Here is a 144,179-nt window from a genome sequence, read left to right on the forward strand (position 1 = left end):
CCTAGGGCATTTCAAAATGAATTTTGCTTGATGTTTTCCTCCCTTTTGAGTGCATATGTGATGCTTTAACGTTAGTGCTCATAAGTTGCATTTAGCATAGTTCTCAATTCAGGAGCCAAGCAATAGTAGTTATGCTTAGCCCCCGAATCTGAGTAGTTCGTGCTTTGGAAAAACTCTATTCTTCCCCTATTCAAAATATTTGATTTGTTTGTGCTTATCATTGCTGAGCTTGTGTGTTTTCTTTCTTTTTAAGAAAGGTTTTCTCTAAAAACATAGATCACAAATTAGATCTAATCCTCACCTTATGCTTCCATTCTCATCTTAACCCATCTCAAGAGAAAAGTGCCTTACCCAAGAAGATATCGGGAAGCTTACCCTTGAAGCCTAGAATAAGCTACAGAGGAACCTATCCAGTCGCTCAGTCAAAAGGACCGACCGTGAGAATCAAAGCACTGCCCCTGAGTCAAAGTAAATAGGAAAAGAGGACAGAAGGAGTTATTACCATACAGAGAGGCAAAGATTCTTGCAACCAGAGACCACAAACATCAGGGTCATTGACCCCACCACTCACCCGTGCCCCTCGCACGCGTGCCCGCCTCCATACGCACTACCACCGCCCCACGCCCCCCCTTTGCAGCGCACTACCGCCGCCCACGCCACCTTTGCAGCGCACCCACCGCCACCATCATCGCCGGCAACACCAGGCCCCCCTCCCCTTATCGCACCCGCTGCCGCGTAGCACCTACTCCATCACCACTACTCCGCAACCGAACAACCCCGCTCGCCTATAAACCCCCCCCCCCCAACCAGCTCCCTCAACTCCCATCTCGCACAAAGCAAAAACAGCCCCGATAAAATCCCCTCTGCCAAATTGCAAGCAACTCCATTTTCCCACTCCCTCGCCCCTAAGGTCACAATGCTTGGTGATTCTTGGGTTGAAGACTGTTGTACGTGGTTCATTGTAATACCCAATTTGTAAGAGATAATATAAAAGGAAAAAAATATTCCCTTTACCTATATGTGTGTGTTATCTCTATTTACCATCACATGTGAACACCATATTTAAAACAAATAATTAATAAACAAATATGCCACTAAATTATGCATCATGCTGGACTTTATTTTGTGTGCATTTTGTGACATTATAAAAGTAATATAAAAAGAAATATATTAATATCCAAATTTGAGAATTTAACCCTAGTTTGCAAATTAGTGGTTAGAGAAGAGAAGGAAAATGTTATATAAAATAAAGAAATAGATATAAAAATAATTGGACATTTCATATTATTGGGTTCAATAAGTACAATTAAAATGAGTATAAGCTCACAATTTGAATTGAATTCAAATTTGAATTCTAGAAATTAAAAGGAAAAGAAAACAGAAAATAAAAACATAAAAGAATAACAGAAAAGAAAGAATAACCTGTATCTGGGCCGACTTCCCCAAACCCAGCCCAATCGATCACACCCTCGCCAGCCTCTCAATCGTGCGCATGCTCTATCACCGCAATGTGGAGGCTGGTTTTTTTTCTCTCCCCTGGTAACTGTTTGATGAATCTATATTTAGTTATTTAAGGCCCCATGCAAATATTGTTTTTATTTTAGATAAATCAACGTGGATCATGGGAGGCTACGGTCCTAATTCGTCGCGCACATAGCTATCTGTTGTGGCCACCATATGCTATTATCGCGCACGTAGTTACCTTCATACGCACATGTAGCCAGGTACTCGCAACATGCAGCCATTAATCCAGTCAACGATTGTCATGCACGGATGGGAAGTTGGAGGGATAAGGCCGAACGGCCTTGGCAAATGCAGATCACAAGCCGTCCACACCAGGCACACATGTGTCCTTGCTCAGCCCGCACAACAGCTACACCACCACAATCGCCTTCCAACTTCTCTGCAGCCAGCGGGTGGGGCCATCATGCCAGGTCTTCTTCTCCGTGAGGTTCGGACCAAGCGGTTGCAACCACTACCATCGTAATCTTGGGAGCACGCCCAGCCTAACCTTCATCGCGCGCAGGAAGCTGACGGGTGGGACCTGGAACCATTGTTCCTCTTCTCTCCCTTCTCAATCGGAGATTGCGCAGCGTATCCCCTAGCGGCGTCAACAACTTTCCCCACATCCGCTGGAGCTCGGTCGTTCGATGGCAAAGCTCAACAAACCAGGAGCAAATCCCGCGCAAGAATCTCGCCTGAACCATCTCCCTGCTCGGTTGTTGCAGCTAAATCCGCCGGGAATCTCGGATCTGACTCCGCCACCACTCCACCTTGATGCTTGCCCAGCCATAAATAGATGGAGCCCAGAAACCGCCCTTGCCATCCCGATCCACGTCGTGGTCACCAAGCGTCCAAGCGTAGCCATGGGGGTGAGTGCAGAGGGGCGCCACCATGGCCTTGTGTGAGGAGAAGCCCCGACCGGCGTTTCTCGTCGACGATGGGGCTACGACATCCCGTGTGTGTGTGCTGCCGCCATTGGGGAAACTCGCACCGAGCTTCGTCGATGAAAGAGAGAGAAGGGAGAGTTAGTGGAGGAGGCCGCCAACTGCATTAGGGCGTTCGGTGCTCTTGGGACCTCGATGGGCATGACTCGGTGAAGATGCGCAACGGCGTGGGGAGCACGGTGGCCTGGGACTCGCCTCACCGAAGTCCATGGTGTGGCGCCGTCCTGGGTCAAGCGGATGGGGAAGGATGAAGATGACTCATTGACCGTGGATCAGGAAATACGTGGCTCAGATCGTATGGCCGAGGTAACGTTTTGCTCGGACTTATCCAATGTCGTAGATCTCGGATCTGATGGTCAGAATCGCGTACCCATTCGGATTAATGTAGATCTAATCTCCACCGTAGAATTCAGATCGAGCGTCCCAAACAGCCTCGTACCTCCCCCTACGGCCGTATGCTTTACAAAAGAGCCCCTCTATTTCCTCAGTATCAACCCGCAGTCCTTCTCTGGTTTAGCCTGAGTCTAGGGAATTGTTACAGATTGAACCCTGAGTTTTGTATTATTTGATGCCCAGTCCAGAACACTTAGGATATTCAGGAATTAATAAAGAAATAGGTTTTTAGTATGAAAATAATTCCATAAACTTGTATAATTCATAGTTAATTCATTTTAACTCCAAATTGAGTCATTCCGGTTGCAATAATTTTGTATTAATGTTGTTTATCACCTCGTACCTTTGCTTAACCATGAAACTTGAATTAAAATTTGCTCAATTGAATTAATCTATTCTAGGTGCTAAATGATTTTAGAAATTCATAACTCAATATCCGTAGCTCCGAATTTAGGGGTTCTTGTTTCTACGATCTTGTAGCAACGCGTAGATCATAATTATACAGTTTATCCTTATGTTTGGTGTAATGTTAATTTTACCTATACACTGTTTGTTTGTAATGCTACGACTAGCGTGAGGACACGTGTCATCTGAAGAGCAAGTTGGTACCTGGAATCTCAAGTCCCAGGCAAGTTGTGCCCTTGATCACTTCTTTTACCCACTCATGTTCTAATTAATCATAATGATCTGCATAGGTTAATTTGATGGGACCTAATAGGTTACCCTAGTTTGTCTATCTTTATGCCTTGTTTACCACTAAACTTTCTGGGTAGTACTTGCTAGTGCTATATGTGGATTTGGGCATTGAGATACATATTATTCATACTTTTGTTATCAGTTGCTATTTACTGTTCATGATAAGATCATTATGTTAATTGGAACATGGAGCGACCACCCGGGAAAACAGTGCTACCACAAGGGTTTAATGGGACGCCCTTGGCTGATTAATTAGGAAAGCTAGTGGAAGACTACCTTACCCGAAAGGGGCAAGGGCAGTAGGGGAGTGGTCAGTGTAGGGAGGCCCTCGGGAGGATTTTGCTGCGATGGCGGTCCTGCAAGGGATTCCTGCATTGGAGCTTCCTATAAACTGTAGCGGGTTTTCTGAAGCTAGTGGAACTTTGTAAAGGCCTCGTAGTGTTACCCTGCCTCGCCTCCTCGGTAGAGGTGTATGGGAAGTCGCGATCCCTTGGCAGATGGGTAACATGACTTGTGGGTAAAGATGCGCAACCTCTGCAGAGTGTAAAACTGGTATACTAGCCGTGCTCACGGTCATGAGCAGCTCGGACCCTCACATGATTAAATTATGGAACTTAAACTCAATTTGTCATATGCATTGCATTGCAGGTGAGGTTGTTACTTTTGTTCTACTATTTAATTAGGTTGGTATTTACTTATACTTAGTAATTGCTAATAAAATTTTGACCAACTTTAAAAGCAATGCTCAGCTCTAACCATCCTCTTTGGTAAGCCTTACACTTCACATGAACTCCCACCTTTGGCGAGTTCGTTCACATTATTCCCCACAACTTGTTGAGCGATGAACGTATGTGAGCTCACTCTTGTTGTCTCACACCCCCCACAGGTCAAGAGCAGGTACCACAGGATGAGGCGCGTGGAGGATGCTGTGATGAGTTCGTGAGTGTTCTAGGCCGTCGTCTCCTAGTCAACTTTGGGTTGCTGGATCGTTTCCTCATATGATGTAATTATTTAATTATTTTGTATAGAACTCCTGTTATATAGTAAAGATGTGAAATTCGATCCTGTGCCACTATGCATCATATGTGTGAGACTTGGTCCCAGCACACCTGGTGTTTATGTTCGCGCTCGGGCTTTGGACCCCTAAAACCCGGGTGTGACAGAAGTGGTATCAGAGGAATGTTGACTGTAGGACGAAACCTAGATAGAACTGGACAACCAATACTTACTTACCTTTGCTACTCTGATTCTTTTCTACACTTATCTTGATCTTTTCTCATCTATTTCCGCTTACTCTGATTATTCTTACCTTTTTCTTCTAAAGACAAATGTGGATTTCACACTTTGAAATCCTGTACCTAAAGTGACCTTTAGGAATAGGAGACCTAATCTCAGGGACAAAAACAAAACTATTTTTTTTATCTGTATGCTTGAATGCTTGTTCTTATGATATTTGTCTGATTTGGATCTTTGATTGAGTGTGATGAGTTGTGGAGTAATGTCCACAATTACATCTGCATATACATATAGGGAAAAATACTTATAAAATAATTAGACAAACTAGATTATCCCTCATTAAAGTATCTAGCCTAAACAATATCTATCTTATCTTAAAAGATACTCTATTACCTTAGTAGATTCATCTTATCTTAAAAGATACTCTATTACCTTAGTAGATTCATCTTATCTTCAAAAAAATGTCACCCTAATAGATCTAACGGACCTCAAAAGATTCTACCTATCCTTATGGATTCATCTTGCCCTAATTAGCATATTTATCCCACTCTAGAATAACAACCAAGAGCAAAAAGATCTAACTCAACCAGTAGAGTCATGATGGATTGCATAATCTGTCTTTCCCCACCTAACATCAAACAAACTTTTGACCTACATCATATAGTCCATCTCATCCATAACTACTTCGACCATATGTCCCAACTCTGCTGATATACAGTAACATCAAATTAATGAGACCAAGGCTGGAAAAGGAAAAGATCAACCTCGTCAAGGAAGAAGAGAAGTCGAACTCAACCTTCAGATGCATTACCACCCAACACGGAGTTCTTCCTCACCATAAACTTTCTTACCCCTGGCTATTCTTGCCCTAACCTATCCATCTTTTATCCCACATAATAAGTATTTGGATACCTATGCTCTCATAATCACCCACCATTGACAAAAAAAACTCTAGATTTTTGAACCAGTTATAGACAAAAAGCCAAATTACAAACCAATCCTTCTGTATCCCTTTTCTCACAAATCTCGAGGACGAGATTCTTTTTAAGGGGGGTAGGATTTGTAATACCCAATTTGTAAGAGATAATATAAAAGGAAAAAAATATTCCCTTTACCTATATGTGTGTGTTATCTCTATTTACCATCACATGTGAACACCATATTTAAAACAAATAATTAATAAACAAATATGCCACTAAATTATGCATCATGCTGGACTTTATTTTGTGTGCATTTTGTGACATTATAAAAGTAATATAAAAAGAAATATATTAATATCCAAATTTGAGAATTTAACCCTAGTTTGCAAATTAGTGGTTAGAGAAGAGAAGGAAAATGTTATATAAAATAAAGAAATAGATATAAAAATAATTGGACATTTCATATTATTGGGTTCAATAAGTACAATTAAAATGAGTATAAGCTCACAATTTGAATTGAATTCAAATTTGAATTCTAGAAATTAAAAGGAAAAGAAAACAGAAAATAAAAACATAAAAGAATAACAGAAAAGAAAGAATAACCTGTATCTGGGCCGACTTCCCCAAACCCAGCCCAATCGATCACACCCTCGCCAGCCTCTCAATCGTGCGCATGCTCTATCACCGCAATGTGGAGGCTGGTTTTTTTTTCTCTCCCCTGGTAACTGTTTGATGAATCTATATTTAGTTATTTAAGGCCCCATGCAAATATTGTTTTTATTTTAGATAAATCAACGTGGATCATGGGAGGCTACGGTCCTAATTCGTCGCGCACATAGCTATCTGTTGTGGCCACCATATGCTATTATCGCGCACGTAGTTACCTTCATACGCACATGTAGCCAGGTACTCGCAACATGCAGCCATTAATCCAGTCAACGATTGTCATGCACGGATGGGAAGTTGGAGGGATAAGGCCGAACGGCCTTGGCAAATGCGGATCACAAGCCGTCCACACCAGGCACACATGTGTCCTTGCTCAGCCCGCACAACAGCTACACCACCACAATCGCCTTCCAACTTCTCTGCAGCCAGCGGGTGGGGCCATCATGCCAGGTCTTCTTCTCCGTGAGGTTCGGACCAAGCGGTTGCAACCACTACCATCGTAATCTTGGGAGCACGCCCAGCCTAACCTTCATCGCGCGCAGGAAGCTGACGGGTGGGACCTGGAACCATTGTTCCTCTTCTCTCCCTTCTCAATCGGAGATTGCGCAGCGTATCCCCTAGCGGCGTCAACAACTTTCCCCACATCCGCTGGAGCTCGGTCGTTCGATGGCAAAGCTCAACAAACCAGGAGCAAATCCCGCGCAAGAATCTCGCCTGAACCATCTCCCTGCTCGGTTGTTGCAGCTAAATCCGCCGGGAATCTCGGATCTGACTCCGCCACCACTCCACCTTGATGCTTGCCCAGCCATAAATAGATGGAGCCCAGAAACCGCCCTTGCCATCCCGATCCACGTCGTGGTCACCAAGCGTCCAAGCGTAGCCATGGGGGTGAGTGCAGAGGGGCGCCACCATGGCCTTGTGTGAGGAGAAGCCCCGACCGGCGTTTCTCGTCGACGATGGGGCTACGACATCCCGTGTGTGTGTGCTGCCGCCATTGGGGAAACTCGCACCGAGCTTCGTCGATGAAAGAGAGAGAAGGGAGAGTTAGTGGAGGAGGCCGCCAACTGCATTAGGGCGTTCGGTGCTCTTGGGACCTCGATGGGCATGACTCGGTGAAGATGCGCAACGGCGTGGGGAGCACGGTGGCCTGGGACTCGCCTCACCGAAGTCCATGGTGTGGCGCCGTCCTGGGTCAAGCGGATGGGGAAGGATGAAGATGACTCATTGACCGTGGATCAGGAAATACGTGGCTCAGATCGTATGGCCGAGGTAACGTTTTGCTCGGACTTATCCAATGTCGTAGATCTCGGATCTGATGGTCAGAATCGCGTACCCATTCGGATTAATGTAGATCTAATCTCCACCGTAGAATTCAGATCGAGCGTCCCAAACAGCCTCGTACCTCCCCCTACGGCCGTATGCTTTACAAAAGAGCCCCTCTATTTCCTCAGTATCAACCCGCAGTCCTTCTCTGGTTTAGCCTGAGTCTAGGGAATTGTTACAGATTGAACCCTGAGTTTTGTATTATTTGATGCCCAGTCCAGAACACTTAGGATATTCAGGAATTAATAAAGAAATAGGTTTTTAGTATGAAAATAATTCCATAAACTTGTATAATTCATAGTTAATTCATTTTAACTCCAAATTGAGTCATTCCGGTTGCAATAATTTTGTATTAATGTTGTTTATCACCTCGTACCTTTGCTTAACCATGAAACTTGAATTAAAATTTGCTCAATTGAATTAATCTATTCTAGGTGCTAAATGATTTTAGAAATTCATAACTCAATATCCGTAGCTCCGAATTTAGGGGTTCTTGTTTCTACGATCTTGTAGCAACGCGTAGATCATAATTATACAGTTTATCCTTATGTTTGGTGTAATGTTAATTTTACCTATACACTGTTTGTTTGTAATGCTACGACTAGCGTGAGGACACGTGTCATCTGAAGAGCAAGTTGGTACCTGGAATCTCAAGTCCCAGGCAAGTTGTGCCCTTGATCACTTCTTTTACCCACTCATGTTCTAATTAATCATAATGATCTGCATAGGTTAATTTGATGGGACCTAATAGGTTACCCTAGTTTGTCTATCTTTATGCCTTGTTTACCACTAAACTTTCTGGGTAGTACTTGCTAGTGCTATATGTGGATTTGGGCATTGAGATACATATTATTCATACTTTTGTTATCAGTTGCTATTTACTGTTCATGATAAGATCATTATGTTAATTGGAACATGGAGCGACCACCCGGGAAAACAGTGCTACCACAAGGGTTTAATGGGATGCCCTTGGCTGATTAATTAGGAAAGCTAGTGGAAGACTACCTTACCCGAAAGGGGCAAGGGCAGTAGGGGAGTGGTCAGTGTAGGGAGGCCCTCGGGAGGATTTTGCTGCGATGGCGGTCCTGCAAGGGATTCCTGCATTGGAGCTTCCTATAAACTGTAGCGGGTTTTCTGAAGCTAGTGGAACTTTGTAAAGGCCTCGTAGTGTTACCCTGCCTCGCCTCCTCGGTAGAGGTGTATGGGAAGTCGCGATCCCTTGGCAGATGGGTAACATGACTTGTGGGTAAAGATGCGCAACCTCTGCAGAGTGTAAAACTGGTATACTAGCCGTGCTCACGGTCATGAGCAGCTCGGACCCTCACATGATTAAATTATGGAACTTAAACTCAATTTGTCATATGCATTGCATTGCAGGTGAGGTTGTTACTTTTGTTCTACTATTTAATTAGGTTGGTATTTACTTATACTTAGTAATTGCTAATAAAATTTTGACCAACTTTAAAAGCAATGCTCAGCTCTAACCATCCTCTTTGGTAAGCCTTACACTTCACATGAACTCCCACCTTTGGCGAGTTCGTTCACATTATTCCCCACAACTTGTTGAGCGATGAACGTATGTGAGCTCACTCTTGTTGTCTCACACCCCCCACAGGTCAAGAGCAGGTACCACAGGATGAGGCGCGTGGAGGATGCTGTGATGAGTTCGTGAGTGATCTAGGCCGTCGTCTCCTAGTCAACTTTGGGTTGCTGGATCGTTTCCTCATATGATGTAATTATTTAATTATTTTGTATAGAACTCCTGTTATATAGTAAAGATGTGAAATTCGATCCTGTGCCACTATGCATCATATGTGTGAGACTTGGTCCCAGCACACCTGGTGTTTATGTTCGCGCTCGGGCTTTGGACCCCTAAAACCCGGGTGTGACATTCATAGTCTTTGGTTTCCTCCTCTGTATGATGGTAATACTCATCGATAGACTCCTCCAGTGGGAAGAGCAAAGAGAAAGAAAGAGGCAGTGAAAAGTGAAAAGTGAGAAGAGAAAAGAAGATATTGAAGAGAAGATAAGAAGAAGGTTCTCCCAGAATCAACCCTGTGCCAGTCATCCCTCCGCAGCCAGCTCAAGCAGCAACAGCAGAAGAAGGCCCCGTAACACCTTTGTTATGAGGTACTTCAAGGAGTTCAAATCCCCAAGATTCAAGAGTTCTACCCTCTTTCTTTTTAAGTGGGGTAGTGTTCCAGCAAGGTTCCTGCTATGGAGAAAAAGAAGAAGGCATGTAGCAAGCTTGTGGAGGACCAGATCATCAAAGCATATAAGTTTCTGGATGAGAAGTGGTCACCCAAGTTTTGTTGATGAAGCACCAGAAGACCAATCAAGGAAGGAATCCATGTGGAAGTTCGCAAGAGAAAGGTTTGCGTGTTGGCATTGATGCTTCCTCAATAAGCTAGCTGCCAAGCGAAAGCGAGAAGCCTGAAGATGATCTTTGAGTAGCCAGAATCAGCGTTTGCAATCAGCAACCGGATGCTCCAGAAAGGCTAGATTTTGTTGAAGTTCCATCTCCTCGAAGAGTTTGCAAAGTGAAGATATGTAGCTGAAGTAAAGCTATACCCATAACCCTTCTAAGCCAAATCTCGAGGACGAGATTCCTTTTAAGTGGGGTAGATTTGTAGCATCCCAAAAATTCAAATTCTGAAATTTTCTCAAACTTGCTCTAAATTCAAAATGAATTTCAAATTTCATTTCAAAATGTTCGTTTGCGAGTTGATATCAACAAATAAAGTATAGTGGTCTATATTCTCTCCAAAATCCTCCTCAAAATATCCTACAAATATTTCCCAAGTGATCACCCTCAATTTCTTTTCAGAAATACTGCCCAGATATTTCCCCAGTGATCCCCCTCAAATTCTTTCCAGAAATATTGCCCAAATATTCCACCAATATATCTCCAAGTATTTTCTTCCTAAGAAATACCTTTATAATCATTTTTCAAGTCCCTACAAATATTTCTTCGTAACTTTTCTCATGCTCATACGTATACGTATGCCTCCAGTGTCATACGGTGAGCTCTACAAGCTAATCTCACTTATACAAGACAAATACATGCTAACCTCCCACTAATCATCTCATCCTCCCACTAATCCTCTCATCCCTCCCCCTAATCCCCCCACCATGGCTATAAATAGAGGGGCAAGGGCCTCCTCTCATCCCACCCCAAGCCATTTCATGGCAACTCTCTTCCCCCCCCCACACACACCCACTCCATGTTTCACACAAGCACACACTAGCACAAGGATCGTTCGATCGTTCTTCGATCGTTCGTCCCCTATTCTTAGTTTGTTCGTTCGTTCGTCCGATCGTTCGATCGTTCGTCCGATCGTTCTTGGTTCGTTCGTCCGTTCGTCCGATCGTTCGATCGTTCGTTCGTTCGTTCGTCCAAATAATCTTTTTCCTACCGTTATGCTGCCGAAATTCCGATCGTTCGTTCGTTCGATCATTCGATCGTTCATCGTTCGTTCATAGTTCCTATTCATCGTTCATCGTTCGTTCATAGTCCCTATTCATCGTTCTTCCAGATAATCTTTGTCCTGCCGTTATGCTGCTGAAATTCCGATCGTTCGTTCGTACGATCATTCGATCGATCGTTCGTTCGTTCGTCCAAATAATCTTTTCCTGCCGTTATGCTGCCGAAATTCCGATCGTTCGTTCGTCCGATCATTCGATCGTTCGTCCGTTCGTTCATAGTTCCTATTCATCGTTCATCGTTCGTTCATACGAACTATTCACTATCACTATTCACCATTACTATTCACCGTTACTATTCATCGTTACTATTCACTGCCACTATTCACCATTGTTACTATTCAGTGTTACTATTCATCATCGTTACTACTCATCGATGATATCTAGTAACTTTTTCGTCGTCACTATTCATCGTTACTATTCATCAATTAGCCGATCACCCCAAATTTCAACTACTCATACATCATGTTGTCCAGTCCACCTAAGACCAGCTAGACCCATATTCCAGTCATACGAACTCCGGTGACTGTGATTTTCCTTCCAGTAGGGAACTTTCCATCTGGTCACCCATCCTAGGTTTCTCCAAGTTGAGCACGCTTAACTTTGAGATTCCTTCGAACCAGGCTCCCAAACTCAGATTCCAATAATTCTCGTTTCTAAATTCTTATCAAACTATTCCCTATCCAACCATGTCATCCCTTAAGCATGGCCCATATTCCAGAAAACTCCCAAAATACTCTTGTCCCATATTCTGCCTATAACTCTCCTGTTCATACTAAGTCAGACGATTCATTCGTCACTATTCTCACCAACAGTGAACTTCACTGTGCTACACCACATACACCCAGCTATAAATACACCTAGCTACCCTCTCCCTCTCCACACACACTCAACACCCTCAGCCAAGGCAAACACCCCACCCACTCAGTTACTCCGCTCTGCCGGCTACACGCATAGTGTCGCTTCGCCTCCAGTCCACCCTCCTGGTAAGCACCTCCGCTCCACCACCAGTAATATCACAACACCACATGACACAGATTCTACTCAAGACTCTACCCATCCATATATCGCTATTCTGACCACTATACTAAATATTTGTTGGTATACTTGCTTGTTTGTATGTTTGCTTGTTCATGTTGCATAGTTATCGGAGCGTTCGTGCCATCTCGTGAAGGCTAGATCTGCAAGTCTACGCTAGGCGGTGGAGCCAGAGGCCAGTTCCGCGAGCTCCCCTTCCCCCTTCACCGAATAAGCACGGCAAGCTCACTGGATCCCTTTGATGCATAAATTACCTATGTTTTTCAACCACAACCCTCAGCCTGTTATTTTATGCATGATATGATTTTGTGACAAGTTATTATGGCCACCCAAGCCGCTTGCCGCAATCACTCCTTAATATATTTGTTACAAATGATTTGAGAAAGGGTGTGAGTTTTCAAAAGAAAACGCTTTTCAAAATGTGTATGATGAAGGGTTTTCACCCTTATCACCTTGTGAGTTGGGATAATCAGGGACTCCCTGGTTTAGGGGAGGGCCTAAGGTGATGGCTCAGCTGGTTTAGGCGTGAGCAGAAGGATTATCCCCTCGTATAAGGACCGGTTTGTCATTTTCACTATCTATACTCTTTAATAGTACAACCACTCGAGACTGTGTGGGCAGTCACTCAATCTGAACTCGTACGATCCAACCCCAGGGTTATGAAGGCTGGGGAGCACCGGGAGGATAAGGAGGGGGAAAGTTTTGTCCGGTTTGGACATGGTGGTGGCCTAACTCCTTCTGGATAACCGTTAAGGTTAGGACGTGCGGGGAAAGAAAGAGAGTCAGATTCGGGTCTCATTGGCCATGGGATCGCAGAGCCGAACTAGTGGGTAAAGTGTACACCTCTGCGCAGAGTTTGAAAACCTATTCGAATAGTCTGTGTCCACAGGAATAGATGAGTCTGGTATGGTATGACAATTAATGTTTTGTTTTCAAAAAAAAGAGATGCTTTTGAAAAGTGGTTTTTAAAAAAAGGTTCGGCGGTTGAGCCGTGAGCTATGGTGGACGGGAAGTCCAGTAGCTGTTTTTGAAAAGGAAAACCAGTGGGAAACTACTGAGATACCTGGATGGTTTAGTCCAGGGGATTTTGTTATAATACTGAAAAACTTCCTGCTCCTTTTGGAGAGGATGCGCTTTGCAAAAATACAAAATGTTTTTCAAAACAACTCTGCATAAAATATTGCTGTTTCTGCAAAATATCTTGAGCTCCACATATTCCATGCATTATATCTGATTTCCCCATTCCACGGGTGAAGGTGGGCTGCTGAGTACGTTTGTACTCACCCTTGCTTATTTGTTGTTTTTCAGAAAAAGGAGATCGGGTAAGAGTTACGACTGTTCCCAACCTTGCCTGTGGCTGTTGGACCGCTGAATTGCTTCACTACGTATATCGGGCTGCTTCAGCCCCACTCTGATGATATGTCTTGAGTTGTGGACCAACTCTTAAAGTTGTTCGCCACCTTTATAGGTTTGTCTCGTTTAAGCAGATCTGGAAGCAACTGATGTATAAATGTGTTTACTAGCCTCCTGGGACTAGTAATTGTATCACATTTGAGTCCCAGAGGATCGGGACGCTTCATCACGACAATGAGAGTTCTTCATGACTTGGTCGATGACAAGCTGCGAGTCGCCACGAGCGTCGAGGCGCCGGACCCCTAGCTCGATGGCGATGCGCAACCCATTAACCAGAGCCTCGTACTCGGCCACGTTGTTGGACGCCGGGAAATGGAGGTGCAGCACGTAGCGGAGGTGCTTCCCGAGGGGTGAGATGAAGAGCAGGCCTGCGCCCGCTCTTGTTTTCATCAGCGACCCGTCGAAAAACATGGTCTAGAGTTCCGGTTGGATCGGAGCTGCTGGAAGCTGGGTGTCGACCCATTTAGCCACAAAGTTCGCCAAGACTTGGGACTTGATGGCCTTCCGAGGAGCGAACGAGATTGTCTCGCCCATGATCTCCACCGCCCACTTTGCAATCCTACCCGAGGCCTCTCGGCACTGGATGATCTCCCCCAGGGGGAAGGATGACACCACAGTCACCGGATGAGACTCGAAGTAGTGTCGCAACTTTCGCCGCGTCAGAATTACAACGTATAGTAGCTTCTGAATTTGCGGGTAGCAGATTTTGGTCTCGGATAGTACCTCATTGATGAAGTAGACCGGCCTCTGGACGGGCAATGCATGCCCCTCTTCTCGTCTCTCGACTACGATCGCGGTGCTGACCACCTGAGTGGTTACGGCTACGTAGATCAAGAGGGCTTCTCCGGCAGCGGGGGGGCACCAAGATGGGCGCGCTTGTAAGGAGCGCCTTTAGGTTCCCGAGGGCTTCCTCGGCCTCGGGGGTCCAAGTGAAGCGCTCGGTCTTCCTTAAGAGGCGGTACAGAGGTAGGCCTCTTTCGCCGAGGCGCGAGATGAAACGGCTCAGAGCCGCAAGGCATCCCATGACCCTTTGTACTCCTTTCAAGTCCTTGATGGGCCCCATGTTGGTGATAGCCGCGATTTTCTCCGGGTTGGCCTCGATGCCCCGCTCGGAGACGATGAACCCCAGGAGCATGCCTCGGGGGACTCCGAAGACACACTTCTCGGGATTGAGTTTTACGCCTTTTGCCTTGAGACACTTGAATGCCGTTTCAAGGTCGGCGGGGAGGTCGGAGGCTTTCCTTGTCTTGACTACGATGTCATCGACGTAAGTGAAAGGGAATTAGGCTTACACCTAAGTCCTAAATAATTTTGGTGGTTAAATTGCCCAACACAAATCTTTGGACTAACTAGTTTGCCCAAGTGTATAGATTATACAGGTGTAAAAGGTTCATACTCAGCCAATAAAAAGACCAAGTTTTGGATTCAACAAAGGAGCAAAGGGGCAACCGAAGGCACCCCTGGTCTGGCGCACCGGACTGTCCGGTGTGCCACCGGACAGTGAACAGTACCTGTCCGGTGCACCAGGGGACTCAGACTCAAACTCTTCACCCTCGGGAATTCTCGGAAGCCGGCGCGTTATAATTCACCGGACTGTCCGGTGTGCACCGGACATGTCCGGTGCTCCAAGGAAGCGCGGTCTCCAGAACTCGCCAGCCTCGGGTTCACGCGGCAGCCGCTCCGCTAAAATTCACCGGACTGTCCGGTGTGCACCGGACTGTCCGGTGTGCCAGCGGAGCAACGGTCATCTTCGCGCCAACGGTCGACTCTGACAGTAAACAGTGCAGAACAGTACACGCGGCAGAAGTCAGAGCAGAGGATCAGAGAGGCACCGGACTGTCCGGTGTGCACCGGACTGTCCGGTGCCACATGAGGACAAAAGCCTCCAACGGTCGACCAGCTCCAACCCCAACGGATAGGATGACGTGGCTGGGGCACCGGACATGTCCGGTGTGCACCGGACTGTCCGGTGCGCCCATCGCCAGCAGACTTCATCAACGGCTAGTTTTTGGATGGTGGCTATAAATACCACCCCAACCGGCCACTTCAAGGTGTGGGAGTCCAAGCAACATTCCAAGTCATCTAGTTGACATACTCAAGCCCTCCCAACCACATATATTCATTGATACATCCTATACACAAGATCTAGCCCACTACAACCAACACAAGTGCCACAAAAGAGAGAGCGAACAATTGAGAGCTACTCAATTGAGTTTAGCCCTAGTGCCCTGTGAGATTCATTGAGAGATAGTGTATGCTTCATCTTTGTGTTCATTTGCGCGTGGAGTTTTGACTCCCATTCAAACTTCCTCCAAAGTGTTGGAGGCTTGTAAAAGCTAGCAAGAGACATCAAAGATTGTGGTGGTCCTTGTGGGATCGAGAGTGATCCTTGAGAAGAAGAAGAGCTCGCCGATCCTTGTGTGATCGGGAGAGAGGGAAAGGGTTGAAAAAGACCCGTCCTTAAGTGGACTCCTCAACGGGGACTAGGCCTTCGAGGGCCGAACCTCGGTAAAACAAATCACCCGTGTTCATTGTGCTTTTGCTTGTGATTTGTTTGCTTTCCCTTACTCTAAGTTCTCTTGCACTATTCTTTGCTCATATCATTTGGTGTTGCTTCAAGTTAAAATCTCATTTAAGTGAAGCAACACTCCGCAAGAAAAGAACTTGAGTTAGTGCTCTTTTTCATCTAAGCTTTCTTGCTTTGTTATCATAGAATTATTAGTTGTATTGATTTATCACTTCCGCTTTATTTGAAAGCTATACTCTTTACCAGCAAGAACTTAGTTTTTATACTCCGATAATTGTTCATCTTGTTCTAACCACTAATCAAAGGATCTAGTTGGGGGATAAAGTTTTAATTTTCAGGTTTCGCCTATCCACCCCCCCTCTAGGCGACTTTCAATTGGTATCAAAGGTAGGCACTTCATCTTGAGTCTAACAACTCGAAGTGATGGCTCGTAGAAGATCCCAAAAGAACAAGAAGACTCCTCCAACGAACGCAACTCAAAAGGAGGTAACTCTTGAGATATTATTTGATGATTGTTCTAATTATGATTCATGGTCTACTAATGTGATAAATGCCTTTAGAACCATACATCCTCAATTAGAACAAATTATTGACAAGAGTATTTTCCCCTCTAGTTTTAATGGAAAAATTAATTCCGAGGAGGATCAAAGATGTTATCGCTTAAACTACCTAGCTTTTGACATCTTAAACAATTCTCTTAGCAAAGAAGATTATCGTGCCTTCATATCAAACTATGACGAATCCATTCCCGATGCGCATGATATTTGGACTAGAATTAAAATCAAGTTTGATGAGTCCAAACATAATAGTTCATTTAATGCCTCAACTTCCTTTAGTTTTTGTGATACTAACCCTTGCAAGGAAGAAGGAGAAAATGAACGATGGAGACCAAACGATGAATCCACCTCTCCAAAAGGTTTGTCTTCCCATTTCGATTCCCACATGTGTTGTGTAGCTAATGAAAATGATAGCGGAAGCACAAACGAGGATGAGGAGGAAGAAAGAAGCTTTGTGCATCTCTACGCTCGCCTAAGCCAAGAAGATAAGGCGGTCATGCTCAAACTTCTAGAAAGAGCGAGAGAACAAAGCGAAGCTCGTCAAAGGCTAGAAGATATTCTCTCCATAAAGATGCAACACTTTGACGAGTTGACTAAAGAACATGAGGAGCTAAAGTGCTCTCATGTTGATTTGGTCCAAAGGTATGAAACTATTTTAATTGAGCAAGATAACGCTTTACATTGTATCGCTCAATTAGTAAATAGGAATACCTTGCTTAAGGACCAAATAGAAAAGCTAAAAGTTGAAAATCTAGCTTTTCAAAATAAATATGATATGCTTCTATGTTCTCATGAAAATCTTATAGATGATCATATCATATTAAACATTGCTCATGAGGTTGTGATAGAAAATTTAAAATCCCAACAACCTCACTCATGCACATGTATTCAAATTGATACTATATTACCATGTGCTAATGCTTGTTGTTTGTCAACAAGCAAATCTTCCTTTGAGCAAGAATTTGCAGGAACAAATGATGATTCATATCAAAAGCTCAAAGAAGAAAATGAGAGGCTAAAGAAGAGCTTGACACAACTAAAAGGGAAATGCATTGCCCAACCTTCTCAAGATAACCGTGATCACATGGTGAAGAAGCTTGAGACGGGAACAACCGTGGCATGCACTACATCCCTTGAAGAAAATGTCAAGGATTTGAGGATTGCCATGAGGAGGAAACAAAAAATGAAATTCAACACCTCCTCCAAAAGCCTCAACCACGCCTCCACAAAAGGTAACATCCAAGGTATTGATCAAGCCACACTTCACATTAAGAGGTGTAGTGAATGCTTTGAAATGGGGCACTTGATTAGGTCATGTCCCTATATTAATGGCTTGATTATTAACAAGGATGATAGACTTTGTTTTAAATGCTCTAAGAAAGGACACTTGCTTAGATCTTGTCCCCATTTAAAACAAAAAGGCATAGGGTTAGAAAAGAAAGTTTTTACTAACCATGTAGCAGGCAACAAGCAAGGAAAGAAGAAAACTTCAAAACTTGAAAAACGCCTATGCTACACATGCCGAAGAAAGGGACATCAATGCAAGGATTGTCCCATTGGTAACAATTCCACTCCTAGCTTGTCAATTAATTTTCATGTAACTAGGCAACCCAAAATTGCAACTTGTGCTAGAAAGGTAACAAGTTTACCAAACGCTAGCACAAAGGACACTTGGGTTCTTAGATCTTTGTTTACTAACCTTAACGGACCCATCAAGCGATGGGTACCAAAATGTGCTTGACAAGATTTGTAGGAGAAGGAGATGATATGAACCTTTGGGGTGTTTGAGGAAGTTAATTCAATTCTTATCAACTCAAGCTATCAATCTTCAAATGATCTACATATTCAAGATTGACCCAAGGTTGTTTCAATATGTTATTCAAAACCCATATCATCTCGGGGAAGATATTGATGTTGTAGGAATTAAAGAATTATCATGTGCGGAATTTCAAAGCCTACAACATGGAGGAAAGTCAAAGGATGGTAACATTTATATTCTTAAGTGCAATTATCTTAATTTGTCATGTGTCTTGTGTAGTCACATAGAAATAGAAAGCACTTAAGGATGTTTTAAAATTATGTCATCATTCTTTGAAGAAATTCCTTTCATATGGTAGATTGTGTATTTATCAATTCTATATTATGACAATCTACATGTTTTAAATTGTTGCAATTTTACATGGCATGTTTTTACATTAATTATTATTGCCATGTTCTAGATATAGAGAGATATTTCATGTTCTTAAAAGAATAAGGTGTCATGTAAGGAATTCAAATACTTAGGACACTTATAAAATGAAAGTTCTCTCTATAACTAGAAAAGTGAGACTGATGTTTTTATCTAAAGTAATTCAAGTAGTCTCACTTGTAGAGAATAAGTTTCTCTATGGAAATGCGTATCTCATCATGTCTAGGAAATTCTATCCAATAATTCATGTTGTATCTCTTATTGCTTAATTGGATATGATTCTTCTACATTTATCGCTCTCCATGTCATGAATTAGATTTATTCCCTTAAGTCTCAAGAATTTAACCATGCTTGTTTTATGAGTTAAAACTAGGCATACTTCATGGAATAATCTAGTTCATATTATAAAGTTTCCATGCTTTAGTAATTCACCTTTTCATTCCCTATCAAAATGATTACTAAAAGGAAACTAGTGCTTGTGTTGCTACTAACATTTCTCTTAAGTTCAAATTATGAAAATCTACAAGAAAGAAAGTGCACAAGCCTCATGGGTTGATCTTCACCCAAAGGAAGAAAGGTAACAGCAAAGGTATGGGAACTCATTCTCTTAAGTTTGGTTCCCATCTCAATGGGTATTTAATCTAAATTATCATATTCTACCCTTGTGAGGAATAGATTCGCTATTGGACCGAAATTAACTAAGTGTGCTTTCAAATATCATTTTCTTAATGCTCATGTCCATTAGAATCTATTTAATGCCTTTGCGATATCTATATATATGTTATCATATTGTTTTACTTCCAAGTAATGATTAACTAAATTCAATATGATAAAGTAAAATCTCCAATGATTATTAAAAAGCTTAAAAGGTGCTCTCTCATATTTCTCAAATGTAATGCACTAATGTTAAGGATTTTACTTCATGTCTGTGTGACTTGTGGATGATGAATTATGTATGCTAATCATCTAAAGCAATCATCTTTCATCATACACTCCCTTGCGCTATTGACATCTCTCTCAAGTATTTTCAATAAGTTTGGAAGGAAAAAGAGACAACTACAAAGGGAGGACACTCAAATGAAAAAGGAAGAACATCAAGAACAACAACACCTACTTGGACAATAAGGTCTTCACAACAATCAATGGTGTAGTTGTAAGCATTCTAAATCTTTTTTTTGTGAGAATACAAAGCTTAAGTTATTTGTTGCAAAATTTATGAGCCTTGATCAAAATGTATAATGCTTCCCCCTTTATGTCCTTAAAAGTGAATATCAATTCTTTCAACTACCTGATGCATATCTTTAGGGGGAGTCCATTCTTATATTTTGATTATGTTAAGACTATTGCTTTATCTTAATAATTTCATATAGTCTCTTGCATGAGAATAATGTTTCTCATATAGTATGCTTCTTCACATCAATCCAACTTGTTAAAATAATGTCGCTTTTATCAAAGATTGTTGCTTTCATTTCTAAAGTAGCTTGCTTATTGGATTCTCCTACTTTTAAGCTTGATTGAAAGTTTAATGTCCTTGTTGCTCTCTTGATCGCATATTGGTTGATCATTAAACAACTTCGAGTATCACTTATGTTTCTTAGTGCCTCATGTAATTTCAATTTGATCTCAATTGATAATTTTAATTGACATCTATCTTGATATGCACTAAGGAAAAAGGAGAATTCATGATTCATTTATGCAACTTGTGATCCATTTGATATATGCTAACAATAACTTGAAAAAGATCACTAGTTGTAGAACTCTCTCTTGTGCAAAGTATTTCCACACATTGTCATTGAGCATAGGTCTTAAGCAAACAAGACTAAGGACAAAAGCACAATGAAGAGAGCGTCGACAAGTAAAGGAACAAAACGGGTAAAACTTATTCCTATCATTTACATATGTACCTAAAATCTTCCTCTTATATACACTCTTTGCATATCTTGCATAAAAGGAAGAGAAAGCATGTCCATGCATTTTATCCCTGCTTCATACCTAGTTTAACCTCTTAAAATTTCACTCATGCATTATTGCATCTTTGCTAAAACTAGATGAAGTGATTCTATTGTCAAAGAGCTTAAAGCTTAACCTTGTAACGAGGATAAGCTGCCTTTGTTCCAAAGGTGGATGGTCCTTAAGTCTCTTTGAAATCCTTAAAGGAAAATGCTTAAAATATCTGCAACATGCTTTCATAAGTGCATAAACTGTCTTGAGCATCACTCATATACTATGACACAATGCACTTCACTTTCTCTATGATATAGACTTGTTCTCATTAACCTAATTATGTGCACTTGGCATTTAAGGCCAAAATATGTATTCCTCTCAAGGCACATATTTAGGGGGAGAAATCTATATTATATAGAACTTTGATCATACTTAATTGACATATCTCTTGATCATATCTCTTTCATTTTGGTACAAATGCATATATCCTATTTTTCCCGTACCATGACTACGACTAATATGTTTCCAAGTATATTACTATGCTAAGTCGTAGATTGAAAGGGAAATGGAGTCTTCGGCGAAAACAAAGGCTTCCACTCCGTAAATCATACTTCGCCATCACTCCAAGCAACTCTCTATTCTTTGGGGGAGAAATGAGCATCAAAGAAAAGGACTTCGTCTCTGGAAGAGAGTAAGAGCCCAAAGCTAAAAGACTGAACCTCGCCTTTAGTATAATCTTAACTCATTTATTTATGCCCAAAGGGGAAGATAGCACTTCAAGGGCTCTAATGATTCCGTTTTTTGGCGATTCATGCCAAAAAGGGGGAGAAATGAGCCCAAAGCAAAAGGACCCACCACCACCAAATTCAAAAACTTAGTGCTTTCCAAAAGTATTTATCATTTGGTATCCTATTATGTTCAAAAAAAAAGGGAAAAAGTAGTATTTCAAAAATGGTATATCAAAACCCTCTTGAACACTAAGAGGTGGATCTCTTTTAGGGGGAGTTTTGTTAAGTCAAAGGAAAAGCATTTGAAACAGGGGGAGAATATTTCAAATCTTGAAAATGCTTTACAAACTCTTATTCATTTACCCTTGACTATTTGCAAAAGATCTTTGAAATGGATTTACAAAAAGAATTTGCAAAAACAAAACATGTGGTGCAATCGTGGTCCAAAATACTAAATAAGAAAGAAACATTCCTTGCATATCTTGTAAGTAGTTATATTGGCTCAATTCCAAGCAACCTTTACACTTACATTATGCAAACTAGTTCAATTATGCACTTCTATATTTGCTTTGGTTTGTGTTGGCATCAATCACCAAAAAGGGGGAGATTGAAAGGGAATTAGGCTTACACCTAAGTCCTAAATAATTTTGGTGGTTAAATTGCCCAACACAAATCTTTGGACTAACTAGTTTGCCCAAGTGTATAGATTATACAGGTGTAAAAGGTTCATACTCAGCCAATAAAAAGACCAAGTTTTGGATTCAACAAAGGAGCAAAGGGGCAACCGAAGGCACCCCTGGTCTGGCGCACCGGACTGTCCGGTGTGCCACCGGACAGTGAACAGTACCTGTCCGGTGCACCAGGGGACTCAGACTCAAACTCTTCACCCTCGGGAATTCTCGGAAGCCGGCGCGTTATAATTCACCGGACTGTCCGGTGTGCACCGGACATGTCCGGTGCTCCAAGGAAGCGCGGTCTCCAGAACTCGCCAGCCTCGGGTTCGCGCGGCAGCCGCTCCGCTAAAATTCACCGGACTGTCCGGTGTGCACCGGACTGTCCGGTGTGCCAGCGGAGCAACGGTCATCTTCGCGCCAACGGTCGACTCTGACAGTAAACAGTGCAGAACAGTACACGCGGCAGAAGTCAGAGCAGAGGATCAGAGAGGCACCGGACTGTCCGGTGTGCACCGGACTGTCCGGTGCCACATGAGGACAAAAGCCTCCAACGGTCGACCAGCTCCAACCCCAACGGATAGGATGACGTGGCTGGGGCACCGGACATGTCCGGTGTGCACCGGACTGTCCGGTGCGCCCATCGCCAGCAGACTTCATCAACGGCTAGTTTTTGGATGGTGGCTATAAATACCACCCCAACCGGCCACTTCAAGGTGTGGGAGTCCAAGCAACATTCCAAGTCATCTAGTTGACATACTCAAGCCCTCCCAACCACATATATTCATTGATACATCCTATACACAAGATCTAGCCCACTACAACCAACACAAGTGCCACAAAAGAGAGAGCGAGCAATTGAGAGCTACTCAATTGAGTTTAGCCCTAGTGCCCTGTGAGATTCATTGAGAGATAGTGTATGCTTCATCTTTGTGTTCATTTGCGCGTGGAGTTTTGACTCCCATTCAAACTTCCTCCAAAGTGTTGGAGGCTTGTAAAAGCTAGCAAGAGACATCAAAGATTGTGGTGGTCCTTGTGGGATCGAGAGTGATCCTTGAGAAGAAGAAGAGCTCGCCGATCCTTGTGTGATCGGGAGAGAGGGAAAGGGTTGAAAAAGACCCGTCCTTAAGTGGACTCCTCAACGGGGACTAGGCCTTCGAGGGCCGAACCTCGGTAAAACAAATCACCCGTGTTCATTGTGCTTTTGCTTGTGATTTGTTTGCTTTCCCTTACTCTAAGTTCTCTTGCACTATTCTTTGCTCATATCATTTGGTGTTGCTTCAAGTTAAAATCTCATTTAAGTGAAGCAACACTCCGCAAGAAAAGAACTTGAGTTAGTGCTCTTTTTCATCTAAGCTTTCTTGCTTTGTTATCATAGAATTATTAGTTGTATTGATTTATCACTTCCGCTTTATTTGAAAGCTATACTCTTTACCAGCAAGAACTTAGTTTTTATACTCCGATAATTGTTCATCTTGTTCTAACCACTAATCAAAGGATCTAGTTGGGGGATAAAGTTTTAATTTTCAGGTTTCGCCTATCCACCCCCCCTCTAGGCGACTTTCAGTAAGCCTCGACCGTTTGACCAATGTGCTCTCCGAACACGTGGTTCATGCACCTTTGGTATGTCCCACCCGCATTCCTCAAACCGAATGGCATAGTAATGTAGCAGTATATGCCAAAAGGTGTGATGAAAGAAGTCGCGAGCTGGTCGGACTCTTTCATCCTGATTTGGTGATACCCTTAGTAGGCATCGAGGAACGACATGGTTTCGCACCCAGTAGTGGAATCCACGATTTGATCGATGCGAGGCAGAGGGTAGGGAACTTTCGAACATGCTTTGTTTAGACCAGTGTAGTCTACACACAACCGCCATTTCCCGCCTTTCTTTTTCACAAGCACAGGGTTGGCTAGCCATTCGGGATGGAATACCTCTTTGATGAACCCTGCAGCCATCAACTTGTGGATCTCCTCGCCTATGGCTCTGCGCTTTTCTTCGTCAAATCAGCGCAAAGGCTGCTTCACGGGTCAGGCTCCAGCTCGGATATCCCGTGAGTGCTCAGCGACATCCCTCGGTATGCGAGGCATGTCCGAGGGATTCCACGCAAAAACTTCGGCGTTCACGCGAAGAAAGTCGACGAGCACTGCTTCCTATTTGGGGTCGAGCTCGGAGCCGATCTGGACTTGCTTGGAGGTGTCGTTGCTGGGGTCGAGAGGGACAGACTTAACCGCCTCAGCTGGCTCGAAGTTGCCGGCGTGGCGCTTCGCATCCGACACCTCCTTGGAGAGGCTCTCCAGGTCGGCGATGAGGGCCTCAGATTCGGCGAGGGCCTCGGCGTACTCCACGCACTCCACGTCGCATTCGTACGCGTGTCGGTATGTGGAGCCGACGGTGATGACCCCGTTGGGGCCCTGCATCTTCAGCTTGAGGTAGGTGTAGTTGGGGACGGCCATGAACTTGGCGTAGCATGGTCTCCCCAGCACTGCGTGGTAGGTTCCTCGGAAACCGACCACCTCGAACGTGAGGGTTTCCTTTCAGAAGTTGGAGGGAGTCCCGAAGCAGACGGGCAGATCGAGTTGCCCAAGGGGTTGGACGCGTTTCCCGGGGATGATCCCGTGAAAGGGCGCCGCGCTGGCCCGGATCGTGGACAGATCGATCTGCAAGAGCCCGAGGGTCTCGACGTAGATGATGTTGAGGCTGCTGCCTCCGTCCATGAGGACCTTGGTAAGCCTGACGTTGCTGATGATGGGATCAACAACGAGCGGGTACTTTCCCGGGCTCGGCACGCGGTCGGGGTGGTCGCCTTGGTCGAACGCGATGGGCTTGTCGGACCAGTCTAGGTAGACTGGCGCCACCACCTTCACCGAGCAGACCTCCCGCACTCTTGCTTGCGGTGCCGAGCCAAGGCGTTCGCCACTTGCCCACCATAGATCATGAAGCAGTCGTGGACCTCGGGGAACTCCTCTGCCTTGTGGCCCTCCTTCTTGTCGTTGTCGTGGGCTCTGCCACCTTCCACCGGGGGCCTGGCTTTGTGGAAGTAGCGCCGAAGCATAACGCACTCCTCAAGGGTGTGCTTGACGGGACCCTGATGATAGAGGCACGACTCCTTGAGCATATTGTCGAACAGGTTGGCGCCTCCGGGAGGCTTCCGAGGGTTCCTGTGCTCGGCGGCGGCGACAAGGTCTACATCGGCGACGTCGCATTTCGCTTGCGACTTCTTCTTGCCCTTCTTCTTGGTGTCGCGCTGAGCGGACGCCTCGGGGACGTCTTCCGGCTGGCGCCCCTGAGGCTGCTTGTCCTTCCGGAAAATGGCCTCGACCGCCTCCTGACCAGAGGCGAACTTGGTGGCGATGTCCATCAGCTCGCTCGCCCTAGTGGGAGTCTTGCGACCCAGCTTGCTCACCAGGTCGCGGCAAGTGGTGCCGGCGAGGAACGCACCGATGACATCCGAGTCGGTGATGTTGGGCAGCTCGGTGCGCTGCTTCGAAAATCGCCAGATGTAGTCCCGCAGGGATTCTCCCGGCTGCTGGCGGCAGCTTCGGAGATCCCAGGAGTTCCCAGGGCGCACGTGTGTGCCCTGGAAGTTATCGGTGAAGGCTTTGACCAGGTCGTCCCAGTTGGAGATCTGCGCAGGAGGCAGATGCTCCAGCCAGGCTCGGGCGGCGTCGAAGAGGAACAGGGGGAGGTTGCGGATGATGAGGTTGTCATCGTCCGTTCCGCCCAGCTGGCAGGCCAGCCGGTAGTCCGCGAGCCACAGTTCCGGCCTTGTCTCCCCCGAGTACTTGGTGATGGTAGTTGGGGTTCAGAACCGGGTCGGGAACGACGCCCGTCGTATGGCCCGGCTGAAAGCCTGCGGACCGGGTGGTTCGGGCGTGGGGCTCCGATCCTCCCCACTGTCGTAGCGTCCCCCACGCCTGGGGTGGTAGCCTCGGCGCACCTTCTCGTCGAGGTGGGCTCGACGGTCGCGGCGGTGGTGCTTGTTGCCGAGGCGACCCGGGGCCACAGGCGCTGTGTCCCGCGTGCGCCCGGTGTGGACCGAGGCTTCCCGCATGAATCAGGAAGTCGCAGCGCGATGCTCCGGGGGTACCCTTGCCTTCGGGAGGTAGAGCTTTCGGCCCATCGGACCACGACATCCTCCATGAGATTCTTGAGCTCTCCCTGGATACGCCGCCCCTCGGTGGTGGATAGTTCTGACATCGCTCGGAGTAGTATTGCTGATGCAGCCAGGTTCTGGCCAACCCCACTGGAAGCCTGGGGCAGCCTTGCCCTGGCATCGTCGGCGATGCGGTGCTGGACGTCCTGGGCCAGATGACGCGCTTCTCCGGCCGGTGCTCGGCCTGCCCACTCCTGCCCGATATTATGCCGGAGCTGCACAAGTTGTCCTGCTTCCTCGTCGAGCCTGGCCTGCATCTCGCGGATTTGCTCGAGCTGTGCGTGCTGACCCCCCGCAGGGACTCGGACCACAACTAGTTCCCGAAGGATGTCAACGCGAGGCGCAGGCCTAGGGGGATCGCCGTCCTCCGGCATACCAAGGTGGTTGCCTTCGTCGAGACCCCCTAGATCGACGTGGAAACATTCATGACTTGGGCCATAGTCCTCGTCGCCAAGGTTGTGGCTATCATCGGAGCAATCGAAGAGGCAGTAGTCACATGCGGTCATGAAGTCCCGCATGGCACTGGGGTTACCGAGCCCGGAGAAATCCCAACCAGAATCGGGCTCGTCATCTTCCTCGGAACCCGGGGGCCCGTAGGTCGAGACGGCCGTCAATCGGTCCCAGGTTGACCACATATGGTACCCCGGAAGGTTAGGATATGCCTTTATGAAAGCGTCCACCGAAGCGGGATCGCTTGGCGGGTCGAAGCTGAATCTAAAAGGCACAGGATGGGAAACAGATGGTACCTCTTGATCAACGGATGGTGACAAAGTCACGTCGGGGACGGACTGCACCGTTATGTCAGGTACGAGGCTAACGCCCAGCAAGTCCTTCGCGAGCGTGCTGGCGTCGTCCGTCTGCTTGGGGTTGGCGTGTTGCGGGGAAACGACGCTCGTCTTCGTCTCAGACGCGAGGTCAACGTCCGCCGTGTCCCCCGTTGGGGCGTCGGCGCCGTCGACTCGCTCGACAGCCGACGAGGTGCCGCCTCCTGCTCGGCCATGGTTGCCACGCCTCCTCCTCCGTCGGCGGGGAAGGTGACGGGACATACCCAGATGCTGTTCTTCCATCACGTGGGGAAGACGTCGTCGATTCCGCCGCCGGCGGGCGGGCTGACGGCCGCCATTGTCATTGTCGCGCGGCGGAGGAAGTAGTACCATGTCGTAGCTGCCGTCGAGGGACATGAACTTGAGACTCCCGAAACGGAGCAGCATCCCGGGCTGGAGAGGTTGCTGAAGACTACCCATCTAGAGCTTGACGGGAAGCTGTTCGTCAACACGCAGCAGGCCCCTACCTGGCGCGCCAACTGTCGACGTTTCGACCCCGGGAGGTCCCTGGACCGACGAGTAAATTGTCGTTGCGTGTCCCAGCCCAGATGGGTCGGCGCGAGACGGAACATAAGGGGGAGCAAAAGAGAGAACCACGGCTCGTGTTGTCCTGAGCCCAGGACAGATGCGCTGCAGTAGGGGGTTACAAGCGTTCGCGAGGGAGAGAGAGAGCCTTGTGCGTCAGCCCGTCCTCCCGCGCGACCACCTTCTCGTACGAGGGCCCTGAACCTTCCTTTTATAGATGTAAGGAGAGGGCCCAGGTGTACAATGAGGGGTGTAGCAATGTGCTAACGTGTCTAGCAGAGGGAAGCCAGAGCCCTATGTACATGCCGACGTGGCTGTCGGAGAGGTTTTGGTGCCCTGTTCATGTGATGTCGTGGTCGTCGGAGGAGCGCTTAAACCCTGTAGGAGCACAGTTGTCGGAGCTGTCGGGTCCTTGCTGACGTAGGGGGCTGAGAACCGCCGTCGTCATGGAGCACGCGGGGTGTCATCATTACTTGTTTTCCCATGGCGAGCCAGATGGGACGCCGGTCTTGTTCCCCGTAGCCTGAGCTAGCTAGGGGTAGGGTAATGATGTACCCCCTGCGGCGTGGTCGATCCGAGCCCGAGGTCGGGCGAGGCGGTGACTCCTCCGAGGTCGAGGCTGAGTCCGAGCCCTGGGGTCGGGCGAGGCGGAGACCGTCTTCCGAGGTCGAGGCTGAGTCTGAGCCCTGGGGTCGGGCGAGGCGGAGTCCGTCGTCCGAGGTCGAGGTTGAGTCCGAGCCCTAGGGTCGGGCGAGGTGGAGCTTCCTATGGCGCCCGAGGCTGGACTTGGCTGTTGTCAGCCTCACCCTGGCGGGTGGCACAACAGTCGGAGCGGTGCAGGCGTCGCTGTTTTCCTGTCAGGTCAGTCAGTGGAGGGGCGAAGTGACTGTGGTCACTTCGGCCTTGTCGACTGAGGAACGTGCGTCAGGATAAGGTGTCAGACGATCCTTGCATTGAATGCTCCTGCGATACGATCAGTTGGCGAGGTGATCTGGCCAAGGTTGCTTCTTCGCGAAGCCTGTCCGAGCTGGGCCTCGGGGCGAGTCGAAGGTGCGCCCGTTGCTTGAGGAGACCCTCGGGCGAGACGTGAATCCACCTGGGTCTGTTGTTCTTGCCCGAAGCTGGGCTCGGGCGAGGCGAGATCGTGTCCCTTGAGTGGACGGAGCTTTGACCTGTATTGCATCCATCAGGCCTTTGCAGCTTTGTGCTGATGGTGGTTACCAGCCAAGTTTTAGGAGTCTTGGGGTACCCCTAATTATGGTCCCCGACAGGAAGAGAGTAATTATTACAATATAGGTGTTTGAGTGCAACCTACTTGTTACATAACTGGAAGGTAAACACCTTCCACGAGTTCGTACGTAAGTTTTTTTCCTCCTGCTTTGGAACAACCTTGGCGTAGACACAATAAAATTTCATAGGCTCTTCACCTACAACAACATGGATCCAAAGAACCCTGAGTACATGTTATATCCTGACCCCTAGGATGGTGATATCCTAGCCCAAGGCTTAATAGAATTATTAGAGTACTCATATCAACAAGGTGCATTTTTTCCGGAAGCTATCTCGAAAGAACCTCAAAGTTAAGTGTGCTTGGCTTGTAGCAATTTAAGATGGGTGACTGACCGAGAAGTTTTATCGGGTGCGCATGAGTGAGGACAAAGTGCGCACAAAAGATTAGTGCTAGTCTATGGAGACAATATATGATCCTAGAGAGCTGCCAGAAGTAAGTATCGCCAGTCCAGGGATTGGACGGGGTGTTACAGTACGAAGATACTTTCGCAAGTCTTACCCGACCAAAGAAAAGACTCTCAAGGATATGATGGCTTTAGGAAATCAAGGTAAGGTTTAGCAACAATCAGTGACTCCTTTGCATAAAAACTTACTAAAGTTGGTCCTTATGCTTACTTGCCAAGTTAGGTAGTTTTTTGAATCTAGATTGTACTAATCTAGACCAATCACTTAACATATTCCAACTTTGTTTTTCCCATCTTGGTTTCACTTGTTAACTACGATGCGGGGCAATGACCAGGTCTTCATGTCTAAGAAGTAACGACGACCGAATCGGTTAATACCCAGCTGGGGATCCCTAACCACATGACATATGTAGCACTTAACCCTTGCATATGTCTCCCCACACCCGGGTTCCTCAAGGCCAGAATGGGTTCACGCCAACCAAGAGCACAAATACTCTACCGTCCAGCCTCTTGCCACGGAAGGTACATGCTACTCTCGCCATCTCTTGACTCCCATTGCATGGTAGCCTTTCTGGTATTGGTCCAATCGAGGCAAAGCTTACCCATGACAAGGTATGTGGTCAGTTAAAAGGTACTCGATCATCAAGCCTACAACGACTCGATCCTTAAATGACTCTGATGAAGACACTACACCGAGACTCCTTTCTCGTGCAAATCAACCGTCCGGTCTCATCATTTAAACTTATAATCTCAAAAATTTGGTACCTGACAAAAGTACTCTTTTCGAATGTTAAATCTATCATGTCCATGATGGATTCAACACCACAAGTTCTTTTTCATAAAATCCCCTTATCTAGAGCGAAACATCCTTTTTAAAATAAAGACTCTTAATCATCTAAGCAGGGCTAAGCATCATTAAAAATATTTTTAAAGAAACCAGGTAACAAGAAATTATTTCCAATAAACCAAGGAAGGTAATGCATCAATAGTTTAGTCATACAACTCCTATCACCTAATGCATATAGGAATGCTAAGAAAAGCTTTACTTATCGACTCGTGCTGCTAAAGTATGAAGAAGAAATATTTCTTGTCTCCTTTTCTCTTTACCTTCATTCTAATCTGATTAAACATTGACATTTGGATACGAGAATTCTGATAATGCGTTTACAGATGAGTTAGAGGTTAATCTGCATTAGACACTGTAAAAGTGTTGGATACCGTAATTAGGGATACCCAAATCACAATCCTAAAATGCTTATACGTTTGAGTAAGAAAGGTCATAAGCAAACACGCTTCTAACCTTACCAAGGCACGAGGGACCTAAGTCAGGACTAGCCCGAGGCCACACCGGGTGGAAAACGCAGTCACAACTTGCTCGAGGCCAACTCTAGACAAGCAACACATTTCCGACTCGTCCGAGGGCATCTCGGGTGATGTTCTAGAAGGTGACCAATTTCGCCGACCAACTCTGCGAGGCCCCGGGCGGGAGGCAAAGTCGTGACTTGCCCGAGGCTACCTGGCGCGGGAGACGCAGTCACGACTCGTCCGATGCCTAGCAATACATGGAGTTGTTTTACAATATTGATAATGTTTGGTACAGATTTTACATATTATAGTGATGTTTGTCGTTTTGCATCTATGTTTTATACAATTTTTTTGCTCCTGTCAGAACGCAGGGTCACGTACCTAGTAATGACAATAAAGATGTAAAAATACTATCACAAATTAGACATCAGATTAGTTAAGGGACTATATAAGTTGTTTTCATTTTTTTTGTTTTTTTTTCAAAATTAATTTTTTTTGCTCAGAATAATTAAGTTTTCCCATGTGTAAGCTTTTCTCGCACTCGTACTCCCTCCTCCGCTCCGGCTAGGAGGCTGCTCCCTCCGCCGCTCCGCCTTCGTCGCGCGGCCATCGTTTCCGGCTCTGTCCCCGGATATCTCTTCGCCACCGCTTCCTGCGCCGCGGCGCCGCCACAACCGAAGGCGACCCAGTCGCCTTCAACACTATGGTGACTCCTCCCACTGTCGAGGTACGTAGGCATTCACGCGTCGTCCACTCCTTTCCGTCCTCGCCCCTTCCCCACGCCCCTTCCCCGCGGCCGTACTCCTCGGTTGCTTCCCACCCGGCGATCCATCGATCAGAGTGGCGCCTCTCGTCTTCGTCCCTAGGGTTTATCGGATCTGATCCCTCCCCCCGTTGCCCTACTCGCTCGCAGCAGGAGGACGAGGAGATGCTCGTGCCCCGCCAGGAGGCGGTCGACACCGACGCAGCGCAGCCCATGGAAGGTACTGGTACGCTCTTATCTCATTTTGCTGCTTTGCTTCAGTTTGATTTGTAGCTTGGTTTGACAATGTGCCACATTAGAAACTTAGTTCTGTGTGCTGGCATTATCCTGATTCTCCATACGGACGCGTTTCCTGGATATTGGCAGTGGTGGCACAGACTGAGGTGGTGAGCACGGCGGAGAGCCAGCCTGTGGAAGATCCGCAGACATCACGGTTCACTTGGACAATTGAGAACTTCACCAGGTTCAGTGAGAAGAAGCACTATTTAGAGGTTTTTGTTGTTGGCGGATTCAAATGGTGAGCTCCTTATCCTTCCACTGTTCTGCCTGCAGAAACCATGGAGTTTTTTCCCTAGCCCCTCTGTTCTTTAGAGTACTCATAACATCTGTTGACCTTCATGCAGGAGTGTGCTGATTTTCCCCAAGGGGAACAATGTGGACCACTTCTCAATGTACTTGGATGTTGCTGACTCAACCAGCCTTCCGTATGGTTGGAGCCGCTATGCTCAGTTTAGTCTTGCTGTTGTAAACCAAATCCAGCCAGAGTTTACGATACGCAAAGGTGTAGTCTTGCTTTATGCTGTGTTATCCGCGTCTTCATGCCATAAATGCGCACTTGAATGCAGAGGGAAGAATGTTAAACTAGAAAATATTACATGCCAAAGCAGCACATATAAACACGGGAGTAGAAGTGTTTGAAGAATGAAGACACCACTATTCTCATCCAAACATTTTTGTGATTTTGTCTGGAAATGCTTCTGATTTTAAAGATTTTCTTGCATCAGGTGGGGAGCAGTTAACCTCATGTATAATGGTTTTGCCGCCAATTTAAATTTTTATGGTCTCATGCTGGATTGGTTGGTGTAGACAGTCTTGCTGATAACTTACCATGGTTGCATCCCTGACCTACTTAGCTTAGTATTAGGTCTCTGAGTTTGAAATAAACCTTTGATTCTTAAATCTGTAATGAAGCCCCAATTAACAGATTTGCAACTTGTGTTGTGTCATCTATACAACTATATAACTAGAGTAAAATTGTTAGCTTCCAGTTTTTTGAGAACACACTTGTGTATCTTTGCATCAAAGAGAGAGGTTAGCTTCCAGCTTGCACCATTATTGTGAAAACCCACCAACTTTAGTCAGTGAAATGGTTAGGGGGTGTTTGAAACTTTGAATGCACTAGAGCTAATAGTTAGCTGCTAAAATTAGTTGAAGACATCCAAATAATCTAGCTAATAGTTCAGCTATTAGCTACTTTTAGCAAATTAGCTAATAGTTAGCTAGCTAATTCCACTAGCAATTTTTAGCCAACTGACTATTAGCTCTAGGACATTCAAACACCCCCTTAGACTATCACTATGTAGGTGATATTAGTGGCATTAAGTGATTAATCAGTGGCAAAGCCTATTATCAACTGTTTTCTTGGCTAATCATTACAGTGTAATGAAGAATAAACTGCAAATGCTGTTTATTACAAATTATGTTAGAAGTGATATTTTTTCATAACCCTAACAAACAAGTTCCTGTTGTAGGCACCATCTGGGTGGTAGACCAACACCTATTACCAAATTTTCGATTAGATTGGCATAGGTGATTAGCCAGGATGATTTCCATATAACATGCTGTCCATGATTAACGATGGATTGATTTTTCTGTTCTATCTATATATACTTGGATATTGTTGCTATGAATTTTTACTTCATTTCCAATGATCACAAATGTGGCCTAATGCCCCAATGCAAACTTTTATGTTTTGTTGGTGATTAATAGGATGCATAGTGTTCTTGATCTAATTATGCTGATAAGGCACACTTTATCACCTTTGTTTGCCAATGGTTCTTGCTATGGATGTATCTAGCACCAACCCATTGTTTCTTCCCTGTCTGCAGAGACCCAACATCAATTTAATGCTCGTGAGAGTGATTGGGGTTTCACATCTTTTATGCCTTTGAGTGAGCTCTATGATGCAAGTAGAGGTTACCTCGTGAATGATACTGTTGTTGTGGAGGCCGAGGTTGCTGTCCGCAGAATTGTTGACTATTGGACATATGACTCAAAAAAGGAAACTGGTTATGTGGGCCTGAAAAACCAAGGAGCTACCTGTTATATGAACTCCCTTCTACAGACACTATACCATATACCCTACTTCAGGAAGGTATGGTACTACCATGCATTCTTACATTATAGGCATTATTTGTACTGCACTTCACTGATTTATTTTTTCTGCTTTAAGGCTGTATATCATATGCCAACCACTGAAAATGACATACCATCAGGAAGCATTCCCTTGGCGCTGCAGAGCCTTTTCTACAAGCTCCAGTACAGTGACAGTAGTGTAGCTACAAAAGAGCTGACAAAATCTTTTGGTTGGGACACATATGATTCTTTCATGCAGCATGATGTACAAGAGCTCAACAGAGTTCTGTCTGAGAAACTTGAGGACAAAATGAAGGTAACATATATAGTGGAACCTTGATGTATAGTGCGTTTTATCTTTTACTAACCTCATACTTCTTAGGGAACTGTCGTAGAAGGAACAATTGAGCAATTATTTGAAGGTCACCACATCAATTACATTGAGTGTATAAACGTTGAGCATAAATCTAACCGCAAGGAATCCTTTTATGGTATGGGCTGTCTTTTATGTTGTTTGCTGACTAAGCTATGCCTTGGTAGCCCAAGCGGTAGCAATCTTGGTTGCCGTACTTAGTAATGCTTATATGGCCTTGCAGATCTTCAGCTTGACGTCAAAGGCTGTCGTGACATTTATTCGTCGTTTGATAAATATGTTGAAGTTGAACGTCTAGAGGGTGATAACAAGTATCACGCAGAGAATCATGGTCTACAGGTAACCAACCATCTTGCTATTCATTAAGATGAAAACCAACTAGAGTTGGTCTATTCATCAAGATATTTTTGTAATTTGTGAGCTTCCATGTATTCATTTACTGATATAGAAAAACCAAATTATAACACAGTATAGCCATATAGTGAACATGTAGACTGCATGTGATATTCCTTATACTTGTTCCTTTTTTCAGTTTGATGAAGGAAGTTTGTAAGTTATGATAACCTTTTTTTTCTACAGTTTATTTTTTAAGATATCTCATGACTGGATTCAATTTTGATATCGCAGGATGCAAAAAAGGGCGTTCTTTTCCTTGATTTCCCCCCTGTTTTGCAACTCCAGCTGAAGCGCTTTGAGTATGATTATATGAGAGATAGCATGGTTAAGGTTTGTTCTGATAACTTGCACTTCGTTCAGTTAGTTATATTGTTCATGTACTTTAGGGTACACTTGATTGATTTGTGCAGTAATTACAATCAATCTAAATCAAATATATTTTAACACCTATTCTTTATTGTGATTGTCATGTCTATTAATACTTGCTTGCCCAGATTAATGATCGCTATGAGTTCCCTCTGCAACTTGATCTGGATAGAGATGGTGGCAAATACATTGCTCCAAATGCAGATCGAAGTACACGAAACCTTTACACTCTTCACAGGCAATGGCTTTTACCACTTACTGCACATCTTTCTTGGCTTTAAAGCGAACCAATTTATTTACTGTCCGCGACATGTCCTTTTTTTCTTGAACACCATGACATGTTCTTTTGTTATGTCTTTTTAAAGTTCTGAGACACAAGAGAATTTCTAGTTATTTGTTCCATCTAAAAACAATTGCTATTTGTTTTACCAACATCTATGTGGGGCATAGGTTGCTATTTATTGCTACACTTAAGAAGACGTATGTTTAAGGAAAATGGTTGATCATGTACAAAATGTAGCCACATGAACATGCAGATTTGCAGACACTGCCATGTTCTGGGGTTGTGGGGATTCACCTCTTGTACAATATATCTACAGTTCAGTCCTTTTTTCTTCTCCACCACCTAAGCCAACACTTGCTTCTGCAATTCTTTGTGTACTAATACTGTTTATCATCTTTTATTCAGTGTTCTTGTTCATAGTGGTGGGGTACATGGTGGTCACTACTATGCATTCATACGGCCAACTTTATCTGAGCAATGGTAGGCATTTGTATTGGTTTATTGTCATGTTACACTTGCTTAACTAGTTGATAGATAATTTGATTGCATTTTCCTTGCACTTAAATATTTAATGGTTGGTTATAACTATACCAACTTCCATTCTTAAGTTGGAGAACTAAATTAACTGACTAAAAAGTCCGTGTTTCTGACCTGCCAGTGATTACCAGTGAATGATAGCAGTCATGTTTATAACTGTACAATTGTGGTACTGTAGAGTGTGGCATAAGCCATTGCAGACCAATTTGAAGTTTCAGGTCCTGTTTTCCCCTAACCAGTTGTCTATGGGAATGCACCCATTTAATTGGTTCCGTTTTTTGAGAACTGTTAGCAACTGCAACTAGTTGCCTATTAGAGGGGTTAGTTACGCTTGTGTTCAGAATACACATTTCACATTTGTCACTGCTCCCAATACACATTTGCACCCTCAGCTGCTTGTAGTCCACATTCATCAACAGCTGAACAGCATCAGCCATGTCTTGAAAAATCCTACTAGAAATAATATTATGCTCAATTAGTCCTTGATACAAGTTCAAGGAATAAACACAGTACATTAATGACCATTTGCATATGAACTACTTGAATACCGTACATACAACGACAGAACTTTTTGTCCAATTTGGGATATGCTAGAAACCAAACCATAAGGAGCCGCAAACAGAGAGAATAGTGGTATCAGTACTGGGAACAAGAACAATAATAAATGAGATTGGTATCCTAGTTCATGGTTTCTGCACTTGGATTTGTATTCTCCATGTGCTCATATCCAATGATAAAACATGTTCAGTACCTCGTCCTGGACCTCACCGTAAGCTTGGGGTTGAGCGATTCATCGGGGAGTAAGATTTTAGTTGCGTTTGCCATGGGTAACCTTGCAAAATTTGGGCTATTGGGTTTGAGGAAGAGGTTGGGCTATTGGGCTTGGAGAGCAAATTGCCCAAAATACAAGTGTCTGGGTCCCATCCGAAGGTATAGAGGAGCAGAATATAAGAACAGGAACTTCTAAGCGACATGACCCTATCTACCGGTCCCCTCCTTCCCCATAACGCTAGATCTGCACTTCTGTGGCGCCCTTGGTCACTGTTCTTCCCTGGTGCCCTAGGTCACCGTTCTTTTGGGACACCCCAACTAAGTCTTCCTTTCTGAGGTACTGTTTTACCTATTTCCCTACGCATCCAATCCCAATCCTGCCAAATCATTCCACTGATTGTTGAGGTATGTGACAGGCCTAAAGCCTCCAACAGGTCCCAGGAACACTACATCACACACACGACCGCAAGTGTTTTGGTGACTGGAATGACTTGTCCTTTTCTGGTTTTCTCCATAGCCAATGTGAGCTATAAATCAAGCTGTGATAGGCCCTAAGAAATGCAGAATATTACCCAACTAATCAGCCTGTTACTTCCTATTGCTCCATGCTTAAATTTAGTCATTTAGCTGAAGGAAATGCTATGAACCTAGACACAGTATTATTTCCAACAGTATGCGATACTAAGGTTTCATGTGACAGGGGGAGGAGGGCAAAGTTTAATCTCCGTTCAGTATTTTTTGTTGCTACTGAAATGCTTGTCTTTGGAGATATGGCTATGAGGGGTCTCAACTCTCTTATTGCCTTGGGAGCCTGGATTCTCTGGAATCCTCGGAATCGAATTGTCTTTGATGGAATTTCCCCTAGTGTTTCCGCAGCTCTTTGTCAGGCAAGGGAGGAACAACAGTTGTGGGAAATGGCAGGAGCTAAGGGTCTCTCCTTTCTTGCCGCCACTATCAGAGTATCAGGGGCACCTAGCTGCCTGTTGTAGGGTTGTATTTGTTTATTATGGATTGTTTTCTTTTCCTTTGTTTTAAACCTCCTTAGGGGAGTTTTTTGTACTGGGGTCTATTTTGGACCCTCTTTTCCTTCTACTTAATATAATGATGCGCAGTTCTCCTGCGCTTTCGAGAAAAAAATGCTTGTCTTTTTATGTGAAAGTATTCTATACTGCATGATCTGCATATCCTTGTATACTGTCTCTGAATTTTCACCTCATGTTGCGCTCAGGTATAAATTTGATGATGAACGTGTAACAAAAGAAGATGCTAAGAAGGCTCTTGAAGAACAATATGGGGGTGATGAAGAGGTAAGTTCTATTTGTTTTTTTTTATTCAAGGATAAATTCTGTGAAGTCTACCTCATCTACTTATCACCATCGTCTATGTTTCTCTTTTGGATTAAACAGTTACCCCAAATAAACCCTGGTTTCAACAACGCTCCATTTAAATTCACGAAGTATTCAAACGCGTATATGCTTGTTTATATTCGTGAAAGTGCCAAGGAGAAAATTATGTGTACTGTTGATGAAAAAGACATTGCTGAGCATTTAAGGGTATGTACAATCTGTAGCATTCTCTCCGTTTTTTACTGTGGATTCCATTTTTTGGTGTATTTTGGTTGAGAACTGTGGATTTGTGTAGGTAAGGTTGAAAAAAGAACAAGAAGAGAAAGAACACAAAAAGAAAGAAAAAGCTGAAGCTCATCTTTATACCATAATTAAGGTCTGGATCTATGTTTCTTTCCTATTGATCTCATAATCTGTATCGAGTTTATCTTTTTTTGCATTAAATTCTCGCAAATAAATCTAGGTAGCTCGAGATGAGGATTTGAAGGAACAAATTGGAAAGGGTATATATTTTGATTTGGTGGACCATGAAAAGGTCCATAATTTCCGTATACAGAAACAAATGCCTTTTAGTTGTTTCAAGGTAACATGCTTCCAGAACCCTACACAAGTCATTTTTATGGTTGCAAATCTTTCTGTTGTAGCTTTATAATACAAATTCCATTCTTGTTATTGATATGTCGAATGGGATTCAACCTTTTTTATTTATCTTTTATTGAATAACTGTTTAATAGGAGGAAGTAGCCAAGGAATATGGCATCCCTGTTCAGTTTCAGCGCTTCTGGTTGTGGGCAAAGAGGCAAAACCATACATACCGCCCTAATCGTCCATTGACCGTTCATGAGGAAACACAATCTGTAAGTTATTTGTTCATTTGTTGGTTCAAAGTTCTGGAGCTTATATTTTATTCTGCAGATACTTTGATATACTGGTGCATAACTTTTATTTGTTTCATTTTCATGCCAATATTAGCAATAATGAAGTCGGGAACAAAATGAATGTACAAGTTGGAAATACTTATTTTAAAAGAACAGAACCAATGCTTGTATAAGGTTTAATAGTTACCGACTAGTGGCCTGGTCATGAACTAATATGCAGATTTGCCTTGTGCAATTCTCAAAAGCTATCTTTACATGATATCTATATCTGATCGATATTACTATGTCAAAGTACTAGGATTCATCTCAGACACTTTTATCAATGTTCTATAATATGTAAGACAAAGTTCTATATTGTTATCTGATGTAATATAATATGTAAGACTGTTGAAAACCCTAAACCTCTAGAACAACGAGGAGGGAAGCCCTTGGTGAAGATGTTGGCAAACGCGAGCTCGTTGGGACGTTATGGTCGCAGACATCCCCGATAGCAACACACTCATGGATGAAGTGGAGGTCGATCTTGACATGTTTTGTGCACTGATGCTGGGTGGGGTTGACGGAGAGGTAGACGACGCTGATGTTGTCGCAGTAGACCAGGGTACTTCGAGTGAGGGTGTTGTGAAGCTCCTAGAGAAGCTGGCGTAGCCAACTCACCTCAACCACTCCATTATCAATAGCTCGGTACTCAGCCTCAACATTGGAGTGGGAGACCACAGTCTGATGCTTGGAGGATCAAGAGATGAGGTTGCCCCCAAGAAACATCGCATACCCGGAGGTAGACCGGTGGGTGTCCGGGCACCCGACCCAATCAGTGTCGGTGTAGACGATTAACCAAGGTTTTAAAGTCAGCTAGTCGACTCTAGTCACCTGAGCACCGATAAGGTGACTAATCGCGATTAGACATCAATTTGCTCGATTAGTCGAGCCTAGTCGACTCCTAGTCGTCCTATAGTCGTTCACCTGTAATAGGACCATATGTCTGTGTGTGTATATATATCAATAATATATATATATATATATATATATATATATATATATATATATATATATATATATATATATATATATATATATATATATATATATATATATATATATATATATAGCTGTAGCTGCCTAGCTGGACTGCATGAACTGTACTAGTGCCACTGCCATCGTTCTAGGGCTGGGGCAACACAGATTCTAGGAAGGTGACTTCAACATTATTACGTCGCCTCCTATTCTCATATGTAGTGGCACAACAATCAAGTGAAGCACAACTCAAGAGGAGGCCAAGGCGGGCACAATATTGCTCAATTAGTGAACAAAGAACAATGAACAACCAAAATATCATAACAATTACCGTCTGAAGAGGTCCTCATCTCAATCTCTGTATTCTAAACAGAGGAGTGGTCGCCTACTCGCCTGTTCAGTCGCTGAATAGACAACAGAGGAGGACGAGAGCGCGCTGAAGGGGGGACTCTGCAGACTACAACCGCCGCGAGATGGAGGGAGCGTAGCTGCTGCTCGAGTAGAGGGCCACCAAAGCACAACAGGGCAGCATGAGAGGAGAGCGGCGACGATGGGTAAGGGGCGGCGACTCTAGAGAAGGGGTGGCTGAGCTGGGGAAGAGCGCACGCGCAACAGTGCGTACCGTATTGGTACAAGCAGGGGTATAGGGCAAAACAACATTTGTGTTGTGTACAGATGGTGGGCCGACCCACATAATAGAGGCCGGATTAGTGGCCCAAAACATGCATAACTAGTCGACCATAACCTCTAATCGGACAACTAATCGCGATTAGTCGGCGACTAGGACGACTAATCACTATCTAGTCGCTCTAGTCGAGTCGGAGACCCTAATCGAGCTCGGACTAGCAATAAGGCCGACTAATCGCGATTAGTCGGACGATTTTAAAACCTTGCGATTAACTCATGGGTGGAGGAGCGCTGAAGGTGCGGGCCGTAGTCGACATTGCCCCGAGCCCTCGAAGATACCGAAGAATCCGCTTAACCGCACTGAAGTGTGGCTCATAGGGACCATGCATATAAAGGCAAACATGCTGAACGACATATGCGATGTCTGGCCTAGTGACTGAGATATTGGAGAGCACCGGCGAGGCTGCGGTTGGCAGCGGGGTTGTTGATAGGAGCGCCATCGCCAGAGAGATTGGCCTGCATGTCGATCAGGGTCACGCAGGGCTTGCAGTCCAGCATGCTAGCCCGCACGAGGACGTCCAAGGTGTATTACCGTTGCTGGAGGAAGAGGCCCTCGGAGCGAGGCTCAACGACAATCCCCAGAAAATGAAGGGGCCCAAATCTTTCATGGTGAACTCATGCTGAAGAGCGGTGATGATCTGGTGCAGTAGAGCCGAAGAGGATGAAGAGGAGTTTATGAGCACGATGTCATCAACATAGAGGAGCAGGTACACAGTGTCAATGCGCCTCACCGGTAAATGGACAGAGATGTGTCCGGCTTGGCCTCAACAAAACCAGGGAGAGCAGATATGTGACGAAGCGGTTGTACCAAGCACAAGGGGCTTGCTTCAAACCATAGAGGGACTTGTTGAGCTTGCATACCATATCGGGGTTACCAAGATCAACAAAGCTAGTAGGTTGACTGCACTAGACAATCTCAGTGAAGAAAGGCATTCTTGACATCTAGTTGATGAACTGTCCAAGAACGGGAGAGTGCCAAGGTGAGGATGGTACAATCAGTCAATGTTTTCAAGTCGTTCGATTAATCGCGATTAATCGTCCATGTCAGTTTGGACCAATTGCGATTAATATCCAAGTCGTCCGACTAATTGTGATTAATCATGATTAATCGTCCAAGTCAGTCAGCTAGAATGACCAGCAAGTCGTCCGACCTGTAAATATTGCAGACAATAGTAGGCTTCAGGGCGGTACTGAACGTCTCATTGTAGTCAACACAAGGGCGCTGTGTAAACCCCTAGAGAACCCAACATGCCTTGTACCATTTAGAGAGCCATCCGCCTTCTGCTTATTGGTCCAGATCCACTTGCTAGTCACCACATTGCCATTTAGGGAACGAGACACCAGATCCCAGATGTGATTGGCAAAGGAGGGCCTGATACTTTTCCTCCATAGCACAACACCAATGATGATTGACAAGGACGCTATGGACGGAAGACGACATGGGAGAGATCGACAGTGAGGTGGTTGCAGAGAGGATGAAGCAATCAACAGGGCGAAGGACCCCAGCAGCCTGGCGAGTCACCATCAGGTGGATGTGTCGAGGGTTGTGATGAAGGGGGGATGATACACTGTCAGCTCGTCGTGAGAGCTTGGCGGTGTACCCACCCAGGCACATTGCTGCTATACATGCACATGTTGGGCATAGTGACGAGGAACTGACACAGGCGAGGGCACCAGAGAGTATTAGACTAAAATCCTAACCAGGGTTGGGTGATGCATTTATAATAGAGTTGTTGGGCCTAAGCCCATTGCACAAGATCCCATGACAACACAGTAAACACCCCCCCGCAGTCGAAATTCTAGCCACAACAGATGTTGAGACTAGTCCGAAACTCCGCAAACTTTGTGCGCTGATGTTGGACGGGGTTGGTGGAGAGGTACATGGCGCTGACGTTGTCACAATAGACAAGGGTGCTCCTTGTCAGCAGACTGTGCAGCTCCTAGAGCAGCTAACGAAGCCACGTCGCCTCGGCGACGCCATTAGCCACAACGCGGTACCCGACCTTGGTGCTGGAGCGGAAGACGACTGGCTACCGTTTCGAAGACCAGGAGACAAGGCTGTCGCCAAGGAACACGACGAAGCCGGATGTGGACCGACGTGTGTCGGGACAACCGAACCAATCGACGTCGGTGTAGACGGCGAGGTCGGTGGTTGCAGATCGTCGAAGAAGGCCGAAGTCGGTGGTGCTGTGGAGGTACCGCATGATCCGCTTCATAGTGGTGAGATGTGGCTCCCACGGGGCGTGCATATGGAGGCACACCTGTTGGACAACGTAGGCGATGTCGGGGTGGGTGAAGACGAGATTTCTTTGGAGAGGCCAGGATAAGACAAATGGGGGAAGTTGTCTTGTGGCATGGGAGAAGGTGCAGAGACCCTTGGAATATGGTGGTCTAGGTGTTCTGAACCTTGAGAAGCTGGGATGGGCTTTGAAAATCCGCTGGCTTTGGGCGCAGAAAACGGACCGGCCTCGGCCTTGGGATGGTTTCCATCTTGAGGCTCCCAGAAATGCTAAGGCTTTATCCAATAGATCAGTAATCTCAATTGTCGGCAATGGAGAAAGAACTATGTTCCGGAAAGACAGGTGGCTGAATGGGAAAGTTATTGCTGAAATTGCCCCCAATCTGCTTCAGATCATACCAAGGAGAGTGGCTAATAGAAGAACAGTAGCAGCTGCACTAAATAATAGGCAATGGGTGGCTGACATTAGAGGGGAATTAACAGTTCAAGTGCTGGAAGAATACATCCAGATATGGGATCAAGTAGAGGGGATCATCCTGCAACAAGGTGTGCCTGACATGCATAAGTGGAATTTAACTCAGTCTGGAGAGTATAGTAGCAAGTCTGCTTATGCTGCGTTCTTTTTTTGGTTCCATACGTTTTGCACCTTGGAAGAGTTGGGCTCCACTACGCTGCAAATTCTTCATCTGGCTGATATTCAAAAACCGCTGCTGGACAGCAGATAGGCTAGCTAAAAGGGGGCTATCTCATCCTAAGACCTGTCCTCTTTGTGATCAGGAAGAAGAAACCATCCATCACCTTTTAGTGGGTTGTGTCTTCTCAAGACAGCTCTGGTCACACATTTTCTTGGCACTAAGATTACCGGATTTGGTACCTACGATGGCTGAATCGACACTCCCAAAGTGGTGGAGAAAAGTAGCTAGACTTGTTCCAAAAGAAAGGCGAAAGGGGCTGAATTCGTTAAACATTTTAACGGCCTGGGAGATTTGGAAGCATAGAAATTCATGTGTTTTTGAACTTGCAAGGCCTTGCATTCCCGACATCCTTAGACAAATCATGGAGGAATGCAGGATATGGTGATGGGCTGGTGCTTCAAATCTGCAAGATTTTATTATTTGGTCGTTGTCCAGGACGAGATGACCTTCACCAAATTAGTTTGCCTTTGCCTTATCTTTTGGTCATGTTTTAGAACTGGTTTGTACAATTAGGGTGCTGTGTGAGTGGGTGTGGGTCTTGTAAGTCTGGCCTTAGTTGGACAAATTTGGCTCTTTCCTTAATGAAATGACACGCAGATCTCCTGCGTTGTTCGAAAAAAGACGAGGTACTGCAGGGCCCCGACGAGACACCGATAGCTGGTCGGATTAGCCACCGGAGGCCATCATCGGAGGAGACCATGCCCTGAGTGTCCACTGGAGTCGTGCAGGGCTTACAATCAGCCACGCCAGCGCGCTCGAGGATGTCGACAGTGTACCGACGCTGGTTGAGGAATAGGTCGTGGGGCCTGCGCTCAACGGTGAACCCCAAGAAGTGGTGCAGCTCACCTAGGTCCTTCATTGCGAACTCCTGCTAGAGAGAGGAGATGATGCGCCACAGGAGGTCCCGGAGGAGGCCGTGAGGACGATGCCATCGACATAGAGGAGGTACGCATTATCTAGGTCGTGTCGGAAGACGAACAAGGAGGTGTCCGCTTGGCCTCGACAAAACATTGTGAAAGCAAGAAGGTGGCAAAACGACAGTACCAAGTTCGGGGTACTTGCTTGAGGCCGTAGAGGACCGATTGAGCTTGCAAACAATGTCGAGGTGAGCCGGGTCCACAAAGTTGATCGACTGAGAGCAGTACACCATCTCTGTTAGAGTGCCATGAATGAAGACATTCTTGACATCGAGCTGATGCACTGGCCAGGCCCGTGAGAGAGCCAGAATAGTTCTGATGGTACCATGCTTCACCACGGGGTTGAAGATCTCATCATAGTCCACCCCGGGACGCTGAGTGATTCCCCGCAGGACCCAACGAGCCTTGCACCGATCTAGGGAGCTATTTGCCTTCAGCTTGTGCTTGAAGATTCATTTCCCAGTGACCACATTGGTGCCAAAGGGGCGTGACACCAGATCCTAGGTATGGCTTGCCTGCAAGGCCTCGTTCTCCTCCTGATGAGAACATAATCCGCTCAGATATGACCAGGTCAATGGCTCCTGCTGCGAAGGTGAAACTCTTCCACATTATGACTACCTTCGATATATTTGAAGAATTGATATTGCACCATAAAGTGTTATACTTTTATTTGTAGAACTTCTTACATGGATCAAGCGATGTGTTAAGTGTACAAGGAAGCCATTGAGGAACAAAGAAGTTGATTGGGGACCAAGTAATGATATTTCCAACATCCCCAATCAGGCAACCACATCATCAGATTTGACCCCATTCCTGGGTGAGGAGTACATGCTAGAGTCGAGGACGACTCTATTGCAAGAAGGGGAGGATGATGAGGACATCGTTGCCATTGATACAACCACAACGACAACCCTTCACAAGTTATTACTAAGCAACGACATGCGCACGTGCACATAAACTTAATTATCAGGTGTTTGGGAGTTGAACCATATTGGAGTGGAGAAGGCAACAAGACAATAAAAACTGTTGGACCCGACGGGATTTCGTAACTACAACAAGCACAAGATTAAATGGAGCATAACTTTCAACTCCCAAGGCCATTTAATGCAAATAAGTACTTGTTGGAAAGGTCTCTCCATCTACTTTCTAGTTGATCAAGAATCAATGAGAGAATACACACTAAGCGTCCAGGAACTGCCGAGTGAACTCCTGCTCTACCCAAGTCAATTTTGTAACTGCAACATGCACCAGATTAAATGGAGCATATCTTTCGACTCCCAAGGTTGTTAAATGCAAATAAGTACTTGTTCAAAAGCCTTTGCCTTGAGCGACATGTACGCCGTCTCCTGATAACTACGATTTGGGGTGGAGGTCGACGTTGTGCTATCCGACTGCAACAACCACAAGGGTGCTGCGCCTTAGCGATAGTTACACCGGCTCCTGTTGTTGCTGTTCTTGCCGTGCCAAGAACAACCTTGAACCTGCTAGCAATCGAGAACAAGCAAGAACAAGATAACAAGTAGATACTCACGGATCTGTTGAAGTTGGGGTTCTGTTTCAAGTAACCGGGTGGTCTAGCCGACACACGCGTTTACAAGGAAGTAGCAAAGGCTAAACTTACATCAACAAAAACTCAAGTTCTTTGGTGGCTGCTAGTTCCTTAAATAGAGGAATAGAAAGAAGTTATGGTGGAGAACGTAGCTCTCTGGACGCCTCGTTTGGTATCTCTCATTGATTCTTGATCCACTAGAAAGTATACGAAGTGAGCTTTTGAACAAGTACTTATTTGCATTTGACGGCGAGCGCCAGTTGGGGTCGGCGAGCGCACTACGGACATATGACGGCTCGAGGAGAGCGGCAGAGAGGATGCCGAGAGGACTAGACGGTCAACAGACTAGAGGACACCAGCGACCCGTCGCGTATCCATCGGGTGGACGTGCTCGGGGTCCCGACGGAGGGCAACGAGGTGATACACCGGCGGCTCCGTGTGGGAGAAAGCCGGGGCAGCATCTCAGCCACGTCACAGGTAGACGTGGACAAGGTCCGCGAAGCACGACGAAGAGGCCACGTCGGCGGACACTGGATCTGCAGAGGGCGCTGGGGCCACACGAGAGACATTGGGGCCACACATGGCAACACAGGGGACGTTGGGGTCGCGCGTGGTGACGCGGGCGCGGAAGAGGCCGGGGTTCGCGCATGGCAGCACAGGAGATGACGGGGCTACGCGTGACAGCGTGGGAGAAACCGTGGCAACGCGTGGTGGCGCAGGAGGCGTTGAGGTGGAGGGGGGCGTGCATGGCAGACAACAGAGTTCGCCTCGAGGAGGGCATCATACTTTAAGGAGGCAACAGAAGGAGACACAGAGAAAGGAAAGTCAGACTCGCCGAAGACGACGTGACGAGAGACGAGAACTCTGTGAGTGGAGAGGTCCAAGCACCAGTACCCCTTGTGATCAGGGGAGTACCCAAGGAAGACAATGAGTGGAACAGGGTGCAGCTTGTGAGGGCAGTGCAGAAAGATTAGGGTAGCAAGCGCACCCGAACACACGAAGGTGATCATAGGAGGGGGAGGTGCCAAAGAGAGCAAATTAGGGGGTAGGGTGAGGAACCGCCTTGGCGGGAGTCGGTTGAGCAGACAGGTAGCAGCAGCCCAGTAGCGAGCGGGAAGGGAGGCCTAGAACATCAAAGATCACATGACATTGTTCGCGGTGCGAATCATGCGCTCAACGGCTCAATCATACCGTTCTGAGAAGAAGTGTATGGGCACGACATCCTCAGCTGAGTGCCGTGGGAGAGGAAGAAGGCACGGGACGTGGAGTTGTCAAACTCCCGCCCGTTGTCACACTGGACAGCCCGGACAATGCGTCCAAACTGAGTGGAAACCCAAGCCAAGAAGTGAGAAAGGGTGGGGAACAGATCAAACTTCAAGCACAAGGGAAAAGTCCACAAATAATGAGAGTAATCATCCAGAATGAGCAGATAATATTTATTGCCAGAAATGTTGAGTACAAAAATCCCTGTGACTCTAGATGATGAGGAAGAAAAAGGGAGAGGAGGAAGAAAAAGGGAGTCTAACATGTTTTTTTTTCTCGAACACGCAGGAGAGCTGCGTATCATTATATTAAAAGAAGAAATAAACAAGGTCTAAAATAGATCTGGGTACAACTGATGCCTTACGGCGTCCTGAACGAAACTAGCATAGACTGACTCATCTATAAAACTCTAGGCTACATGAGAGAGGGAGGCAACAAGGGATGTCAACCCCTTGGCCCCGACAGTCTCCCACAGACGGCGCTCATCCCCCACATGGATTAGGAAATTAGCAACATTAGGGGAAAGACCATCAAAGATGCATCTGTTCCGGTGCTTCCACAAAATCCAAGCGCCCAGCATAATGAGGGAGTTTAGGCCATCTCTGAAGGACCCCTGAATAGCTTCATTTGCTTGATGCCACCACTCCATAAAATTAATATCCGTTGGTTGGGGGGCCAAACCCTGCAGCCCGAATTGCCTTAGAAGGAGGAACCAACATTCTCTTGAGAAAACGCAATTCACAAGCAGATGGTCAATTGTCTCCCTCTCCTGCTCACATAAAGGACATTTTTCTGGATGATCCAGCCCCCGCTTCTCAAGTCTATCTGCTGTTCAACATTTCTTGTGAGCCACCAGCCACAAGAAGAATCGACATTTGGGCGGAGCCCAAGTTTTCCAAATCCGCTCAAAAGGTTCAAACTCCACAAGTCCACAGATCCAATGAAGAGCCCCTCATAAGCGGCTTTAGTCGAATATTTGCCATTAGCAGCCAACCGAAAAATATGTTTGTCCTCCTTATGGGGGTCCAGATCAACATGTGCCACCAAATCCCAAATACGCAGGAAGTCTGCAAGTGCACCAACAGATAAACTCCCATGAATATCATTAATCCAGCCATTATCCTCGATCGCCTCCTGAACTGTCCTTTTGTTAATCAGCTTCTTAGGAATGGTCTCAATAAGTCGGGGAGCGATATCCCCAATCCGTTGCCCACCCAACCATCGATCACTCCAGAAAAGGGTAGAAGCTCCATTTCCAATCTCAGAATACAAGGCTACTTGTAGAAACTCTCGAATTTTTTTTGGGGTATGCAAAGGCAGGGATGCCCAGGTCCGACCTGGCTCAGTTTTTTGCAGCCAAGCCCAACGCATTTTAAGGGCCCAACTCAGTTCAGTGATGCTGAAAATACCCAATCCACCAAGCTCTCGAGGTCTGCACACACTGCCCCAGGCCACTGCACAATGGCCACCCATGGCATTTTTACGACCACGCCAAAGGAACCCTCTTCGAATTTTATCAATGTCCTTCAAAGTAGTAGAAGGCAAGTCTACAGCCATAACACTATAAATCAGCACCCCTGTCAAAACAGATTGCACCAATACACTTCTTCCTGCTTTAGTCAACAAATCAGGTTTCCATCGAGGTAGTTGATTAGCTATTTTATCCACAATGGGCTGCACCTGCTCCCTTCTTAATTTATGTAACGACAGGGGCAGCCCAAGGTACTTGCAAGGAAAGCTAGATATCTCACAGGGCCAAAACTGTTGAATAATCTCTAAATTGTCTTCATGGCATCTGATGGGGTAGACACTAGATTTCTGATTATTATTATATAAACCAGAAGCCTCACCAAAAAGCTGAAGGATGTCTGAAACCATAGTCATGTCCTCTGCCACGGGATTAATAAAAAAGAACCACATCATCAGCATAAAGAGAAACCCGGTGTTGAAGCTGCCTAGTAGAAAGAGGTTGTAATAAACCTTCCTCATCTGCTTTAGAGACAAGTTGACCAAGCACATCCATGACAAGCACAAACAACATCGGAGAAAGAGGATCCCCCTGTCGCAGCCCTCTTCTATGAGAAATTATGCTTCCCGGATGACCATTAACTAACACTCGAGTAGAGGAAGTGAGAAGCAGCCCTGAAATGATATCTCTCCAGATCTGCCCAAACCCTAGATTCTGCATGACCTCAATAAGGAAGGGCCAGGAAACCGAATCAAAAGCTTTAGTAATATCCAGCTTGAGCATCAGGCAAGGATGCCTTTGTTGATGAAGTAATTTAGCCGTCTGCTGAACCAACATGAAATTATCCTGGATAAAGCGACCCTTAATGAAGGCATTTTGGTTTGGAGAGACCAAATCGTTGAGCCTTGAAGCCAATCGAGAAGCCAATATCTTTGTGATTAGTTTTGCAAAGCTGTGAACAAGGCTGATAGGTCTAAAATCTTTGACTTGATCAGCATTATCTTTCTTTGGGATTAGAGTGATAAAAGCAGAATTCAGCTTATGAAAATTATCAAATTTTCTGTTCCAAATCGCAATCACCGCAGCCATAAGATCCTCTTTAATAATGGACCAGCAAATTTTGTAAAATCTACCAGTAAATCCATCCGGTCCAGGAGATTTATCAGAGGACAGAGAATTTATAGCATTGCACACTTCTTGCTCAGTAATGGGGCTGTCCAACTCGATCAAATTTGGAGATGGAGTGCCAGCAGCTTCCAGAGCCTCAAGGTTAATCGAAATATTTCTGTCTTTACTAGCCCCAATTAAATCAAAGTAAAACTGATCCACTGCTACAGCTATGTCGTTATGAGCAGTAAGGACTTGATTTCCAACAGTAAGCTTGGATACACTATTTTTCTTCTTTCTGTACCGTGCAAAGGAATGGAACAACTTAGAATTTGCATCTCCTTCCTTGAGCCAAGAAATTCTTGATCTAAGGCGGGCAATGGTACGCTTGGTTGAGGCCAAAGCCAGAGCGAGCTTCTTCAGTTTACTTAACAGCCACCTTTCCAACACAGACAGAATACGACCATCCTGCGCAATCTCAAGTTGATGGATCAAATCTCTAGCAAGATGCAGTTGAGTCTCAATGTGCCCCACCTTCTTGCTGCTCCATCCTTGAAGGGCTTTGGCTGTCCCTTTGAGTTTTAAATCAAAAGTGGAGAAGGGGCAGTGGCCAACAGGAACCGAATTCCAGGCGTTGTGCACCACATCGTGGAACCCTTCAATTTTCGTCCAGAATGATTCAAAATGGAAGCGCCTTTTAACACCTTTGCAATCTTTGAGACCCAATAATAAAGGACAGTGATCAGAATCTTCAGAAGCCGCACTTTGTAACACTGCACCAGGAAACAGCTCCTCCCAATCAATAGAGCACATGACTCTATCAAGTTTGACAAGAGTAGGCTGATTCTGCTGATTAGACCAAGTAAACTTGCGCCCATGGAGTGGAATTTCTTTAAGAGCGAGATCATCTACCAATTTTTTGAATCGACCCATCATAGCCCGATTAATATGCGAGTTGTTTTTATCCTCGGCATGCAAAATGAGATTGAAATCCCCAGTAATCATCCAAGGACCCTGACAAGCTGCTCTAATATGTCTCAGCTCTTGCAGAAATTCAATCTTGGCATCATTAGATTGAGGTCCATACACACAAGTAAGCCACCACTGGTGTCCCTCCACTGAACAAAACTGCACAGAAATACTATGGATGTCTGTCCTGGTAGCTCCAGTTATCCCCAAGTGTCGTCTCCAAGCAATAAGGATTCCACCCCTCGAACCATTAGAAGGCAGGGCCAATGAACCGGTAAAATCAGACCCCAACATAGAGAGGAGAGCACGCGGAGAAGGTTGTGCCATCTTAGTTTCTTGAAGACAGATTATATCCGCTCCATAACAATTAAGGAGCTCACGAACAGAATTCTGTCGAGCTAGAGAATTAAGACCTCTAACATTCCAAACAATTATTTTTTCCGGATCCATGTAGAAACAATGAGAGGTAAATCGACAAACAATAACAGCAACATCGCCAGCTAAAAAAAGCTTGCTGCGGTAATATCCCCAGTCCCAGTTATATATTCTAAATTATCTAGGACAGACCACCCAAAAAGGGCAGCAAGAGCCTGCACATGACTACGAGAAAGAGTATTCTTGAAGAGCTTGGCGTAGTCGTCTAAAGCTTGACGGCTGAATCCTTCATTGTCCTCAATAATATTTAGAGCCACCATAGCTTGTTTCTTAGATCTTTTTCCCCAATCCTGGATTTTAAATTCAACTCCAACCCCCGCCACACGTCGGCTGCGTCTTGGAACTGCTAGGGGGATAGAGGACTGACGTCTGACAGATTTTGGGATTGGTAATACGCGTGTGATCTGGTTTGACAATCTGCTGATGAATTGCTCTTGAGCACAAATCTCCACAGAATCTTGTGTTGTTGCTGGAGGGTCCTCAGATGGAGCAGCCAACTCAGCATGTGTTGTTGCTGAAATGTCCTCCTCAGATGGAGCAGCCAACTCAGCATCAACGTCTAAGGCATTAGCCTCCGACGGAGCCGCGTGTGCTGCTGCCACATCAGACAGGGAGGAAGTTAATGTTCTAGACGGAGTTGCCAACACAGCGTCAACATCTGAAACAGGATACTCAGATGGATCTGTGTCAGCAGCTGCCACGTCTGTAGGGGATGGAGGAAGCACAGTGACAAAATTGGGAGTTCCAGCTTCCTCCAGGTTTAGGACATTCTTGAATCTTTGACGAAAATAAACTTTCAGCTGCTTCGCCTTCACTGGTGAATCAAGAACCCTGTCATCAGTCATCTCTACCAGCCTAGGAGACAAGGTCCCCCCATCAGATTCCAAAGTTCTCCTCAAATCTGAAACTGCCACCCCGGAGCTAATGCTCCGCTGCTGCATGTTCTCATCTCTTGGGCCCAAACGCTCATGAACTGAGAGACGTCCCGAATGACGATGTTCTCCCCTTCTCCCACTCGAATGGGGAGGTCTTGCAAAAGGAGGGGATCCCTGCTGCACGTGACCAGAACCATCCCCGCCCGAAGTAATAGCATGAAGCTTAGGATCGGATCCATCCCTCCGTGGGGCAGACGAGAATGTGATGCAGATTGGATACATCAGCGTTCTCCTGCCAGAAGACATCCCATCAACGGCAAAGGGAGGTTCGACGATCCAAAGCTCCCTTGAAGCAGGCACCAAGGACGGGTCTAAACACCAAGCAGAACACCGGTAAACAGCCACATCCTTTAGCTCCAGGGTGTCAGGGTGAACCTGGTGAACACTAGCAAAGGGATTAAGCAATTGTTCCACAGTTATGGTTTCCCATGCATGGATGGGGATACCCTGAAGCTCTAAGTCCAACAAGACAGGTAACACAGCACCCCTGGAGTTCAGAAACCGGGACCATTTCCTGCAGGTGATTGTGAACGTGGCTGCCCTGAGAAAAGGCCAATTGCCCACCAGCCTCTCCACCATGTCACAACCAGGTAGAAAGAGAATGAAACTTGACTGGGAATATTGCCGAATTATCAGTGTCCCCTCATCCAGCTCCAGCCTAGGAGCAATTAACTCAACAATCTCTTCAACCGGTACTTTCTCACGATCGCTGATAACAGTAATCACCACTGCCTTCTGTAGATCATCCTCAGCTCTGGTCATCTGCTGACTCCATCTCAAGATGCAAGGTTTATCATCTTCAGCAGGCGACACCGATCCAGCGGGGCGCTTATCCAAATCAGAAATCGGTTTGGTTCTACGCCGTCTCTTGCGAATCCGCTGTCTTTTTGATTGGACACCGACAACATCATGTGAAATCAAGCCTCCGTCGTCGCCCTCCATTGTTGATGGTTCCTAGTGTCGAACAACAATACCTGAATCTCTAGGAGGATGTTGATTGTCTTTCCTTCTCCACACCAGTCTCTTCTTCTTTACCTTGATCACAGAGGTTGCTGAAGACGAAGAGAGCCTCCTCCAGACCGAGAGCCGTGTCTCAGGTCGAGGCTGCTCCCTTAGTCTGTCTCCACTGGTCGTACTTGGCTCCAGAAGATTGATCCTCCTCCAAACCGAGATCTTAGTCTCAGGTCGAGAGGCAGCACTATTATTTACCACCACCTTCACAGCCTCAAGCCTCACCGGCCTCTTAAGTAGACTGCAATCAAAGGAGCGATGCCCCTGCTTCCGGCACCGAAAACACCTCGTCTTCTGCGTACACTGGAAGGCGAAGTGATCTTGAGAGAGGCAGTTAAAGCACCTGCCAGCCAGGTCCTCTGGGACGGGCCGTCTCTGACGCTGCCGCTCCATCTTCAATCGGCGTCGCTTTGACTGCTTGGATTCCACCAACTGCCATCCATCGACTAGCTGCTCTGGCTTCTCTGTGTTCCGAACAACATGAGCTATGCCCGTCGACGACACACACCTCTTCCGGACGCCGGAATCGCATCTCTCCCGGATGCAGACAGGTCGCGCCACAGGAGCAGGAGCCGTACCCATCCGGCCAGCCGCAACCACTTCACAGAACGACTTGGACGTAAGCATTTTCCAGGGTACGGAATCGGAGTCTGCCGATCATGGGGAGGCATCCCGCCACCGCTCAAAACGGGAGCGCCCGCCCGACCTAGAAGGCGACGCCTGCCCCGACGCCGGCAGGTGCACGGTGGCCGCCGGGCCCGGAGTGGACGCCGACGTGGTTTGTGGGAGAAACAAAGCGTCGGGGGGAGGGGAGGGGGCGGGAGCAGGGGAGGGGAGCGGAACCGCCATCCTCGCTATTGCCGTCCAATGTACTTCATTGAAACTTTTGTTTGTCCAGAGTCTAACATGTCAACCTAACTGACAGGCATGACATAAATGCTCAAAAGAACCCCGACCACAAGAGATGATAGAACTGCTAGACAACTTCGACATCACATTACGCTTGGGATGGCCGAGGCGGCGATGCAAAGTGAAGGACGTAGCAGCGGTCAAGGCATGCGAGGTGGAGGTCGAGGAAGCGGAAGGGTGTACAACGACCCGGAGCTGTTATAGCGAGAGAAGGGTCCTGGTAGCAAGATCCTTCACAGAAAAGCCAAAGGGGTCAAACTTCATAGGACAAGAGTTACCAGTGGTGAATTGACGGACGAAGAGAAGACTCTGAATAATGTTAGGAGCAACAACCAACAAGAACGTTCTTGAGGCGGAAGGGGTCGGGAAGAATCACATCACCTACTGAGGTGATAGCGAGGACCGACCCATCGCCGATGACTATGGAGGAAGGAAGAGAGGGTTGAGGAGGAAGGGTGGTGGATAAAGTATCGGCGTTAGGGGTGGTGTGGTAGGAGGCACCAGAGTCAGCAACCCAGTCCAAGATTGAGGTGGGCGGAGCCAAGGTCATCGTGCTGAAGGACATAGCAAGGGACTGCTGTCCCACCTAGCCACCTCATGGGCCCCACGAAGGCACAAGAGAGGAGGGCGAGGGAGGTAGTAGGCCCGACTGGAGCTAAGGTGGGGGCCGAATGCGTCGGTATCGCTAACAAGGGCAGAGTAGCATAGAAGGCCGACTGTGGCGCGGTCGAACGCGATGACGGAGGGCTCGCAGGCGGTCTAGGCCACATGGAGATGGAGCCGGTCCACGGGTTGTAGAATGACGCCCACAAGTCGCCGCCATAGGTTGCTGGCGGACCACCCGGGCCACTGCCGCGACCGCCCTGGCGACGACGTCGAGCACCACCGGTGTTGGTAGTCAGACGGGGAGTGTCAGATGACGATGGAGGAGCGCTCAGACAGGAGGGCACACCCCTGGAGGAGTAGGAGGGGCTCGCTAGGCCTGCCCGCGTGGTTGGCACTGTAGAGAGCCGTCGCAACATCAATGGTGGTGGCGCCCGCAGTCGTGAGTTCCTCGAGCAGAAGATCATCGCGAACCCGAGCTGAAACCCTAACCCTAACCAAGGTTGGTTGATGTATTTATAATAGAGTTATTGGGCCTAAGCCCATTACACAAGACCCCATTACAACACAGTAACTCTAGCAGAGAGAGCCCCAGAGACGGGGCGATGTTGAAGAAGGGGCCACCGAGGGCCTAGGGGCCCAGTTGGTGGCGACGGGGTGGCTCACGAGTCGGCGAGGGGCGGCGGGGAAGCACGAAGGGAGTCTGGGGGCGCAGGAGCCACGAAGGGCACCGGGGCCACCGGCTGAAACAGTGTAAGGGGACCTGCAGGAGGAAAAACAAACGGCGACTGACCAGAAGGCGCCACAGAGTCAGGATCCTGGAGAAAATCTAAGTCAGGAAGGGATGTAGTGGGGGGTTGGGAGGTAGTCGAGAAGGGGAAATCCGTCTCGCCGAAGGTGACGTAACGGAAGATCAAGAAATGATGAGTGGCGAGGTCAAGACACCGATACTCTTTGTGGTCAAGGGAGTACCCGAGGAAGACACAACGAGCAAAGCGAGGAGCAAGCTTATGGGGACTGGGGAGCAGTGGCAGAAATGTTGGGGTAACACACACACACACATATGAAGATATGAAATAATTTGCTTCCAGAAAAATAACTAGTAGCCCAATCTGTTGTGTTTAATTGTCAAGATGCTATAGAAAAATTCCAAAGAACTTTGTGGAGCCTTGCACTTATTTATGTGGAACCTTTGCATTTTTTGGTCTTCCTTTATTTTTTACATTTCAGTTTTATGTGAATATATCTCATTCTTTTCTTTCCCTACTTAGGTGGGGCAACTGAGAGAAATATCAAATAAGGCACACAATGTTGAGTTGAAGCTGTTTTTGGAAGTAGAACTTGGGCTGGTAGTGATACACCTGATTTGTGCTTCCTTCTTGTTCTGCATGTTGCTTATAGTATCTGCTGTGGCACTCAGCTGTGGATCCCTTACCTATCTTTATTTACTCATTTAGGATTTGCGGCCTCTCCCTCCTCCTGAGAAGGGCAAGGAAGATATTCTTCTTTTCTTCAAATTCTACAACCCAGAAAAGGAAGAACTCTGGTACATCTTCTGTTTTAAGTGATAACATTGACATCTTGTCCTAAGTACTGCTTCTTTATTCTTCATTAAAATAATGATATTATCATGTGACTCATGGAGCTGTTTCATGCATGTAGTTTCATGGGGAGGCTCTTTGTGAAGGCCTTGGGAAAACCTTCAGAAATCCTGGCAAAACTAAACGAAATGGCTGGATTTCCCCCTGATCAAGAAATTGAGCTTTTTGAGGCAATATTGATTTTTTTGATAAATTTATTGTCCCGATGATTTGTCCACTAGTGCATTGTTATACAGATGCATTAATTCTGTCTGTGATGGCCTTATGATGGATACTGTGCTTAAATTGTTCCATTGGTACATATGCAGGAAATTAAGTTTGAGCCAAACGTGATGTGTGAAACTATAGACAAGAAACTCACTTTTCATTATAGTCAGGTTTGTCAATACACTTCTATTCAAAGGGATGCACAACTCAAATTAAAGGGTCATTTATTGAATTGTTTCCAAAATCTTTCAATATTCTAGCTTGAAGATGGGGACATTATTTGTTTCCAAAAATCACCAGGAGCAGAATATGATGCACCCGTGCGATATCCGGATGTTCCTTCATTTTTGGAGTATGTCCATAATAGGCAGGTGTGGTATTGTATGTCCAACTTGCTTACGATTTTGTAGTGTATGTACAAGACTAATACTTGTTCTTCCAATTTTTTTTTCTCGAAAGCGCAAGAGAGCTGCGCGAAAATATATTAAGATTTAAGAAGGAGATAAAGGTCCAAAAGGACCCCAAGATACATGGTACAAAAAAGGCTGCCCTACGGCGGCCAATAACAAGCATAAATGAAACCATCCATGGCAAAAACACTGCTACCAAAACAGCACTACAACTATCTAGCTAACTGGGAGACCTGGGATGGGGGCAGTAAGCAAGGACAGCTTCTTTGCACCAGCCATAACCCAAAGATCAATCTCCAAACCAACACTTTTAATAGCAACAACAACACTAGGACTTTTATTGTCAAAAACGCAGCCATTGCGATGCTTCCAAAGGGTCCAAACACCAAGAATGGCAAGAGAATTAAGACCATTTCTTGCAATCCCAGGAATCTTGGTGCTCAAATCTTGCCACCAATCCATAAAACCCCCTTCACAGGACTGATGGGCCAAGTGCTGTAGATTAACAAGAAGCAGCAGCTTGAACCAAAATTCTCTAGCAAAAACGCAGCCCAGCAACATATGATTTAAGGTTTCCTGATCCTGATCACATAATGGACATCTCTCCGGATGATCCATACCTCTTCTTTGCAACCTATCAGCTGTCCACACCCTCTTGTGAGCGACCAGCCACATGAAAAGCTTAGATTTCGGAGGAGCCCAAGTCTTCCATATTATATGAAAAGGCTCAAACTCAATTGACCCAATAAAGAAACCCCTATAAGCTTCCTTGGAAGAATACTTCCATCTGTAAGCTATTATTGCACATTGTCAGTCTGCCACATCTATTTTTCTCAAACGCGCAAGAGAAATGCGCATCATTATATTAAGAAGAGAAAAAGAAGGTCCAAAAGGACCAGTACAGGGTCAGGCATCCATAAACACTTTTGCAAGCTATCCTCTACTCAAGTCCAGGGATTGGGACAGTTAGGAGGGCTAGATTTTTGGCTCCAGCTAACTTTCACAACTCCCTTCCCTCCGCTTGTCTAATAGCGGCCTCCAAATTGGGGCTGATTTGATAAAAAAACACAGTGGTTCCGATGGTTCCAAAGCACCCAGAACCCCAAAATAATTAGGGTATTGAGGCCCTTTTTAGCAGCACCTTGCAGCTGGCCACTTGATCTTTCCCACCACTGCATGCTGCTAGGTTCACCTTCTTAATATAATGATATGCAAGTTCACTTAGTAATGACAGAGATGTTTTTTTTTCTCTCGAACGCGCAGGAGAGCTGCTCATCATTATATTGAGAAGGAAAAGAGTTAGGCCCCAAAAGGACCAATACAAAAAAGCTGCCTTACGGCGGCCAGAAACACAAAAACCAAAAACACAAAAACATAAAGGAATTTATTAAGCCTAACCCACTACTACAACATAGGCAAGCCAGCAACCAACCTTGGCACAGGAGCAGTAAGAAGAGAGACCCTTAGCCCCTGCCATCTTCCAGAGCTTCCCTTCTTGCTCTGCCTTGGAAAAGAGCTTCCGCCGTATTAGGCCTCTTCATGTCAAAGACACAATGGTTCCGATGCTTCCAAATGGTCCAGGCTCCTAATATGGTCAGAGTTCAATCCTTTAGCGGCAACTCCGTGGACCTGATTAGCAGCCCTTTTCCACCAACCTAACCAATCATCATCCCCCAGCTGTGGAGCAAGGAATCAGAGGTCAACTTTCTCGAGAAACCTGAACCAGAAACACCTAGCAAAGACACACCCGACTAGAAGATGGTCGATGGATTCTTGCTCCTGATCACATAGAAGACAGCGCTCTGGATGATCCATCCCTCTGTTTTTCAAACGATCAGCAGTCCAGCACTTTTGGAGGGCTGCTAGCCACATGAAATAGAGACGCCTTAGCTGAGTACACTCCATTAGAGACCAATCTGAAATAGAGCTTATCCTCCTTATTAGGCTACAGATCTGGTATGTTTAGGTCACTAGAAAAATATATAGTGAGATTTTTTGTAGTTCCTTTTCCTCTTCTAATGGAACTGATCTATGTAGTCTACCATGTTTACTTTTTTTTTAATATGTGTATGAGTGTATCCACCTTACCAATAGCCACAACCAAGCCTCTGCTGCATCACATGCAACAGCTTGTTGCTTTCTCATTGTATTGCTCCAAACTATATGCTGCAGAAGGGACATCTGTTCATTATGTCCATGCATTTCTTTTCCTCTTCACATCAGTATTTATTGGTGGCATAGTTTCTCTACTGTTCATTTGTCAGCAGTATAGTTTATTCTTGGGAACAATATGGCTCTTTTTACCTTACTGAGTTTTTGCCTGCAGTTATTAGAACCTGCTTTCTCATCATGTTCCTGAAGTAACTTGTGGTTGCTGCAGGTTGTACATTTCCGGTCTTTGGAGAAACCAAAGGATGATGATTTTTCTTTGGAATTGTGAGAGTTTTCTTATTGTGCATCATTGTTTGTTGAAATTGTTTAACCGAATATATATCTCACCTAATATGTTTTTATTATTTTCCATGCCTCAAGGTCAAAGCTTCATACCTATGATGATGTTGTTGAGAGAGTTGCTCGCCAACTTGAATTGGACGATCCAGCGAAAATTCGGCTTACACCCCACAATTGCTACTCTCAGCAACCTAAACCACAGCCCGTCAAATATCGAGGAGTGGTGCATCTGTCGGACATGCTCATCCACTACAATCAGGTTAACCTTTTTTGTTTGGTCAATATGAGCATGATTTCTGTGTAACAAATGTGTTGGACTTCCTACTAAAGCGCCATCTGGTACAGACGTCTGACATCTTGTATTATGAAGTGTTGGATATACCACTGCCAGAATTGCAGTTCCTAAAAACCCTGAAAGTTGCATTTCACCATCCTACGAAGGATGAGGTTTGTTTTGCTACCAGACACATATGGTGTACTGCCTATAGTATTGTGTGTATATCTTCATATGATATCCTTCCTCCAGGTTGTTATTCATAGCATCAGGCTTCCAAAAAATAGCACCATTGCTGATGTAATATATGACTTGAAAACTAAGGTAATCAATACATTCCCCTCAACTCCTTTGTAAGTGTAGTTTTATTCTTCAAAGTTACACTTCATCGGAACTAAGCTGACACTATTGTGTTGACACTTAGTATACCCATATATCCTTGTTGCTTGTATTATTTTTTCCCTTGATGTTTGAGTCCTGTATGCACTAGATCACGTTTTGGGGTTGTGCCCCTACAGCCATACTCAAGTGTTTTCCTTGCTACCTAAAACTTGTTAGCCCCCCTCAGTCAAGCATTGTTGCCAGTGAACAAATAGACTGAATCTTATTGAATGTAGCAAGCACTGAAGTAGGTAGGTGGGGCATTTCAGATGTAGGCTTGTCTCTTCAAAGTCTTATATAAAACATTTTGTAGCTCTTAAGAGTTAGGACATTAAAGGAAAAATGTAGCAGCTGGTGGAGTCTGGTCATACTTGTATTACCACTTATAGTTTGCTATCAAACTGTACTAAGATTCTCACCAAGCTTGAATTTTAGTAGTGGAAATTTGTCCCACAAATAGTTGATTTAGAGCTACTAGGAGTATTAATTGTCCTTGTGAGCCACCCACACACATTGAGTGTGGCGCCTAATTCCTTCATTATCTGCCTTGATCAAGCAAACAACAACAACAACAAAGCCTTTTTGTCCCAAGCACGTTGGGGTAGGCTAGAGATGAAACCCCATATGAAAACCTCAGAGCTCAACCCCCAAAGAAAAGAAAAGGGAGACAAAGGCAAAGGAGAACCGAAAAACGACGAAACGGGGAAACACATAAAAAGAGATAAAACCCACAAGAACCAGCAAGATCTAAAGGGGCACAAGAAAAGGTCAAACGATTAAGGAGGAAAAACAAAACTACAAATTAGGGTTCTGGCGCGTGAATTGCACACTTCCACCCCTTCCTATCCACGACGAGCTCTTTATCAATATTCCACTCCTTTAGGTCCCTCTTCACAGCCTCTGTCCACGTGGCCATCAAATCCTGGGGCTGCTGGAGATGTCACAGCTAATCCGATATTTTCATCATGAAACACATAGGCATAATGGAGGGCATCTATGCCTTTTCTCCATAACCTGTTTGGTTTGCTAAAATCATGTCTTTGCAGGATGGATGGAGTAAAAACTTATTGTTTGATGTGAATGTGGGTGTTGTTTGGGTGCTAAAACCTTCTCTTTTCTTAAATGTATACTAGGTGAACGCTCGTGCGTTGCTACGGAGTGAACATGATATGATAAGATATATTGAAATTAAAAAATTTCTAATTTCCATTTTATGTTTTTTGTTATCATCTTTTAAAGTTCTTCGTTTTGTTTCCTTGTAACAAACCTATTTGGTCCTACATGTGCTTGTACTCAGATGCAATACATGATATCATGTATTATAAATTTCTGCTTGTTATTTTTCTACCTTAGCACAAGGTGGTTGCTGATCATTGCCCAATTTTGGTTACTTTAGGTTACAAGAGCAGATTACTTGAGTGGTCGATAAGCATTGCATTTTAATGTACTTGGTGGATTTGTTCGATGTGTAAGACTTATGTAAAAATTCTTAACTTTAAAAGATGACAACAAAAACATAAATTGAAATTAGAATTTCTTTTAATTTCAATATATCTTATCATAACATGTTCACTCCGTAGCAACGCTGGCGTTCACCTAGTAAATAGATGAAAGCTCCTTAGTACAACAAGAAAGAACAATAGTGCTATTGGTTAGAAGGGTCGGGTTTTGTTGGCTGTGTGTTGGTCAGAGTTCGATCCCTATAAACGTCCCTTTATTGGCCATTTTATCGGCTGGTAGCAGAATCATGGGAATGGAAAAGAGAGGGAATGGGAATGGCAGTGGGCGCGAGAGAGGACGGGGAATGGGAACGACAGCCAGCGCCTGAGAGAGGACGGGGAATGGAATGAAAAAAGGAGAACAGAGAATGGGAATGACTGAACAGGGAATGGTAGAACAGGGAATGACAGAACCAGCAATGGCAGACTACTCTTGTAGCCTTAATATCTTAAATGTATAATAATGACTAGTCAGATGACTGTGCATTGCTACGGTTTTTATATATTACATGGATAAATTTTGTTTTTGATAAAACACAAAAAATGTGTTCTGTCGGTTAGGTGGGTGTGAATATGGAGCCAACAACCTATGTTGCCCTGATACAATGGTATGGATACGCCGATACCCTGATACACTATTTCTCAAGAAACACCAATACGTAAATAATATAAATAAAATTAAATGCTGAAATAGTGGACCACACAATTTCACAAATAGTACATAGATAATAAAGTTTAGGCCATGAAGCCATCAGTTGGAACTTGGAATGGGAAACCCTAACTATGGTTGCGATTGATATATATCAATAGATGTTGGGCTAGGCCCATTACACAAGGGTGTGATGGTAATTACAAGGGCAACCCTAGACGGGTAAACCCTCCGCAGTCGCAACTCTATCCTGTACAGATGCTGAGACTGATTTGAAATTGATGAATACACTCGACGGGAGCCCCTTGGTGAAGATATCGGCGAACTGCAGCGTGGTGGGGATGCTGAGAACCCGAATGTCACCGGCAGCGACACACTCGCGGACTAAGTGCAGGTCGATCTCCACTTGCTTCGTGTGTTGATGTTGCACGGGATTAGTGGAGAGGTAGACCGCGCTAACGTTGTCGCGGTAGACGAGGGTGGCGTGCTGAAGGGGGTTGTGGAGCTCCTGGAGAAGCTGGCGTAGCCAGGAGGCCTCTGCCATGCCGTTGGCCACAACGCGGTACTCGGCCTCTGCGCTGGAGCGCGAGACGACAGGCTGCCGCTTGGCGGCCCAGGAGACGAGGTTGGCGCCCAGGAACCCGACATAACCAGAAGTGGACCGGCGCGTGTCGGGACAACCAACCCAATCAACGTCGGTGTAGACTAGACATCAGGGAGGGTCAGAGTAGAAGGTCGTAGTCGAGGGAGCTGCGGAGGTAGCGCAGGATCCGGTTAAGAGCTGTGAGATGGGGCTCCCGCGGGGTGTGCATATGCAGGCACACTTGTTGGACGACGACATAGGCGATGTCGGGCTTGGAGAAGGTCAGGTACTGGAGCGCGCCGATCAGGCTCCGGTAGGATGTCGCGTCGGTGATCGAGGGCCCGTCGTCCTCAGAGAGCTTCGCCTGAGTGTCGACAGACGTGGAGCAGGGCTTGCAGTCAGAGATGCTAGCCCACTCCAGGATGTCGATGGAGTACTAGCGCTGGTGGAGGAAGAGGCCCTGAGGCCGGTTGCTCGGCGGTGATGCCGGGGAAGTGGTGAAGGGGCCCTAGGTCCTTCATCGCGAACTCCCACTGAAGAGCGACAATCGTGTGTATTGTAGAAGGTAGACGGTGGATGCTGTGAGCACAATGTCGTCGTCGACGTAAAGCAGCACGTAGACGATGTCGTCGCCGCGCCGATAGATGAACATGGACATATCCGACTTGGCCTCGGCGAAGCTGATGGAGGCCAAGTAGGAGGCGAAGCGACTGTACCATGCCGGCGGCGCCTGCTTGAGGCCGTAAAGGGAGCGGTTTAGCCGACAGACCAGATCCAGATGAGCGGCGTCGATGAAGCCGGTGGGCTGGCTGCAATAGACAATCTTCGTCGGAGTGCCGTGGAGGAAGGCATTCTTGACGTCAAGCTGATGGATCGCCCAGTCCCAGGAGAGGGCGAGGGAGAGGACGACTCGAATGGTGGCAAACTTGACGACGGGGCTGAAGGTCTTATCGTAGTCCACTCTGAGGCGCTGGGTGAAGCTCCGAAGGACCCAACGGGCCTTGTAGCGGTCGAGGGAGCCGTCTGAGGTCAGTCTGTGCCGAAATAGCCACTTGCCGATGACCACGTTAGTGCCTAGGGGACACGACACCAGGTCCCAGGTGTGGTTGGCCAGCAGGGCCGCATACTCCTCCATAGCGCGACACCATTGGGGGTCAGCAAGGGCGGCATGAACGGAAGAGGGGACTGGGGAGGCGTCCGGAGGAGTGGCAGTCGTGTCAGCCGCCAGGATCAGCCGATCGACGGGGCGGGAGAACGCCGGCGCCGCGTCGAGTAACCATCGGGTGGACGTCTCCGGGGTCGTGGTGGATGGCGACCGGGTGGTACACAGGCGGCTCGGAGCGGATAGCTGGGACGTCGGGAGCCACAGGCATGGCCTGCTCGCGGCAGTGATAGATGACGGCGTAGTCGGCGAAGCGACTCACACTTGTCGACGGGCCCGGGTCAGTGGGCGCCGAGGGAGTGGCGCACACGCGGCGGTGGTAGACGAAGGCGGGGTCGGCAAAGCGGCCCGCGTTTGTCGACGGGGTCGCGAATGGCGCATACGTGGTCGTTGGGACCGCGTGGGGCGCAGGCATGGTCGACAGGGTGCGCGTGGAACATGCGGGGTCGACGGGGCCACGCGTGGCGCGGGAATAAGCGTGAGCGGAGGCGTGGAGGTCGCGCGTGGTGCGGGCAATGGCGCATGGTGGAGCGCCTAGGGTGGAGGGGAAACCGGATTGGACTCAAGGAGGGAGTCGAGATTGGTGGGTGGGGAGGAGCCAGCAAGGGAAAACAGCTTCGTCGAAAACGACGAGACGGTTGATGATGATGCGGTGGGAGAGGAGGTAAAGGCAACGATACTCCTTGTGGTCAAGGGAGTAGCCAAGGAAGAGGCAACGAGTGGAGCGAGGAGATAGCTTATGAGGAGTGGTGGCGGAAGTGTTAGGATAGCAGGCACAGCCGTACACACACATGTGGTCGTAGGAGGGGGTTGTGCCGTACAAGGCAAAGTGGGGAGTAGGGTGGCCCACCACTTTCGAGGGGAGGTGGTTGAGGAGATGTGTGGCGGTGTGTAGGGCTTATGCCCAGTAGCTGGCAGGGAGAGATGCCTGGAAGAGAAGGCAGTGGATCATGGTGGTGGTGCGAATGATACATTCAGCCCAGCCGTTCTTGGGAGAGGTGTAGGGGCACGAGAGACGCAACTAGTCGCCATGGGTGAATAAGGAGCGAGAGGCGTTGTTGTCGAACTCGCGGCCATTATCACACTGGAGGGCACGGACCAGGCGACGAAACTCGGTGGAGACCCCGATAGAGAAGTGGGTGAGGGTGGTGAACGTGTCAGACTTTAGACGAAGATGGAAAGTCCAAAGAAAATGGGAGTAGTCGTCCAGAATGACCAGGTAGTATTTGTAACCAGAGAGGCTGAGGATAGGAGAAGTCTAGTGATCACAATGGACAAGATCAAATGCCTAAACAACCTTGGACGTGGAAGTGGAAAAAGGAAGACGAGAGTGACGGCCGAGCTGACAATCATGACAGAGGCGCTCAGAGGAGCCCCGGGTATTGGAGATGTCTGAGCATCTGGAAAGCTGGGACATCACGTCAGGTCCAGGGTGCCCAAGGCGACGATGCTAAACGACTGAGGTGGTGGTAGTAGCAAGAGCATTGGATGAGGCTACGTTGGTGGGGGAGTGGAGGGCAAGTGAAGAGAGCAGAGGGGGCCGAAGCTTGCACAGCGAGCGAGCACAACACGCGTGGGGAGGTGGCGTATGGTGAGCCCCTAGGGATCGAACTCCATAGAGAGTTGTCACTAGTGAAATGACGAACCGAGAGAAGAGGATGAGTCAGACAGGGAGCAACGAGGACGTCATTGAGGTAAAACGGTCCTAGAAGAACCGATGCACCTACTGAGGTGACCGGGAGGGTGGAACCGTTGCCCACAACGATAGAGGGAGGATGGGAGGGGTGTGGAGGATGGGAGTGAGATAATGAGCTAGCAGTAGTGTGGAAGGAGGCGCCAGAGTCGACCACCCCAATCGGTGGTGAGGGAGGTGGTGGCGAAGGTATGGTGTGCGCGGAGAGGGCCAAGGAGGTGCCCCGACAGAGGCACTAGGAGGGGAGGGGGGCAACGAAGGCTCGATTGCCAGGGAGGCGATCGCAACACAGAGGAAGACAGTGGGTCCGTGCACGTGACGGTCGGCTTGGGGGTGGAGCTCGACGCAGTCTCAGAGAACAAGCTTCATAGCCTGGTCGAAGGACACGAAAATGCCCTAGACAAGGTGGTCGTCGTGAAGGAGGACGCGCACAACGACCACAACCGAACTGGGCGGAGCCGGAGGCACCGAGGGTGGCAGAATACTGGAGGAAGTGCCGGGAGCGGCAATGTAGGGTGGAAGAGCAGCGGGAAACGGGATCGCAACCATGACATTGGGTGGAGGTCCGCACGGGACTAAACAGGGGGCCAAGGGAGATGAGCCCCGTGGCTAGGATGCGGAGGAGCTCTCGGTGGCTGGCTAACAGCGCCGGAAGCAGAAGGACGGGTGCGGAGACGGCGCCTGGGGGCACGGCCAGGGGCAGTGGCGCGACCGGCGGCGGCCTAGGGGCGTGGGGCACGACTAGGGCAGCTGGCGGCAACACAGGTGGAGGCGGGGCCGGCCAGAGGTCGCGGCAGGCGCGTCCAGGGGAGAAGAGGCAGCTGCGACTACGGCGGCCCAGCGAGAAGGCAGCTGCGGCGACGGTCTGACTAGGCGACGGTGGCGGCCCTGCGCCTTGGGGAAGAAGATGAGGGGGCAGGGGACAGTAGCCAGGCGGCGACGGTGGCCCTGGGGAGCTGGGGCGGTGGCCAGCCAGGGGATGCTCGGTGGTGGCTATGGGTGGGAGAAGAGAGGAAAAAAGAGGAACCAGATCTGGTACTAAGTTGGAATGGGAAACCCTAACCCTAACTAGGGTTGTGACTGATATATATATCAACAGATGTTGGGCCAGACCCATTACACAAGGGCGGCGGTAATTACAAGGGGCTAACCCCAAAACCCTAGACGGGTACTCTAACACCATCAAACCTAGAAACTTCAGTGTTCAGTCTTCAAGTTCTAACAGTAACAGACCACAATATCACATAATAAATAACGAAAACTGCTTCGATCGTATGTGATAGTTGCAGCAACGGTATCTCTGCTGCTGCAGCCTTCACTCAAAGCAGTGCACAAAATGACAAAAGTAGCAGGCAGCGGCTGTTGCTGTGCAGCAAAAGTGCAAAACTAGATTTCATTCTTCTTCAGTTGGTTCTGCATCTTCGGCCAAATCCAATGCCCCAAGATCTTCAAACAATCTTTCTTCAAGTTCTGGCTCATCAAGAGACATATCAGCTTGCTCAAGAAAATCAGCACCACCCTCAAAATCAGCTTCAAAAGTGTCAGCTCCAACATCCCACATTGCTGATGGACCACTGCGGTATTCATCAGTTTTTCTAGAAAGAAGACACAAGTTTTGGTGTGTGTGAAAACCAAATCCTCAGCACGTCCAAGATTTAGCCTACAATTAATTTGCAAATCTGCTTTAGGAATCAAAATTCATACATGTATGTCCATAATGAATGTCAAATAAATTGAGATAGAATTGAACCTATTTCTCAATGAACTATGGATCAGCCCATATGTACTGTTAGAGGTAATAATTGTATTATTAGGGCTAACCCTAGAGGGTAGCTATATAGTGTTTGTACATGGGCCACATGGGCCTAACCATATACTCTAACACCCCCCGCAGTCTAAACTTCCGTCGCAACGGAGTTTACAGACTGGACTCGAAAAGAAGTACATCACACAATAGGAGCCCCCCACAGACTCAACTAGCCACTACTAATGTTGAGGCTGGAGCGAAACTCGGCGAAGGTCGAGGACGGAAGACCCTTGGTGAAGATGTCGGCAAACTGGGAGGTGGTCGGGACGTGGAGGACCCGAACATCACCGACGGCGACCAGATCTCGGACGAAGTGTAGATCGATCTCCACATGCTTGGTCTGCTGGTGCTGCACCGGGTTGGTGGAGAGGTAGACGGCGCTGACGTTGTCGCAGTAGACCAACGTGCTCCTGGAGAGGGGACTGTGGAGCTCGACGAGGAGCTGCCGGAGCCACGCAGCCTCCGCCACGCCGTTGGCCACGACGCGGTACTCCGCCTCGGCACTCGAGCGGGAGACGACCGACTGGCGCTTCGACGACTAGGACACCAGGTTACCGCCTAAGAAGATGGCGTAGCCGGAGGTGGAGCGCCGAGTGTCCGAGCACCCGGCCCAGTCAGCGTCGGTGTAGACGACCAGCTCGGAGGAGGTAGACCGGTGAAGAAGTAGCTCGTAGTCGACGGTGCCCCGGAGGTAGCGGAGGAGGCGCTTGAGAGCCGCGAGGTGGGGCTCGCGGGGGTCGTGCATATGGAGACAGACCTGCTGCATGACGTAGGAGATGTCCGGCCTAGTGAAGGTGAGGTACTGAAGGGCACCACCAAGACTTCTGTACCCGGTGGGGTCCTCGACTGGGTCACCCATGGCCTCAGAGAACTTCGCCTGCGTGTCGACTGGGGTAGAGCAGGGCTTGTAGTCAATTATCTTGGCCCGCTCCAGAATGTCAAGAGTGTACTGCCGCTGGTGAAGTAGGAGTCCTGAGGGGCAAGGCTCAGCAGTGACCCCCAGGAAATGGTGATGCACGCCCAGATCCTTGACCGGAAACTCTCGCTGAAGCGCGTCGACGAGGCAGCGAAGAAGTGACTGACTGGAGGCGGTGAGGACAATGTCATTCACGTAGAGGAGCAAGTAGGCAGTCTCTGCTCCATGATGGTGGACGAACATAGACGTGTCGGACTTGGCCTCCACGAAGCCCAGTGTCACCAGGAACGTAGCCAGTCTGGAGTGCCACGCCCGGGGGCCTGCTTGAGGCCGTAGAGGGACCTGTTGAGCCGTCAGACCATGTCAGGGCGAGAGGAGTCCACGAACCCCGCCGGCTGACAGCAGTAGACGATCTCGGTGAGGGCGCCGTGCAGAAAGGCGTTCTTGACGTCGAGCTGGTGAACTGGCCAGGAGCGAGCAAGGGCCAGCGAGAGCACCGTGCGGACGGTGGCCGGCTTCACAACCGGGCTGAAGGTCTCATCGTAGTCGACTCCGGGGCGCTGAGTGAAGCCCCGAAGAACCCAGCGAGCCTTGTACCGCTCCAGGGTACCATCGGCCCGCCGCTTGTGCGTCCAGATCCACTTGCCGGTGACGACGTTGGTGCCGGGCGGACGGGGCACCAGATCCCACGTCTGGTTGGCGACGAGCGCCGCGTACTCCTCCATCGCTCGACACCAGTGGGGTTCCAGCAGGGTGGTGCGGACGGAGGAGGGTACCGGAGAAACCTGCGAGTCTCCGGTCGTGGCCGCCAGGACTCGGGGCGGCAGGGTACCAGCCGCGTGCCGCGTCACCATCGGGTGGACGTGTCGCGGGTCGCGGTGAAGGAGCGGTGGGTGGTACATCGGCATCTCGACACGTGCCGCGGGTGGCCGCGGCGGAGGTGTAGGTGTCCCTGGCGAGGACTGGGCCACCGGCGGTGCCGCTGGAGAGGGCACCGGTGGGGACGGCGGCGGTGGAGGTGCGAACCCCGACGGCGGCAGCCGGCGCTGGTAGACTCGCACCGGTTGGGCGAAGCGGGCCGGAGGGGTCGGTACTGACGGCCCCGTAGGCGGTGCAGTCCCACCACCCCCGCTCGTTCCGGGGGCGATCGGAGACGGGGTTCCGCGGAGAGGTGACACGACCGGACCCGGGCAAGGCACCGGGCCGGGAGTAGGACTGACAGGCGGTGAGCGAGTACCTGCAGAGAGAGGAAGGATAGGTGGCTCGACCACCGCGTCAGTCGGAAAGAGAGTGAAGAGGTCAAGGTCAGGGTCGGAGGAGGGTGGTGTGGTGGTGGAGTAGGGAAATACGGACTCATCAAACACCACATGGGAGAGTTGAGGACCCGACGAGAGGAGAGGTCAAAGCAGCGGTAGCCCTTGTGGTCCGGGGAGTACCCGAGAAACACAGAGGGTGGAACGGGGTGCTAGCTTGTGAGGAGCAGTGGCAGCGGTGTTCGGGTAGCAAGCACACCCGAAGACACGGAGGTGGTCATAGCGCGAAGGGGTACCGAAGAGTGCCTGGTGAGGAGTGGGGGCCGGGCACGCAGTGGAAGGGAGACGATTGAGGAGGTAGGTAGAGGTGTGGAGGGCCTCGGCCCAGAAACGTGCCGGTAGGTGCGCCTGGAGAAGAAGAGTGCGGATGGTGTCGTTGGTCGTGCGGATCATGCGCTCAGCCTTGCCGTTCTGGGAGGAGGTATACGGGCAAGACATCCGCAACTGCATCCCGTGGGAGAGAAAGAAGTCGCGGGAGGTGGAGTTATCGAACTCCCGACCATTGTCACACTGAACGACCTTAATGGTGAGGCCGAACTGAGTGGACACCCAGACGAAGAAGTGGCGGAGGGCGGGGAAGTCTCAGACTTGGCACGCAAAGGAAAACTCCACACATAATGAGAAAAATCATCAAGCACCACAAGATAGTATTTGTAGCCTGACATACTGGTAATAAGTGAAGTCCACAAATCGCAGTGTACAAGATCAAATGCATGAGTAGCATGCGAGAAAGAAGGAAGACAAACATGGCGGCCTAACTGGCACGCATGACAAAGATGCTCATCATTTGATCTAGTACATGGGATAGTGGCACTACGAGTAAGCTGCATCAAGGCATAGCGTCCGGGGTGACCAAGGCGACGATGCCAGGTGGTAGAAGACGTGGTGGCAGCAAAAACAGCAACTGTGTCAGGTGACGAAGACGAAAAAGATGTGGCGTGCGGAAGCCGAAGGGTGTAGAGGGGGCCGGTGCTGTCGCATCTGAGGAGGGGGCGCCGAGTTGCCGAGTCCTTCACAGTAAGACCAGAAGAGTCAAACTCGACAGAGCAAGAATTATCAGCAGTAAACCGACGAATAGAAAGAAGATTGTGGACCAAAGAAGGAGCGACAAGAACATCGGGAATGCAAAAAGAGCCGGGAGGGCCGGCGGCACCCTCAGATGTGACAGGAAGACACGAGCCATTCGCCACCATGATGGACGAAGGGAGAGAGGAGGAAGGAGGGCGAACAGAGGTGAGTATACCAGGGTCGAGAGTGGTGTGATAGGTAGCACCGGTGTTCGCGATCCACTCGGGACCCATCGGCGGAGTTAGAGTGGGAGTCTGGAAGGCAGCCAGGGCGGCTGCGTCCCAACCAACCAGCCCGGACGGTGGAGTAGCCGGCGTCGTGGGCCACGACGAAGCGGCAGGCGTCGAGGTCCAGGGTGACGGAGAGGCGAAGGCGACCCCGACGGCTAGGTGAACCCTCGCTGCGCACTAGCGAACATGGCCGCCGGGGGACGAGCCTCATAACCTGGCCCCTGGAACGGCCACATGGAGATGCGCCCTGACCACGGGTGGTGGAAAGTGGGCCAAGGCGCACCCTGCTGGGGTCCCGGCGTCGGTGCGTTGCCACGTGCACCACCGCCGGAACCACCACCACCACCGCGGCCACCACGGTGGCGACGACCGCTCCCGCCTCCGCCACTTCGACCCCCGCCGCCCATGCTCGGCCCGGGAGGACGAGGGCCAAGGGCAGACTGTGACGGAGTAGGTGGACAGGTCGGGGTGAAAGCCGCCAGTGTTGTCGAGGACGAGGACCCCGGGCCTGAGATCGATGCAGCCTGAGCCCCCAGAGTGATCTCCAGGGCGAGGTCGTCGCGTACCTGGAGGAAGGTAGGGAAGGGGCGCTGGCGCATGATCAACGACCGGAGGTGGGTGTAGCGATCGCTGAGGCCACGGAGGACGTTGAGGACTAGGATGCGGTCCTCCACGGGGCAGCCCAGATCGCCAAGTGAGTCCTCCATGGTCTTCATCTTGCGGCAGTACTCACTGACGCTGAGGTCCCCTTGGACGAAGGTGCGGAAGGCTGCGTCGAGGCGGAGAGCTCGGGCCTCAGCGTTGCCCAGGAACTGGCCCTCGATGGCAAGCCAAGCAGCCCGAGCGTGAGGAAGGTTCCGGAGGAGGCTGTGGAGGTCAACGGAGATCGTCCCCACGATCCAAGTGAGCACGATGATGTCGAGGCGCACCCACGCGGCAGTCGGCGCCACGCCGGAGGGGTCGCAGAGGACGTGGTCATTCAGAGCGTAGCAGCGAAGGGTGAGGAGGAGTAAGTCCCGCCAGCGTGCGTAGGACGGCGACTCTGGCTCCAGGACGACAGTAACCATGAGGCGAATGTTCTGGACACTCCCAGCCTGAAGGTGGAGCTGAGCCACGAGCGGGTCAGTCGGGTCATGCCAGAGCACCGTGGGGATGGTGCGGGGCCCGGTTTCGACGGTCGGTGCGGTCGAGACGCCGTACACGCCGCCCACGGTGTCAGAGGAGGTGGCCCCGCCATCGTGGGCCGCAGATGAGGCGAGGAGCTGTTCCACCGCGGCAATCTGAGCACCGATAGCGTCGGCGGCCTCGCGCTCCCACACGAGGGCCGCTTCCCGCAAACGGGCCTGTCGCGCCGCGTGCTCCGCACGGGCAGCGGTGAGGGCGGCGACGGTGTATCCCTGGTGGGCGACCGGTGGAGGAGGCGGTTGATCGACGACCAGCGACGGGGGGATTGGCGGGGGAGGGTACTCCGGACCGGCAACACCCGCGGGAACCGCATCCGCCACAGCCGCAAGGGCTGAGGCGGTGCCCGCAGCGGTGGGCCCTGCCCCCCACGCCGGTCCGAGCGCAGGGGAGGCGGGAACGGACCCCACGCCCCTGCCACCAGCGCCTGCGCACCCGTAGGGAGGCAGCAGCGGCGGCTGGGAGGGGGTGGGGAGGGGCCAGGGGGCCGCCCACCTACGGCGGCCGCAGCAGCGGCAGGGCCCGCGCGGCCCCCCACGGCGGCACCACTGCCCGTGCGGCAAGGAGAGGCGGCGCGCCCACCCACGGCGGCGGCGGCGGCACCACTGCCCGCGCGGCCAGGAGAGGCGGCGCGTCCACCCACGGCGGCCGCAGCAGCGGCAGGGCCCGCGCGGCCCCCCACGGCGGTGGCGGCACCACTGCCCGCGTGGCCAGGAGAGGCGGCAGCCAGGAGGAGAGGGGAGGGAAGGTGGATGGGGAGAGAGGAGGCTGCTCGCCAGCCATGGGAGGGGAGCGGCGGCGCGCGCGCCCGGGGAGGAGCGGCGGCGGCGGTAGCTGTAGGGGACGGAGGAAAACCTAGGCTGATACCATGTTAGAGGTAATGATTGTATTATTAGGGCTAACCCTAGAGGGTAGCTATATAGTGTTTGTACATGGGCCACATGGGCCTAACCATATACTCTAACATGTACTCCAATTTCTCTCAGCACAGGAAGATGATGCTGGCTGTCCAAGTAATTTAAGTGCCAACTTTTTCAATTCTGGAGCAGAATGGCCATGAATTCCCACCACCACAGTTTTGGTTCCATATAACCTCTATCCTCAATTGGGTCAAATGAATTGAATCCAGTTCCAAACAAAAAGAAATTAGCATACTGCAACTTAATCTTCTTTAATTCTTCACCAGTCTATGTTAGTTTCGTTTAGGCCGTCGTAAGGCGTCAGTTGTACCCCGGTCTATTTTAGACCTTGTTTCTTTCTACTTTTAATATAATGATACGAAGCTCTCCTGCGTGTTCGAAAAAAGATTAATTCTTCACCAGGAAAATACCTCCTGAAACAACCATTTTCTCATCTCTGAAATTTCCTCATCATTATGAGGAGCTTGTTGGTTGGGGACCTCATTGTCATTGATCCATGCATCAGTGTAATACTTAGGATTTAGCGAGTGTGCCAAGCAATGCAAGGATGTGTTGCTTTTTGTCCATCGACTCACCAAGATCTCATGCACAGCAGAGTAGAAGATAGATTCTTCATGTTACTCTTTAATTTCATGACGATAGATCACGCTCTTCACCTTCTCTATCATTGTATTGTATCCCACATCTCATATATAAAATGGAGTAGATGCCACTGGCTTCAGTAGATGCATTTGAAGTCGCAGCCATGGAATCTAACAAGACCAGACAATTAGCAGTGAGCAGATTGAGAAGAAAGGAGGAGATTGAGAAGCAAGAATAAGAAGGGAAGAAAGCGGCCAAAACCCACAGACCTCGCGACCGCGGCTCCAATCGGCAGCTGACAGGCTGATGACCACAGGCCTCGCGGCGGCGGCTCCAATCGGCTACTGACGGGGTGACGACGGTGGCTCCAATCGGCGAACGACGGCGGCAGCAGCCACAGATCGGCGGTGGCGGCTCAAATCGGTGAACGGCTGCTGCTAGCGGCGCGCAAGTGGAGGCATAGAGAGGCGGCTTCGAGGCAGTGGCTATGTGATACAGGAGCATGTGTGTATACGAAGCCTAGGGTTGGAACGTATCACACATGTATCGGAGAGGTGTCCCAGGAGTATCCGGCTTTTTTATTTATTTAAATCCATGGAATTATCCGATACGTCTCTGATACGTATTCGGAAGTATCGGTATCCGACACCGGTACTTGAGTTTTGTGAAGTATCCGCACATCATAGCCAACAACCAAGGTTGGAACACCACTTGTGTGCAATTTGAACTTATTTTTGGATAAAGCGGGAAAGAAAAGGGTGACGCACAATGACTGTTGAACCTTGGAAACTAATGCTTTATATAGTAGAGATATGCGTGTGTTGACGCACAATGCCCGTTGAACCTTAGAAACCATGGAAACTGATGCTTTATATTGTAGAGACATGCGTGTGTGTTCAAGTGAAAAAGTAAAATCTTATTGATTTTTTGTATTCAGTATCCCTATCAATGATTTCAAGTTGCCTAGTCGCCTGGTCGAACCCTGGGACCGACCAGGCGACTAGTCGCGATTAGGCGACGACTAGGGCGACTAGTCGACTCCTAGTCGGTCCCTGGTCGTCCTACACTAGTAGCTATACTTATATAGGTATATATATAAATATACATGTACTCATTATATAAATTAGAGACTGCAGTAGTGCATACACTTAGTGACAAGGTTCCCGGAACGTTGGGAACGAGGAACGGGAACGAGGAACGCGGTACGTCTGTTAAAGCAACATGGAACGTTGAGGGGTATACAGCTGATCGACGTTCATTCGATGCGTGGAACGTGTTCCCAACGATTTAGGAACTCGGAACACCAATAATATTAATTTCATCTAGTAGTGGATGTCTCATACCAGTAGCCGCAGCCGTAGCCCCATCTTCGTCCCCGTTGTCTGCGTCACCATCTTGGATATCTACAGGCACATCTTGGATGACTTGCACATCATCATCTTCTTTTTCATCTGCACGCTTTCTTTTGCTTGAAGAACCGAAAACCATGTCTGCGACTGCGGTATTCAGACTTTGAGTTGGGCTGTTGTGGCACTGTACTGCGGTATTGTGAGGAGGTCTATAAGTCTATTTAAATAATAGCGTAGCCTGTACGCGTCCAAGACCCAGTGACCCAGTCCATTCCTCTTCCACTGCAACGCGTCCACTCCCAGTCCATTCCTGTTCGTCTCCCCCACTGCAACGCAGCGAGCGGCCGGCCGCCGGCATCCTCCAGTCTATTCCTCTTCTTCTTCTCCACTGCAACGCGGCGAGCGGCCCTAACCCTACGCTTCCTCTTCCACCGACGACGCGCGAACAGAGTGGTCCTCTTCCACGGGCGGCCAGACTTCAGCGCGGCCGATTCCCCTTCCTCTTCCACGCGGTTCGATTCCTCTCCCCCTTCCTCTTCCCTTCCTCTTCCCCTTCCTCTTACCTTCCTCTTCCATCGCGCGGTCGGTTCCAGCGCTTCCCTTCCTCTTCCATCGCGCGGTCGGTCCCAGCGCTTCCCTTCCCCTTCCATCGCGCGGCCGGTCCCAAGGCGGTGGTCGGACTCGGACGACGGCAGCGCGGCCGCCGGACGACGCATCACCCAGCGCGGCCGCCGGACGACGCATCACCCAGCGCGGCATCGTCCCAGCGCGTCCCAGCGCGACGGCCGCACGACGCATCACCCAGCGCGGCGACCGGAGTCGGACGACGGCAGCGCGGCGGCGCGGCTTCCTCACGGTACGCGTTCCTAACCTTGAAAATCTACGTTCCGCGACCGTTTCTTGATATGTTCCGCGACGTTCCCGTTCCTCGTTTCGGGACGAAGTTCCCGGAACGCGGTACGCGGCGTCGTTCCGCGTTCCCTGTCACTAAGTGCATACATTATATAAATTAGAGATTGTAGTAGTGCAGCAGGTTGCAGGACTCCAGGAGAAGGGGCAGGGACGCAGGGTGCTGTAGCCGTCGGCAATCAAAGTCCAGGACTGCAGGGACGGTGCAAGAGAGGAGAGGAGACGTGCAGAGAACCAGAGACTGTTGGCGGGTAGGTTATAATAGGAGAGGAGAGGAGACGTGCAGTGACTGTAGATGGGCTAAAAAAGGCCCAATAACTAAACCCTAGCCGGGACGACCAGGACACATAAGTCGGACGACTAGTCGCCCTAGTCGACGATTAGTCGGACGACCAGGACGACTAGGTTGTCTGGTCGAGTCGTCCAGCAAATCGTGTACTAATTACCGACCAACCCGACTAATCGTGATTAATTGCGATTAGTCGGACGACTTGAAATCATTGATCCCTATGGCCTAGCAACTGTGAAGTGGTTTGTTAGGTTTCTCTTGGTGGTTTGGTTCATTAAGCTTTTAATTGTACTAATCAACAGGTTGAACTGTCCAGTCCTAATGCTGAACTACGTGTACTAGAAGTCTTCTACCACAAGATCTATAAGGTACTTTGGGCTTCATATGATGCGTCATGAGCATTATACAATATAAAGTGATTCTTATGTTTTATTTTCTGGAGAACAAAGATTATGTAACTAACATAATGAATTCTTCTATATAAAAAAACTATCATTTAGTTTTAATGTATTCATTATTGCTACTTGCTAATTCAAGTTTTTCCATAGATCTTTCCACTACATGAGAAGATAGAGAATATAAACGACCAATATTGGACACTACGTGCTGAGGAGGTGTGTAATAGTTTTGTCCATTGTATTTGGTGGCTGTGGTTCCAATCTAGAAAATCCTAAGTAACCTCATAAGTGCATCTATCAATTGGTGTAGATTCCAGAAGAGGAAAAAAATATAGGCCCAAATGATCGGCTAATTCATGTTTATCACTTCAAGAAAGATATTAATCAGACTCAGGTAGTGCAATTATTGAGTTATATTTGAAGATAGCTATTCGATATTTTTGTGTGTCAAGAATTGACATTGTTTTTGACCTACAGCAGATTCAGAACTTTGGAGACCCTTTCGTTTTGGTCGTTCATGAAGGTGAGACTTTAGCAGAAGTCAAGAAGCGCATACAGAGTAAACTGCAAGTCTCTGCTGATGAATTTTCCAAGGTGATCCATCTTTTGAAGTTTCTTTTAATGGATGGAGTGACGACATATTGGTATTCATAAATAGTACCGCTATTTCTGATCTGGTTCTTCTGTAACGGGCAGAATTCAGATACCATACTTTACTATCAAAATTTATCAATAATCGAAAAGATTTCCAGCCACATGTCAAGAAAAAAAATCTCCTCCATCACAAGTGAATTAGATGCGCATATTTTAGTTTGCCAATTATTTCGCGGACTGTGATAGCAAAGTAATAACGTGAAGTGATATTCAGTAACAGATCTTGACTTTTGTAACTACCGGGTCTTTTGGATTATGGTTATTCCTTTTCTTGTCAGTCTTTCCTTTTCTTGTACCATGAGTTGCATTGCATATTATGCAGCTACGGAACTGATATACCTGTTAATATTCATGTGGCCAGTGGAAATTTGCATTTATATCAATGAATCGGCCAGACTACCTCCAGGATTCAGATGTTGTACCTACTGGCTTTCAGGTGAATCGTTTGATGTTGCCTACGCACTTGTGTAGCAGTTTCCATGCACTCGTCCTGTTCGCTGACCTTTTTCATTTGACTACTGCAGAGGAGAGAGGTCTACGGAGCTTGGGAGCAATATCTTGGGATAGAGCACGCTGATACTGCACCAAAAAGGGTCTATACAGTGAATCAGGTATTCTGAAATATTGCTGCCAAATTTTCTAGTGTTGGTTTTGTGCAGCATACCTGTGTCATTCTTGCTTAGGCAAACACGCAATGCTTTATGATCTTAATAGCCGCATCTTTATTATGAGATCTGCTTGTAGGCATTTGCTGTTTTTGGTGAATGGTTAAAGGACCTTTTAGTCTGCATGACAATGTAGGGAATTCATTGTTGAATCGGTGTTTGAGCTCTGGTGCCTAGACTAGTTTCATAGTTGCTCTCACCGAAGAAAGGCATTTGAAATCTATCCAGATATTTTCTGCGACCGTTTTTCGAACTGTGGCATTCACATGCACGGTTACATACCCATTGTTTTTGTTGTGCACTTCACTACATATTCGGTTATGTAATCCTAACTTTCTTCCGGTGATTCTACCTGCCTGCAGAACCGTCACGCATACGAAAAGCCGGTCAAAATTTACAATTGAGATTTCTAACTAACATGGCCGCACGGTGAAGGCCTCCATACGAGAGGAGCGGCCAGAAAAGGGAGGACAGGGAATTTATACTGTCAGGGGGAAAACCTCATAGTTAGCGAGCCATTCGGTGTGGCACGGCCATGTATTCCAGCGCTAGAGGCCAGCCACTGTTATTTCATCTGTAGCAGCCAGCAGCTCCTATAGCAATGATTTTCTTTTTGTACAAGATTTTCCTTCTTTGCCTTAGGGTGATGGCGCGAGCGCATTGGTGTCCGTTTCGGTTGGGCAATTGCTTCATTCTTAGAGCAAAGCTGGGTACATAAGATTTTGGTAGGAAGCGTGTATACAGGCAGGCTGTATAGTTGTGGCTCTCTCGGCTTGATCCCTCGTATCTTGTCTTGTGCTATTGTTAATGCAGTGACAGGGGCTGACTGTAAATCGTGGTTCCAATTTTCAGGTCCCATCTCATGCACGACGCTTTGGGGGAGCTTTCAGAAACTTGCGGTATTTGTTGGGGAAAAACCTCCATGTTGATTTAGTGATGTACGGTTGAGATGTAGTATGGTAAAGTTTCTGGTCAAATGAGCGTCTTCCTGCTGAGGTGATGCAGCCAAACCGGCGTCTCCTCAAAACAGACCGACACCCCCCCCCCCCCCCCCCCCCCCAAAAAAAAAAATCGCATGCACGACAATCTTGGCCGCTGATTGTCGACCCAATGTCCCGCGATCTCTAGTTCTCGACGCGTTGGTTTATAAAGTGGGAAAGCGTGCAGCACGCGTTTGGCGTTCTACCTCGTCTCGCTTCCGCGCTAAACGCTGCTCTGCTGCTCCCAGTTCCACCACTCCCACTCAATCATGCAGCAGCGGCCGTCGTCGCCCACAGTGGCCGGAGGAGGAGCAGTAGGAGGCGGCGAGGACCCATTAGATAGCACCGTCATTCCCCCGGAGTACCTACGGTGGCTGCTCGACGACGGCAAAGGGTTGTCGTACTGCGCGACGGCAGCCGCGGAGGCGGCTTCTCCTCGCTTGCGCGCTGCAGCACCCACCAGTTTCCACTCGCCGATGCAGCGGCAAGCGTCGTCGCCCTCGTGCCCAGCGGCCGGAGGAGGCGATGAGTACCCCTTCGATGACGACATCGTGATCACCCCGGACTTGCTCCGCGGGCTCGACGACGACGACGGTACTGGTGGGTGCGTGCGCGGCGCGGCAGAAAGAACGGGAGCGGAGGCGGAGGACGAGCGGCGGCAGTCCGAGGCGGAGGTCGGTGACCGCTCACCAACGCAGCAGCCGCCGCCGCCGTCTCCCTCGTGCGCAGTGGCCGGAGAAGGAGCGGGGGGCGACGAAGACCCCTTCGACGACGACATCGCGATCCCCATGGACTACCTCCTGGAGCTGCTCGACGGCGACGCGTCCTTGGACGGTGAGGCGGAGGCGGAGACCGAGACCATCCTCACGCTTCTAAGCGCCGCCTGCGAACAAAGCGCGAAACCGAAACTCACTAACCTGGTAAAGTAAACAAAAACGACATAAACCTCCGCTCCTTCTTTTCTTCCTCTGAGTTTCCCTCACCGGCCTAGGCCTTCCTCGCAACGGACGCAATCGATAAGCTAAGGTAGTGTTTGGTTGAAGAGCCAAATAGAACAGAGTTATTCTGTCTTAGTTTTGTTGTTGTTTGGTTACAAAGGAACTAGAACGGAATGACTCGAATTAGGGAATATTCTCCTCAGATCTGGAATCATTTCACTCCAAAAAATCAACCGGACGGACCCGCTCCGTTCCCATCCCGCTCTCACAGTCACGCTCCGTTCCGTTCACTCTGCAACCAAACAAAAAACAGAGCCGCTCCGTTCCAGATTACCAAACACAGAACAGAGCGGCTCCGTTCATAGAATCAGGGATGGAACGACTCCGTTCTACTTGGCTCCTCAACCAAACACTATCTAAGGTTTAGACGACTGTTGGTTGGGCCCTATGACCTGACTGTACCTTCTGACCGTTAGCTGAGCCACGTGTCACCCGCTGATCGCGTGGTCGACTGTTGACTGGGCGCGCGGCTGACACACCGGACAATCCGATGTATTATAGCCGTGGTGCCCTCAGCATTTTCCCGAGAGCGGCCTGTTCACCGGGGCGCCAGCCTGGGCACCAGACACTGTCTGGTGCACACCGGATAGTCCGGTACACCATAGGCTGGTGCAAGTCTGACTTGCCTTAGCCATAATTCTCCAATTCGTTTTCTCCTTCTTTGAGAAGATTCCTAGCAATTAGTAGAATAATGTTAGTACCAAAAACAATTTACTAAGGCTACAATCATACCTTGCTTTTCCATTTGCATCTCTTTGACTCTTAGCTCAATAAGGTCATAAACTTTGTGTTGGACATCTAATCACCAAAACATAATAGAAATGGACCAAGGTCACATTTCCCTTTCAATCTCCCCCTTTTTGGTGATTTATGTCAACACATAAAAAGCAATTCAAAATGTAACAATATTTTCAAATGCAACCTAAAGAGTGCAACTTGATGTCAAAATGAAGACCAATTAAGTTGACATAGGATTTGGCATATTTGAATCACTTTTGCCACCACTTGGTTTGTTTTCACAAAACAATATCATTTTCCTTTCTCTATGTCAAAACCATTTTGAAGACTAGATACGATCAAGTACCAAAAAACTCCCCCTTTTCCCATAATCGAATTTCTGCCCCACAAGAGAGCGGTTTTTGCAATAAGAGGGTTTTTTTTTCAAAAACCAAGTATTCTTACACTTTAAATTTTTGAAAAATTCACAAGTGGTAGTTGATCCATTTGCTTTGGCCTTAATTTGTCCCCTTTGGCATTAAGCACCAAAACAGAAGAACTATTTGGCCCTATAACCTCATTGCCGCACAAAAATCTCGAGGAAAACCAAAGACAATGAGAAAACACAAAGAGGGACTTGGAACAAGATACATTGATACCGGAATGCAGTGGAAGCCTCTTCTTTGTCCAAGTCTACCTGTTCCCTTTCAATCCATCTTTGAGACTATATCAAAATCACTCAAGCAAACATATTAGTCTCAAAGGGGTCAAGTTGTAGTACATCCTCCCCCTAATCATGTGCATCATTGCATAAGGACTCGTGAGGTCCAGGGTATAACTTGAGCACCAAAATAAGTAAAGACAGAAATGCTTAAAAGAACATGATCAAAGGCATAAAACACATGTATCATATAGATCAATACAGGTTCCACGAATCTATGACATCGATTTCCCCTTGATTTACTCTTGTTGGGATACTCCTTGCGTCCCTTCAAAGTGGTCTTGAAGCGCTTGATTACAAGCGCCATTTCATCCTCGTCGAGCCCGACAACCTCTACTTGTGCCACCTTGTTAGGTAGCGCCTCCTTGCTACTTGTTGCCTTGATGGCAACGGGCTGCGCCTCATAGAGTGGGAGTGGTCCATTGGCGATGTCATTACTGTACCTAGCTTCTTTTACCATCATGCGACCGCTTAAGAATTTTTCGAGCATTTCCTTGGGCGTCATCTTGGTGTACCTGGGATTCTCACGAATAAGGTTTACAAGATTAGGATCAATAACAGTAAATGACCTTAGCATAAGTCGAACGACGTCATGGTCCGTCCATCTTGTACTCCCATAACTCCAGATCTTGTTCACCAGGGTCTTGAGCCTGTTGTACATTTCGGTTGGCTCCTCTCCCCTTTTCATGATGAATATCCCAAGCTCACCTTCCAGCAGTTCCATCTTTGTAATCATGGTGGCATCTATAGCCTCGTGAGAGATTTTGAGGGTATCCCATATTTGTTTGGCATTATCCAAGCCGCTGACTTTGTTGTATTCATCCCTGCATAGAGATGCTAACAAAACAGTAGTAGCTTGAGCATTTTTATGTATTTGCTCATTAATAAATACGAGATTATCACTATTATCGAAATGCATTCCATTTTCCACTATTTCCCAGATACTAGGATGGAGAGAGAATAAATGACTATGCATTTTATGACTCCAGAAAGAACAATCTGCTCCATCAAAGTGAGGGGATTTTCCAAGAGGAATCTACAATAAATGCTCATTCCAATTGTAGGGCATACGAGAATAATCAAAAGAATAGTTTTGATTAACAGTTTTCTTTTTCGACGACAAGTCTTCGTCACTGTCATCGCTTGGTGAAGAGGAGGAGGTGTCGCTGTCATAGTAGATGATCTTCTTGATGCACATCTTCTTCTTCCCATCTTTCTTCTTATTGTTTGAGCCTGAGTGAGTGGGCTTGTCACCAATTTTCTTCCCTAATAAATCAGCAAGCATAAATGCATCATGAACTTCACTTGATGCATCCACAGACTCTAAGAAGTATGTCCCCTCTAGACTATTCACAAGGAATTTGATCAAATGTCTCCCCCTCCTATCAGACCATCCATCTGACATAAGCGTACAACCATAATGATTCCATGCCCTCTCATGTTCCTCCCTCATAGTACTTGTCAATTTCACAACATCCTTAAGCAATGGTTGTCCAAGTTGATATGGAGATGGAGTCTTATAGCCTGAACCAAACTAGGAAGTTGCCTCTGAGAGCACCTAGAGGGGGGGGGGGGGGGGTGAATAGGTGATCCAGTAAAAATCAAGTCTAAACAACACAAAGTTGGTTTATAATAAATGTTAGTGAGATCAAAAGCAAGGTGATATGAATAGAGAGGAGAGAATTCTTCACTTGATTATTCCTTTAGAATATGTATTGAACTTAGAAACAATAGTGCAAGTGAGCAAGTGAGAACTTTATGGAAGAAAACAATCACAGAGAAAGATGCATAAGTGACACAATGATTTTATCCCGTGGTTCAGCCAATGCCTACTCCACGTTGTGGTGACCTCCTTCGGTCAAGGATTGCACTCAATCCCTCTCAAGTGATCCAAAGATCAAACTTGAGTACCACAGTTTTCTTCCTTATCTCAAGTTTTCCCTTTGTGAGGAATCTCCACAATTTGGAGTCTCTCACCCTTACAAAATTTGATCACGATTAAACCACAAGAGTAAGGGAGGGAATAGAACCACACACACGAGGCAAACTTGCAGTGACTCATGCACACAAAATGAGAGAGAAGAGCACAAAGGCAGCACAACGGAGTTACAACTCAACACAAGTGCCCAAATCTCAATCTACTAAAGCAAAGGCGTGAATCCGATGTCTCGGTGTTGTTGGATGTTCAAAGAGTGCTTGGTGTACTACTCCATGCGCCTAGGGGTCCCTTTTATAGCCCTAAGGTAGCTAGGATTCGTTTGAGTTCCATTTGGAAGGCTCTGGTTGCCTTCTGTCATTGGGCACACTGGACAGTCTGGTGCACCACCGGACAATGAACAGTGCATGATTCCCTTGCTTTTCTAGCAAAGCCTACCGTTGTAGCCATCGGCCCCATAGCACACCGGACAGTCCGGTGGCACACTGAACAGTCCGGTGCGACCTTTTGACTGTTGGCTGAGCCACGCGTCACCCGTTGATCGCGCGGTCGACCATTGGCTGGGCGCGCGGCTGGAACACCGGATAGTCCGGTGAATTGTAGCCATGGTGTCCTCAGCATTTTCCCGAGAGCGACATGTTCGCCGGGGCGCTAGCCTAGGCACTGGACACTGTCCGGTGCACCACAGGCTGGTGCAAGTCTAGCTTTCCTTAGCCAGAATTCTCCAATTCAATTTCTCCTTCTTTGAGAAGATTCCTAGCACTTAGTAGAATAATGTTAGTACCAAAAACAATTTACTAAGGCTAGAATCATACCTTGCTTTTCCATTTGCATCTCTTTGACTGTTAGCTCAATAAGGTCATAAACTCTATGTGTTGGGCATCTAATCACCAAAACATAATAGAAATGGCCCAAGAGCACATTTCCCTTTCAGCCTCAACAGCAACATGAAATTGTGTTGCTGCTGCTGCATTAAATGGCACACCGCATTCATAAAACCACAAAGCCCATTGCATATCCACATAATCCTTCTCCTCTTTGGACTTCATCTTGGCTGGAATTGTGGGTTGAGAACACCCTTTACGCCTTTCATCAACTACATCTTTAGGTGATTTCCGAAGCATCTCCACAATTGAGTTTTGCTTGCTTGCTTGATTTGCCTTGGTCTTGATTGATGTTGGAGTCTTATACAGATATGTTGCACGTCTTTGATTGGCTGCAGTCCCTGGACTTGGTTGTACCTTAGAGCCTTGGGATTCTATAGGCGCATCTTGTTGAACTTGAACAGATTCAGCTGTTGCATCCACCACCATTACATCCTCCTCCTCCTCTTGCTGCTCATTATCATCTAGGAAAATAGCTCTTTTCCTTCTATTGGATTTCCAATAATCCCTCATCTCCTTTATAATTGCAGTAGTGGTCTTTGAACATATCTTTGTATCTTCATAGCCACCTTCTAGATGCTGCTTTAGCCTTTTTATCCCTCTAGAAACTGTGGTGTCACAAAGGTTGCATGTCACTTGATCCCTATTTTTCAAATTTGCCCAATAACCATACTTCCAACCTGAATCATTTGAGCTAGCCTTCCTTGTTTTTTCTGTCTTTGGATCATAGTTGCCATTGTTGCCAGAAGATGGGCTAGCCATTAATTGATTTTAGTTAGTGCTGCTGCTGCATAAAAAATAGGAGGGTGATCCAAAGCACATGAGGCAGTAAGGCAAGCACTAAGGCAGTAAGGCAGGGACGCAGGGTGATCCAAATCACATGAGGCAGGCAGACAGGCAGCAGCAGCAGCATGAAAAATGGGACTACACACCAGGGCAGTAAGGCACTAAGGCAGGCAGCAGCAGACAGGCAGCACCGCAGCAGTAAGACACACGAGGGCAGCAAAGCACTATATATCAACTCAAGCACGAGCACACTGGAGTGACCATCAACACCTAACAGACTAGCACAAATAACTAGCTCAAGCACGAGCACAAGTCAAAGTCCAAGAGGCAAGCACAAGCAAGCAGGCAGTATATCCAAGAGATTCAGAACAGAGAGAACAGAGGAAGAAGGTGCAAGAAGAGTAGCTTTGATCCGATGGGAAGGACGCTAGCAGGGAGGCCGAAGGTGTGGATCGATGGGCGGGGATCCAATCGGAGGGGCGAATCCGCTCCAATCGAAGGGCAAATCGGCGGGTGGAACTCCAATCGGAGGGGCGAATGGAGGCTGACGGTCGGATGGAGGCGGACGACCGCGCGGACTGTAGCTGCTAGCGCCGCCCTCTTTTGTCTTCTCTTCCTCTCTTCCCTCTCTTTCCCTCCCACTCTCTCGATTTGGCGTGCTGCAGGAAAGGGTGTGCGCGTGCGAGAGGTGTACACGCTCCAAAAGCGTGAGCGCTTGCCGCGCCCTCCTGTTTCCCGCATGCGCGCAACCTCGTTTCGGCGGTGTGGCGTCCGCGTTGACAAATCAGACGCCAAGGCGACACTAGGCGACGCCATATCTAGCCAAGGCGTGGCGAGCGAGACGCCTAAGGCCATGTTTGGTTTCTTTAGTCTAGGGACTAAAGTTTAGTTAGGGGACTAAAGTTTAGTCCCTAACATGTTTGGTTCTAGTGTCTAAAAATAGTAGGTATATACTAAATGACTCATAAGAAGACTAAAATAGCCTTTAACATTCTCCTGCTATTCGTACAATTGAACTAAATGAGGGGTAAATATGGAATTAATATGGTTTAGTCCCTTTTAGCACATATGTGAAGTACTAAAGACTAAATCATTTTAGTCCTAGTGTTTGGCAAAAAAGGACTAAATGTGACTAAAAACTAGAGACTAATCTTTAGTCCCTCTAACCAAACACCCTCTAAGTCAAAAACACGCCTAGACGTCGCCTAGGCGACACCATAACAACATTGATAAGTACAATACAAAATAGCTTACCGTTATCCTTTTTTATCCTTTCAAAATTTGACAGCGTCGTGTCTTTTTTGCCACATGTGATTTCACCACTCTTGACACGTTTATTTTTCTACCTTAAAAGCTAGTTTAGGAGTACAAAAACCGAAGTGAATTGGAGGGACTAAAATCTCCTCCATTCAAAGTTGAATAAGGAAGTGATTTTAGCCTCTCGAACCCCTTTCGATTTTGTAACTTCTAAACTAGCCATATGTAAAAAAAACATCTGTGGCCGCCACCCATAACAACACAGCCAGCTAATCTAGCAGGATCCAGAAACACATAACAGCACAGCCATATCTAGCAGGATCCATCGAGGCTTTCCCACGACCCGTAGTTTCCAACAGCTAGCCGGCCGGATCGGACAACGGCACATGCCGGAGACTGATTAAATGATTCGAACGGTACTGTAATCAATGGTGCGTTCTCGTGGGAATGAAGTTGAACGAGTTGGAATCTCTCTCCCCGTCTAGCTATGGCGGCGGCGGCGGCCGGAGGGACGAGAGGACGACGTCCTGGAGGGCGCTGTCCTTCTGCATGGCCGCCTTGAACTCCTCGAAGCTCACCTTGCCGTCGCCGTTGGCGTCCATCTCGTCGAACACCTCGTCCAGCTTCCCGGGCTCCGTGATGTCGCCCGGAAGGCACTCCTCGGGCAGCGCCTGCATGCGACACCAAACACCATCACAACACAACAACTCCTGCACCTGTGACCGTCCAAGCAGTTCCCCAAGCAGGGGCGGAAACATATCCTACATGAAGGAGAAGGACGGACGGGGCTTCTTACTCGCAGCATCGACGCCAGCTCGTCCTTGCTTATGCACCCGGAGCGGTCGGCGTCGTACATCTGCCACGCCATTTGTCATTCAGTATGTGATCACCAAAGAGGATAGCATACGTACGTCGAGAGAGAGAGATGGGAGAAAGGCACTGCGTTTTCATGGCACCTGGAAGCAGAGCCGGAGCGCGTCGTCGCCGCGGGAGTTGCGGAGGCTGGACAGCCCGCACAGGATCTCCCTCATGTCCACCGTGCCGTCGCGGTTGTTGTCGAACAGGTCGAACACGCGCGGCGCCAGCGGGACCAGCGCCTCCAGCCTCATCGCCCTCAGCACCTGCTCGAACTCCGCCAGCGTCGCGTTCTCGCCGTCGGCGCATCTGCAACCACCAGCAGCCGTCGTGATCCACGACCACCCCATGCTGTCATGCATCTCATTGCTAAGGGGTAATATATATACCAGCATATCGTACTCACATCCGTGCAAAGTGAGCCCGCAGGTTGTCGAGCTCCTCGGAGCTCAGGTCATGCCGTCCCAGCAGGTTCCGCAGCCGCTTCGTCCGCAGCGCCACCTTGCTGCTGAGCACGCTGGCGATCGCCGCCGCCCGCAGCTTCCTTCTGGCGTTGAACCTCTGCAGCTTCGTCACGACCTCCGCGTCCATGAGGTCCTGCTTCGCGCAGTCCCCTATCACCCAAGGATGCCCCAGCAGCTGGTCCAGATGACACAAAAGACAACAAAGTCCACGGATTCAGTAAGCGCAGCTGTGTGTGACATAGATTGGCCAGTGTATGGCAATGTGGGTGGAAGAAGGGACATACGTCACTTGCTGTTGGCCTCTTGTAAGGCTCAACAGAGAGAAGACTGGAGATCAGTTCTTTGGCTGATGAAGAGATTGTCTTCCATGTATGGTCCTGGAAACTGAACTCTCCCTGAAAGGAGAGCGATAGCACACGTACGCCATTAGAGACAGCAGTTTATGACCATCAATGCCTTCTTTGCTGAAGCATGTAAATGTAAGCAGTTTAGAGTACACCATCATGTAATTCAGATACAGTTCTAGATTACTGAAACCTCATTTGTTGAAGAAAATGGTCCAATTTCCATGCTATGAAACTGTTGCTCCAAAATCTCTTGCCTAGGCCCAGGCAGGTTCTCTTCTTTTAAATACAGTTTAGGTTGGAAGAGCATATACCATTGAGGCCAGAAGTGAATGGACGTCTGAACTGCACTACGTTCATGAATGTGACATCTGACATATGGTATCAAAGATGGTTTCATATATATAAAGAACTTAATTTGGTTCCCAGCTCCACTACAGGTGAGCCAACATGTTAATTACTGTAAGTAAGATCCATCAGGTTTCTTGAATGATGCTCCTCATGAAACATGCAGATGCTTCGGGACAGCTCTGAACTCAAACGGAGCAACATGTCCAGAGACTCACTGGACACAGCAAAGCAAGACTCACCTGCAGTATCCTCTGCTGCTTCTCTCGATTAGTTGGTGCATGGAACGGCGGGCATCTGTCGTAACGTAATCGCACCAGGCGGAATTCAGCAGGAGAGAGAATCACAAGGAAGGTTGATTGATCAAACATTACATATTTACATACCCGGACAAGAGGATATACAGAATCACCCCAACAGACCACATGTCGCTGGCAGCCGAGACATCCTGCCTCGAGAGGGCCTCCGGCGAGACGTAGTCGATCGAGCCGAACAGGGTGACGACGGGGTCGCTGAAGTCCTCGACGGAGCTGAGGCCGAAATCCATGATCTTGAGCGTGGAGGCCTCGCCCCTGTCGGCGAAGAGGCAGTTCTCGGGCTTGAGGTCCCGGTGCACGACGCCCGCGCCGTGGAGCGCCTGCAGCCCGCGCGCGATCTGGCGGACGACGCCCGCCGCGTCGAACTCCGAGTAGTGGCGGTCGCGCCCCACGATCCGGTCGAACAGCTCGCCGCCCGAGCAGAGCTCCAGGACCAGGTGCACGCCGCGCGCGTCCTCGTACACGTCGTGCAGCGCGATGACGTTGGGGTGCGGCGCCACGGCCTCCACGATCCGCCGCATCACGAGGATCTCGTTGGTGAGCAGCGCGTCGGAGATGGACGACACCTGCTTCCACGTCGGAACCAGGCCGCCGCCCTTATTTGAGCCTTGCTGCGGCGGCAGCGTGCTCCCGCCGGTCGTGGTGGCCGGGCCCAGCCTTCGCAGGGTCTTTATGGCGACCTGTTGAGCCGCCTTCCCCTCTGACTTGCTCACTCCCCGCCTCACGATCGAGAATCCGCCTCGGCCGAGGACCTCCGCGACCTCATAGTCGTCCGACAGCTTCCTGCTCTCGGTCTTGGACATTGCGTGTGGCAGGTTTGTGCGAGGAATTGGGTATCAGATGCTGGTTGAGAGACCACAAGAACTGGAAGGCCACAATCAGTGTGAGGATTGGGAACCAGCACAGCAGGGCAGGAAGAACTGGGAGCAGTATAGTATAGCAGCTGGTACTGGTAGTAGAAAGGGACGTACCATATATATATTGTATAAGTAGCTTGTCTATGATTAATGGAGCAGCAAACTGAGAGAGAAGAGAGTAGAGTAGAGGGTAGAAGAAAGTGACATGTGCAACCAACAACCAGCACGACGGAAGAATAAACCCCGTCAGGGCTTGTTCGTTTAGACCAATCCAGAGGGGGATTGGAGGGGTTTAAATCCCTGCCTAGCCATTTTTGACTAGACAGGGATTTAAACCCCTCCAATCCCCCTCTGGATTGGTCTAAGCGAACATGCCCTCAAGGGTTTGTTTTGTGCTGATGGCAAGATGACAAAGAGTTTTAAAAACGGGGCGGTTTTGAAGTGGAGCACAGGATACAAAATAAATAAAGGCTATTGTTGACCTGGTTGCCTGCTTTGAATCGGTCTTCACTCGGTTTCATTTCATGGCTTTGAAACAGAGATGTAATTAAGCGTGGAAGAAAACGCCATGTCTATAGCTTTTGTACTGACCAGGAAGAAGAGGATCATCAGCGAGCAGAAACAGGAGCAGAGGTCGTCGCCTCTGCCGCGCCGTGATGCAGAAAGGGAATGCAGAGTAAGCGATGGAGCTTTGCAGGACCTCGGACGAGGAACGAATTGCAGAGGGATGCTTGCTGTACCTCGGTTTTTTTTGTCTTGTCTCCTCTTTTCTCAGGTTTGTTTCAGGGAAAGAAATAATGGGTGGGTGCATCACTAGTCTATGTTGACACACACACACAGATCTCACATAATTCTACAACTACCACTGATTCTCAAAGACAATCCAGGTCACAGGTTTTATAATTGAGTCTTCCAAACTCATGTGAAATATCCTTATCATTCTCATTTGCATCACTACATAGCCTTTTTTCCTAGCTTTAGCAACCAACTCACGATCAATCACCGAATAACACATTTTCTTATTTGTCTCTATCCATACGGTCTCCATGCTATAAGGTTACTAGATTGCCCATCAATTTCGTATAAATAATCAAATCTCGAACTTGGCACGCTATGTCACTGGGAAGCCAGCAAAACGGATACTCTAACTTTATCAGCATGTGCAAATCGTCCAACCCCCCGAGATTGCTCAAACCGGATAATAAAGTTGTCGGGGACCATAATTAGGGGTACCCTCAAGACTCCTAAATCTCAGCTGTTAACCCCCATCAGCACAAAGCTGCAAATGCCTGATGGGTACGATTAAGTCAAGGGTCGGTCCATTCGAGGGACGCAATCACGCCTCGCCCGAGCTCAGCCTCGGGCAAGGGCAGCCGACCCCGGAGGATTTACGTCTCGCCCGAGGACCCCCTCCAGCAACGGACACACCTTCGGCTCGCCCGAGGCCCAGTCTTCACCAAGAACCTTTATCCTGACGCAACGGACACACCTCCAGCAACCTTGGCCAAATCGCCACGCCAACCGACCAAATCGCAGGGGCATTTAATGCAAAGGTGGCCTGACACCTTTATCCTGACGCGCGCCCTCCGGGTGACAGAGCCGAAGTGACCGTAGTTACTTCGCCGCTCCACTGACCGGCCTGACAAGAGGACAGTGCCGCCTGCGTCGCTCTGATTGTTGTGCCACTCGACAGAGTGAGACTGACAGCAGCCAAGTCCGGCTCTAGGCGCCATGGGAAACTCCGCTTCGCCCGACCCCAGGGCTCGGACTCGGGCTCAGCCCCGGAAGACGACGAACTCCGCTTCGCCCGACCCCAGGGCTCGGACTCGGGCTCAGCCCCGGAAGACGACGAACTCCGCTTCGCCCGACCCTAGGGCTCGGACTCGGTCTCAGCCCCGAAGGACGACGAACTCCGCTTCGCCTGACCCCAGGGCTCGGACTCAGCCCTGGTATCAGCCGACGGTCTCCGCCTCACCCGATCCAGGGGCTCGGACTCGACCTCGGCCTTAGAAGACAGACTCGACCTCGACCTCGGAGGAGCCTCCACCTCGCCCAACCCAGGGCACGGACCGACCACGTCAACAGGAGGCGCCATCATTACCCTGCCCCAAGCTGACTCAGGCTACGGGGAACAAGACCGGTGTCCCATCTGGCTCGCTCCACTATACGAGCAATGATGGAGCCCCGCACGCTCTATGACGACGGCGGCTCTCAGCCCCCTTACGGAAGCAAGAGGACGTCAGCAAGGACTCGACAGCCCCGACAGCTGTCCTTCCATCAGGCTCCAGCGCTCCTCCGACGGCCACGACACCACACGAATCGGGTGCCAAAACCTCTTCGGCTGCCATGATGGCATGTACTTAGGGCGCTAGCTCTCCTCCGCTAGACACGTTAGCACACTGCTACACCCCCCATTGTACACCTGGATCCTTTCCTTACGCCTATAAAAGGAAGGACCAGGGCCCTCTTACAGAGGGTTGGTCGCGCGGGGAAGGACGGGACGGCGCTCGCGTGAGGCCGCTCGCTCCCTCCCGCGTGGACGCTTGTAACCCCCTACTGCAAGCGCACCTGACCTGGGCGCGGGACAAACACGAAGGCCGCGGGATTTCACCTCTCACGCCCGTCTCCCTCCGGCTTCTTCCCCCACCCTCGTACCTGAGACGACGGTGCAGTCTGCTCCGGACGTGACTTCGTCACCGCCCGTCGACCAAGAGGTACCAACCGATTTCCATCTCACGCCTTTTGGATTCAGCCTCGACCCACCAAGCGACTTCGCTTTGGTGGACGCTCTCGTAGAGGCGAGTCCAAACCCTCTGGGGTATCGTATGCGGTCACCCTAGGACCGGCTGACGGTCGTCTCGACCTACGGGCCCTCGGGGTCCGAGGAAGATGATGAGCCCGACTTCTGTTGGGATTTCTCCGGACTTGGTAACCCCAGTGCCATGCGGGACTTCATGACCGCATGCGACCATTGCCTTTCCGACTGTTCCGACGGTAGCCGCAGCCTCGACGACGAGGACTGCGGCCCAAGTCGTGAATGTTTCCACGTCGATCTAGGGGGTCCCGACGAAGGCAACCACCTTGGTATGCCGGAGAATGGTGATATCCCTAGGCCTGTGCCTCGCGTTGACATCCTTCGGGAGCTAGCTGTGGTCCCCGTCCCGGCGGGGGGTCATGACCCACAGCTCGAGCAAATCCGCGAGATGCAGGCCAGGCTCGACGAGGGGGCAGGAACACTTGAGCCGATCCGCCGGGACATCGGGCAGGAATGGGCGGGCCAACCTCCGGCCGGAGAAGTGCGTCATCTACCCCAGGGTATCCAGCATCGCATCGCCGACGATGTCAGGGTAAGGCCGCCACCGGTTTCCAGTGGGGTCGGCCAGAACCTTACTGCAGCGGCAATGCTTCTCCGCGCGATGCCGGAGCCATCAACCACCAAGGGGCGGCGTATCCAGGGAGAGCTCAAGAACCTCCTGGAGGACGCCGCGGTCCGACGGGCCGAAAGCTCCGCCTCCCGAAGGCAGGGGTACCCCTCGGAACATCGCGCTGCGACTTCCTGATTCATGCGGGAAGCCTTGGTCCACACCGGGCGCACACGCAACACAGTGCCTGCGGCCCCGGGTCGCCTCGGCCACGAGCACCATCACCGCAACCGTCGGGCCCACCTCGACGAGAGGGTGCGCCGAGACTACCACCCCAGGCGTGGGGGACGCTACGACAGCGGGGAGAATCGGAGTCCCTCGCCCGAACCACCCGGTCCGCAGGCTTTCAGCCACGCCATACGACGGGCGCCGTTCCCGACCCGGTTCCAAACCCCGACTACTATCACAAAGTACTCGGGGGAGACGAGACCGAAACTGTGGCTCGTAGACTATCGGCTGGCCTGCCAACTAGGTGGAACGGACAATGACAACCTCATCATCCGCAACCTCCCCCTGTTCCTCTCCGACACCGCTCGCGCCTGGCTGGAGCACCTGCCTCCGAGGCAGATCTCCAACTGGGACGACCTGGTCTGAGCCTTCGCCGACAATTTCCAGGGCACGTACGTGCGCCCCGGAAACTCCTGGGATCTCCAAAGCTGCCGACAGCAGCCAGGAGAGTCTCTCCGGGATTATATCCGACGATTCTCGAAGCAACGCACCGAGCTGCCCAACATCACCGATTCGGATGTCATCGGCGCGTTCCTCGCCGGCACCACCTGCCGCGACCTGGTGAGCAAGCTAGGTCGCAAGACCCCCACCAGGGCGAGCGAGCTGATGGACATCGCCCCCAAGTTCGCCTCTGGCCAGGAGGCGGTTGAGGCTATCTTCCGAAAGGACAAGCAGCCCCAGGGCCACCCACCGGAAGATGTCCCCGAGGCGTCAACTCAGCGCGGCGCCAAGAAGAAAGGCAAGAAGAAGTCGCAAGCGAAGCGCGACACCGCCGACGCGGACCTTGTCACCGCCGCCGAGTACAAGAACCCTCGGAAACCTCCCGGGGGTGCCAACCTCTTCGACAAGATGCTCAAGGAGCCGTGCCCCTATCATCATGGGCCCGTCAAGCACACCCTTGAGGAGTGTGCATGCTTCGGCGCCACTTTCACAAGGCCGGGCCACCCGCGGAGGGTGGCAGGGCTCGCGACGACGATAAGAAGGAAGATCACCAGGCAGGAGAGTTCCCCGAGGTCCGCGACTGCTTCATGATCTACGGTGGGCAAGTGGCGAACGCCTCGGCCCGGCACCGCAAGCAAGAGCGTCGGGAGGTCTGTTCGGTAAAGGTGGCGGCACCAGTCTACCTAGACTGGTCCGACAAGCCCATCACCTTCGACCAAGATGACCACCCCGACCGCGTGCCGAGCCCGGGGAAATACCCGCTCGTTGTTGACCCCGTCATCAGCAACGTCAGGCTCACCAAGGTCCTCATGGACGGAGGCAGCAGCCTCAACATCATCTACGCCGAGACCCTCAGGCTCCTGCGTGTCGATCTGTCCTCGGTCCGGGCAGGCGCCGCTTCTTTCCATGGGATCATCCCCGGGAAGCGCGTCCAGCCCCTCGGACGACACAATCTACCTGTCTGCTTTGGGACGCCCTCCAACTTCCGAAGGGAGACCCTCACGTTCGAGGTGGTCGGGTTCCAAGGAACCTACCACGCAGTACTGGGGAGGCCATGCTACGCAAAGTTCATGGCCGTCCCCAACTACACCTACCTCAAGCTCAAGATGTCGGGCCCCAACGGGGTCATCACCGTCGGCCCCACGTACCGACACGCGTACGAATGCGACATGGAGTGCGTGGAGTACGCCGAGGCCCTCGCCGAATCCGAGGCCCTCATCACCGACCTGGAGAGCCTCTCTAAGGAGGTGCCAGACGTGAAACGCCACACCGGCAACTTCGAGCCAGCGGAGACGGTTGAATCCGTCCCCCTCGACCCCAGCAGCGACGCCTCCAAGCAGATCCGGATCGACTCCGAGCTCGATCCCAAATAGGAAGCAGTGCTCGTCGACTTTCTCCGCGCAAACGCCGACGTTTTCGCGTGGAGTCCCTCGGACATGCCCGGCATACCGAGGGATGTCGCCGAGCACTCGCTGGATATCCGAGCTGGAGCCCGACCCGTGAAGCAGCCTCTGCGCCGATTCGACGAAGAAAAGCGTAGAGCCATAGGTGAGGAGATCCACAAGCTAATGGCGGCAGGGTTCATCAAAGAGGTATTCCATCCCGAATGGCTTGCCAACCCTGTGCTTGTGAGAAAGAAAGGAGGGAAATGGCGGATGTGTGTAGACTACACTGGTCTAAACAAAGCATGTCCAAAAGTTCCCTACCCTCTGCCTCGCATCGACCAAATCGTAGATTCCACTGCTAGGTGCGAAACCCTGTCTTTCCTCGATGCCTACTCAGGGTATCACCAAATTAGGATGAAAGAGTCCGACCAGCTCGCGACTTCTTTCATCACACCCTTCGGCATGTACTGCTATGTCACCATGCCGTTTGGTTTGAGGAATGCGGGTGCAACGTACCAACGGTGCATGAACCATGTGTTCGGCGAACACATTGGTCGAACGGTCGAGGCCTACGTCGATGACATCGTAGTCAAGACGAGGAAAGCCTCCGACCTCCTTTCCGACCTTGAAGTGACATTCCGATGTCTCAAGGCGAAAGGCGTGAAGCTCAATCCCGAGAAGTGTGTCTTCGGGGTTCCCCGAGGCATGCTCTTGGGGTTCATCGTCTCCGAGCGGGGCATCGAAGCCAACCCGGAGAAGATCGCGGCCATCACCAGCATGGGGCCCATCAAGGACTTGAAAGGCGTACAGAGGGTCACGGGATGCCTTGCGGCTCTGAGCCGTTTCATCTCGCGCCTCGGCGAAAGAGGCCTGCCTCTGTACTGCCTCTTAAGGAAGGCCGAGTGCTTCACTTGGACCCCTGAGGCCGAGGAAGCCCTCGGGAACCTGAAGGCGCTCCTCACGAACGCGCCCATCTTGGTGCCCCCCGCTACCGGAGAAGCCCTCTTGATCTACGTCGCCGCGACCACTCAGGTGGTTAGCGCCGCGATCGTAGTCGAGAGACGAGAAGAGGGGCATGCATTGCCCGTCCAGAGGCCAGTCTACTTCATCAGCGAGGTACTGTCCGAGACCAAGATCTGTTACCCACAAATTCAGAAGCTGTTGTACGCGGTGATCCTGACGCGGCGGAAGTTGCGACACTACTTCAAGTCTCATCCGGTAACTGTGGTGTCATCCTTCCCCTTGGGGGAGATCATCCAGTGCCGAGAGGCCTCGGGTAGAATTGCAAAGTGGGCGGTGGAGATCATGGGCGAAATGATCTCGTTCGCCCCTCGGAAGGCCATCAAGTCCCAGTCTTGGCAGACTTCGTGGCTGAATGGATCGACACCCAGCTCCCAACAGCTCCGATCCAACCGGAACTCTGGACCATGTTCTTCGACGGGTCGCTGATGAAGACAGGAGCAGGCGCAGGCCTGCTCTTCATCTCGCCCCTCGGGAAGCACCTACGCTACGTGTGTAACACCCCGGGATCCACAAACACCCCAGGATGCTACTAAACTACACATCTAACATTCATATATAAAATTTCGACAGCATCTCCTTTGAAAATTGCATAAACGGGGGAAGCAACAAAGTATAAATAGATATCATGATAAGAAAACATATAAGACATTAATAATCTGCTAGCAATGGGAAGACAACCATAACAACAATGAACTGAATTAATCAGTGCACACGACTAGTTAAAAACAAACATCCTTTGACAAGAAGTTTCTAATTAAATCATGGCTGTGTCTGGGCAGCATTATTATGAGAGTGAAGGTGGATGTGCTGCTACTTCCCACTCCCCTTGATGAGCAACAAGCACCTGCATTGAGTAATGCAAGAGTGAGATGAAACATCTCAGCAAGCTAATTGTTCTGACGAGATATTTAAACCACAAATTGAATTCATCAACATTTTAAAAGAGTCACAATAAAAAAAAACAGAAATACTTGTAGATATAGAACTCAGTAGTCCCACTATAACCAATACCATCTCATTTCCTCGAACAACCACAATAGGTTCTATAACACTTCCCTGCGTCAACAATACCTGCAAATATCACTTCAATGTATGCATAGGAATGCAATGTGTAGGTACTCTATCTTCATACCTCTGGGGGTATAAAACCACATCATCTGCAAATATCACTTCAATGAATGCATATGAATGCAATGCATATGTCCTCTGCCTTCATACCTCTAAGGGTATGAAGCCGCATCGTACCCCTTCTCGGGCAACGTACGATGCTAAGTTGTACCGGTACGGTCGGACCATAGGTCACGACAAAACTTCATATGCAAATGAGTCATGCAATGTATATGGCATGCTACATTTATCAATAAACTTCACTTCCTTCAGATACAACACAAACCTCAAATAATACTTCATTTACCTTCAGATACAATACCAACCTCAAATAATACTTCATTTACCTTCAGATATGTGAATTAATCTCGTGAGTCATACTCAAATCATAATCATCATCAATATATGATTGAGCATCAGTATAATGCAAGCAAGTAAAGCATCACTATAGAGTCCAATTATGAAAGAATCTGATACTTCTGAATATTAGAGTGTAGGCAATAGGAATAACAGGTCAGAACGGAAGCAACCACCGCTGCATTCACTTGCCTTCATCGAAGAAGAAGAAATGTACTAGACATGATCTGGAGTGTAGCCACCTAGGGTTTCCCCAAGAAATCTTCAAGAAGAGATGGGGAAGAACATCTCCTTGATCCTCTCTTCCTCTTCAATTCAACGTGCCCCTCCTTTTCTCGATCCTTGCTGCGTAGGGGAAGATCTTGGGGAAGGAAGCAATGGATGATGGCTGCCATAGGGGGAGGGGGCGTCCAGCCAAGGGGGAGAAAAGGGGGTGGCGGCCAAGAGGGGGTGAAGGGAAAAAAAAGGGTTGGCCACCTAGGGTTTTTGTGGGAGAAAGAAACGACGCCTCAGATGACTTCTATCTTTGCATCCAATGGCCCACAACCCTTTACCTCATCCACACACCAGAGATTAACTTTTGGTCAACATTTTTTTGGGATATTACACTCTACCCCCCTTAAAAAGAATTCGACCTCGAATTCGGCCACTCCAAGAAAAACACCCAAGGTACCCCATATAGCACCACAATTCAAAACATGGATCCATTATTGGTCTTAATTAACACAAGAACTTCTACCTTGGACTAATTGTCTAAGGAAACTACACGACCTGACATCAAGCATGAAACAACATGTAATGAAGCTCAAAGCATGTCATAGTTGCAATCAACACTACAATTTCACACCATCAAATTTGGATGCAGCTATACATCAACATCAATGTCTTAAGACAACACTCTTTTATGAAGGGGTAATATGGACCAAGCACAACCCTTACCAACTTCAACCATTAATTTTAATTAAATGGTGAAACATCTACACCCGACGAATGTATAAGAAGATCAAACACCTCACCTTAAAGCACCATGAAACAAGTAGTTCTATTGGAACAAAACTCCTAATCTTCCTAAACCTTATTCTTGCCATCATGAAAAGATAATCATGTAATCTAACATTCCTTGCACCCCACCAAAAGGGAGAAAATCTATAGAACTAATGGAGCAATAAAGCCAAAAGAAGCCAATAACATCTTGTGCGGCATAGTTCATCGAAGAAATGCCAAAAAAACTCTACATAGAGCACTGATAGCCCAACAACAACACAATACTTGCTTAACCCATGTCACTATACTTCATTCAACATCTCAACTAAGAAAAATATCCAACTAGTAAGGATAACCTACACATAATATAAGTCTTCATCTACTGTAGTTCAGAAACTTACATTTCATTCTATCATACGATGCACTCAAAGTACCAGACATACAAAGTCAATAATAATAACCCCTAATCCTTCACACATTTGACAAACATATTAAGCTGATGTAAACACCACATCATCTAGGAGTAGGTGACTAGCCACACCCAACCAACTCTAGGCTAGGCAAGGACTTCCTTCAAACCAATAGATAGGTGGTCTAAAAAAATGGCTCCACAAGCATGCATCGAAAAGGGAACCATCAGATCCCCAATGTATCAATACATAATCAATGGATCAAGAGAATCAAAGATTTATTCTACAATTAGTATGACTAACAGGCAACCACTTTAAACCACATCTAGGCTTTGTGGCAACTAGAACACACAATATGAGAGAGACATGTAAGCCATTCTGGCTATGAAAAGACTTCCCCCAAAAATCCATATAAAGTACCAATATTCATTTCTTTCAAAACTGGTTTCTCAACATAAACAATCATTCTTTGCAATGATAGTTGGAGCTATCCACCAACCGCTCAACAACTTAAATTCAAATTGATGATTACCTTGTACCCCAAAACACGCAATTCACACTCCTCTTAGAAACATCCACAATCAAGCATATATAACAATATTATTGTAATAAAACTCAACCATGAAAAACATGGTGAAAACAACATAGGCATACTTGTATATCACAAGCATAATAACAACTTCATTCTCACCAATGACCAGCGATATCTACCGCATTAATAAAACAATATCAAAATTTCATAAATAAATTATATCAAGCATTAAGCCATAAACAACTTACCACATCACCGTAAAGGAATAGGGAGGGGTGAAACTATTGTCATCTGCACTCCAAAGACATTAATATATATCAAAGATATTTGAACCCATACCCTTCCTATATGTGCAAGTGTGTCAAATTTATCTTCAAATTGCCAAGAATCTAAAGCCTATGCTTTGATACCAACTGTAACACCCCGGGATCCACAAACACCCCAGGATGCTACTAAACTACACATCTAACATTCATATATAAAATTTCGACAGCATCTCCTTTGAAAATTGCATAAACGGGGGAAGCAACAAAGTATAAATAGATATCATGATAAGAAAACATATAAGACATTAATAATCTGCTAGCAATGGGAAGACAACCATAACAACAATGAACTGAATTAATCAGTGCACACGACTAGTTAAAAACAAACATCCTTTGACAAGAAGTTTCTAATTAAATCATGGCTGTGTCTGGGCAGCATTATTATGAGAGTGAAGGTGGATGTGCTGCTACTTCCCACTCCCCTTGATGAGCAACAAGCACCTGCATTGAGTAATGCAAGAGTGAGATGAAACATCTCAGCAAGCTAATTGTTCTGACGAGATATTTAAACCACAAATTGAATTCATCAACATTTTAAAAGAGTCACAATAAAAAAAACAGAAATACTTGTAGATATAGAACTCAGTAGTCCCACTATAACCAATACCATCTCATTTCCTCGAACAACCACAATAGGTTCTATAACACTTCCCTGCGTCAACAATACCTGCAAATATCACTTCAATGTATGCATAGGAATGCAATGTGTAGGTACTCTATCTTCATACCTCTGGGGGTATAAAACCACATCATCTGCAAATATCACTTCAATGAATGCATATGAATGCAATGCATATGTCCTCTGCCTTCATACCTCTAAGGGTATGAAGCCGCATCGTACCCCTTCTCGGGCAACGTACGATGCTAAGTTGTACCGGTACGGTCGGACCATAGGTCACGACAAAACTTCATATGCAAATGAGTCATGCAATGTATATGGCATGCTACATTTATCAATAAACTTCACTTCCTTCAGATACAACACAAACCTCAAATAATACTTCATTTACCTTCAGATACAATACCAACCTCAAATAATACTTCATTTACCTTCAGATATGTGAATTAATCTCGTGAGTCATACTCAAATCATAATCATCATCAATATATGATTGAGCATCAGTATAATGCAAGCAAGTAAAGCATCACCATAGAGTCCAATTATGAAAGAATCTGATACTTCTGAATATTAGAGTGTAGGCAATAGGAATAACAGGTCAGAACGGAAGCAACCACCGCTGCATTCACTTGCCTTCATCGAAGAAGAAGAAATGTACTAGACATGATCTGGAGTGTAGCCACCTAGGGTTTCCCCAAGAAATCTTCAAGAAGAGATGGGGAAGAACATCTCCTTGATCCTCTCTTCCTCTTCAATTCAACGTGCCCCTCCTTTTCTCGATCCTTGCTGCGTAGGGGAAGATCTTGGGGAAGGAAGCAATGGATGATGGCTGCCATAGGGGGAGGGGGCGTCCAGCCAAGGGGGAGAAAAGGGGGTGGCGGCCAAGAGGGGGGTGAAGGGAAAAAAAAGGGTTGGCCACCTAGGGTTTTTGTGGGAGAAAGAAACGACGCCTCAGATGACTTCTATCTTTGCATCCAATGGCCCACAACCCTTTACCTCATCCACACACCAGAGATTAACTTTTGGTCAACATTTTTTTGGGATATTACAACGTGCTACGCCTCCACTTCCCGGCGTCCAACAATGTGGCTGAGTACGAGGCTCTGGTCAACGGGTTGCGTATCGCCATCGAGCTAGGGGTCCGACGCCTCGACGCTCGCGGTGACTCGCAGCTCGTCATCGACCAAGTCATGAAGAACTCCCATTGCCGCGACCCAAAGATGGAAGCCTACTGCGATGAGGTTCGGCGCCTGGAAGACAAGTTCTACGGGCTCGAGCTCAACCACATCGCCCGATGCTACAACGAGACTGCGGACGAGCTGGCTAAAATAGCCTCGGGGCGAACAACGGTTCCCCCGGACGTCTTCTCCCGAGACCTGCATCAACCCTCCGTCAAGACCGACGACACGCCCGAGCCCGAGAAGGCCTCGGCTCGGCCCGAGGCACCCTCGGCTCGGCCCGAGGCACCCTCGGCCCCCGAGGGTGAGGCACTGCGCATCGAGGAGGAGCGGAGCGGGGTCACGCCCAATCAAAACTGGCAGACCCCGTACCTGCAATATCTCCACCGAGGAGAACTACCCCTCGACCAAGCCGAAGCTCGGCGGTTGGCGCGGCGCGCCAAGTCGTTCGTCTTGCTGGGAGATGGGAAGGAGCTCTACCACCGCAGCCCCTCGGGCATCCTCCAGCGATGCATTTCCATCGCCGAGGGTCAGGAGCTCCTACAAGAGATACACTCGGGGGCTTGCGGCCATCACGCAGCACCTCGAGCCCTTGTTGGAAACGCCTTCCGACAAGGTTTCTACTGGCCGACGGCGGTGGCCGACGCCACTAGAATTGTCCGCACCTGCGAAGGGTGTCAGTTCTACGCAAGGCAGACCCACCTGCCCGCTCAGGCCCTGCAGACCATACCCATCACCTGGCCATTTGCTGTGTGGGGTCTGGACCTAGTCGGCCCCTTGCAGAAGGCACCCGGGGCTACACGCACCTATTGGTCGTCATCGACAAATTCTCCAAGTGGATCGAGGTCCGACCCCTAAACATCATCAGGTCCGAACAGGCGGTGGCGTTCTTCACCAACATCATCCATCGCTTTGGGGTCCCGAACTCCATCATCACCGACAACGGCACCCAGTTCACCGGTAGAAAGTTCCTGGACTTCTGCGAGGATCACCACATCCGGGTGGACTGGGCCGCCGTGGCTCATCCCATGACGAATGGGCAGGTAGAACGTGCCAACGGCATGATTCTGCAAGGACTCAAGCCTCGGATCTACAACGACCTCAACAAGTTCGGCAAGCGATGGATGAAGGAACTCCCCTCGGTGGTCTGGAGTCTGAGGACAACGCTGAGCCGAGCCACGGGCTTCACACCGTTCTTTCTAGTCTATGGGGCCGAGGCCGTCTTGCCCACAGACTTAGAATACGGTTCCCCGAGGACGAGGGCCTACGCCGACCAAAGCAATCAAGCTAATCGAGAGGACTCACTGGACCAGCTGGAAGAGGCTCGGGACATGGCCTTACTACACTCGGCGCGGTACCAGCAGTCCCTGCGACGCTACCACGCCCGAGGGGTTCGGTCCCGAGACCTCTAGGTGGGCGACTTGGTGCTTCGGCTGCGACAAGACGCCCGAGGGCGGCACAAGCTCACGCCTCCCTGGGAAGGGCCATTTGTCGTCGCCAAGGTTCTGAAGCCCGGAACGTACAAGCTGGCCAACAGTCAAGGCGAGGTCTACAGCAACGCTTGGAACATCCAACAGCTACGTCGCTTCTACCCTTAAGATGCTTTCAAGTCATTCATACGCCTCGTTTACACGCAAAGTTTAGTCATCAAGGAAGGGTCAACCTTGCCTCGGCAAAGCCCGACCCTCCCTCAGGGGCTAAAAGGGGGGAACCCCCTCTGCGTCAAAATTTTCCTCGGAAAAAGATCTTTTCTGCCAGAATGTCTTTTGTGCTTTCCGACTATTTCGAAAGTGGATCCTGAAAACGACAGAGTACACGTAAGCAGCCAAGGCTAACCGAGCGAGAGACTCCTACGCCTCCGGGATACGGATACCTCACTCATCACCTTCTGCGATAAGTAACTCGCGCTCGGATAGGTGATTCCACGGACCGAACAAGTCTTCACGCTCGAAAGCTCCTCTGCCGAAACGATTCTTCGGGCCTTCTCGACTGCGTCGGTGACAGAACCCTATGGACGAGTAAGAGTGCGCGTAAGCGGCAAGGCCGACCGAGCCGAGGGATTCCTACGCCTCCGGGATACGGATACCTCACTCATCACCTTCCGTGAAAAGTAACTCTCGCTCGCACAAACAATTCTGTTACCGACAAATAAGTCCAGATACTCGAAACAAGGGGAAAAGAAACGCAGCTTTACAACACGACGATGGTGTGTTTGGGCCTCAGCGGCCGCAGAAAACATACACACACTACAAGATAATCCGATCCTGCAGGCTCGGATCTTGACAGTTGAAGGGAGCAGCAGCACCCTCGGCGTCAACTACACCTTCGGCGAGGTCCGACCTAGCCTCGGACGGCGACGCGGTCGGAAGATCTCCACTCTAAAGGACGACATCAGCACCACGCCCGGGCCATCGCTGCCAGGGCTTCCTCCAGGAATCCGGCTCGAGCATACGGCTCGGGCCGGCCACCCCAAAGCCTCAGCCAGCTGTCCCCCGAGGACATCAGCTCGGCCTGTGGCCTCGGCAACTCAACTCCGGCGTCGGTCCTGCCAGTGGACGACCCGGCCAGGCTCCGGCCGACCGAATCTTCTTTTCGAGCCAACTCTGCCTCTGTCCGTGCTGACACCGCTACCTCCGGCTTCGGCTCATTAGAGAGCGGCCGAGGGTTTCCTTTAACTAAGCAAGAGAAGCCTCGGACAACAAGGCCGACCGAGCCGAGGGACTCCTACACCTCCGGGATATGGATTCCTCACTCGTCACCTTTGCACGAGGCAACTCACGCTTGGTGAAGCGGTTCAGATAGCCGACAGGAGGGTCTTAGTGCTTGAAATGAGGAAAAAACACGGCTCTGTGCCAAAAATACATACATGTTCAGGCCCCGACAGCCACAATGAACAAGACACCGGCACTCAAGGTGCCATTACAAACGGAACCCCGGTTCCACCTCCGCAGGTACGAACAACCCCACACGATTGGGGGGCCTGCGGAGCAACATAAGGCCGACGGATGGCTCGCCATCGCCCCCTCCAACAGCAGCGACGACGACTTCTGCTCCGGGGGGCCGAACAGCAGCAGCGATGACCTCAGGGCGGATGCTGCTGCCATGAGGCCCTCGCCCATGCCCTCACTCGAGAGGCAAGGACGGGCAGGAGGCTATAGAGTTGGAGGTCAGTCCGTGGGCGGCACCGGCTATCTCGTCGGCGGAGAAACCTCTTTCGGCTGCCGTGGCGGAAGGCAGCGCCGGGAGCGGCTCCGAAGCCACTCGAGTCAGAGAGCCAGGCACGCGGCAGCTGCCAGCGCCACGAACGACGAACACCCTTCCCCCCGATCACTGAGGGAAGGAGCGGGCCGCCGCCCACGCAGGGACCGACCCCAACTCGGCGCACTCCCCTCCCCAGCTCTGATGACGAAAATCCTTGAAGCTGAGGGAGGGGCAGAGGCCGCAGCCCGGCTTGCTTTTCCCCGCCATCGAACTGGAGGTCACCGTCTTGGGTGACCACCAGCGAGGGGGTGCAGCCGGGCTGCCTAATGAAAATCCTTGAAGCCGAACGATGGCTGAAAGGTACCAACTTCCACGAAGTTGCGCTCCTCCAACAACAAGGCGGAAGGATTGCGGGAGTTCCCCATCCGGGGGCTCGAAAGGTGGAAAGATGCGATGCATATGGGAGCGCAAAGACATGGTCGTCTTTCAAGGGGATCACCCTCCTTTTAAAGGCGACTCTTCCCACCTGCGTCCTCAGCCGTCGCGGGCTGAGACTTCTCCAACACGCTCCAAGGTCCTCCCCCTACGGCGCGGGGGCTGGGTCCCACGCGTCATGCATGCTGGCCCAGGGCAGAAGAAGCCAAACCGCCGCGCGCGGTGCATGCAACTGCCCAGCGGTTACAAGCATTCCTCCACTTTCGCCCAGACCAGTGGGTGAAAGGGCGGACAGCCATGCAGTCGGCATGCGACCGCGCCAAGTGGGCGCACCCCTTCGACTCCAACGCGCCCAGCATGGAGGCCCAGGCCCACACGTCATGCAACCGGTGCGCCGGTTGCTACGTGCGAGCAACTGCACCGCCACTCGCGCCACTACCGCGTCTCCTCGACTGCGGAACCAGTACCGTGACTCGAGGCAACCCTGCGTATGACCCAACAGTGCCAGCCAGGCGCATCTATCATGGGCCAGTCAGCCGCGCGAGAAGGCGCGACGGTCGATGCGGCCAAAAATGGGCCGGCAGCAATGGCGGTGGCAGGCGGGCAGAAGCAGCGGTCACTTCGTCAGCCGAGCTCACGTCACCTCGTGGGACAGCGAGAGAACCCTCTCTCACGGCGTGAAGACGACGCGCCCGTGTTCATTTCCTCGAACGGCCCGCGCACGCGCAACGGCTGCCCCGCGAACCACTTGCCCTGTCGCATTAACTCCGCGGCGGGACAAGCGGCGCCTTTGGCAGGAGAAGCGAGCGACGCCTCGCCTTCGCCATAATGACCGCGTCAAAAAAGGTACGCCACGTCATTCGACTTCGTATCCTTTTCCTTTTCCTCTTTCTCTCTCTTACAACAGGGACCGGGAAAGGGGGATACCCCGAAAGGGATCCTTCCCCGTGAAGGAAACAGGCCCCGAGCCTCCTTACTGATCAGAGGTTCAAAGACTGGCCCCTCGGAGGGGTTTAACAGCCGCCTCAGAGCGCTTGGGCTCCGCGCCCACTACTGGTCAGAGGTTCGAAGGCCGGCCCCTCGGAAGGATTCAACGGCCGCCTCAGGCCACTCGGGCTCCGCGCCCACTACTGATCAGGGGTTCGTAGGCTGGCCCTCGAAGGGTTCACAGCCGCCTCAAACACAGAGCGAGGGATGGCCCTGGGTACGTTCGATACATAACCAAGGCTCGGGCTACGCTCCCGAGGTACCTGAAAGGGAATTAGGCTTACACCTAGTTCCTAAATAATTTTGGTGGTTGAATTGCCCAACACAAATAATTGGACTAACTAGTTTGCTCTAGTGTATAAGTTATACAGGTGTCAAAGGTTCACAACAAGCCAATTAAAAAGACCAAAGTTGGGTTCAAAATAGAGAGCTAAAGGCATCCCGAAAGGCTCCCTGGTCTAGCGCACCGGACTGTCCAGTGGCGCACCGGACAGTGTCCGGTGCACCAGGGGACTTCGCGCAGAACTCCTCAGCCTCGGGAATTTTCAGAGTCGGCGCGCTATAATTCACCGGACTGTCCGGTGTACACCGGACAGTGTCCGGTGCTCCAAGAGGACGCGGCTCTGGAACTTGGCAGCCTCGGGAATTCGCAGCGGCTGCTCCACTATAATTCACCGGACATGTCCGGTGTACACCGGACTGTTCGGTGTAACTGCGGGGCAACGGCTACTTCGCGCCAACGGTCACCTGCAACGGCATTTAATGCGCGCCAGAGCGCGCAGAAGTCAGACACGCGCGTAGTGGCGCACCGGACACTCTACATGAAAGTGCATTCATCCCTTTTGTGAGTTTTGGTGATTTGGATAACAACACATTTAAAGGTCTAACGAGTTTGCTAAGTGTTGAACAGGAAATTCAGTATGATGAACATACTTGAATAGTGTATAATGATCAGTGAACAAAGGTTCAACACGAGGTTAAATAACCAATGAGACAATGCAAATGGATATAATATGATCTCTATATTGGTTTGAATATATGGACAAGACCTGAGAAATCACTACATGCATATGACCAGAATAGAGGACAAAGTGATTTAGAGGATTGGTCAAGCCAAAGAGAATAGGATATGAGGAATCGTGAATTGGCTTGACCATATTACTGTCAGTCCATATATGCTTCTATGAGAATCAAACTAGAGCTTGATTGATCTTGACAGTTATATCTAGAAGACATTCAAGCAAGGTTCACAATATTGAAGAAATGATTCTCTCAATGGATGCTCAATATGATGTGACTCAAGAATGGCTTGATAGGGTGAAGATAGCAAGGAAAGGGCTTCGAGGAACTAAGCGAAGGTGAAGGCCAAGCGACGGCTTGTAGACCGAGGTACCATGGCTAAGGTGAAGAAGAGAGTACTTGCACTAAGTCGATGAACTAATCAGCTATGAAGAGTTATAACATGTTGATGCATCAGTAAGGTGACTTGAAGCCATGATTTGAACTCATATAAGGTGATATGGTACAAGTCACAGGGTTTGATTTGAGTTTGCTTCAAAAGGTGAGACAAAGATGTTTGTGATCCTTATGAAGCAATGCCATGGAGAAATCACACATGAGACACCAATGACTCAAGGAGTTTACTTCATTATATTTTATTTAACTTGAGTATAGGAATCGTCGTACTATAAAGGGGGATCCAAAAAGAAGGTTGGTGTTTGCCAAAAGCTCAAACCTCTCTATTCAAAAGCTATTTTTGAAAAGCAAAAATCTCTTTAACGTTCTATGGTTGACCATGGTTAGGGTTGAGAAACCTAGAGTGTTCTTGCTAAAAAGCAGCTGAACTTCTTCAACTGCAGCTGAGCTTTCCAGCTGAACTTGACTTCAGCTGAGTTGAGCTTCTTCAGCTGTAGCTGAGCTTTTCAGCTGAGCTGAGCTTTCTCAACTTCAGCTGAACTCAACTTCAGCTGTGAACCTCTTTGACCATACACCAGCTGAACTTGCCTCCGGGCAGTTGAGCTGGGGTTTTCTCTCCTAAACTCACTGGTCAAGACCGGTTGAACTGGTCCTGAGGGGCAGTTCAGCTGGTCTCTGACCCCTCTGACCTCTGATCTGCAGTCTGCCAGTCAGACTGGCAAACAGGTCGCCAGGAGCTGTCAGGGGCGGTTCAACCGCCCCCTGGGCGGTTCAACCGGTGTTGGTCAACTTGACCAGTCTGCAGGTCAGTCTGCGCGTCAGTCTACCAGTCAGACTGGCAGACAGACTGCCAGGCCTGCCAGGGGCGGTTCAACCGCCCTAGGGGGCGGTTCAACCGGTCTCAGGCAGAAAAATCTGCCCAAACGGCTAGTTTTGAGCTCCACCTATATATACTACCTCCTACCTCTCTCCCCACAACAGTGAACACGATTTGAACTCCATTTCTAACCCAAGAAACACCTCCCTCTCTCTCACACACACATCTCTTGCCTCTCCCATTTCAAATCTTTGGAGAGAAATCTTTGAGTGAGCTTGAGAGCTGCGGTTTTTGTGCTTCATCTCTAAATCTCTCTTGCTCTTCTTGATTCGAGCTTTGGTACTACATCGAGTTCTTTGTGGATTCATTACTCTTGGAGCTTCTAGCTCCTAGACGACTAGGTGTCTCTTGTGAGTCTCCAAATCTTGTGGAAGACCACAAGAAAGTTTGTATTACCCGCTCGTTTGAGCAAAGATTATTGTGCGGGCTTGACCTTTGTGGTCGGCAAAGGGAGGATTAGGGTTGAAAAAGACCCGGCTCTTTGTGGGCGCCTCAACGAGGAAGTAGGGCACCTTGGTGGTGTGACCGAACCTCGGGATAAATCTTGTGTCTCTTGTGTTCTTGCTCACTGTGTTTGTTCATGTTCTTTGTTCTCTCACCATTCCGTGGAAGATTTGTTCATATCTTTTTGGTGTGTGGATTTTGAGAAGTGCCCTTCTCAGATCTACTACTTTGAACCCTGTGGATCATTTAGAACATCTCATTTCCAAAGTTAACTGGGTGAATTTCGAGATCAATTCAGTTTTACCCAGTTTGCTTCTAGTTTTTGTTGAAAAAGTTTTAACTTGCCTATTCACCCCCCCCCTCTAGGCAACTTTCAATTGGTATCAGAGCCTAATCCTCGTTCTAACGCTTAACCGCGTGAGGAAAAGATCATGTCGGGGGGACTAAGAAACGAAAGTGGTACTAAGCTTGAAAAAGTTGAGGTTGCCTCGACTTTATCTTTTGGTGCAGATGTTGATCCTAGGGCAATAGATCTTGCCATGAGAATCGCCGAAAGGATTTTCCTCAAAATGAAGGAAGATGAGGCGAAGAACAAGATTGAAGAAGAAAATGATCGATGGAGACCAAACGACGAATCCACCTCTTCACAAGGTTCGTCTTTCAAATCCACTTCTCATATGTGCTTTATCGCTAATGGGAGTGACAGTGAAAGCGAAAGTGAGGATGAGGAGGAGCAAGAAAGTGATAGTGAAGATGAGGATGATCTTCAACAATTCTTCGCTCAGCTAAGCAAGAAAAATCGGATGAGCTTGCTCAAACTCATGGAAAGAGCGGAAGAACAAAAAGAAACACTTCATAAGCAAGAAGACTTCCTCATTAGAAAAATCGAAGACTTAGAGAAGTTGACCAAAGAGCATGAGAAGCTAAAGTGCTCTCATGATGATTTGGTCCAAAGGTATGAACACATTTCAATTGAGCAAACTAAAGTTGTTAACCATTCATCATATATTGCTCAATTGGAAAATAAAAATGCTATGCTCAAGAACACGATAGAAAGGCTAAATATTGAAAATCTAGCTTTGCAAGAAAAACATGATATGCTTGTGTGCTCTCATAATAAATTTATGGATTCACATATCATGTTAGAAATGGCTCATGAGGTTGTGTTAACTAATTTGAAATCATACCAACCTCACATATGCACATGTACTCAAGTAGAAACTATATTATCATGTGCTAACAAATGTTGCTCTCAAGAAAGCCAATCTTCCATTGAGCTAGAAATTTCAGGAATTAGTGATATTTCTATGACACAAGAAAATAAAGAGCTCAAGGAAGAAGTTGGAAGGCTAAGAAGGAGCTTAACTCTTTTGAAGGGAAAGTGTCATGCTCAACCTTCTCAAGATAACCGTGATAATATGGTGAAAAAGCTTGAAAAGGGGACAACCGTAGCATGCACAAAACTCCTTCAAAAGAATACCAAGCTTTCCAAGAAGGGCATGAGCAAAATTCATGGTAAGAAAATTAATGATCATACTATTTGCTCTAACAATGTACCTATGTGCTTCAACAAAGAAAGATCAAAGAGAAGCGATAGAAGGTGCTATGGATGCAAGGAGAAGGGTCATGAAATTAATTCATTCCCCCACATGAAGAACCAAGATCTTGCACGATCAAGAAAGATGACCATCAAAAAGAATGAAAACAAAAGGCAAATGCATTGCAAGGATAAGCACCGCATTTGCTACAATTGCCGTGAAAAAGGTCATCTATTTAAGGTTTGTCCAAAGGGTAAAACTCCTAAGCCTAACTTGTCAATACATCCAAATATGCTTAGGAGACCCAAATTTGACTCTTGTGCTAGAAAGGTGATGAGTTCACCACATTCTAGGATCAAGGCTATTTGGGTGCCTAAGTCCTTATTGGCTAACCTTGATGGACCTATCATGAGATGGGTACCAAAATGTACTTAATAAGTTTTGCAGGTACCCAGAGATGATATGAAGCTTTGGGTGCTTGAGCGGTTTAACTCAATTCTTATCTCAAGCTATCAATCTTACATTGTCTATCATTTAAGATTGACCCAAAGATGAATTGAGTTGTTATATCACTAACTTCATATTCTTCCCTAGCAAGAACTTGTGTTGTAGGGAATAAGGATTATCCTTTGTAGGAATCAAGCAAAAGGCCTACAACCAAGTGATATCCAAAGGATGGTAACAACTAACTCTTAAGTGCACATTGCTTTTAATTGGTATATTCCTTTGTGTCTTTTGTAGCCACATAGGAAAAATGAAGCACTTGAGAATGAACTTAAAAGATTTTACCTTGCTTTGGAAAGGATCTAATTATATGGTAGATTGCAACTTCATATTTTTATATTGTGACAATCTACATGCTCTAAATTGATTGTATGTATCTTGTGGCATATTTCAAGTTATTCATCATATTATTGCCATAACCTAGACATAAAGAGTATTATCCCATGTTCTTAAATGAATAGAGTGCTAAGTAAGAAATTCAAATTCTTAAAGCACTTACCAAAAGGGAAATTCTCTATATGACTAGAGTTGTGAGACTAATGTTTTTATCTAAGTGACTTATGTAGTTTTTCAATATGAGAATGTGTTTCTCAAATGGAGTGTGCCATTCAATCTATGCGTACATTTTAAAATTTGAAATGAGGTTTATTATGAAAAAATTATTTTAAAATTCATTCCAAGCTCAACTGGTTTGACTAGCTGAACTTTCTAGTTCAGCTGGGGAGACCAGCTGAACTTCTGAGTTGAACTTCAGCTCGACTGGTATTCACCAGGAAACCCCCTGGCTGAAACCGGTTGAACCGGTGTCCAGGACCGGTTGAACCGGTCTGGTGCAGTCTGAGCCACTGGCGCCCGTCAGTCTGACCGTTTGACTGACCGCGTCAGCCCCCTTTTTTAGACGCCTTTTCAGACTGTGCCAGTACCTTTTTTCAGGCGTCAGGTCACCTTTTGCAGCACTTTTTCAGTCATTTTTTTGTCGCGTCAGGTCACCTTTTCAGAAACCTGTGCAGTACCTTTTCAGCTTTATTTTTGCAGACTTTTACTGTTTCATTTGGTATGTGACCAATAATAGTTCCTTTCAAGTGGCATTCTTTCAATTGGTAAGAATCTATTCTATGGAAAGAAATGTCAATATAATGGTTAAATTTCCTTTGGCTTAAATTTGTAAATTGGTGCATATTGTTAATTCACTCCTCCATGTGCATTAACTTAAAAGGAATTTAATTTATGCCTTTATGCCTCATAAATAATGATTTGTCTGTCATTCATATATAAATATCATCATTCATTAAATACTTCCTTGTACCACTAATATCTCTTTTCGAAGTTTTTTTACTAGTTTAAAAAAAAAGAAAAGAGATAACAAGCTAAAAAAGGAACTCTCCACAAATGATGAAAAGAAGAATACTACGATGACACCACCACAAATAGTAAGATCTTTCAAATTGGTATAACAAATGGTACGCTCTACTTGGTGGTAAGTATTCTTAAAGATAAGTTTATTCATTGCAAATTTTTCATGCCTTGACCAATATATCTAATGTACTCCTCATGCGACTCTTAATTGAATTGAAAGTGCATTTGACAAGTCATTCAAATACTTGATGCACATATCTGGGGGAGCACATTAGGTATCTTGTGTCTTAGAGAATAAGTTTATCTTGAGTAAGCTATACTAAGACGATCCAAAATGGTAAATTTGTATCTCATTCAAATGGATTATAATCTTTGTTTTCTAAATAGCTACTCTTGATGCAGTTTAAAATTCCCTTATCGTTAAATCTAAAAGTGCATAAGAATCCTTTTTGTTGATATTCATCACATACATATGCACTAATATGGATATGATTTTTAAATTGTAAAAGGTACAATTAGTGATCCATACTCTCTAAATTTTGGAAACCCATATTTTGATATCTTAGAAATCTACTTCAATCGGTATCCATATGCTTCACATTGAATTGGATCACTAAGTTGTAAATTACATGCATAACTTGTCTTTATGATATGAATGCTTGTGCGATTAACCTTAATAAGCTAGGTGCACCCAAGGTCAAGCTAGGTTCATCATCAAGAAGGCAACACAATGATGTATCAAGAAAAGGAGAAAAGGCTCCTATTCTTAACTCTAGCTTTTATCTATGTGATTAAATATTGACTTGAAACCATGTAAGATGGTTGCCAAGTATATGTGGGTGCCTACACAAAGAGAAAGACCACAATAAGGATTGTGTGGGTACTCAAGGCTCTTACTACTAATCTCAAAGGACCCAATTCAAATTGGGTACCAAGATACGAAGCTTAAACTTGTTTTGCAGGATCACTCCTTCAATGGATCAAGTTGGGTGCTCGATAATGAATGTATAAATCATATTTGGAGATAGTAGCAAGGGTGGTAACAACTGAATCTCAAGTGCATATTATTTTCAAATCTTATCTTTTTGTGACTTGTGTAGCCACTAAGGAAAAAGAAGCACTTGAGGATATACATCAGTTGTTGATTATGAAATAAAGGTCTAATTGGAAGTTGAATGAATATTATCATATGGTGAACAATCCAAAATTATGTGATGTATTCTCTATCTAGTTAATTTGGATTTGATTCTTATATATTAGACACTCACCATAATATGGATTAAGTCATCCCTTTAGACTTCATTGAACAACCATGCATATTATCCATGTCATTCAAAATATATTGTGCATGAAGGTTCAAGGAAATTTAGTCCATATTATGATGTTTCTCTATTTTAGCAACACGTTTGTCTTCCACATATAAAGGGTTGCTAAATAAGAAACTAGTGCTTGTGCTACTAATGCCATCTCTTGTGTTGAGTTTATCCATAGAAAATCTATGTTGAGAGATGGTGCTTTTTATTAAATTAGATAAATCACAAGCTTAAAGGATACTATTCAACTAAAGTAAGATGAAGTTGATAAGAGGCCAAGGTATGAAAACTTCCTCTCCTTCAGTTGTTTTAGTATTCTATCCTTAGTGGGATGTACCATAGTATAAGTTAATTTCCTTGTAATATAAAATGTTCAATAGTGCATATAACTTTGACATCAACTATATGTGTGCACTAATTTAAGGGAATTTAATCTATCCTTTTGGGTTTCAAGAATGATGATTCATTCTCCATCCACATATAAGGATTATCATTTGTGAAACCTTCCCTTGTGTTTCTAATGCCCTCTTTTCTAAGTGTTTCAATAAGGTCTTTCCAAGTGCTTTCAAGATGGATTCAAAATCTACAAATATAAGAGTTTTGGTTCTTTCAATCATTGAGTTTCATTTGGTCTCATATCAAGTATGATCGAATCAAGCAAAGATGAATGAAGTTCAAGATCACTTGATTGGATGAAATCACAAAAATAAAAGAGATCACAATGAATCAAGAAGTGAGTTAAACTATCCTGCAAACCAAATAATGAAGTAGTGTCATAATCATATAATATCCTTCATTATGAGGTTTGAGGTTCATATTAGCATGCTTTACCCTTCAGGATTTCAATTGATATACTTTCAGTTCTTAAACTTTCAATTGGTTTAATTTTCATCATCTATGTAAAGCATGTTATGTTAAACCAAGATATAGTGCAAACATCTCCTTTAACCTCGTATTGTTAATGTGCATAAGTGTACTTTGTGTACTCTTGCATGCATAAATTGAGGGAGAGTTTAGCCTATATCTTGTGAAAACTAATGATTTCTTTCAAGTTCATGTTGTGTAGTCTTACACCTTGGAGAACATCAAATGAGGATGAATGGTTCCATAGAAATGAAAATGAGTTTCTCTTAAACCTATCAATAAAATGAGTTTCTATTGATCGTTTGAAGAGGATAAGTTTCTCTTTGAAATGTCAAGCCTATCAAAAGCTAAGATGGAAATTCATGATTATAATGGAGACCATGTGGCGTAGAACAAAGGTGTGTCACTCCATGAATTATTATATTACATTTGTGTATCTAGGCTCTTACATGCTAGTGTATGCATGTATATGCAATATCTTAAGTCACATCATAAGGTTATACTTGTGGTGACGATTAAAGAATCTCTAGATATTTGATTAATACTTCTTGTGGTGATGTCATAAGTTAGTCTTAAGTCATCTTAGTGAGGTATGAGTCAAACATGCTAACTTCTCAAGAATCTTGGCTTAAAATATTGCATATCATGTCTATTAGTATACCTTTTAATTATGAGTAATTCCTTCAATTGGTGCAATTTCATATTTTCATACTTTATTTGTACCAAGGTTCAAATTGTAGAACTTAATCCCCTGGCCTCATAAGTCCAAGTGCATAAGCTAAACAAGTATTCATCACTTGTATGCACACATTTAGGGGAGAATGGTTTATAATTTGAATCTTTGAGACTAACTTCATTTTCAAGTCTATTATGTGTGTAGTGTCAAATTAGAAAGGAACCTTCGGGCAAAGACAATTGCTTCCACTGCAAATTTTGATGGGTATCAAAGATTCTTTGCTCCAATAAATGTATCTTCTATACATTTCATAAGAGAATGGGTTTCTCTTGTATATGCTACTCCAATGTCATCTAAAGTTGGTAAATATGTATCACATCCTTTTGGATTGCAAATGTCTGAAGTAGCATAGCTTATAAATTCTCTTGTCTAGAACTTAATTGATTAAATAGTGCACATGTTTCTTATGTTGCATGATTATGTTCAATTGATACTCCTTGTATGCCAATGGTACTTTAAGTTGCAAATAAGTACTCTCAACAGGTATCAATTGAATTCATATATATGTGTGCACTAAAACTTGAGGAGAACTTAGTGTAATATGCAATTAGTGATCTGATTATCTCTCAAATTGTATCAATTGGTGGTTTTCAATTGATATTTTTCGTACATGATCACTAGTTGTATAATCCATACTTGTACAATTTTCATGATGCCTCTTGTTATGATAAGAAAATGCTAGGTGACATCTAGACTCCAGGTATCAAGATTCATCTTTCAATTAGTATGACAATATTCATTTGATATCTTGGACCTATGTCACAATTATGCCAACAAGAGATTGCAAAATGAACTCTAAATACAACACAAGTGTGGAACACCCCTTTGAAAAGGTAAAACACAAAGGTACATCACTTATGACACTTCTCCATTACCTTTGTGCCATATAAGGACCCTTTTCATGATAGTGTGTTCAAATCTTGATTAATCATAATTTCTACCCTTTATATTCTTTATATCTTTTTTTGGAGATTTATGACAAAGGGGGAGAAATTTTGCATTAAAGCTTACCTTTAGTCTTATGTAACTAAGTGTTATAAGACTTTAGAAAGGGGAGAAATAATTAACAAAATGGGAAGTCATAAGAAAAACATAAGATGTAGAAAATTAATAAGTGCATTCCATGTCATGAGCATCACGTTTATTTTATGACACACTGCACCCTATGAATAGTATGATATAAGTTGTCTATACTTTGACCTAAATATGTGTCGGGGACCATAATTAGGGGTACCCTCAAGACGCCTAATTCTCAGCTGGTAACCCCCATCAGCATAAAGCTGCAAAGGCCTGATGGGCACGATTAAGTCAGGGATCAGTCCACACGAGTGACTCGATCACGCTTCACCCGAGCCTAGCCTCGGCCGATGGCAGCCGACCTCGAGAGACTTCCGTCTCGCCCGAGGCCCCCTTTTTATGGCGGACACATCACCGGCTTGCCCAAGGCCTTGGCTTCGCTCAGAAGCAACCTTGACTAAATCACCACACCGACTGACCAAATTGCAGGGGCATTTAACGCAAAGGTGGCCTGACACCTCTATCCTGACACGTGCCCCCGGCAGAGCCGAGGTGACCGTCGTCACTCCACCGCTCCACTGGCCAGTCTAACAGAAGGACAGCGCCGCCTGCGTCACTCCGACTGCAGTGCCACTCGACAGAGTGAGTCTGACAGGCAACTAGGCCTTGCCAAAGGCGCCACGGCGAACTCCGCTCCGCCCGACCCCAGGGCTCGGACTCGGGCTAAGACCCGGAAGACGGCGAACTCCGCTCCGCCCGACCCCAGGGCTCAGACTCGGGCTAAGACCCGGAAGACGGCGAACTCCGCTCCGCCCGACCCCAGGGCTCGGACTCGGGCTAAGACCCGGAAGACGGCGAACTCCGCTCCGCCCGACCCCAGGGCTCGGACTCGGGCTAAGACCCGGAAGACGGCGAACTCCGCTCCGCCCGACCCCAGGGCTCGGACTCGGGCTAAGACCCGGAAGACGGCGAACTCCGCTCCGCCCGACCCCAGGGCTCGGACTCGGGCTAAGACCCGGAAGACGGCGAACTCCGCTCCGCCCGACCCCAGGGCTCGGACTCGGGCTAAGACCCGGAAGACGGCGAACTCCGCTCCGCCCGACCCCAGGGCTCGGACTCGGGCTAAGACCCGGAAGACGGCGAACTCCGCTCCGCCCGACCCCAGGGCTCGGACTCAGGCTGAGACCCGGAAGACGACGAAACTCCGCCTCGCCCGACCCCAGGGCTCGGACTCCGCCCTGGCCTCGGCCGGACGACTTCCGCCTCGCCCGACCCCCTGGCTCGGGCTCGGCCACGGCAACTGAAGGCAAGACTCAACCTCGGCTTCGGAGGAAACCCCACGTCGCCCTGCCTAGAGCACAGACCGCCACGTCAACAGGAAACGTCATCATCACCCTACCCCGAATCGACTCGGGTCACGGAGAACAAGACCGGCGTCTCGTCCGGCCAGCTCCGCCAGAGGGGCAATGATGGCGCTCCACGAGCTCTATGACGACGGCGGCCCCCAGCTCTCTTACGGCAGCAGGACAACGTCAGCAGGGACTCGACCGCTCCAACAGCTGTCCCTCCATCAGGCCCCGCCGCACCTCCGATAGCCACGACATCACGCCAGCAGGATGCCCAGATCTCTCCGGCTGCCACATCGGCATGTACCTAGGGCACTAGCTCTCCCTCCGCTAGACACGTAGCACTCTGCTACATCCCCATTGTACACCTGGGTCCTCTCCTTACGACTATAAAAGGAAGGACCAGGGCCTTCTCAGAGAAGGTTGGCCGCGCGGGACCGAGGACGGGACATGCGCTCTCTTGGGGCCGCTCGCTTCCCTCACCCACGTGGACGCTTGTAACCCCCCTACTGCAAGCGCACCTGACCTGGGCGCGGGACGAACACGAAGGCCGCGGGACTTCCACCTCTCTCACGCTCGGCTCCGGCCGCCTCGCCTCTCCCCCCTCCGCGCTCGCCCACGCGCTCGACCCATCTGGGCTAGGGCACGCAGCACACTCACTCGTCGGCTTAGGGACCCCCCTGTCTCGAAACGCCGACAGTTGGCGCGCCAGGTAGGGGCCTGCTGCGTGCTGACGAATAGCTCCCCGTCAAGCTCCAGATGGGCAGTCTCCAGCAACCTCTCCGGCCCGGGACGGTGCTTCGTTTCGGGGCTCTCGAGTTCATGTCCTTCGACGGCAGCTACGACATGATACTTCTTCCACCGCCGTGCGACCACGACAATGGCGGCCGACAACCCGCCCGCCGGCGGCGGAATCGACGACGTCTACCCCGCGTGGTGGAAAAGCAACATTCGGGCTCGCTCCGTTCTCTCCCCCGCCAACGGAGGAGGAGGCGGGGCCGTCAAGGCCAGACGGGAGGCCGCGCTTCGCCGGCCGTCAAGCGAATCGACGCCCCCGACGCCCCGACGGAAGGCACGCCGGACATCGACCTCGCGTTCAAGACGGAGGCAAGCGCCGTCCCCCGCGGCACGATGACCCCGAGCAAGAAGACGACGCCGGCGCGCTCGCGGAAAGCCTGCAGGACGTCGCCCTCGAACCAGAGATGACGGCGCAACCAGTCCCCGATGTGACTACGTCGCTCCTCGTCGACCAAAAGGTAACGACTAACTCCCATCTTGCGTCATTTCGACTCGGCCTCAACCCGCCAAACGACCTCGTCTTGGCGGGCGCCCTCATTGAGGCGAGTGCAACCCCACTGAGGTTCTGTATGCGATCGCCTTGGGACCGACTGACGGACGTCTCGACCTACGGGCCCTCTGGGTCCGAGGAAGATGACGATCCCAGCATCGGTTGGGATTTCTCCGGACTTGGCAACCCCAGTGCCGTGCGGGACTTCATGGCCGCATGTGACTACTGTCTGTCCGACTGTTCCGATGCAAGCCGCAGCCTTGGCGACGAGAGCTGCGGCCCAAGCCGCGAATGTTTCCACATCGAGCTAGGGAATCCCACCGAAGGCAACCATCTTGGCATGCCGGAGGATGGTGATCTCCCTAGGCCGGTGCCTCGCGCCGACATCCCACGGGAGCTAGCTGTGGTCCCCGCTCCGGCGGGGGGTTACGACCCACAACTCGAGCAAGTCCGCGAGGCGCAGGCCAGGCTCAACGAGGGAACGGGAGCGCTTGAGCCGATCCGTCGGGACGTCGGACAGGCATGGGTGGGCCAACCCCTGGCCGGAGAAATACGTCATCTGCCCCAAGGTCTCCAGCACCGCGTCGCCAACGACGTCAGGATCAGGCCGCCGCCCGCATCCAGCGGGGTCGGTCAGAACCTGGCAACCGCAGCAATGCTCATCCGCGCGATGCCGGAGCCGTCAACCACCGAGGGTCGGCGGATCCAGGGAGAACTCAAGAATCTCCTGGAAGGCGCCGCGGCCCGGCGGGCCGAGAGCACTGCATCCCGAAGGCAAGGATATCCCTCGGAACCTCATGCCGCGACTTCCCGATTCATGCGGGAAGCCTCGGTCTACACCGGGCGCACGCGCAACACCGCGCCTGCGGCCCCGGGCCACCTCGGCAACGAGCACCATCGACGCGACCGTCGGGCTCACCTCGACGAAAGGGTGCGCCGAGGCTATCACCCCAGGCGTGGGGGACGTTACGATAGCGGGGAGGATTGGAGTCCTTCGCCCGAACCACCCGGTCCGCAGGCTTTCAGTCGGGCCATCCGACGGGCGTCATTCCCGACCCGGTTCCGACCCCCGACTACTATCGTAAAGTACTCGGGGGAAACGAGACCGGAGCTGTGGCTCGCGGACTACCGCCTTGCCTGCCAACTGGGTGGAACGGACGACGACAACCTCATCATCCGCAACCTCCCCCTGTTCCTCTCCGACACTGCCCGTGCCTGGTTGGAGCACCTGCCTCCGGGGCAGATTTCCAACTGGGACGACTTGGTCCAAGCCTTCGCTGGCAATTTCCAGGGCACATACGTGCGCCCCGGGAATTCCTGGGACCTTCGAAGCTGCCGGCAACAGCCGGGGGAGTCGCTCCGGGACTACATCCGGCGATTCTCGAAGCAGCGCACCGAGCTGCCCAACATCACCGACTCGGATGTCATCGGCGCGTTCCTCGCTGGCACCACTTGCCGCGACCTGGTGAGCAAGCTGGGTCGCAAAACCCCCACCAGGGCGAGCGAGCTGATGGACATCGCCACCAAGTTCGCCTCCGGCCAGGAGGCGGTCGAGGCTATCTTCCGAAAGGACAAGCAGCCCCAGGGCCGCCCGTCGGAAGAAGCTCCCGAGACGTCTGCTCCGCGCGGCGCCAAGAAGAAAGGCAAGAAGAAGTCGCAATCGAAACGCGACGCCGCAGACGCGGACCTTGTCGCCGCCGCCGAGTATAAGAACCCTCGGAAGCCCCCCGGAGGTGCAAACCTCTTCGACAAGATGCTCAAGGAGCCGTGCCCCTACCATCAGGGGCCCGTCAAGCACACCCTCGAGGAGTGTGTTATGCTTCGGCGTCATTTCCACAGGGCCGGGCCACCCGCCGAGGGTGGCAGGGCCCGCGACGACGACAAGAACGAAGATCACCAAGCAGGAGAATTCCCCGAGGTCCGCGACTGCTTCATGATCTACGGAGGGCATGCGGCGAATGCCTCGGCTCGACACCGCAAGCAAGAGCGCCGGGAGGTCTGCTCGGTGAAGGTGGCGGCGCCAGTCTACCTAGACTGGTCCGACAAGCCCATCACTTTCGACCGAGCCGACCACCCCGACCATGTGCCGAGCCCGGGGAAATACCCGCTCGTCGTCGACCCCATTGTCGGCGATGTCAGGCTCACCAAGGTCCTGATGGACGGGGGCAGCTGCCTCAACATCATCTACGCCGAGACCCTCAAGCTCCTGCGCGTCGATCCGTCCACCGTCCGAGCAGGCGCTGCGCCCTTCCACGGGATCATCCCTGGGAAGCGCGTCCAGCCCCTCGGGCGACTCGACCTCCCAGTCTGCTTCGGGACACCCTCCAACTTCCGAAGGGAGACCCTGACGTTCGAAGTGGTCGGGTTCCGAGGAACCTACCACGCCGTGTTAGGGAGGCCATGCTACGCGAAGTTCATGGCCGTCCCCAACTACACCTACCTGAAGCTCAAGATGCCGGGCCCCAACGGGGTCATCACCGTCGGCCCCACGTACAAACACGCGTTCGAATGCGACGTGGAGTGCGTGGAGTACGCCGAGGCCCTCGCCGAGTCCGAGGCCCTCATCGCCGACCTGGAGAACCTCTCCAAGGAGGTCCCAGACGTGAAGCGCCATGCCGGCAACTTCGAGCCAGCGGAGACGGTCAAGGCCGTCCCCCTCGACCCCAGCGGCGACACCACCAAGCAGATCCGGATCGGTTCCGGGCTCGACCCCAAATAGGAAGCAGTGCTCGTCGACTTTCTCCGCGCAAACGCCGACGTCTTTGCGTGGAGTCCCTCGGACATGCCCGGCATACCGAGGGATGTCGCCGAGCACTCGCTGGATATTCGGGCCGGAGCCCGACCCGTCAGACAGCCTCTGCGCCGATTCGACGAGGAGAAGCGCAGAGCGATTGGCGAAGAGATCCACAAGCTAATGGCGGCAGGGTTCATCAAAGAGGTATTCCATCCCGAATGGCTTGCCAACCCTGTGCTTGTGAGGAAGAAAGGGGGGAAATGGCGGATGTGTGTAGACTACACTGGTCTCAACAAAGCATGTCCGAAGGTTCCCTACCCTCTGCCTCGCATCGACCAAATCGTGGATTCCACTGCTGGGTGCGAAACCCTGTCCTTCCTCGATGCCTACTCGGGGTATCACCAGATCCGGATGAAAGAGTCCGACCAGCTCGCGACTTCTTTCATCACGCCGTTCGGCATGTACTGCTACGTCACCATGCCGTTCGGCCTGAGGAATGCAGGCGCGACGTACCAGCGGTGCATGAACCATGTGTTCGGCCAACACATCGGTCGCACAGTCGAGGCCTACGTCGATGACATCGTAGTCAAGACACGGAAGGCTCCCAACCTCCTCTCCGACCTTGAAGTGACATTCCGGTGTCTCAAGGCGAAAGGAGTCAAGCTTAATCCTGAGAAGTGTGTCTTCGGGGTGCCCCGAGGCATGCTCCTAGGGTTCATCGTCTCTGAGCGAGGCATCGAGGCCAACCCGGAGAAGATCGCGGCCATCACCAGCATGGGGCCCATCAAGGACTCAAAAGGGGTACAGAGGGTCATGGGATGCCTCGCGGCCCTGAGCCGCTTCATCTCACGCCTCGGCGAAAGAGGTCTGCCCCTGTACCGCCTTTTAAGGAAAGCCGAGTGTTTCGTTTGGACCCCTGAGGCCGAGGAAGCCCTCGGCAACCTAAAGGCGCTCCTTACAAAGGTGCCAGTCTTGGTGCCGCCGGCGGACGGAGAAACCCTCTTGGTCTACGTCGCCGCGACCACTCAGGTGGTTAGCGCCGCGATTGTGGTCGAAAGGCAGGAGGAAGGGCATACATTGCCCGTTCAGAGGCCGGTTTACTTCATCAGCGAAGTGCTGTCCGAGACTAAGATCCGCTACCCACAAGTTCAAAAGCTGCTGTATGCTGTGATCCTGACGAGGCGGAAGCTACGACACTACTTCGAGTCCCATCCGGTGACTGTGGTGTCATCCTTCCCCCTGGGGGAGATCATCCAGTGCCGAGAGGCCTCGGGCAGGATCGCAAAGTGGGCAGTGGAGATCATGGGCGAAACGATCTTGTTCGCCCCTCGGAAGGCCATCAAGTCCCAAGTGTTGGCGGATTTCGTGGCTGAATGGGTCGACACCCAACTACCAACGACTCCGATCCAACCGGAGCTCTGGACCATGTTTTTCGACGGGTCGCTGATGAAGACGGGGGCCGGTGCGGGCCTGCTCTTCATCTCGCCCCTCGGAAAGCACTTGCGCTACGTGCTGCGCCTCCACTTCCCGGCGTCCAACAATGTGGCCGAGTACGAAGCTCTGGTCAACGGATTGCGGATCGCCATCGAGCTAGGGGTCAGACGCCTCGACGCCCGCGGTGATTCGCAGCTCGTCATCGACCAAGTCATGAAGAACTCCCACTGCCGCGACCCAAAGATGGAGGCCTACTGCGACGAGGTTCGGCGCCTGGAAGACAAGTTCTTCGGGCTCGAGCTCAACCATATCGCTCGGCGCTACAACGAAACCGCAGACGAGCTGGCGAAGATAGCCTCGGGGCGAACGACAGTCCCCCCGGACGTCTTCTCCCGGGATCTGCATCAACCCTCCGTCAAGCTCGACGACGCGCCCGAGGTATCCTCGGCTCAGCCCGAGGTACCCTCGGCTCAGCCCGAGGTACCCTCGGTTCAGCCCGAGGCACCCTCGGCCCAGCCCGAGGTACTCTCGGCCCCCGAGGGCGGGGCATTGAACGTCGAGGAAGGGCAGAGCGGGGCCACGCCAGACCAGGATTGGCAGGCCCCGTACCTGCAATATCTCCGTCGAGGAGAGCTACCCCTCGACCAAGTCGAGGCTCGGCGGGTAGCGCGACGCGCCAAGTCATTCGTCTTGCTGGGCGACGAAGAGGAGCTCTACCATCGCAGCCCCTCGGGCATCCTCCAGCGATGCATCTCCATCGCCGAAGGTCGGGAACTGCTGCAAGAAGTACACTCGGGGGCTTGCGGCCACCACGCAGCACCCCGAGCCCTTGTTGGAAATGCTTTCCGGCAAGGCTTCTACTGGCCAACGGCGGTGGCTGACGCCACTAGAATTGTCCGCACCTGCGAAGGGTGCCAATTCTATGCGAAGCGGACACACCTGCCCGCTCAGGCTCTGCAGACAATACCCATCACCTGGCCCTTCGCTGTATGGGGTCTGGACCTCGTCGGTCCCTTGCAAAAGGCGCCCGGGGGCTACACGCACCTGCTGGTCGCCATCGACAAATTCTCCAAGTGGATCGAGGTCCGACCTCTGAACAGCATCAGGTCCGAGCAGGCGGTGGCATTCTTCACCAACATCATCCATCGCTTCGGGGTCCCGAACTCCATCATCACCGACAATGGCACCCAGTTCACCGGCAAAAAATTCTTGGATTTTTGCGAGGATCACCATATCCGGGTGGACTGGGCCGCCGTGGCTCATCCCATGTCGAATGGGCAAGTAGAGCGTGCCAACGGCATGATTCTACAAGGGCTCAAGCCTCGGATCTACAACGACCTCAACCAGTTCGGCAGGCGATGGATGAAGGAACTCCCCTCGGTGGTCTGGAGCCTAAGGACGACGCCGAGTCGTGCCACGGGCTTCACGCCGTTTTTCCTGGTCTACGGGGCTGAAGCTATCCTGCCCACTGACCTGGAATACGGCTCCCCAAGGGCGAGGGCCTACACCGAGCAAAGCAACCAAGCCAGCCGAGAGGAATCGCTAGACTAGTTGGAGGAAGCTCGGGACAGGGCCTTACTACACTCGGCGCGGTACCAACAGTCCCTGCGACGTTACCACGCCCGAGGGGTCCGGTCCCGAGAACTCCAGGTGGGCGACCTGGTGCTTCGGCTGCGACAAGACGCCCGAGGGAGGCACAAGCTCACGCCCCCCTGGGAAGGGCCGTTCGTCATCGCCAAAGTTCTGAAGCCCGGAACATACAAGCTGGCCAACAGTCAAGGCGAGATCTACGGCAACGCTTGGAACATCAAACAGCTACGTCGCTTCTACCCTTAAGATGTTTTCAAGTTGTTCACATACCTCGCACCTACGCAAAGTTTAGTTGTCAAGGAAGGGTCAGCCTAGCCTCGGCAAAGCCCGACCCTCCCTCGGGGGCTAAAAGGGGGGAGACCCCCTCTGCGTCGAATTTTTTCCTCGAAAAAGGACCTCTTTTTAGCAGGATTTCTTCCGTGCTTCTTGACTACTTTGGAAAGCGGATCCTGGAAACGACGAGGTACACGTAAGCAGCCAAGGCTGACCGAGCCGAGGGACTCCTACGCCTCCGGGATATGGATACCTCACTCGTCCCCTTCTGCGATAAGTAACTTGCGCTCGGATAAAGCGACTCCGTGGACCGAACGAGTCATCACGTTCGGAAGCTCTCCTGCCGAAGCAGTCCTTCAAGCTTTCTCGACTAAATCGGGGACAGGGCCTCATGGACGGGTGAAAGTACGCGTAAGCGGCAAGGCCGACCGAGCCGAGGGATTCCCACGCCTCTGGGATACGGATACCTCACTCGTCCCTTCCGCGAAAAGCAACTCTCGCTCACACAAACATCCCTATTACCGACAGAGTCCAGATGCTCGAAACAAGAGGAAAAAAGGACGCAGCTTCGCAAGCGCGGCGAGGGCGTGCTCTTCTGGCCTCGGCGGCCGCAGAAAGCGCACGCTACAAGATGATCTGATCCTGCAGGCTCGGGTCTTCACGCCGAGGGGAGCCGTAGCACCCTCGGCATCGACGACGTCTACAACAAAGCCCGACCCAGCCTCGGGCGGCGCCGAGGTCCAGGGGCACCTCCGGGAATCCGGCCCGAGCAGGCGGCTCAACCGGTTACCCCTGGGGCCTCGGGCAACCGGCTTCCAAGGGCGCTAGCCCGATCCGAGGCCTCGACTGACCGACTTGGGCGTCGGCACCGCTGACGGGCGACACGGCTAGGCTCCGGCCAACCAGGTTCCCCATTCTCGAGCCAACTCCGCCTCTGTTCATACTGATATCGCTACCCCCGGCCTCGATCCACCAAAGGGCGGCCGAGGGGTCCCTTCAACTAAGCTAGAGGAGCCTCACGTAACAAGGACGAACGGGCCGAGGGATTCCTACGCCTCCGGGATACGGATACCTCACCCGTCACCTTGACACGGGGCAACTCATGCTTGGTAAAGCGGTTTAGATAATAAAACAGGCGAGACTTAGTGCTCGGAAATGAGGAAAAAACACGGCTCCGTGCCAAACTTACATACACGTTCAGGCCTCGACAGCCACAATGAACGAACTCACTGGCATTCGAAGTGCCATTACAAACGGAACTCCGGTTCCCCCTCCGCAGGTACGAACAACCCCACTCCGAGGGGGAAGGCCTGCGGAGCAACGGAAGGCCGACGAGTGGTGCGCCGTCGCCCGCTCCAGCAGCAGCGACGACAACGCCTTCTGCTCCGAGGGACCAAGCAGCGGCAGCGCCAGCCTCGGGCTCGATGCCGCTGCCAGGAAGCCGCCACCCATGCCAAAACTTGTGAGGCAAGGACGGGCAGAAGGCCATAGAGTCGGAGGTCAGCCCGCGGTCGGCCCCGGCCATCTCGCCGGCGGGAGAACTTCTTCAAGCTGCCGCGGCGGATGCCGGCGCCGCGAGTGGCTCCGAAGCCACTCACGCCTGAAGGCCAGGCACGCTGCAGCTGCCAGCGCCACGGGCGACGGCCGCCTTTCCCTCCGATCACTGAGTGAAGGAGCGGGCTGCCGCCCACGCGGGGGCCGACCTCAACTCGGCGCACTCCCCTCCCCAGCCCTGGCGATGAAAATCCTTGAGGCTGAGGGAGAGGAAGAGGCCGCGGCCCGGCTCGCTTTCCCTCACCATCAAGTCGGAGGTCGCCATCTCAGGTGACCGCCCGCGGAGGGGAGCAGTCGGGCAGCATGATGAAAATCCTTGAAGCCGAACGATGGCTGAGAGGTACCAACTCCCATGGAGTTGCGTTCCTCCAACGAGGAGGCGGAAAGGCGGCGGATATCCCCCATCCGGGGGCTTGGAAGACGGGAAGACCCGGCGCTTAAGAGAGGAAGAAGACATGGTCGCCTTACGAAAGGAGCCTCCCTCCTTTTAAAGGCAACTCCCCCTACGTGCGCCCCCAGGCGCCGCGGGCCGAGTCTTCTCCAACACGCTCCAAGGCCCTCCCCTGCGACTCGGGGGCTGGGTCCCGCATGTCATGCAAGCCGGCTCAGGGCAGAAGAAGCCAAACCGCCGCGCATGGTGTGCACGACCGTCCAGCGGTTACAGGCGACCCCCCATTTCCGCCCAGACCAACGGGCAGAAGGGGCGAGCAGCCATGCAGGCGGCATGCAACCGCGCCAGATGGACGCGCTTCTCCAACTTCTGACACGCCAGCCTGGGGCCCAGGCCCACGCGTCGAGCAACTGGCACGCCAGTTGCTGCATGCAAGCAACCGCACCGCCACTTGTGCCACCGTCGCGCCTCTTCGGTTGCGAAGCCTATGCCACGACTCGAGGCGACCCAACAGCGCCAGACTGGCGCGTCGGTCAAAGCGACCGAAAGTGGGCCGGCAGTAATAGCGGTGGCAGGCGGGCGGGCGCAGCGGTCACGTCGTCAGCCAGGCTCACGTCCCATCCTGAGACAGCAAGAGAGCCTCCTCTCACGGCGTGAAGACGGTGCACCCGTGACCCGTTCCTCGAACGGATCACCTGCGCGCAACGGCCGCTCCGCCAACCACTCGCCCCGTCGCATTAACTCCGCGGCGGGACACGCGGCGCTTCTGGCGGGAGGAGCGCGCGACGCTTCACCTTCGCCTTAATAACCGCGTCAGAAAAGGTACGCCACGTCGTCTGATTTCGTATCCTTTTCCGTTTTCCTCTTTCTCTATCTCTTGCAACAGGGACCGGGGAAGGGGGATACCCCGAGAGGGATCCTTCTCCGCGAAGGAACCGGGCTCCGCGCCCCCCATTACTGATCAGGGGTTCGAAGGCTGGCCCCCCGAGGGTTCAACAGCCGCCTCAGATCGTGGGCCCGACACCCACTACTGGTCAGGGGTTCGAAGGCCAGCCCCCCGAAGGGCTCCATGGCCGCCTCAGGCTACTCGGGCTCCGCGCCCATTACTGATCAGGGGTTCGAAGGCTGGCCCCCGAAGGGTTCACAGTCGCCTCAGACACCGAGCGAGGGATGACCAGGGGTACGTTCGATACATAACCGAGGCTCGGGCTGCGCTCCCGAGGTACCCTAGGACATATCCGAGACCAGTGGGAACGATCTTGTAACGGAATCCCATCGGAGGGAGGCATCGAGCCCTCGGACCCCGTCGCCAGGGGACCGGGTCCGGCAAGTCACCCGCAGGTACTTTTGGGCGTGCCTCTGGGCCCCTAGCCGACCCCCAACGAACGGGGCACGGACGTCCACTCAGATTACCCGCTTGCAGCTCACCGGAGACACCATGTTCGGTGCCCATCGAGGGTAACATGGCGCACTCCCCCCCTCCTCCTTGCGGAAAGGCGACGTAGGGGCGTATGTAAAAAGCCGAGTCTGTCCCTGATCGTCCTCTCGCCCTGTGCAGAGGCTCGGGGGCTGCTCTCGCAAAAACCGGCTCCGGCCAAATCGTTGACAGCGTCAACATACCAGCCCGAGAGCTTGGGCCCCGACCGTGCACCCGGGCTACGGCCAGTTCGCATGAGGGAACGACCAGACCAGCCGAAGTGTAAAGCGAAGCATTAAGACCTCGAAGGAGTGTAACCACTCCTCCGAGGCCTCGGGGGCTACACCCGGCGGGTGCGCTCGCGCGCACCCACCGGAACGAAATGCAACCGAGAAAGGCTGGTCCCCTTGCAAAAAAGTGCGACAAAAGCCTCCAAGCGAGTGCTAACACTCCCTTCGAGGCTCGGGGGCTACTGTCGGGGACCATAATTAGGGGTACCCTCAAGACGCCTAATTCTCAGCTGGTAACCCCCATCAGCATAAAGCTGCAAAGGCCTGATGGGCACGATTAAGTCAGGGATCAGTCCACACGAGTGACTCGATCACGCTTCACCCGAGCCTAGCCTCGGCCGAAGGCAGCCGACCTCGAGAGACTTCCGTCTCGCCCGAGGCCCCCTTTTTATGGCGGACACATCACCGGCTTGCCCAAGGCCTTGGCTTCGCTCAGAAGCAACCTTGACTAAATCACCACACCGACTGACCAAATTGCAGGGGCATTTAACGCAAAGGTGGCCTGACACCTCTATCCTGACACGCGCCCCCGGCAGAGCCGAGGTGACCGCCGTCACTCCACCGCTCCACTGGCCAGTCTGACAGAAGGACAGCGCCGCCTGCGTCACTCCGACTGCAGTGCCACTCGACAGAGTGAGTCTGACAGGCAACTAGGCCTTGCCAAAGGCGCCACGGCGAACTCCGCTCCGCCCGACCCCAGGGCTCGGACTCGGGCTAAGACCCGGAAGATGGCGAACTCCGCTCCGCCCGACCCCAGGGCTCGGACTCGGGCTAAGACCCGGAAGACGGCGAACTCCGCTCCGCCCGACCCCAGGGCTCGGACTCGGGCTAAGACCCGGAAGACGGCGAACTCCGCTCCGCCCGACCCCAGGGCTCGGACTCGGGCTAAGACCCGGAAGACGGCGAACTCCGCTCCGCCCGACCCCAGGGCTCGGACTCGGGCTAAGACCCGGAAGACGGCGAACTCCGCTCCGCCCGACCCCAGGGCTCGGACTCGGGCTAAGACCCGGAAGACGGCGAACTCCGCTCCGCCCGACCCCAGGGCTCGGACTCGGGCTAAGACCCGGAAGACGGCGAACTCCGCTCCGCCCGACCCCAGGGCTCGGACTCAGGCTGAGACCCGGAAGACGACGAAACTCCGCCTCGCCCGACCCCAGGGCTCGGACTCCGCCCTGGCCTCGGCCGGACGACTTCCGCCTCGCCCGACCCCCTGGCTCGGGCTCGGCCACGGCAACTGAAGGCAAGACTCAACCTCGGCTTCGGAGGAAACCCCACGTCGCCCTGCCTAGAGCACAGACCGCCACGTCAACAGGAAACGTCATCATCACCCTACCCCGAATCGACTCGGGTCACGGAGAACAAGACCGGCGTCTCGTCCGTCCAGCTCCGCCAGAGGGGCAATGATGGCGCTCCACGAGCTCTATGACGACGGCGGCCCCCAGCTCTCTTACGGCAGCAGGACAACGTCAGCAGGGACTCGACCGCTCCAACAGCTGTCCCTCCATCAGGCCCCGCCGCACCTCCGATAGCCACGACATCACGCCAGCAGGATGCCCAGATCTCTCCGGCTGCCACATCGGCATGTACCTAGGGCACTAGCTCTCCCTCCGCTAGACACGTAGCACTCTGCTACATCCCCATTGTACACCTGGGTCCTCTCCTTACGACTATAAAAGGAAGGACCAGGGCCTTCTCAGAGAAGGTTGGCCGCGCGGGACCGAGGACGGGACAGGCGCTCTCTTGGGGCCGCTCGCTTCCCTCACCCGCGTGGACGCTTGTAACCCCCCTACTGCAAGCGCACCTGACCTGGGCGCGGGACGAACACGAAGGCCGCGGGACTTCCACCTCTCTCACGCTCGGCTCCGGCCGCCTCGCCTCTCCCCCCTCCGCGCTCGCCCACGCGCTCGACCCATCTGGGCTGGGGCACGCAGCACACTCACTCGTCGGCTTAGGGACCCCCTGTCTCGAAACGCCGACAATATGTGTTTTTGGCATTTGAGTACAAAAGTGTTATTTTCTGAAATGCACATATTTAGGGGGGAGGAAACTATATCATAGGATTTAAAATCTTATTTATCAAATCTTATGTAAGCTTTAAATGTGTTGTCACCAATCACCAAAAAGGGGGAGATTGAAAGTGCATTCATCCCTTTTGTGAGTTTTGGTGATTTGGATAACAACACATTTAAAAGTCTAACGAGTTTGCTAAGTGTTGAACAGGAAATTCAGTATGATGAACATACTTGAATAGTGTATAATGATCAGTGAACAAAGGTTCAACACGAGGTTAAATAACCAATGAGACAATGCAAATGGATATAATATGATCTCTATATTGGTTTGAATATATGGACAAGACCTGAGAAATCACTACATGCATATGACCAGAATAGAGGACAAAGTGATTTAGAGGATTGGTCAAGCCAAAGAGAATAGGATATGAGGAATCGTGAATTGGCTTGACCATATTACTGTCAGTCCATATATGCTTCTATGAGAATCAAACTAGAGCTTGATTGATCTTGACAGTTATATCTAGAAGACATTCAAGCAAGGTTCACAATATTGAAGAAATGATTCTCTCAATGGATGCTCAATATGATGTGACTCAAGAATGGCTTGATAGGGTGAAGATAGCAAGGAAAGGGCTTCGAGGAACTAAGCGAAGGTGAAGGCCAAGCGACGGCTTGTAGACCGAGGTACCATGGCTAAGGTGAAGAAGAGAGTACTTGCACTAAGTCGATGAACTAATCAGCTATGAAGAGTTATAACATGTTGATGCATCAGTAAGGTGACTTGAAGCCATGATTTGAACTCATATAAGGTGATATGGTACAAGTCACAGGGTTTGATTTGAGTTTGCTTCAAAAGGTGAGACAAAGATGTTTGTGATCCTTATGAAGCAATGCCATGGAGAAATCACACATGAGACACCAATGACTCAAGGAGTTTACTTCATTATATTTTATTTAACTTGAGTATAGGAATCGTCGTATTATAAAGGGGGATCCAAAAAGAAGGTTGGTGTTTGCCAAAAGCTCAAACCTCTCTATTCAAAAGCTATTTTTGAAAAGCAAAAATCTCTTTAACGTTCTATGGTTGACCATGGTTAGGGTTGAGAAACCTAGAGTGTTCTTGCTGAAAAGCAGCTGAACTTCTTCAACTGCAGCTGAGCTTTCCAGCTGAACTTGACTTCAGCTGAGTTGAGCTTCTTCAGCTGTAGCTGAGCTTTTCAGCTGAGCTGAGCTTTCTCAACTTCAGCTGAACTCAACTTCAGCTATGAACCTCTTTGACCATACACCAGCTGAACTTGCCTCCGGGCAGTTGAGCTGGGGTTTTCTCTCCTAAACTCACTGGTCAAGACCGGTTGAACTGGTCCTGAGGGGCAGTTCAGCTGGTCTCTGACCCCTCTGACCTCTGATCTACAGTCTGCCAGTCAGACTGGCAAACAGGTCGCCAGGAGCTGTCAGGGGCGGTTCAACCGCCCCCCTGGGCGGTTCAACCGGTGTTGGTCAACTTGACCAGTCTGCAGGTCAGTCTGCGCGTCAGTCTGCCAGTCAGACTGGCAGACAGACTGTCAGGCCTGCCAGGGGCGGTTCAACCGCCCTAGGGGGCGGTTCAACCGGTCTCAGGCAGAAAAATCTGCCCAAACGGCTAGTTTTGAGCTCCACCTATATATACTACCTCCTACCTCTCTCCCCACAACAGTGAGCACGATTTGAACTCCATTTCTAACCCAAGAAACACCTCCCTCTCTCTCACACACACATCTCTTGCCTCTCCCATTTCAAATCTTTGGAGAGAAATCTTTGAGTGAGCTTGAGAGCTACGGTTTTTGTGCTTCATCTCTAAATCTCTCTTGCTCTTCTTGATTCGAGCTTTGGTACTACATCGAGTTCTTTGTGGATTCATTACTCTTGGAGCTTCTAGCTCCTAGACGACTAGGTGTCTCTTGTGAGTCTCCAAATCTTGTGGAAGACCACAAGAAAGTTTGTATTACCCGCTCGTTTGAGCAAAGATTATTGTGTGGGCTTGACCTTTGTGGTCGGCAAAGGGAGGATTAGGGTTGAAAAAGACCCGGCTCTTTGTGGGCGCCTCAACGAGGAAGTAGGGCACCTTGGTGGTGTGACCGAACCTCGGGATAAATCTTGTGTCTCTTGTGTTCTTGCTCACTGTGTTTGTTCATGTTCTTTGTTCTCTCACCATTCCGTGGAATATTTGTTCATATCTTTTTGGTGTGTGGATTTTGAGAAGTGCCCTTCTCAGATCTACTACTTTGAACCCTGTGGATCATTTAGAACATCTCATTCCAAAGTTAACTGGGTGAATTTCGAGATCAATTCAGTTTTACCCAGTTTGCTTCTAGTTTTTGTTGAAAAGTTTTAACTTGCCTATTCACCCCCCCCCCCCTCTAGGCAACTTTCACTACAGTACATGTCCGGTGCGCCACCGGACATCCAGGCGGGCCCAGAAGTCAGAACTCCAACGGTCGAATCCCAACGGCTTTGGTGACGTGGCTGGCGCACCAGACTGTCCGGTGCACCATACGACAGTCAGCCCCACCAAACGGCTAGTTTGGTGGTTGGGGCTATAAATACCCCCAACCACCCACCATTCATTGGATCCAAGTTTTCCACTTCTCAACCACTTACCAGAGCTAGGCATTCAATTCTAGACACACCAAAGAGATCAAATCCTCTCCAATTCCACACAAGGCTTTAGTGATTAGCGAGAGAGATTTGTCGTGTTCTTTTGAGCTCTTGCGCTTGGATTGCTTCTTTTCTTTCTCACTTGTTCTTGTGATCAAAACTCCATTGTAATCAAGGCAAGAGGCACCAATCGTGTGGTGGCCCTTGCGGGGAAGTTTTGTTCCCGGTTTTGATTTGAGAAGAGAAGCTCACTCGGTCCGAGGGACCGTTTGAGAGAGGGAAAGGTTGAAAGAGACCCAGCCTTTGTGGCCTCCTCAACGGGGAGTAGGTTTGCGAAAACCGAACCTCGGTAAAACAAATCCGCGTGTCACACTCTTCATTTGCTAGCAATTTGTTTTGCACCCTCTCTAGTGGACTCGTCTTTATTTCTAACGCTAACCCGGCTTGTAGTTGTGTTTATATTTGTAAATTTCAGTTTCGCCCTATTCACCCCCCCCCCCTCTAGGCGACTATCAATTGGTATCAAAGCCCGGTACTTCATTAGAGCCTAACCGCTCGAAGTGATGTCGGGAGATCATGCCAAGAAGGAGATGGAGACCGGCGAAAAGCCCACTACAAGCCACGGGAGCACTTCATCGGAAGAGTCCCGCATCAAGAGGAAGGAGAAGAAGAAGGACTCCTCCAAAGGGAAGGAGAAGAAATCTTCTTCACACCACAAAGAGAAGAAGGAGAAATCCTCTTCCCACAAGCCGCAGCGGAGTGGGGACAAGAAAAAGAGGATGAGGAAGGTGGTCTACTACGAGACCGATTCTTCATCGGCATCCACCTCCGGCTCCGACGCGGCGTCCGTCACTTCTAAGCGCCAAGAGCGTAAGAAGTATAGTAAGATTCCCCTACGCTACCCTCGCATTTCTAAACATACACCTTTACTTTCCGTCCCATTAGGCAGACCACCAACTTTTGATGGTGAAGATTATGCTAGGTGGAGTGATTTAATGCGATTTCATGTAACCTCACTCCACAAAAGTATATGGGATGTTGTTGAGTTTGGTGCACAGGTACCAACCGTAGGGGATGAGAACTATGATGAGGATGAAGTAGCCCAAATCGTGCACTTCAACTCCCAAGCCACAACGATATTCCTCGCCTCTCTAAGTAGAGAGGAATATAACAAGGTGCAAGGGTTGAAGAATGCGAAGGAGATTTGGGATCTACTCAAGACCGCGCACGAGGGTGATGAACTCACCAAGATCACCAAGCGGGAAACGATCGAGGGGGAGCTCGGTCGCTTCTGTCTTCGCCAAGGGGAGGAGCCACAAGATATGTACAACCGGCTCAAAACCTTGGTGAACCAAGTGCGCAACCTCGGGAGCAAGAAATGGGATGACCACGAGGTGGTTAAGGTTATTCTTAGATCACTCATCTTCCTTAACCCCACTCAAGTTCAATTAATTCGTGGTAATCCTAGATACACACTAATGTCTCCCGAGGAAGTAATAGGGAATTTTGTGAGCTTTGAGTATATGATCAAGGGCTCGAAGAAGATCAACGAGCTAGATGATCCCTCTACATCCGCGGCACAATCGGTCGCATTTAAGGCGACGGAGGAGAAGAAGAAGGAGTCTACATCGAGTAGACAACCAATCGACGCCTCAAAGCTCGACAACAAGGAGATGGCGTTTGTCATCAAAAGCTTTCGGCAAATCCTCAAGCAAAGGAGGGGGAAGGATTACAAGCCCCGCTCCAAGAAGGTTTGCTACAAGTGTGGTAAGCCCGGTCACTTTATAGCTAAATGTCCTATTTCTAGTGACAGTGACAGGGGTGACGACAAGAAGGGGAGAAGAAAGGAGAAGAAGAGGTACTACAAGAAGAAGGGCGGCGATGCCCATGTTTGTCGTGGGTGGGACTCCGACGAAAGCTCTAGCGACTCCTCCGACTACGAGGACGCCGCCAACATCGCCGTCACCAAGGGTCTTCTCTTCCCCAACGTCAGCCACAAGTGCCTCATGGCAAAGAACGGCAAAAAGAAGAAGGTTAAATCTAAATCCTCCACTAGATATGAGTCCTCTAGTGATGATAATGCTAGTGATGAGGAAGACAATTTGCGTACTCTTTTTGCCAACTTAAACATGCAACAAAAAGAGAAATTAAATGAATTAATTAGTGCCATCCATGAGAAGGATGATCTCTTGGACTCCCAAGAGGACTTCCTAATCAAGGAAAACAAAAAGCATGTTAAAGTTAAAAATGCTTATGCTCTAGAAGTTGAAAAATGTGAAAAATTATCTAGTGAGCTAAGCACTTGCCATGAGACTATAGACAACCTTAGAAATGAAAATGCTAATTTACTAGCTAAGGTTGATTCAAATGTTTGTAATATTTCAATTCCCAATCTTAGGAATGATAATGATGATTTGCTTGCTAAGATTGAAGAATTGAACTTATCTCTTGTTAGCCTTAGGAATGAAAATGAAAAATTAATTGCTAAGGCTAAAGATTTTGATGTTTGCAATGCTACTATTTCCGATCTTAGAACTAAGAATGATATATTGCATGCTAAGGTTATAGAATTAAAATCTTGCAACCCCTCTACATCTACCGTTGAGCACACTTCTATTTGTACTAGATGTAGAGATGTTGATGTTAATGCTATACATGATCACATGGCCTTAATTAAACAACAAAATGATCATATAGCAAAATTAGATGCTAAAATTGTCGAACATGAAATTGAAAATAAAAATTTTAAATTTGCTCGTAGTATGCTTTATAGTGGGAGACGCCCTGGCATTAAGGATGGCATTGGCTTCCAACAGGGAGGCATTGTCAAACTTAATGCCCCTCCTAAGAAATTGTCCAACTTTGTTAAGGGCAAGGCTCCCATGCCTCAGGATAACGAGGGTTACATTTTATACCCTGCCGGTTATCCTGAGAGCAAAATTAGGAGAATTCACTCTAGGAAGTCTCACTCTGGCCCTAACCATGCTTTTTATGTATAAGGGTGAGACATCTAGTTCTAGGCAACCAACCCGTGCTAAGTTGCCTAAGAAGAAAACTCCTAGTGCATCAAATGAACATAGCATTTCATTTAAGACTTTTGATGCATCATATGTTTTGACTAACAAATCCGGCAAGGTCGTTGCCAAGTATGTTGGGGGCAAACACAAGAGCTCCAAAACTTGTGTTTGGGTACCCAAAGTTCTTGTTTCTAATGCCAAAGGACCCAAAACCGTTTGGGTACCTAAAGTCAAGAACTAAACTTGTTTTGTAGGTTTATGCATCCGGGGGTTCAAGTTGGATAATCGACAGCGGGTGCACAAACCACATGACAGGGGAGAAGAAGATGTTCTCCTCATATGAGAAAAATCAAGATCCCCAACGAGCTATCACATTCGGGGATGGAAATCAAGGTTTGGTCAAAGGTTTGGGTAAAATTGCTATATCCCCTGACCATTCCATTTCCAATGTTTTTCTTGTAGATTCTCTAGATTACAATTTGCTTTCCGTTTCGCAATTATGTCAAATGGGCTACAACTGTCTATTTACTGATGTAGGTGTCACTGTCTTTAGAAGAAGTGATGATTCAATAGCATTTAAGGGAGTGTTAGAGGGTCAGCTATACTTGGTAGATTTTGATAGAGCTGAACTCGACACTTGCTTAATTGCTAAGACTAACATGGGTTGGCTCTGGCACCGCCGACTAGCCCATGTTGGGATGAAGAATCTTCACAAGCTTCTAAAGGGAGAACACATTTTAGGACTAACCAATGTTCATTTTGAGAAAGACAGGATTTGTAGCGCATGACAAGCAGGAAAGCAAGTTGGAGCCCATCATCCACACAAGAACATCATGACAACCGACAGGCCGCTTGAGCTACTCCACATGGATCTATTCGGCCCGATTGCTTACATAAGCATCGGCGGGAGTAAGTATTGTCTTGTAATAGTGGATGATTATTCTCGCTTCACTTGGGTGTTCTTTTTGTAGGAAAAATCTCAAACCCAAGAAACCTTAAAGGGATTCTTGAGACGAGCTCAAAACGAGTTCGGCTTAAGGATCAAGAAAATTAGAAGCGACAACGGGACGGAGTTCAAGAACTCACAAATTGAAGGCTTCCTTGAGGAGGAGGGCATCAAGCATGAGTTCTCTTCTCCCTACACCCCACAACAAAATGGTGTAGTGGAGAGGAAGAATAGAACTCTATTGGACATGGCAAGAACCATGCTTGATGAGTACAAGACTTTGGATCGGTTTTGGGCCGAGGCGGTCAACACCGCTTGCTACGCCATCAACCGGTTATATTGTCACACCCGGGTTTTAGGGGTCCAAAGCCCGGGCGCGAACATAATCACCAGGTGTGCTGGGACCAAGTCTCACACATATGATGAATCATGGCACAGGATCGAATGTCACATCTTTACTATATAATAGGAGTTCTATACAAAATAATTAAATAAATAATTACATTATAAGGAGACAACGGTCCAGCAACCCAAAGTTGACTGGGAGACGACGACCTAGACCTCTCACGAACACATCGCAGCATCCTCCACGCGCCTCATCCTGCGGTACCTGTTCTTGACCTGTGGGGGGGTGTGAGACAGCAAGAGTGAGCTCACATACGTTCATCGCTCAACAAGTTGTGGGGAATAATGTGCATGAACTCGCCAAAGGTGGGAGCTCACGTGAAGTGTAAGGCTTACCAAAGAGGATGGTTAGAGCTGAGCATTGCTTTTAAAGTTGGTCAAAATTTTATTAGCAATTACTAAGTATAAGTAAATACCAACCCAATTAAATAGTAGAACAAAAGTAACAACATCACCTGCGATGCAATGCATATGACAAATTGAATTTAAGTTCCATAGATTAATCATGTGAGTGTCCGAGCCGCTCATGACCGTGAGCACGACTAGTATACCAGTTTTACACTCTGCAGAGGTTGCGCATCTTTACCCACAAGTCATGTTACCCATCTGCCAAGGGATCGCGACTTCCCATACACCTCTACCGAGGAGGCGAGGCAGGGTAACACTATGAGGCCTTTACAAAGTTCCACTAGCTTCAGAAAACCCGCTACAGTTTATAGGAAGCTCCAATGCAGGAATCCCTTGCAGGACCGCCATCGCAGCAAAATCCTCCCGAGGGCCTCCCTACACTGACCACTCCCCTACTGTCCTTGCCCCTTTCGGGTAAGGTAGTCTTCCACTAGCTTTCCTAATTAATCGGCCAAGGGCGTCCCATTAAACCCTTGTGGTAGCACTGTTTTCCCGGGTGGTTCTCCATGTTCCAATTAACATAATGATCTTATCATGAACAGTAAATAGCAACTGATAACAAAAGTATGAATAATATGTATCTCAATGCCCAAATCCACATATAGCACTAGCAAGTACTACCAAGAAAGTTTAGTGGTAAACAAGGCATAAAGATAGACAAACTAGGGTAACCTATTAGGTCCCATCAAATTAACCTATGCAGATCATTATGATTAATTAGAACATGAGTGGGTAAAAGAAGTGATCAAGGGCACAACTTGCCTGGCACTTGAGATTCCAGGTACCAACTTGCTCTTCAGGTTCTCGTTACCTCGCGCTAGTCGTAGCATTACAAACAAACAGTGTATAGGTAAAATTAACATTACACCAAACATATATGCAAAATACATAATAATGATCTACACATTGAAATAAGATCACAGGAACAGGAATTATTAATTTTGGAGTTATAGATTTTAAGTTATGAATTTCCAAAGGTTCTATGTATTTTGCACAAGATTAAATGGGATATAAATTTTAATGTCACTTTCATGTCAAAACAGAGACACAGGGTGATAAACAATATTATTACAAAATTATAGGAACTGAAATGGATCGATTTAGAGTTCATATAATTTTTCTATGAATTATACAAGTTTTACAATTATTTTTATACACAAAATCAATTTCTAAATCTATTTTTCCTGTTTTATTTAATACCTGGACGGCGCCTCAAATACTGGGAAGCACAGGGGCTAATCTACTAAAATTCCCGAGACTCAGGTTTCTGTATACTGGACGGTGGGTTATTTTCCATAAAACGCAGGGGCTCTTTAAGAAAAGTGCACGGCGAAGGGGTAAGATTTATTGTGAGCCGTTGGATTAGACACTAAGGGCCCAGATGAAATCATCACTTTACCGAACCGGTATGTTTCTGTGATCCTAGGATCCGAGATCTACGGCTAACATCCCACGCCCGCGCTGGAAGGCCATGATCCAATCGTAGCCGTCCACAGTGAGATCAACAGCCCACACAACACCGCCCCACATTCTAATCTTGACCCTTGGTCTGAGATGAACGGCTCAGAGGGCTTCTCCCACCTCGCGACCACGGCTGAGCAGAGGCACCCCGCGCGGCAGCGGCATTCTCGCCGGAGCAACGCGAGCCAGCGCCCAGGTGTCCCAAACGCGAATTCAACCGGTGCTAAACAAGAAATAGGGAAGCACGAACTTCCTAGATGAGTTCTTACCTCCAATCGGTGGTCAAGGCGAGCTGGCCACGGTATATGGCGGCTCCACGACAGTGACGGCGCTCTAGCAAGAAATTGCCAGTACAACAGCAGTCCAACCTTAGCGCAGGAGCCACGGCCACCTTCGCCGCACCACAACGAAGCTCACGGACCCAGCTCCAGGATCCCGACAATGGTAAACTTGCCAAACCCTGATGGCGACCAACTCCACCTCTCTCGCTCTGTGCTCGATGTGCCACGGGGGTTTTCTGGTGATGGGCAGGGGCGGCGGTCGGGTTTTATAAGCAGTCCCGCGAGGATCGAGTCCAAGGGGGCCGCGAGTTCCACGACGAGGAGGTCGGCAGGAGGCAGTTGCGCCAAGCTCGCAGGGTTGTTACGAGCAGCGGCCATATCCATGACTGTGGAGAAGAGAAGTCCGACGCTTGGGCCCCACATATCATTGCCGTGGATTTTGGGTGGGTTGTTGGCAAGGTTACCGCCAGATGGGACCCGGCCGTCAGTGTGGCCATGCGCGCACCCAGGATGGTGGACAGGGCCGACGCGAGGTGGTAAGTGCAGATGGGCCGAAAAAAGATCCACAGGCCCAACAGCGAGTTATGGTCTGTTCTCTTTTTTTTATTTCTTTTCTCAAATTTTCAAATCCCTATTTCAAACACAAACTTGATTCGCATATTTGAATACAAATGCAAACACACAAGAACCTCAGCATGAAATTCATATTCTAGTATTTATTTGTTATTTGATTAATATATTCTCATTATTTTAATATGCACAACGAAAAGGAAACTAGATAATCTCTCAAGGTTTCATAATTTCTCAAACACTAAAAATAATCATATATTTTTTCTGATACAAAATTTGGGCTTTACAAATCCTACCCCCTTAAAAGAAATCTCGTCCTCGAGATTTGCAAGAAAAGGGATGTAAAAAAAAGCTTTATTTATAGTTTAGCCTTTAACTTCTAAGAAGTGTCATGTTATTTAGAAAGTGGTTATGAAAGCATGGGTATCTTCTATGTTTAGACACATAGTTAGGTAAGAAGAGAGATGGTCAGAGTGAGGTTAGCTAATGGTAAGAAGAACTTGGTAAGGGAAGACTCCGTCCAAGGTGGTAAATCTTGAAAAATCTCGAGATCTGATTTGACTCCTATTCTTCCATGTCGAGGTTGATCTTCTCCTTCTTGCTCTTTGGTGTCTCCATCTGGGTTTGGGACAAGAGGTTAAGATAGATCTGTTATGTAGGTCAAGTTGTTGGGTATAGCCGAGTTGATTTAAGTCACCAATTTAGTCTTAGGTGAATTAGGTGTATGGCCTTATCCTTTGTACCAACATTAAGTAACTTACACTAGGTTACATCATAATAGATTATATAAAATCTAGATTAGGTTAGTTTAGGTTAGATTGTTATGACTAGATATACTTGATAGGATTTCATTAATTAGATCATGGTTTTAGGATGAGATAAGTAAAGTGGTTAGGATAGGATGAATCTATTAAGCTAAATATATTAGGATAAGTTAGGATCTTTTGAGATAGAATGGATCTGTGAGTGTAGGATAGAATCTTTTAAGATGAGATAGATATTGTTAGGTTAGATACTTTAATAAGGGATAATCTAGTTTTTTTTATCTTATGAATTTTATTTATTTATATTTATGTCTATATGTATATGTAGATGTAATTGTGGACATTACTCCACAACTCATCACACTCAATCAAAGATCCAAATCAAACAAGTATCATAAGAACAAACACTCAAGCATATCAATATTTATGAAAATCGTTTTGATTTTTTTGTTCCTAAGAATAGGTCTCCTATTCCTAAAGGTTACTTTAGGCACGAGATTTCAAAGTGTGAAATCCACATTTGTCTTTAGAGAGAAAAGGTAAGATTAATCAGAGTAAGCGGAATTAGATGAGAAAAGATTAAGGGAAGTTTTAGAAAAGAATCAGAGTAGCGAAGGTAAGTAGACAATGGTTGTCCATTCTATCTAGGTTTCATCCTACAGTCAACATTCCTCTGATACCACTTCTGTCACACCCGGGTATTAGGGGTCCAAAGCCCGGGCGCGAACATAATCACCAGGTGTGCTGGGACCAAGTCTCACACATATGATGAATCATGGCACAGGATCGAATGTCACATCTTTACTATATAATAGGAGTTCTATACAAAATAATTAAATAAATAATTACATTATAAGGAGACAACGCTCCAGCAACCCAAAGTTGACTAGGAGACGACGGCCTAGACCTCTCACGAACACATCGCAGCATCCTCCACGCGCCTCATCCTGCGGTACCTGTTCTTGACCTGTGGGGGGGTGTGAGACAGCAAGAGTGAGCTCACATACGTTCATCGCTCAACAAGTTGTGGGGAATAATGTGCATGAACTCGCCAAAGGTGGGAGCTCACGTGAAGTGTAAGGCTTACCAAAGAGGATGGTTAGAGCTGAGCATTGCTTTTAAAGTTGGTCAAAATTTTATTAGCAATTACTAAGTATAAGTAAATACCAACCCAATTAAATAGTAGAACAGAAGTAACAACATCACCTGCGATGCAATGCATATGACAAATTGAATTTAAGTTCCATAGATTAATCATGTGAGTGTCCGAGCCGCTCATGACCGTGAGCACGGCTAGTATACCAGTTTTACACTCTGCAGAGGTTGCGCATCTTTACCCACAAGTCATGTTACCCATCTGCCAAGGGATCGCGACTTCCCATACACCTCTACCGAGGAGGCGAGGCAGGGTAACACTACGAGGCCTTTACAAAGTTCCACTAGCTTCAGAAAACCCGCTACAGTTTATAGGAAGCTCCAATGCAGGAATCCCTTGCAGGACCGCCATCGCAGCAAAATCCTCCTGAGGGCCTCCCTACACTGACCACTCCCCTACTGCCCTTGCCCCTTTCGGGTAAGGTAGTCTTCCACTAGCTTTCCTAATTAATTGGCCAAGGGCGTCCCATTAAACCCTTGTGGTAGCACTGTTTTCCCGGGTGGTTCTCCATGTTCCAATTAACATAATGATCTTATCATGAACAGTAAATAGCAACTGATAACAAAAGTATGAATAATATGTATCTCAATGCCCAAATCCACATATAGCACTAGCAAGTACTACCAAGAAAGTTTAGTGGTAAACAAGGCATAAAGATAGACAAACTAGGGTAACCTATTAGGTCCCATCAAATTAACCTATGCAGATCATTATGATTAATTAGAACATGAGTGGGTAAAAGAAGTGATCAAGGGCACAACTTGCCTGGCACTTGAGATTCCAGGTACCAACTTGCTCTTCAGGTTCTCGTTACCTCGCGCTAGTCGTAGCATTACAAACAAACAGTGTATAGGCAAAATTAACATTACACCAAACATATATGCAAAATACATAATAATGATCTACACATTGAAATAAGATCACAGGAACAGGAATTATTAATTTTGGAGTTATAGATTTTAAGTTATGAATTTCCAAAGGTTCTATGTATTTTGCACAAGATTAAATGGGATATAAATTTTAATGTCACTTTCATGTCAAAACAGAGAAACAGGGTGATAAACAATATTATTACAAAATTATAGGAACTGAAATGGATCAATTTAGAGTTCATATAATTTTTCTATGAATTATACAAGTTTTACAATTATTTTTATACACAAAATCAATTTCTAAATCTATTTTTCCTGTTTTATTTAATACCTGGACGACGCCTCAAATACTGGGAAGCACAGGGGCTAATCTACTAAAATTCCCGAGACTCAGGTTTTTGTATACTGGACGACGGGTTATTTTCCATAAAACACAGGGGCTCTTTAAGAAAAGTGCACGGCGAAGGGGTAAGATTTATTGTGAGCCGTTGGATTAGACACTAAGGGCCCAGATGAAATCCTCACTTTACCGAACCGGTATGTTTCTGTGATCCTAGGATCCGAGATCTACGGCTAACATCCCACGCCCGCGCTGGAAGGCCATGATCCAATCGTAGCCATCCACAGTGAGATCAACAGCCCACACAACACCGCCCCACATTCTAATCTTGACCCTTGGTCTGAGATGAACGGCTCAGAGGGCTTCTCCCACCTCGCGACCACGGCTGAGCAGAGGCACCCCGCGCGGCAGCGGCATTCTCGCCGGAGCAACGCGAGCCAGCGCCTAGGTGTCCCAAACGCGAATTCAACCGGTGCTAAACAAGAAATAGGGAAGCACGAACTTCCTAGATGAGTTCTTACCTCCAATCGGTGGTCAAGGCGAGCTGGCCACGGTATATGGCGGCTCCACGACAGTGACGGCGCTCTGGCAAGAAATTGCCAGTACAACAGCAGTCCAACCTTAGCGCAGGAGCCACGGCCACCTTCGCCTCACCACAACGAAGCTCACGGACCCAGCTCCAGGACCCCGACAATGGTAAACTTGCCAAACCCTGATGGCGACCAACTCCACCTCTCTCGCTCTGTGCTCGATGTGCCACGGGGGTTTTCTGGTGATGGGCAGGGGCGGCGGTCGGGTTTTATAAGCAGTCCCGCGAGGATCGAGTCCAAGGGGGCCGCGAGTTCCACGGCGAGGAGGTCGGCAGGAGGCAGTTGCGCCAAGCTCGCAGGGTTGTTACGAGCAGCGGCCATATCCATGACTGTGGAGAAGAGAAGTCCGACGCTTGGGCCCCACATATCATTGCCGTGGATTTTGGGTGGGTTGTTGGCAAGGTTACCGCCAGATGGGACCCGGCCGTCAGTGTGGCCATGCACGC

General features: G+C 49.0%; 2 protein-coding genes across 25 annotated transcripts; one reads left to right on the forward strand and one right to left on the reverse strand.

Annotated features, from left to right (window-relative positions):
* The first annotated feature begins 31,194 nt into the window (after positions 1–31,194).
* On the forward strand, positions 31,195–78,757 carry LOC100381748 (Ubiquitin carboxyl-terminal hydrolase 13). 24 transcript variants are annotated; one of them, XM_008679283.3, is made up of 32 exons: positions 31,222–31,459; positions 31,646–31,715; positions 31,862–32,012; positions 32,119–32,276; positions 33,604–33,869; positions 33,948–34,166; positions 34,233–34,341; positions 34,447–34,562; positions 34,851–34,949; positions 35,114–35,223; positions 35,674–35,748; positions 37,805–37,883; positions 37,983–38,129; positions 38,218–38,298; positions 38,386–38,505; positions 38,657–38,779; positions 55,873–55,950; positions 56,059–56,147; positions 56,264–56,372; positions 56,511–56,579; positions 56,670–56,780; positions 59,200–59,255; positions 59,352–59,529; positions 59,616–59,717; positions 59,797–59,868; positions 76,379–76,444; positions 76,625–76,690; positions 76,785–76,868; positions 76,952–77,068; positions 77,490–77,564; positions 77,653–77,739; positions 78,646–78,757. In XM_008679283.3, the coding sequence occupies exons 1-32, from the start codon at positions 31,436–31,438 to the stop codon at positions 78,739–78,741; spliced, it is 3,402 nt and encodes a 1,133-aa protein (XP_008677505.1). In that variant the 5' UTR covers positions 31,222–31,435; the 3' UTR covers positions 78,742–78,757. The 24 variants fall into 24 exon arrangements, with proteins under 24 accessions (XP_008677502.1, XP_008677511.1, XP_008677505.1 ...); XM_035967022.1 differs by lacking the exon at positions 78,646–78,757 and adding an exon at positions 78,156–78,644 and having other exon boundaries at positions 76,955–77,068; XM_008679284.4 differs by lacking the exon at positions 78,646–78,757 and adding an exon at positions 78,156–78,644 and having other exon boundaries at positions 31,230–31,459; positions 31,646–31,721.
* A 7,800-nt stretch (positions 78,758–86,557) lies between these two features.
* On the reverse strand, positions 86,558–89,203 carry LOC732824 (calcium/calmodulin dependent protein kinase-like). Its single transcript, NM_001112436.1, has 7 exons — positions 88,470–89,203; positions 88,326–88,380; positions 87,676–87,786; positions 87,334–87,566; positions 87,029–87,236; positions 86,869–86,928; positions 86,558–86,743 (listed from the first exon to the last, which is right to left on the reverse strand). The coding sequence occupies exons 1-7, from the start codon at positions 89,201–89,203 to the stop codon at positions 86,558–86,560; spliced, it is 1,587 nt and encodes a 528-aa protein (NP_001105906.1).
* Positions 89,204–144,179: the final 54,976 nt, after the last annotated feature.

Source organism: Zea mays, chromosome 4 (genome assembly GCF_902167145.1).
Source record: "Zea mays cultivar B73 chromosome 4, Zm-B73-REFERENCE-NAM-5.0, whole genome shotgun sequence".
Lineage (NCBI taxonomy): Eukaryota > Viridiplantae > Streptophyta > Magnoliopsida > Poales > Poaceae > Zea > Zea mays.

Coding starts and splice junctions, on each gene's coding strand:
- LOC100381748 (XM_008679279.4), top strand. CDS start 31,436: ATGGTGACTCCTCCCACTGTCGAG. Junction 38,780..55,872: donor TTCATGAGGAAACACAATCT/GTAAGTTATTTG, acceptor TTCCCTACTTAG/GTGGGGCAACTGAGAGAAAT. Junction 59,530..59,615: donor TGCTCATCCACTACAATCAG/GTTAACCTTTTT, acceptor CATCTGGTACAG/ACGTCTGACATCTTGTATTA.
- LOC732824 (NM_001112436.1), bottom strand. CDS start 89,203: ATGTCCAAGACCGAGAGCAGGAAGCTGTCGGACGACTATGAGGTCGCG. Junction 87,787..88,325: donor AGCAGCAGAGGATACTGCAG/GTGAGTCTTGCT, acceptor CTCTCCTTTCAG/GGAGAGTTCAGTTTCCAGGA. Junction 86,744..86,868: donor AGCTGGCGTCGATGCTGCGA/GTAAGAAGCCCC, acceptor TGTCGCATGCAG/GCGCTGCCCGAGGAGTGCCT.